The 138,833-nt window shown below is 49.5% G+C and overlaps 9 protein-coding genes across 17 annotated transcripts; 7 read left to right on the forward strand and 2 right to left on the reverse strand.

Annotated features, from left to right (window-relative positions):
* Window positions 1–4,252: 4,252 nt before the first annotated feature.
* ubr5 (ubiquitin protein ligase E3 component n-recognin 5) lies at window positions 4,253–34,833 on the forward strand. 4 transcript variants are annotated; one of them, XM_084708169.1, is made up of 59 exons: window positions 4,253–4,489; window positions 6,612–6,656; window positions 6,897–6,978; window positions 7,299–7,375; window positions 8,682–8,801; window positions 9,342–9,672; window positions 9,972–10,131; window positions 11,983–12,132; window positions 12,940–13,151; window positions 13,446–13,562; window positions 13,671–13,781; window positions 13,944–14,098; window positions 14,627–14,744; window positions 14,870–15,054; window positions 15,367–15,479; window positions 15,826–15,938; window positions 16,373–16,516; window positions 17,295–17,406; window positions 17,536–17,690; window positions 17,908–18,105; window positions 18,487–18,697; window positions 18,880–19,006; window positions 19,140–19,291; window positions 19,512–19,607; window positions 19,735–19,858; window positions 20,325–20,422; window positions 20,572–20,729; window positions 21,055–21,146; window positions 21,605–21,751; window positions 21,918–22,036; window positions 22,530–22,656; window positions 23,062–23,191; window positions 23,440–23,600; window positions 23,837–24,076; window positions 24,205–24,328; window positions 24,477–24,624; window positions 24,799–24,930; window positions 26,057–26,314; window positions 26,844–27,112; window positions 27,481–27,692; window positions 27,899–28,132; window positions 28,286–28,359; window positions 28,469–28,555; window positions 28,774–28,946; window positions 29,119–29,238; window positions 29,767–29,984; window positions 30,445–30,565; window positions 30,747–31,119; window positions 31,364–31,451; window positions 31,696–31,840; window positions 32,043–32,173; window positions 32,307–32,367; window positions 32,500–32,681; window positions 32,804–32,888; window positions 33,019–33,174; window positions 33,405–33,518; window positions 33,645–33,789; window positions 33,935–34,020; window positions 34,126–34,833. In XM_084708169.1, exons 1-59 carry the CDS (start codon window positions 4,428–4,430, stop codon window positions 34,336–34,338), a joined length of 8,691 nt encoding a protein of 2,896 aa, XP_084564295.1. In that variant the 5' UTR covers window positions 4,253–4,427; the 3' UTR covers window positions 34,339–34,833. The 4 variants fall into 4 exon arrangements, with proteins under 4 accessions (XP_084564295.1, XP_084564318.1, XP_084564305.1 ...); XM_084708192.1 differs by lacking the exon at window positions 28,469–28,555 and having other exon boundaries at window positions 9,342–9,391; window positions 9,440–9,672; window positions 24,513–24,624; window positions 29,119–29,271; XM_084708179.1 differs by lacking the exon at window positions 28,469–28,555 and having other exon boundaries at window positions 28,774–28,988; window positions 29,119–29,271.
* A 261-nt stretch (window positions 34,834–35,094) lies between these two features.
* Window positions 35,095–42,063, forward strand: LOC146300957 (protein LYRIC-like). Of its 2 annotated transcripts, none has more exons than XM_084708214.1 (13): window positions 35,095–35,767; window positions 36,079–36,189; window positions 36,937–37,015; window positions 37,149–37,313; window positions 37,680–37,727; window positions 37,976–38,122; window positions 38,317–38,367; window positions 38,626–38,700; window positions 38,884–39,038; window positions 39,589–39,705; window positions 39,905–40,018; window positions 40,263–40,359; window positions 41,235–42,063. In XM_084708214.1, exons 1-13 carry the CDS (start codon window positions 35,426–35,428, stop codon window positions 41,297–41,299), a joined length of 1,566 nt encoding a protein of 521 aa, XP_084564340.1. In that variant the 5' UTR covers window positions 35,095–35,425; the 3' UTR covers window positions 41,300–42,063. The 2 variants fall into 2 exon arrangements, with proteins under 2 accessions (XP_084564340.1, XP_084564331.1); XM_084708205.1 differs by having other exon boundaries at window positions 35,291–35,767; window positions 38,884–39,098; window positions 41,235–41,446.
* Window positions 42,064–42,362: 299 nt separating this feature from the next.
* Window positions 42,363–50,029, forward strand: LOC146300958 (lysosomal-associated transmembrane protein 4B-like). Its single transcript, XM_084708225.1, has 7 exons — window positions 42,363–42,605; window positions 43,335–43,446; window positions 44,658–44,731; window positions 45,080–45,202; window positions 45,462–45,560; window positions 47,216–47,311; window positions 49,031–50,029. Exons 1-7 carry the CDS (start codon window positions 42,510–42,512, stop codon window positions 49,103–49,105), a joined length of 675 nt encoding a protein of 224 aa, XP_084564351.1. The 5' UTR covers window positions 42,363–42,509; the 3' UTR covers window positions 49,106–50,029.
* Window positions 50,030–51,168: 1,139 nt separating this feature from the next.
* Window positions 51,169–60,022, forward strand: LOC146300959 (matrilin-1-like). Of its 2 annotated transcripts, none has more exons than XM_084708246.1 (12): window positions 51,169–51,359; window positions 52,941–53,095; window positions 53,448–54,020; window positions 54,253–54,375; window positions 54,545–54,670; window positions 55,704–55,826; window positions 56,248–56,370; window positions 57,155–57,277; window positions 57,499–57,909; window positions 58,214–58,366; window positions 59,283–59,306; window positions 59,565–60,022. In XM_084708246.1, exons 2-12 carry the CDS (start codon window positions 52,942–52,944, stop codon window positions 59,567–59,569), a joined length of 1,938 nt encoding a protein of 645 aa, XP_084564372.1. In that variant the 5' UTR covers window positions 51,169–51,359; window position 52,941; the 3' UTR covers window positions 59,570–60,022. The 2 variants fall into 2 exon arrangements, with proteins under 2 accessions (XP_084564372.1, XP_084564363.1); XM_084708237.1 differs by having other exon boundaries at window positions 51,171–51,359; window positions 59,283–59,375; window positions 59,546–60,022.
* Window positions 60,023–60,297: 275 nt separating this feature from the next.
* Window positions 60,298–70,924, forward strand: LOC146300960 (uncharacterized). Its single transcript, XM_084708259.1, has 4 exons — window positions 60,298–60,726; window positions 65,202–66,173; window positions 69,241–69,348; window positions 69,528–70,924. Exons 1-3 carry the CDS (start codon window positions 60,636–60,638, stop codon window positions 69,315–69,317), a joined length of 1,140 nt encoding a protein of 379 aa, XP_084564385.1. The 5' UTR covers window positions 60,298–60,635; the 3' UTR covers window positions 69,318–69,348; window positions 69,528–70,924.
* A 191-nt stretch (window positions 70,925–71,115) lies between these two features.
* On the reverse strand, window positions 71,116–73,663 carry LOC146300961 (2-iminobutanoate/2-iminopropanoate deaminase-like). 2 transcript variants are annotated; one of them, XM_084708296.1, is made up of 6 exons: window positions 73,501–73,663; window positions 72,731–72,836; window positions 72,393–72,447; window positions 72,236–72,304; window positions 71,810–71,865; window positions 71,116–71,710 (listed from the first exon to the last, which is right to left on the reverse strand). In XM_084708296.1, exons 1-6 carry the CDS (start codon window positions 73,563–73,565, stop codon window positions 71,648–71,650), a joined length of 414 nt encoding a protein of 137 aa, XP_084564422.1. In that variant the 5' UTR covers window positions 73,566–73,663; the 3' UTR covers window positions 71,116–71,647. The 2 variants fall into 2 exon arrangements, with proteins under 2 accessions (XP_084564422.1, XP_084564431.1); XM_084708305.1 differs by having other exon boundaries at window positions 72,731–72,832; window positions 73,501–73,611.
* Window positions 73,664–73,670: 7 nt separating this feature from the next.
* pop1 (POP1 homolog, ribonuclease P/MRP subunit) lies at window positions 73,671–81,112 on the forward strand. The gene is made up of 14 exons (XM_084708272.1): window positions 73,671–73,810; window positions 74,053–74,190; window positions 74,318–74,446; window positions 74,616–74,791; window positions 74,930–75,190; window positions 75,281–75,368; window positions 76,022–76,200; window positions 76,306–76,613; window positions 76,846–76,939; window positions 77,041–77,149; window positions 77,287–77,406; window positions 77,902–78,367; window positions 78,713–78,940; window positions 79,449–81,112. Exons 2-14 carry the CDS (start codon window positions 74,061–74,063, stop codon window positions 80,242–80,244), a joined length of 3,084 nt encoding a protein of 1,027 aa, XP_084564398.1. The 5' UTR covers window positions 73,671–73,810; window positions 74,053–74,060; the 3' UTR covers window positions 80,245–81,112.
* Window position 81,113: 1 nt separating this feature from the next.
* Window positions 81,114–90,610, reverse strand: nipal2 (NIPA like domain containing 2). The gene is made up of 11 exons (XM_084708285.1): window positions 90,170–90,610; window positions 87,038–87,106; window positions 86,652–86,820; window positions 85,509–85,568; window positions 84,907–85,028; window positions 83,239–83,335; window positions 83,000–83,135; window positions 82,563–82,651; window positions 82,381–82,444; window positions 82,105–82,202; window positions 81,114–81,696 (listed from the first exon to the last, which is right to left on the reverse strand). The coding sequence occupies exons 1-11, from the start codon at window positions 90,287–90,289 to the stop codon at window positions 81,602–81,604; spliced, it is 1,119 nt and encodes a 372-aa protein (XP_084564411.1). The 5' UTR covers window positions 90,290–90,610; the 3' UTR covers window positions 81,114–81,601.
* A 3,591-nt stretch (window positions 90,611–94,201) lies between these two features.
* Window positions 94,202–97,091, forward strand: kcns2 (potassium voltage-gated channel modifier subfamily S member 2). Of its 3 annotated transcripts, none has more exons than XM_084670102.1 (3): window positions 94,202–94,707; window positions 95,130–96,267; window positions 96,415–97,091. In XM_084670102.1, the coding sequence occupies exons 2-3, from the start codon at window positions 95,164–95,166 to the stop codon at window positions 96,595–96,597; spliced, it is 1,287 nt and encodes a 428-aa protein (XP_084526228.1). In that variant the 5' UTR covers window positions 94,202–94,707; window positions 95,130–95,163; the 3' UTR covers window positions 96,598–97,091. The 3 variants fall into 3 exon arrangements, with proteins under 3 accessions (XP_084526228.1, XP_084526236.1, XP_084526220.1); XM_084670110.1 differs by having other exon boundaries at window positions 96,421–97,091; XM_084670094.1 differs by having other exon boundaries at window positions 95,130–97,091.
* The last annotated feature ends 41,742 nt before the right edge of the window (window positions 97,092–138,833 follow it).

Below are 138,833 nucleotides of genomic sequence, written 5' to 3' on the forward strand. Positions count from 1 at the left end.
CCCATGGCCTCCAATGACTTGTCATGTCCTGATGCTTTCATAACCAAAGTGGATTATCAAGACCCTGCTCTTGGACATCAGATTACTTTTTTTTTTTTAAATGTTTTTTACATTTTGTATGGTTGTATTAGTGTTTTGGGTGTGATCATGTAATAATTTTCAATAATGTGGAAGGGAGGGGAGTATCCACAAATAAAATGTCTAGGTCATGCAATAACATTTTTTTTATTATTACTCTGGGTGGCACACAATGGGTTTTAAACAAATCAGGATAGACTAGACAACACAAACTTACCACATACAATAGATGTGTTTATCTGTCTGTGACTGTGTGTGTATAGCCTACAGTCATTCTCGCTGTTTCTGTCCAACAGGCAGTTGTTTGGACTGCTGCCCTCCCCCAGCAGGAGAGGAGTCTGGGCAAGGGGATCTGGGCTGGGGGTGGGTCTCAGCGCAGGCCAGCGGCCTGAGGGTCTGGGCTGGGGATGGGGGCATGCCAGGGGCCTCCTCCTCTGGATGGATTAGGTAAGTGGCAGCTGTCTAGACTGCCCTTCACTGGGCTGAGGTGGGGAACAATGCAGGGCTGTTAGTCAGGGACAATGGGGAAACACACACACAGACACGCAGTTCTATGCCTGAGTAACTTTGTACAACTTTTGTTCCAAAGTGGCCAAACATTGCATTTCATCACTGAAACTGTGATTCTCTTCTGTCCTTTACGTCATCTTTTTGAGTCTTGTCACGGTGTCTCATTGATAACATTGTACAGGTACACTGTATGTAGCACACATTTACATTTAGTCATTTAGCAGACGCTATTATCCAGAACGACTTACAGTAAGTACAGGGACAATCCCCCGAGGCAAGTAGGGTGAAGTGCCTCGCCCAAAGACACAACGTAATTTTGGCACAGCGGGAAATTGATCCGGCAATCTTCTGATTACTATCTGACAGGCCTTACCACAGCCATGTTACAAGACTGTAACAACTCATTAGAAATAGCTTTTGAATGAACGTATTGCGTTCCGAGGACGATAGTGTGACTGTGATGGAATGGACTACTGTTTTCTTGGGCTAGGTCTCAGGAGACATACTTTCTCAGATGCCATCTAGCCACTGCCTCTCCTTTCTCCCTTCCCTGTTCCCTTATTAGCAGGCTTTCTGCCTCTGGATGACTTGTCAGACTGGTGGGTGGAGCAGTGCTGGTGAGGCTGAATCCTGGGCTGTGCTAGCCCACATTTCCTATATTAGTACATGAGGCGGAATTAGATTTCAGCTACCCCCGCACTCAACTGGTCAGCCCTGCCCTCAATCTCAGAGATGCCACGGCCAGCATTGAGATGGGGGTATTTTAAAGCCTCACTCCTTATCGTGTTACAGAGATTCCCAGCAAGAACTAGGGCTTCTACTGTGCATCGGCTGAGTGACAGGAGCTGGTGCTGTGGTGGTGAACTATGCCTGTGTGTTGGTGCAGTGTAATGGTAGTAGAGGGTCACATTTAGCTGAGGCTTGTGGGTCTAGGCCTGGGTTGTGGGTTTAGGCCTTGGTATGTGCAAGACTGTAAATTGTGTATTACGTTGTTTATACTGTATATACTTCCCTTTGTGTGTATCTTTGTCTCATTACACACAATGACAAGAGGCCTTTGCCTTTTTACCTTTAGAGTTCAGGTTGGTGAAAGGTAAAGGAGGTTGTGATCCAACCACATCATCAAACCAACTTCATTGTAAAGTGTTAGTTAAACTAAAGTCATGACAGTGTGAGGTTCATTGCTCTTTGAGTTGTATTCTGTCACATCATCCTAGTATAGCTGCTATGTAACCTATAATATATCCAGGACTATGTGTGACCCTGGGACAATTATACAGCAATTCCCTGGGTTTAGGTTATTCTGTTCCACCTACGTGTCCATATTTATCCCATTAGAGGCCTTGAATCATCTAAAAATAAGTCATTTGACCTGATTTCTTTGGTCATATTTGTCCAGACATTGATAAGAGGTTATATTTAGCAGTGGAACCTTGGACTCATGGACCGGAGTTCATCAACCTCAGGATGGAAGATAGCTTCCTGAGTATTTCTGTTTCTATGAGAACTGATAGAGACATACATGTCCATGGTAAACTATTCCAGATGCTATGACACTTACTCTTGTGATTTATAAGAATATATGACCTGTTTTCATTAATCTCTAGCACAATCTAAATAGCCTAAATAGCCTAACATGCTAAATAGTGCAATAATGCAAAATTGCAGGAAACAACATCTTGACAGGGCCCAGAAAAAAAAAAATTATTAGCCCTCAGGTCAGGTTACTTTGGGGCACTGTAGAATTGAAATAATGTAAAGGAAATCATCATCAATCATTGATTGATGATCATCAAGGTTGCGTGAGCCAAAGCAAGCTTTCATCTTTTTCCAGAAACATTTTGCAATACCTCTACTCTGTGAAAACCGAAAGGAGCTATTCCTGGTAAGGCAGGTCAGTGTGAAGAAGATCAGCAAGGCAGCTTTGGTGGCAACAGTACAGATCATGTTGATTTAGGGCAGTGTGGCCAGAACAGCAGTGAGAACGGGACTGTTCAGAGTTGAATGTCAGATTTTGGACGGTGCTGTATGCTGCCAGGCATAGACTCCTTATTCTTATTCCTAGGTTGTCGACAGACCTCATTAACATGCCTGGGGTTCAAGTCAACATTTATTTTGAGCACCTTTAGCTTATTTTGAACATGTTCTTACTTAGAGGACCTGACAGAAGGAAACAACATGGTGACAGTTCCAGACAGTCACATTAAGAACTGGAACTATTATCAGATTTGACAAACTATCAATTTCCATGTGTGTACAGATTGTGGAGTTGATAAGGGGACAAATCAGTTTTTGCTTCAAAAAGCACATAAAGTCTGCAGAGGAGGGTTGGGACTGGGGACTGTGTGTGTGTGTGTGTGTGTGGGGGGGGGGGGGCTGTTTTGCATGCATTTAGGCAACTCAAATCAAACATGTTGATATTTTAGGATGAGCACTGCAGTGTGTGTTTGTGTGTGCGTGTGTGTGTGTGTGTTTAGGTATTAAGTACAGTAAGAAATACTATTCTGTCTATACATAAGAACATGTGTGTGCTCCTTTATTGAATGTTGACGATATCATCAAGTTTCAGGATGAAAAATACAGTGAAACTTGATTTTTCCAAGTTGTCAAATTGACCAGAACACGATGGAACGGTATGCACCTGTCCACCACAACTGTATGCACCTGCCCACCACAGAAAATTCCTTGTTTGCGAACACTTGGCAAATAACCACAATTCTGATTCTGATGGAAAGGTTAAAGAGAAATTCTGCCATCTGCTGGTGAAAAAGATAGACACCAAGAATAGAGCAAAACACATTTCCACCTTCCATTTAAAAGGGTTAAGTCATCCAGTGAACAAATATGAGATATCCATTCTGGACTTTCACCCCATGTCTATGGTTTTAACAGTGTGTCAGTATCATGCCTATGTATGCCTATGCACATATCAGAACTGCAGTCCATAAGCAGTTTGTGGGATTAACACATTAAATTAATGTTTGTTCATGCCTTATAGGAAAAGTTAATGACTCTTAAAAAGGGATTCATCTTAGTCCATGGACATTTTGTAATCTAGTAACCCAGTTTGGTTATCTTAGAAAGCTTCTGTTGTCATTTGTTTGCTAAATCCCTCAATAACACCCATGTTATTGCGGATTATCTCACCCGGCCTCTGCTCGTATTGGCTCCTGTTCCTTCATGCATTCTTGCATCTGTTGGGATGTCACTGAAAATATGCAACACAAAACAGACACACACACACACACACGCGCACAAAAGTCTAACTAAATAAAATGTTTGTAGTTCAGTGTTGGGGAAGCTCTGCAGTAGCCTAAATGTAAATCAGGTCAATAAGTCTAAGCTATTTTCATGTTAGACACTTCAGTTTTCTAATATTACATCATGTGACTGCTGAACTAGGTGCATGATGCTCTGAGAAATGTAGTACATTGACTTGTAACTATACTGAATATTTCACACTCAGTACAGTCGTCATGTAACAGTACAGCTGGTTCATTGTGATATGATGGATCAATGTCATACATTCTGCATTTCTGCTACATTGTATAAAATTGTCTTTTATTGCCTTTCTTCTCAAAGCCAATCCAATTCAGTATAACATAGTCTCTGTTTCTGTTCAAGGTCCAACCAGCAGAGAGGTTACATGTGCACTAATCAACATAGAAAGAAGAAGCTTGGTAGAGTTAAGATGGCGGCATGTGGGTGAGGAGGCTGTGGATCTAAGCTCGGGATTTTTCGACATAAAAGATTTCTATGAATCCTGATATTAACAAGGGTTGAGAAAAAAACATTTCCCACACACTTCACACATTTGTGTGTGAATTTAGATTGAACCCATGACATCTATACACTTCGTGGTTCACCCGTTGCCCGGGACCGAGGATCAGCTCAATGACAGGTATTTGTTACGGGCGGGGGAAAAGCGTTTAAATCAATATTTATGTGTAGGGTGTGGTTCATGGCGACTATCTGCATGTTTTGCAGTTATATAAAAATTGTCATCGCCGTGTCATTCGTTAAAATATGTGACGACCCCCACGGATTTGAAGCAAGGCCCGGCATAATGAACAAACACTGCTGCCTTGATATCGCTATGCTATGCTAGGCTAGGTAGTATGCCAGATATTGTAGGTTGTGTAGCTTATCTCGCTAGCCATCAATCCCATAGACCTTGACTATGCAAGCTAGCTAGTCCCGGTTGTTAGCATACCGTTAGCAAGCTAGTAAGCCGTTCGTTCACTCTGCTGAAATGATTGGCTGATAGTCAAAGTTGAGACAGACAATGCGGGTTGGGGGATGGGGTGAAAAGAGAGGGAACATGATCAGTAATAGCTTATTTTAGGAATAATTATACGTTGCATGTAAATCAGCATTTACATATATGTCTATGTCACACTAACTTTATGTTTGTGGAAGGTTTGTTATCGATTATGAATAAAGACAGCTAGCTAGCTAGCCTGCTAGAAAGGGCTAGGTTAGAAGCTAATGTTAGCTGGCTAATTTGTTGCTAGCTACGTTAGCTGGCTGGCTAAGTAAATGACAAGCTACTCCTAGCTCAACTTGCTAGCTAGCTACTCAGTGTATGGCCGCTTATCGGCAAGTGGAGTTTTTGTCTCATTGCTACTTGTAGAAGACAAACGTTAGCATAACGTTGATTTAGTCATCGACTATATATCTACCAGGTAGCCAATTAATGATCCAGCCTTGTTAATGAGAAGCTACAGTAGCTCTGTTGAAACTATTTGCAATGGCTGAGAAGTGGTTAACTGTTTTTGTAAACACACCTGCCAAGACATATGTTGTTAACTGCAAAGTCACAGCTGAAAGAATGTGTCATGACATAGTATTGTTTGCAGGGCAGCTGGCAGCATTCATTGCGTGGACACCATCATGGAACAGTTCAGTTATGCTCCTGATATTGTGACCTGCATTTTGTCAGTGCAGGTGATTTATAGTAAACCTATTTATATCATCCATTGAGATCAAACTGACTAAGGGGATGTTCTACTTTTCAGATAAATAGGCTGAAGAGTCATAAAGTGTATTTCAATTTGACCTTGGAAGGAAATGTGAAGCTTGAATCTTGGACATTATGCCTTATACTGTCTATGCAGAAATGTTGTCCCCCCCGACAGTTCTAAAAGAAAACAAAGGGCTGAGGTGGTCTGTACATGGATACAAGGGTGAATACTCACATGAACCAATGTAATGTAGAATGACAGTTATTCTTCATTAGGTTAAGTCCGAGCTCCCTCTTTTGAAACTCAGGCATGCTCTGCATGCATGTGGTGCTATGGCTACCATGTGGTGCTGCAGTCCCCTCAGCTTCCTTACCCTTTTCCTTGCCCAGTTTGGAGCATACAGTTGTCAGAGGAATACCTTTCTCTAAAATAGAAAGGACAGCCCCATTTGTTTACAAAATGAGATTCCTGGAGTAAATTGCTGGTCACATTTCTCTGTCTGAATGGCAATGCTGTCCTAATGCATTTCCTATAAGACATTTTTGATATATTGTACCAAGTATTGAAGTGGTTGTTGGTCAGTGGTGGACAAAGCAAATGTGCCATTACATCTCTTCATGTGCTCAATTGGCTGGTCCTGTTTGTAGAGGTGACTGGTCTATATCTGTGTATCAAACACTACTGTTGGTTTATTGTTGATTTAAACGGCAAATGTCAGGAGACACTTGGCAATGCTTTTTGACTTGATTGATTGATCTGAAAATGTCGCGTGTGGATCGGCTAAGTCCGCAACTGATGTATTCAGCCTCAATGTCCTGTTTTCCATATCACCCCATTCTTCGAATCGTCTAACTTAATCTAATTAGACTTAATGGTGTGATATGCAAAATAGACAGATGTGTCTCTCATGCATTGTGCATGACAGGCTATTTCATGTCTCGTGGAAGGGCATGGAATCCCAAGGTGTCTTATTAATTCTTAAACGATAGAGGGCACAGATTCACACCACAAATGGAAATGTACTCCTTCAACTTACCGTCTTTTCTTGGCTCCCAACAGGCTCCGTGAAGTCTCTGAGAAACTTAACAAATATAACTATAACAGGTAAGATGGCTTGGTGACTTGAACATTTTAGCTTGAGAAGTTGCGTGTGTTCTACAATGTGACTTCTGAAGTCTACAAAACAGAGGGCCATGTGATGGATGAGTGTCGGCCGGGCCATAATGAGAGTGACATTCTTGTTGTTATGCAATACAGTGTGGTTTGGTTTTAAGTATGTGTGAGCTGGAATACAGTATTCTCATGTTTTCTCTCCTGCTGTTTCTCCCCTTTTCTGCCGTGTAGTCATCCACACCTCAGTCTGTTGGAGCAGGCCACATTGAAACAATGTGTGGTTGGACCAAGTCATGCTGGCTTCCTGTTAGAGGTACATTGAAAGACATACCCATATAATCAGTACAGCATCATCAATCAGTTATGCACCGAGTACACTTTTTAGTTGCTGCCATGGAACCAATAAACAACGGAATTATAGCTGTGAGTCAAAGTGTTGTTCACTTGCGAAAAGGTTTTGTTCTTGGAGACAAATGAACATGAGGGAAACCTGGATTCATTGATTCAGTTACATGGCTGTTCTGTTGACTTAATTAGCGTAGGCGTTAACTTGCCTGCACCGTGTCAGACCTGGCAGAGTAGTTTACTGTTATGTTATTAAGTGGATAAGAAGCTTTGTTTTTTCTTTTCCAGGATGGACGCGTTTGCAGGATCAGCTTTGCAGTCCAACCTGACAGACTGGAGCTAAGCAAACCAGATGGCAATGATGGGTGAGAGCTCCAATTTGTAGACTTTTTGCGGAAACGTAGTATGAACTGCATATAGGGAATCGCATCAAACTGATATAGCACATGCGTATCCATAGAGATGATTAACATTAAGCACTAGGTAAAAATCCATAGATCTACAGCTCCAAACAAATGAATTGAGATTGAGCCAAACCCTTGTCATGGATTTGCTGGCTTGAGTGATCTCATGTCCAATGTGTGCTTCTTGAATCCTGGCAGTGTTTGCCTGGCAATCTGATGGGTTTTAATACGGTTGTGTTAAGATGCACCACTACTGTAGAGGTATTCCTATGACGTTGATAGATTGCCCTCCGATAATTACGTTCATTCTTCTTAAACTGCAATTAACACATGGCCATTAACCGGTTCTAAACCAACAAGGCTGTCAGTGATGCCTTATCTATGCAGAATAAAATGGTTTCAGTGAGACGGTTGCATTGATAATCGAGTGTTTCCCTGCTCTCCTTTCATTGAAATGAGGAATAGTGCCTTTTGGCTGTTGCTAGGCTTTACGTTGGCTGTGAGCATGTATTTCTTTGAGTTTCATTGATACCCTATACATCTTGCCAACAGAGAAGCATCCAACAGTGATTTAAGATTTTTTTAGGCCTCTCTAGTTGCTAAGCGTGCATGAGAATCACCCTGAGACAAACTGTGGAAGAATGTGACCGGTCTAAGCTTTTCTGCAGAGCACATGTTTTGTTGCCTGGCACGATGAAATAAGCTGAACTTTTCAAAAAGAAAATGAGATGGTTTCAGATGGTAATAGCCTCGCAGTCAGCATCATTGTGGGTTTCTGGGTATCCTTGGGAAATGAGAACTGCAGATCTTCAATCAGTTAGACAGCTGACTGGACTAAGCAGGCGCTGTGAAGAAGAAAGAAAAAAAAGCCAAGACCATCCTAAATGCGCCATATGATCTGTGATGTGTTTTTGTCTGCCAGTAGACTTGTTAGACTAGATGGTACCAACCATGTTAACTGTATAGGAGAAAGCAGTCGCAGCCCTAAAAACCCCAAGAACCTTTAAAAAAAAAAGGAAAAGTCTTGAAGGAGGAATGAGTTGCAGCCAATTCAGATTCCCAAGGGTGTTGCCATGCTAGCCTCCACCGTTCCCCTCCCTCCCGTTTCGGATCTTAAAACATAACCCCCCCCCCAAAAAACATAATGATCAAAAGCATAAGTAGAAGCCCGAACGGGCCTCAAGACCTGGTGTTTCCAGGTCGCCTTCTAATAGGTCCCCCGTGGGCCCATCGCTTTGTAACTGATCTCCTCATCTTTTGTTTCCAGTTCAAAGTTGAGCAGTGGTTCAGGGACAGGAAGGACCCCCAGGCCAGGCAGGACTAGTGACCCGCCCTGGTTCCTGTCTGGTTCTGACACACTGGGCAGACTGGCAGGCAACACCCTTGGGTAAGTTCTGTCAGGGTCGGCGTCAAACTGGCAGCCTCCTTGTGCATACTAGTGGCTCTCTGTGACACCGGCGACTGCAGGAGAATTCATCTTCTGTGGAAACGTTGGCCATGTTTTTAAAAGTAGTTTTTTTTCCCCTGAGGTGATGCGGACCTGACCGCCTCAGTTTTCCTGGTAATTGAGGCCGTCAGACCGTTAGCTCGTCTCCGGGGGCTAATGTAACACACCTCTTACTGAGCCCTGCACTCGGAACATTTCGATTTTCCAAGGTCTTTGTAGTCCGTTTGCTGATCCAATAAAACTCCAGGCCAAAATATGACCAATTTCGAGCCATAGAGGAAATTAAAGGCAGGCCTTTCTGGTACCAGACTACTGCTTCCTCTATTTAGTTGAATGGTGCTGGGAGACTTCCCAGAACCTGCACTCGGTCTCATCCAGCTGTCTCCCAGCTCTCCGCCTGCTGCTCTGTCAGTGTCCTGTGTGCTGTCTGCTGTGCTGTCACTTCTCCCCTGACCACGGCCTTGTGCTGCCCTGGAACAGGAGTCGCTGGAGCTCCGGAGTCAACGGAGGAGGTGGAGGCGGAGGAGGAGGCAGCAGTGGAGGAGGCGCAGGGGGAGGGAGCGGAGCAGGGGGCGGAGGGGGCGGCGGCGGGGGAGGCGGAGGTGGAGGAGGAGGAGGAGGAGGAGGGAGCGGAGGAGGGGGAGGAGGAGGAGGGGGCGGCTCGTCGGGGCGGTCCTCCACTGCTGCCCGGGACTCGCGCAGACAGACCAGGGTGATCCGGACCGGGAGGGACAGGGGTTCCGGCCTCCTGGGCAGCCAGCCGCAGCCCGTCATCCCAGCGTCCGTCATCCCTGAGGAACTCATCTCCCAGGTAACACACACAGGACCACACGCGTCACATTTGATACCACCGTATGTGATAAAACGGGCAATGAATTACTCATGTCCGATGAGCTTACCTCAAGGACGGAAAGGAAGGATATGTTTTTATAGTTTTTTTTGACCTGCTCTAAATCTTTATTTCAGTGTCATTGATTATACCATTGTGGGGGAGGGGAAACATTGTGGGAATTGTAAGAGCCTAATGGAATGAGGCAAAGAACTGGACACCACTGTTCAAACGGGGCCTGTTGGAGTGCTCAGGTGCTCATGCATGTGTTCCTCCCCCAGGCCCAGGTCGTGCTCCAGGGGAAGTCTCGGAGCGTGATCATTCGAGAGCTGCAGCGCACCAACCTGGACGTCAACCTTGCCGTCAACAACCTACTGAGCCGCGACGACGAGGATGGAGATGACGGAGATGACACGGCCAGCGAGTCCTACCTGCCTGGAGGTTAGTAGTCCTACCTGACTGGAGGAGGTTAGTAGTCCTACCTGACTGGAGGAGGTTAGTAGTCCTACCTGACTGGAGGTTAGTAGTCCTACCTGACTGGAGGTTAGTAGTCCTACCTGACTGGAGGAGGTTAGTAGTCCTACCTGACTGGAGGAGGTTAGTAGTCCTACCTGACTGGAGGTTAGTAGTCCTACCTGACTGGAGGAGGTTAGTAGTCCTACCTGACTGGAGGTTAGTAATCCTACCTGACTGGAGGTTAGTAATCCTATCTGACTGGAGGTTAGTAATCCTACCTGACTGGAGGTTAGTAGTCCTACCTGACTGGAGGTTAGTAGTCCTACCTGACTGGAGGTTAGTAGTCCTACCTGACTGGAGGTTAGTAATCCTACCTGACTGGAGGTTAGTAGTCCTACCTGACTGGAGGTTAGTAATCCTACCTGACTGGAGGTTAGTAATCCTACCTGACTGGAGGTTAGTAATCCTACCTGACTGGAGGTTAGTAGTCCTACCTGACTGGAGGAGGTTAGTAGTCCTACCTGACTGGAGGAGGTTAGTAGTCCTACCTGACTGGAGGTTAGTAATCCTACCTGACTGGAGGTTAGTAATCCTACCTGACTGGAGGTTAGTAATCCTACCTGACTGGTGGTTAGTAGTCCTACCTGACTGGTGGTTAGTAGTCCTACCTGACTGGAGGAGGTTAGTAGTCCTACCTGACTGGAGGAGGTTAGTAGTCCTACCTGACTGGAGGAGGTTAGTAGTCCTACCTGACTGGAGGAGGTTAGTAGTCCTACCTGACTGGAGGAGGTTAGTAGTCTTACCTGACTGGAGGAGGTTAGTAGTCTTACCTGACTGGAGGAGGTTAGTAGTCCTACCTGATTGGAGGAGGTTAGTAGTCCTACCTGACTGGAGGAGGTTAGTAGTCCTACCTACCTGGAGGTTAGTAGTCCTACCTGCCTGGAGGTTAGTAGTCCTACCTGACTGGAGGTTAGTAGTCCTACCTGACTGGAGGTTAGTAGTCCTACCTGACTGGAGGTTAGTAGTCCTACCTGACTGGAGGTTAGTAATCCTACCTGACTGGAGGTTAGTATTCCTACCTGCCTGGAGGAGGTTAGTAGTCCTACCTGCCTGGAGGTTAGTAGTCTTACCTGACTGGAGGAGGTTAGTAGTCCTACCTGATTGGAGGAGGTTAGTAGTCCTACCTGCCTGGAGGTTGTTAGTAGTCCTACCTGACTGGAGGTTAGTAATCCTACCTGCCTGGAAGTTAGTAGTCTTACCTGACTGGAGGAGGTTAGTAGTCCTACCTGCCTGGAGGTTGTTAGTAGTCCTACCTGCCTGGAGGTTGTTAGTAGTCCTACCTGCCTGGAGGAGGTTAGTAGTCCTACCTGCCTGGAGGAGGTTAGTAGTCCTACCTGCCTGGAGGAGGTTAGTAGTCCTACCTGATTGGAGGAGGTTAGTAGTCCTACCTGCCTGGAGGAGGTTAGTAGTCCTACCTGCCTGGAGGAGGTTAGTAGTCCTACCTGCCTGGAGGAGGTTAGTAGTCCTACCTGCCTGGAGGTTGTTAGTAGTCCTACCTGCCTGGAGGAGGTTAGTAGTCTTACCTGACTGGAGGAGGTTAGTAGTCCTACCTGATTGGAGGAGGTTAGTAGTCCTACCCGGGGGGGTTAGGGATGCTCGTCTGTCCCCCTTTCCCATGCAGTTTGGAAGTAGACTACAGTATTGCCTTCTTAGTCAGTCACTCAGTAGAAACCGAATCAAGATGGCGGCTAGGCAGTGTCTCTCACACAGTTTGAGAGGTTTTTATTGGCAAGATGGTGATCCGTTCCTCTTCTCCCCGACCCGTGGGACCTGCAGAAGACCTGATGTCTCTGCTGGACGCTGACATCCACTCAGCCCACCCCAGCGTCATCATCGACGCCGACGCCATGTTCTCTGAGGACATCAGCTACTTCGGCTACCCCTCCTTCCGGCGCTCCTCCCTCTCACGCCTGGGATCCTCGCGAGGTAACTTTTCTCACCGCAGGAGGCCCCGCTGCTGTGTGTTAGAGCCCTGCTCTGTGGGTCTAGTCCTTGTAGTGAGCACTCTGAGAAAGGCCCGCCAAGCTGTGCTGTGTAGCCAACCCCCCCACCCCCACCCCTGCAGCCTAGCACCACCACCCCCACCCCTGCAGCCTAGCACCACCACCCCTGCAACCTAGCACCCCCACCCCTGCAGCCTAACACCACCACCCCCACCCCTGCAGCCTAGTACCCCCACCCCTGCAGCCTAGCACCCCCACCCCTGCAGCCTAACACCACCACATCCACCCCTGCAGCCTAGTACCTCCACCCCTGCAGCCTAGCACCCCCACCCACACCCCTGCAGCCTAGCACCCCCACCCACACCCCTGCAGCCTAGCACCCCCACCCACACCCCTGCAGCCTAGCACCCCCACCCACACCCCTGCAGCCTAGCACCACCGCCTGCAGCCCTGCAGCCTAGCACCCCCACCCCTGCAGCCTAGCACCCCCACCCCTGCAGCCTAGCACCACCACCCCCACCCCTGCAGCCTAGCACCACCACCCCCACCCCTGCAGCCTAACACCACCACCTCCACCCCTGCAGCCTAGCACCACCACCCCCCCTTCACCTCACATCATAACATGTGAGCGAGCGTGCTGTCAAATCACCAGGCCGCAAATAGCCTCTCTACGTTGAATCAATTTAAAGTAGAAATCTCTCTCTCTCTCTCTCTGATAATGCATTGTGACGGGTCTTTCCCAGAGAGTGGCTTACTTTTATTCCACTGGTGTGACCCCATTGCATACCAGTTCTCCTTCTCCCCTTAGAGCGCGACTCTGAGCTGCTGCGCGAGCGCGAGTCTGTGCTGAGGCTGCGCGAGCGGCGCTGGCTGGACGGGGCCTCGTTCGACACCGAGCGAGGCTCCACCAGCCGTGAGGGGGAGCCCAGCCTGGACAAGAAGAGCATCCCCGTGCAGAGCCCTGTCTCCCTGGGGGAGGACCTGCAGTGGTGGCCGGACAAGGTGGGAGCTCCGTGGAGCCTGGGGGCTTGTTGTTGATTTTCTTCCCGGGGGATGGTATAGGTAGAGTGGGCGTTACGGGTGTGGAGGTACTGGTGTATACACTGGAACCCCCCCCCCCCATTAATTCTGTGCGCACACGGAAGATGAACCGATGTCGGATGTTGCTGTGACTGCCGATGAAACTGGCTTTTGGAGATTCTTTCCCTCGTCCGAGCGCTCTTTCAGGTGTTTTCCAGAACCTTCTGTTCCGGAAGGTGTCCAGGGCTGACTGTGCCTCTGGTTGTCTCTCCTCAGGACGGAGTGAAGTTTGTGAGCATTGGGGCCTTGTTCTCAGAGCTGGTGGCGGTCAGCTCTAAAGGGGAGCTCTACCAGTGGAAGTGGAGCGAACCTGAACCGTACAGAAACGCACAGGTGAACTACAACACTGATTTGGACCGGCCTCATATCAGACGCGGCAGTCTGATACGTTTCTGTATGTAGAGTGCCTCATGTAATGTGAGGATCCCCTCTTCCAATCAGAACCCCTCTATCCACCACCCCCGTGTGTCCTTCCTGGCGCTGGCCAATGAGAAAATCACCCTGCTGTCGGCCAACAGCATCAGAGCCACGGTGGCCACGGAAACCAACAAGGTAACGGCACCGCTCCGCCTACCGACGACGTCATAAACGCTAAAGTGAAGGGGCGCAGAATGTATTGTCTCGAACCTGTCGAGCCCGCCCTTTAGCCCCGGGCAGTTCCCATATCCTGTTCAGGCGGGCCAAATGTCTAAATGTGGGGGTGTGTCCGAGCAGGTGGCCACCTGGGTGGACGACACCCTGATGACGGTGGCCTCCAAGCTGGAGCACAGCGCCCAGACCTTCCCGGAGCTGCAGGGGGAGCGCATCGTGTCCCTGCACTGCTGCGCCCTCTACAGCTGCGTCCAGCTGGACAGCAGCCTCTACTGGTGGTGAGTTCTCCTCTGTCCGGAAGGACAGCGACGGGGGCCCACCAAGCCTCGGAACAAGCGGCGCACGGGGGAAGAAGGGAGCTGTGATTCCGACTCTGTGGTCGTGTCGGGGTAGGGATGGGGGAGAGGTTGTTTCTGGAGGTTGTCACCGAGCTTCTGTGAGAGAGAAGCTGCTGTGAGATGAACGTTCTGAGGGATAATTAGCTTTTATCTCGAGATAAGTCGAGCTGTGTCTCTTGAAAGATTGGAATGTAGTTACAGAGTTGATCCCACTCCTGATACTCAGCGTTCACATTTTCCTACAAGGACTTAAGATACTTTTTTCTAATCACGCAAACTTGAAAACCCTTTAGCTCCAGGAGGAAGTTGTCAAAGTCAAAAACCAACTCCCTGTTTGCCCTCATATTTTAAGTGCTCAACTGACACAAACCCAAACATTTGCTTGCCTGTTGAGGGACAGTTCTGGGTTATGTTCCGATAATTAGCCTTCTGTTCCTTTTGGTTTGAACGCTCTCTTGTGTTCTGCAGGGGTGTCGTGCCTTTCAGTCAGAGGAAGAAGATGCTGGAGAAGGCTCGAGCCAAAAACAAGAAGCCAAAGTCCAGCGCAGGCATTTCCTCAATCCCCAACATCACAGTGGGCACCCAGGTGAGGGTCTGGGCAATGTAGTTCTTAAGGTCCGCTCCATGTATCCAGTATTAGTTTCTGCCCATCAGCATAGCAGATTGGGATTGACGGGTTGATTTTTGAAAGGCTTCTGGTGTCTCTCCCAGGTGTGCCTGAGGAACAACCCCCTGTACCACGCGGGCGCCGTGGCCTTCTCGGTCAACGCCGGCATCCCCAAGGTGGGCGTCCTGCTGGAGTCGGTCTGGAACATGAACGACAGCTGCCGATTCCAGCTGCGCTCCCCCGAGAGCCTCAAGAACATGGACAAGACCACCAAGACCCAGGAGATCAAGTGAGTGTCTCCCTCGCCCCAGTGTGCTGCCGCCATCCGATGACCTTGACGCTCGCCCGGTCCAGACCGCGGCCTGAATCCTGACTGGGTTTGACGAGAGAGAGCGACGTCTGTCAGGGTCCGATGTGAGGCCGTGTAAACCAAAGTCGATTTACTTTCTAACCTGTGAAACTGCCCGCCCGTAGACTCGTCTTTGACACGGACGAGATTCTCCTTTGTTCATGCTGGCTATCACATGCAGCTGTTGCACTTGGCCATGAGCCAGCCCAGTTTCACATTCATTAACACCTCCCTCCACCCCTTCCCCCCCAGGACGGAGAGCAACAAGCCTGAGCTGGTGAAGACGGAGATGGGGCCCCCTCCCTCCCCAGCCTCCACCTGCAGTGACACGTCCTCCATTGCTAGCAGTGCCTCGCTGCCCTACAGTACGTGCCCCCCCCCCACCACCACCTCAAGTCTCTGGGGTCCTCTTGTTTGTTTCATCAAACAGATGGCACAGCTGGTCTACGGGAAGCCTGACATTAGCCATCTCCTAAATGTTATTTCTACACCACAGGCTCAAAGATAACAGTTTTAAGTGCAATATGGTTGAGCACAAAATAAATCAAGATATGTTGGCATGGATATTGGGCTCACTTGGAACGTGTTTGCGTTTTTATGCGGATATTGAGGAGTATGTGAGCCTGGTTGATTGGGGTCAGTCCTGCTGTGTCCTAAGAGTGTGTGTCCCGCTAACGTGTGTGTGTGTGTGTGTGCTGTGCTGCGCTGCAGAGCGGAGGCGCTCCACCCCCGCTCCCAAAGAGGAGGAGAAGGTGAACGAGGAGCAGTGGCCCCTCAAGGAGGTGGTGTTCGTGGAGGATGTCAAGAACGTCCCCGTGGGAAAGGTGGGTGTGGCGGAAGACGACAGATGCCACCCACCCTCACCCCCCCCCCCCTCCTTCTGTGGGGAGGCGGGGGAGGAGAGCCTAATTGTTTTGAAGACTGTGAAGTTGTAACATACTTAAAATCGTAATCTTTTGTGACACTAGATTTTTGGGGGGTATTTCATTATTATGAATAAAGTATCAAATATAGAAGCACTCGTTCAGGGATATGTCCTCAGACAAATTTATTTCTGGTTAGTTAGCGTTTCAGTCTCAGGCCTGGTGCAGCTGCTGTCGTAAGCAGAATCAAACTGCAGTACTGTCTCGGTTGGAGAACAGTTGGCGTATATGCAGTCTAACTCTAACAGCTGATGTTTTCTCTGCGTCTCTCTCTCTCTGTGCGATGCCTCTCTGCGATTCCCTTCATTTTCAACAGTTTTTCCTTCTCACCCAAGGTGCTGAAGGTGGATGGTGCATATGTTGCTGTGAAGTTTCCCGGGACGTCGAGCAGCGTGAGCAGCCAGAGCGCCGTTCCCTCAGACTCGGACCCGTCCTCTCTGCTGCAGGACTGCAGGCTCCTCCGAATAGACGAGTTACAGGTACACCTGCTGACACCTGGTCACACAGTTACACCTGGTTACACCTGGTTACACACGGTTACACCTGGTCACACACAGTTACACCTGGTTACACCTGGTTACACACAGTTACACCTGGTCACACACGGCTACACCTCGTTACACCTGGTTACACACAGTTACACCTGGTCACACACGGCTACACCTCCTTACACCTGGTCACACAGTTACACCTGGTTACACAGTTACACCTAGTTACACCTGGTCACACACAGTTACACCTGGTCACACACGGCTACACCTCCTTACACCTGGTCACACAGTTACACCTGGTTACACAGTTACACCTCCTTACACCTGGTCACACAGTTACACCTGGTTACACAGTTACACCTAGTTACACCTGGTCACACATAGTTACACCTGGTCACACACGGCTACACCTCCTTACACCTGGTCACACAGTTACACCTGGTTACACAGTTACACCTAGTTACACCTGGTCACACAGTTACACCTGGTCACACAGTTACACCTGGTCACACAGTTACACCTGGTTACACAGTTACACCTAGTTACACCTGGTTACACACAGTTACACCTGGTCACACACGGCTACACCTCCTTACACCTGGTCACACATATCTACACCTGGTTACACACAGGTACACCTGGTTACACAGCTAGACCTGGTTACACACAGGTACACCTGGCTACACAGCTAGACCTGGTTACACCTGGCTAAATCCATGGTTTGTCATGTCAGGGATATGAGGTCTGCGTTCTCTCTCTCCAACAGGTTGTTAAAACAGGCGGCACGCCCAAAGTTCCCGATTGCTTTCAGCGCACCCCGAAAAAGCTCTGCATCCCAGAGAAAGCCGAGATCCTGGCTGTGAACGTCGACTCCAAAGGTACACCAGCGCGGCCCGCACGCCTGCTCACGTCCGAACGGACACTGTTCAAGCCAGTCGGCCTGAATAGTGTCTGGGTGTGTATGTCGCTCCAATCTCTCTCTCTCTCCCCTCCCCCTCCTCGTGCAGGTGTCCATGCCGTGTTAAAGACGGGGAACTGGGTGAGGTATTGTATCTTTGACCTGGCCACCGGCAAGGCGGAGCAGGAGAACAACTTCCCCACCAGTAACCTGGCCTTCCTGGGGCAGAGCGAGCGCAACGTGGCCGTGTTCACGGCGGGACAGGTGAGGCCAGCGTCCGGAGAGGCCGGACACCGCCGCGCACATGAACGCAGTGCCAGACGAGCGCTCCAGACTCCAGCACACGGGGACATTCATTCCCGGCGTGTTTGCGTGTCGGTTCACTGGCAGAGACGGACAGCGTCCTGTATTTGTACCTGGCCTGTATTCCTTCCCCGTGTGGTTTGTTTGACCTGGATTCTTGGATTCCCCCCCACCCCAGGAGTCTCCCATCATCCTCAGGGATGGCAACGGCACCATTTACCCAATGGCCAAAGACTGCATGGGCGGGATCCGAGACCCCGATTGGCTGGACCTTCCGCCCATCGCCAGCCTGGGCATGGGCGTGCACTCCTTGGCCAACCTGCCCTCCAACTCCACCATCAAGAAGAAGGCTGCTATCATCATCATGGCGGTCGAGGTAAAGACCGTTTGATGTGGAGGTGACGTTCAACCATGAACACCACAGCCTGTGAATGTGTCCATAACCCGGGACGTCGCACATATGTGATTCTGAATGAGGAGGCTAACAAGTAACACTAGCATGGTAGTAACAGTGCTACGAGTATTATGCTAGGTAACTAGGTTACGGAGGCTAACTGAAGCTAGCTAGCTTCCGTTTTTGGAAAAATAACTTGCCCTGTGGGGACCGTCAGAAATATTTTAAAATTCACCCATCTAAAGGTTAACAGGCATTTTACACTTTGATGTACTTGCATCAGACGTGCACAAAGCAAACAGAGAAGCCTGTGGGTCAGTGCTGGGTGTGTTGACGCTCTCCTCCCCGCCACCCGCATTCCAGAAGCAGACGCTGATGCAGCACGTGCTGCGCTGCGACTACGAGGCCTGCCGCCAGTACCTGGTCAACCTGGAGCAGGCCTTCCTGCTGGAGCAGGGGGGCCAGGCCCTGGGTGCCCTGCTGGGGCACCGCTGCGACGGCAACCGCAACGTCCTCCACGCCTGCGTCTCCGTCTGCTTCCCCGTCAGCAACAAGGAGACCAAGGAAGAGGAAGGTATGTGCTCCAGGGCCCCGGCCCGGGCCCACTGTTGGGGAGCCGCGCCTCAGGGACCCCCGCGGGGTCGCCGGAACTGACCGATGGCTTTTTGGGACTTATCTGTGTGTTTGTCCTCCCTCTACCCCTCCCTCCTCCCCTGCCTGCCTGCCTGTGTCTAACTGTGTCTGGCTGTGTTCCAGAAGCTGAACGGTCCGAGAGGAACACGTTTGCGGAGCGCCTGTCGGCCGTGGAGGCCATCGCCAACGCCATCTCCGTGGTCTCCAGCAACAGCTCTGGGAACCGCACGGGGTCCTCCAGCAGCCGAGGGTAAGGCAAGGCCGCTCCTCCGGAGGAGCCCCCTGGTCGTCTCACTCCACACGCGCATCTGGATTCAACTGGAGTTCTTCTTTTTGTTTATCCTAACCCCGCGTGCGTACGTGTGTGTGTTTGGTGTGTCCAGGCTGCGTCTCAGAGAGATGATGAGGCGTTCGCTGAGAGCCGCGGGACTCGGACGCCACGAGTCCGGGCCCTCGTCCAGCGACCACCAAGACCCCGTGTCTCCACCCATAGCCCCGCCCAGCTGGGTTCCTGACCCCCCTCCTATGGATCCAGGTACGCACACGGACCACGATGCAACACACACACACACACACACACACACACTGGAGTCCATTTGTGTTTGTTGTTGTTGTTATTCCGTGCCACTGTCAGGCAGGCATTGGTTACAGTCAGACCAGACCTGGAAGCCCAGCTCGGAGCGCAGCTACATGCTAATGCAGCTTAGTGTGCAACCTGTGTCTAACTGTGGCTTGTTCCGGATTGTTCCTGGCAGATGGTGACATTGACTTCATCCTGGCCCCAGCTGTCGGCTCCCTCACCACTGCTTCCACTGGGACCAGCCTCGGACCCAGCACCTCCACCATACCAGGTCTCACACACACACACACACACACAGAGCTGCAAAATCCCCCCCCCCCCCCCTGTAAATGTCCTTGGATGTTGACTATTGGCTATGCTGTGCCTTTTCCGCCCTCACCCCGTGGCCCCGCCCCCAGGCCCCTCCACGGAGCCATCTGTGGTGGAGTCCAAGGACCGCAAGGCCAACGCCCACCTCATCCTCAAGCTGATGTGTGACAGCGTTGTCCTGAGGCCACACCTCCGCCAGCTGCTCTCCGCCAAGTACGAGACCTTACCCCCTCTCTTTTCCCTGAACTCCAAAAGTCCTGAGTCATTTCCTGAGTCATTTCCTGAGTCATTTCCTGAGTCATTTCCTGAGTCATTTCCTGAGTCATTTCCTGAGTCATTTCCTGAGTCATTTCCTGAGTCATTTCCTTCACACAAAACTGCCCTGTAGGAGTGTTCTTAAAACGCAAGTGCAGCACTGCATGTTGTTTGGTTGGCCTCGCTGCGGTAATTCTCGGAGGCAGTTATTTTGGGTTCCAACGTTGGAGTAGCAAAACGGGGGCTCTTCTAACAGGTCTTTCGGCTAGTCTGCATCGAAAGCGGAGAAAAGAGGCTTCTTACAAACTGAGCCCTTACCTCCCTCTGGGCCCCGACCAGAAGCAGTTTTTTTTGCGGTGTTGTTTTTCCAGAAGGATGTGTGCGTTGTGTGCACTCTGTCTGAAGTGTGTTGCGTTTCTGACAGGGATGCCCGTGGAATGACCCCCTTCATGCTGGCGGTCAGCGGGAGGGCATACCCTGCTGCCATCACGGTTTTGGAGGCGGCACAAAAGATGGCCAAGGGTAGGAGCCCACGCAGCCCACGGGCACACAGCTGCCCCTCACTCACCTGCTCTCTGTGCTCCACCTCCAGAGGTCTGCGTCACGAACGCGCGTGTGTGTGCTCCGCGCCTCCTCACCGTGTGTGTGTGTGTGTGTGTGTGTGTGTGCAGTGGGTGACCCTGGCATACTGGAGAAGGAGGATGCAGACTCTGTGTTTATGGAGATGATGTGCCCCTCTGGGACCAACCCGGACGACTCTCCTCTCTACGTCCTCTGCTGCAACGACACCTGCAGCTTCACCTGGACCGGCGCCGAGCACATCAACCAGGTCCGCACCGTGTGTGTGTGTGTGCGTGTGTGTGTGTGTGGGGCCAGTCAGCCCTCAGTAGATGCTGGGCAGATGTGGTTGATTTTGATACTTTTTGACATCCTGCCAAAAGACATTTGCCCACATGGAGGTTTTCCCTCCCTGATGTGTTTTGGTGTCTGTGTGATTTCACACCACACCAGATGCAGCAGCAGGCATGGGCTCAAGCCGAAGAGGGTTGGGTCTGCAAGCATCATAAGACCTGTGATTTATTCACACCCTCACACCCCTCTCTCTCTCCTCTCTCTTTCTCTGTGTGCGTGTGCGTGCGTGTGCGTGCGCGCAGGACATCTTTGAGTGCCGGACCTGCGGCTTGCTGGAGTCCCTGTGCTGCTGTACAGAGTGTGCCAGGGTCTGTCACAAGGGACACGACTGCAAGTAAGTACCTCACTGGTCACCGGTCGCCATGGAAACAGCCCCGCTTTTCTGCTGCCGTCTGCAGTGGCTGCTCTCCCGGTTTTGTGGCAGTCACGGTGGCTGCACGCTTCTACCAAGACACCAACTGGAATCGTGGTTTCATTGTTTGGGAGGGACGGCAATAATAAAATGGATAGGATGTGTTTATTAAAATGGATAGGATGTGTTTATTGGGGGTGGGAATCTTTTGGTACCTCACGATCCGATTCAAAATCGATTGACAATTTTTTGTGATTTTTAATTAGAAAAAAAAACATCGAAAAAATTAAAATAAATCAATTTTCCGAATCGATGAGGATCGCTGAAAGACTGAATCGCAATTCAAATGTGAATAGATTTTTTTCCCCCACCCCTAGTGGGTATGGTTCCACGTATCCTCCACCACCCTAATTCCTGTCTCCCCCCCCCCCCCCCCCCAGGCTGAAGAGGACCTCCCCCACAGCCTACTGTGACTGCTGGGAGAAGTGTAAGTGTAAGACCCTGATCGCTGGCCAGAAGGCTGCCCGCCTGGACCTGCTCTACCGGCTCCTCACCACCACCAACCTGGTCACCACGCCCAACAGCAGGTGGGCCCCCACACACACACACACACACACACACACACACAAAACACTCTTCTGTGTTTTCTGTTGATTCGTTAGCCGACCTGGCTTCATCCACATGACGCAGGTCTTCTTTGTGTTTGTGTGGCGGCTTCAGTGACTCTCTTTTGCTCTCTGTCTCTATCCATAGGGGCGAGCACATCCTCCTCTTCCTGGTCCAGACTGTTGCTAGGCAGAGTGTGGAACACTGCCAGTACCGGCCTCCGCGAATCAGAGAGGACCGGAACCGCAAGGCAGCCAATGCTGAAGGTGGGTGCAGCAGAACCTCTGGCCCACAGTGAGGGGGGGGGGGGGGGGGGGGTCATGTCACCGCTCAAAGCCCTGGGATACCCAGACCCTGCATGGATGCTGGCTGCTGTTACAGGCTCCTATTCAGGGGGTTGGTGTCATGTGGAGCACACAAGAATGCAAATGCGAGTTCCACTTTCCTGCACCTGGACCCAGCGCACGTAGTGACAACAGGCTTCTGGCTCTCTTCTCTCTGGCCTCCTTTTTCTTGTTTCTCACTTTCCTACCCCCCTCCACACTCTGGTTCTCTCTCTGTTTCTATCTCTCTTGCTTTCTCTCTCCCCCCCCTTCTCCGTATCTCTGTCTCTTTACTTTTCTCTCTCTACCTCCCTCTCTCTCTCTCTCTCTCTCTCCCCCCCCCCCCCCCCCCTTCTCCCTTTCTCTGTTTCTCTATCTCTACTTCTCTCTGTTATTTGTGATTTTTTTACTCTCTCTCTCTCCCTCCCTCCCCCAGACTCTGACATGCCCGACCATGACCTGGAACCACCCCGCTTCGCCCAGCTGGCCCTGGAGAGGGTTCTGCAGGACTGGAACGCCCTCAAGTCCATGATCATGTTTGGCTCCCAGGAGAATAAAGACCCGTGAGTAGCCAAGATGGCCGCCAAAGCTTCTTCCCTTAACTGGGCAGGATCCGTGACGATGTCGGAAAGCAAATCCCCCCCCCCCCCCCATTAAAATCCGAAGAGATATAAGAGATCGATCGCAGCTTTGAGTGGAAAGGCCTTTTGCTTGGCCCTCTCTTGGCACCAAGATGCAGCCAAGCAGGTTGTACCAGGAACCATCTCACTCGAGACGCATGGAACGGTTCTTGTAGCCGGGCTGAATGCTGCCCGTCCCGGAAACCTTTCCGTGGTGTCAAAGGCTGAATGTGCAGAGGGGGAGGGGCCACTCCCTTTCCCAGAGTATCATGTGCCTGTGGAGTTTAATACGTTTCAACTCACCTCTCTCTCCCTCCTCTCGCCTGTTTACACCCCCCCCCCCCCCAGTCTGAGTGCCAGCAGCAGGACGGCCCACCTCCTGCCAGAGGAGCAGGTGTACCTGAACCAGCAGAGCGGCACCATCCGTCTGGACTGCTTCACCCATTGTCTCATTGTCAAGTGTGCCCCTGACATCACCGTAAGTAGGGCTGCCCCCCCCCCCACACACACACACACACACACACACACACACACAGACAGACAGGGCCCGAACCCCGAGTCAGCAAATGCTGCACATTGACTTTTACTAACCAGACGTCATCTTATCTGGATCCCAACACACGGAGGCCAAAGGTTTTCCGATGCCAAATTGTAATAAGGTCATTTTTCCAGGTGTGTGAAGTCTCTCTCCTCCTCCTCCTACCTTCCCCTCCTCCTGTCCCCCAGTTCATAGACACCCTGCTGGGCACCCTGGTGAAGGAGCTGCAGAACAAGTACACGGCAGGGCGCAGGGACGAGGCCATCGTGGTCACCCGCAGGTTCCTGCGCTCCGTGGCCCGGGTCTTCGTCATCCTCAGCGTGGAGATGGCCTCGTCCAAAAAGAAAAAGTACAAACTCTCCTTTGAGTCACATTTTCCCCTCTGCCCACAGCTGACCCGCTGTTCATCTGTACCGTGACTGACCCCACCCTGTGTGTGTGTGGCGTTCTCTCTGTCTCTCTCTTTTCCTCTCATTCTCTCTTTTTTTTCTCTTATTCTTTCTTTCTCTCGCTTTCCGTCTCTCGCTTTCCGTCTCTCGCTTTCTCTCTCTCGCTTTCTCTCTCTCTCTCTCTCTCCCTCCACAGTAACTTCATCCCCCAGCCCATCGGGAAGTGCCGGCGCGTGTTCCAGGCCCTGCTGCCCTACGCCGTGGAGGAGCTCTGCAACGTGGCCGAGTCTCTGATCGTGCCCGTGCGCATGGGCGTGGCCCGGCCCACCGCCCCCTTCACCCTGGCCAGCACCAGCATCGACGCCGTGCAGGGCAGCGAGGAGCTCTTCTCCGTGGAGCCCCTGCCCCCCCGGCCCTCCCCGGACCAGTCCAGCAAGTGAGTGAGGCGTCGCCGTGGGTTACTCTCCACACGCCTGGACGTGGCCCCGTAGCTCAGTTGTATGAAAGCTCAAATACCTTTTTTCTTTTCGTTTCTGCGATTGATAGTGTGTGTGTCTGTGTCAGTTCTAGTCAGACAGCATCTTCCTACATCATCAGAAACCCTCAGCCCCGCCGCAGCAGCCAATCCCAGCCGGCCAGGGGGCGGGACGAGGAGCAGGACGACATTGTGTCTGCAGACGTGGAGGAGGTGAGCGACCTCGGCCAGAACCTTCCGGAACTATTCGCTGCTTTTCAGCTTGGCTTCCTGTCAGACACCACACCTGGACCTTTTTGTTGCCCCAGAACTTCCACCCAGAAGCTTCTCTCCTCACCTCTCTCTCTCCTCTTCCTCCCAGAGCTATGGGTCACCCGTGTGTCTGTGTGTCTGTCAGGTGGAGGTGGTCGAAGGGGTGGCGGGGGAGGAGGATCACCACGACGACCAAGAGGAGCAGGGGGAGGAGAACGCCGAGGCGGAGGGGCAGCACGACGAGCACGACGAAGACGGTGAGAGGCCCCGGAGGATCGCGTCTGACTGTTCACACGGTCGGCCATTTTGGATGTTAACCTCTGAAAGCAAGGGGGCCGTGTTTTAAAGCCTCTCTCCTCCTCCTCTCTCTCCTCCTCCTCTCCCTCCTCCTCCTCTCTCTCCTCCTCTTCTCCCTCCTCCTCCCCCTGAAGGGAGCGACATGGAGCTCGACCTGCTCGCAGCCGCCGAGACGGAGAGCGACAGCGAGAGTAACCATAGCAACCAGGACAACGCCAGCGGGCGCAGGAGTGTCGTCACCGCGGCAACGGCCGGCTCCGAAGCAGGTACGTGGACGGTTCCCGTTTGGGTCGTCGTCTCGCCAAGACAACGGATGTCCATCGTCCCAAAAACCTTTTTCGCAAAAGGGAAATCCCCAGTGATGTCAGTCAGGCGAGCTCGATGGACCCTAGCTACAGTCTGAGATGGGCCAGACATTGGCACAGAGGTTTCCTGACCTCCAGCCCAGGCAGACTGCCTCCTCCCCCCCCAGCCAGCCGACACTGACACACACTCGGGTCCCGCTTCTCCCCGAGCTCCTTGGCGAGGACGCACGTTTATTTGAACGCCTGTTGACATGACCTAAGTGCTGACATCATCACGGAAGACCGTCTCAGTCCCTCCCGGCTCAAAACCCTGATTGTATTTCATTTGCAGGAAGTAGGGTCTCCCTGGCATTTCCTATGTTTGGTATGGGCTTCTCTTTACTTTGATGCATATCAGCTCAGGGCCAGAGTGAACCTGCAGAGTGCACAAGAGTTGTTCTTCCTCCGACGACCCCCACAGCAAAGCCCTCCCATCTCACTGTGTCACCATCTCACTATCGCATCACCACTAACTAATCCTGGCATTCTGTCCAGTCTAACCTCTCCGTTCTTTCCCCCCTTCTGAATAACACACTTATCCTAGTCTGTCTGTGGGTGCTGGCTAACTGGTTTGGTGTTTGGGTCTTTTCCCGTCTCCGATTTCCTGTCTGCATCTCTCACTAATGGGGGGCGGGGGGGGGGGGGGCTCTTGGTCCTGTCATAGCTGCATTGTAAATGTTTGAGTTTCAGTGTTGCTGTGCCTGTACCCAGGTCCAAGTCACTAAGATGAGGATAGAGGCCAGTGAGAGGGAAAGACGAGCCAGTGTTGTTGTTTGAGCTGTGCCCTCCATGTTGGTGCACTGGAGAGGTTGGCCTTGTGGTGGTGTGGATCACTAACCAGCACTCCTGCCTGGGGGGGGAGGAGGAGGAGGGAGAGACGACATCCAGTCACTCACTCAAGCTGCTCTCTCTCTCTCCTGCCTCCTCTCCTCCCTGACTCCTCCTCCTCTCCTCCCTGACTCCTCCTCCTCTCCTCCCTGACTCCTCCTCCTCTCCTCCCTGACTCCTCCTCCTCTCCTCCCTGACTCCTCCCCCCCCCCCCCCCCAGGCGCCAGCAGCGTCCCCGCCTTCTTCTCGGAGGACGACTCCCAGTCCAACGACTCGAGCGACTCGGACAGCAGCAGCAGCCAGAGCGACGACGTGGAGAACGAGACCTTCCTGATGGACGAGCCGCTGGAGCGCACCACCAGCGCCTCCCACGCCAACAGCGCCGCCCAGGCGCCGCGCTCCATGCAGTGGGCCGTGAGGAACACCCCCAGCCAGAGGGCCACAGGCAGCACCCCGCCCAGCACCTCCACACCTGCCGGTCAGCACCGCTCTGGAGGGGAGCACGCACCTAGACAGAACACTCTGGGACACACACACCTAGACAGAACACTCTGGGACACACACCTAGACAGAACACTCTGGGACACACACACCTAGACAGAACACTCTGGGACACACACCTAGACAGAACACTCTGGGACACACACCTAGACAGGACACTCTGGGACACACACCTAGACAGAACACTCTGGGACACACATAGACAGAACACTCTGGGACACACACCTAGACAGGACACTCTGGGACACACACCTAGACAGAACACTCTGGGACACACACACCTAGACACAACACTCTGGGACACACACCTAGACAGAACATCTTGGGGGGGCACAAACACACACACCTAGACAGAACATCTTGGGGCACACACACATTCACACACGCATCTAGACAGAACAACCTTTCTGTGTCACAAAAATAACTTGGGGAGCATACATGAAACTTGTTCGTAGTAGAAACCTAATTGTGTGTGTGTGCGCGTGTGTGTGTGTGTGTGTGCTCAGCGAGCTCCACAGGGCTGATCTACATCGACCCGTCCAACCTGCGGCGGAGCTCGGCCATCAGCTCGTCAGCGGCGGCGGCGGCGGCGGCCCTGGAGGCCAGCAACTCCAGCAGCTACCTGACCTCGGCCAGCAGCCTGGCCCGCGCCTACAGCATCGTCATCCGCCAGATCTCCGACCTCATGAGCCTCATCCCCAAGTACAACCACCTGGTGTACTCCCAGTACCCCGCCGCCGTCAAGCTCACCTACCAGGACGCCGTCAACCTGCAGGTAGGGACTCTGAACACGCACGCATACAGGAGCAGAGTTGTCACGCAGTACAGGAAGTCACTGCGGTCGTACACTGTCCTGATGCAGACTGGGTCTGTTTCCATTCAAGTACATCAGAATCAGAAAGGGATTTATTTGCCACGAAAGTTTGCACAGACAAGGAATTTGCTTTGGCAGGAAGGTGCATACAGTAAATATATAGGAATCTTACATTTAAATATGTGGTCTAACTATACTAAGGATACAAACTAGCAATACTAAGTGGAATAAAATAAAAATAAAATATACAATAAAATAAAAGTTGCCATAAAAAAAATATATAAGTTGCCAATTTACAATATGAAATACATTGTGTGTGTCCCCCCCAGAATTTTGTGGAAGACAAGCTGATCCCCACCTGGAACTGGATGGTGTCCATCATGGACTCCACCGAGGCCCAGCTGCGCTACGGCTCGGCGCTGTCGTCGGCCGGCGACCCGGGCCACCCCTCCCACCCGCTCCACGCCTCGCAGCACTCGGCCCGCAGGGAGCGCATGACGGCCCGCGAGGAGGCCACCCTCCGCACGCTGGAGGGACGCAGGTACGACTCCGCCCTCTCTCCCTTCCCTCTGGAGGGGGGACGGGGGGCGGCTGTTTTGGGGACGAGTCCATTTCCCCCGAGCGGCTTCCTCAACTCAAAAGCTGTCAAACAAATCACCAGTCACTAAACCACATTGTTGGCGCGAAACCGCCGAGTCAGGCATTGATGTCACTCCTGTGTTGTGACCCCCCCCCCCCCCCGCGCAGGCGAGCAGCCACCCTGCTGACGGCACGCCAGGGCATGATGTCGGCGCGCGGGGACTTCCTGAACTACGCCCTGTCCCTGATGCGCTCGCACAACGACGAGCACTCGGACGTGCTGCCCGTGCTGGACGTGTGCTCGCTCAAGCACGTGGCCTACGTCTTCCAGGCGCTCATCTACTGGATCAAGGCCATGAACCAGCAGACCACCCTGGACACGCCCCAGATAGACAGGAAGAGGTGAGGGGGCGACGAGTTGACCTCTTTTTGCGTTTCCGTTCCGGGTGTCTTGTGTTCTATTTCGACGCGGCGAGACGTGTTTTTTTTAGAGATGGAAGGCTTGGAACGGCTCGTGGCTCCGGTTGCCGACCATTCTGTCTGTTTGTTCCCTAGAAACCGGGAGATTCTGGAGTTGGGTTTGGACAACGAGGATTCCGAGCACGAGAATGACGAGGACACCAATCAGAGTGAGTCAGATGGAATAGTGGTCATCCAATGATCCAGTCTGATGAGAGGCCCAATGTTAAAGTCCCCCCCCCCCCCCCCCCCCGGTCTGCATGCTGGTGTGTAAAACAGTGTTAGGGGTTCTGGCCTGTCAGGACAGACACGGAAGAAAGCCAGTTAGACTGAGACGAGGCAGGAAGAAGAAAACCTCTCCTAAAGGTACAGTCCCCCCAGCTTGGAACAGGCCGGACTCCATTTGAAAACCCCAATAGAACCTTCATTTGAATCAACCCAACTGTTTAATGCCAGTATCTGATCAGCCAGGATAGTGTCAGGCAAGGAAAGCGGTTTATTTCCAGAAAATGTATCCGCTGCTGTCAGTGGTGAGTTTCTAAGTGTCCCATTGGTTATTGAGCCTCCCTCCCCCCCCTCCTCAGGCTCCACCCTCCAAGACAAAGACGAGGACCCGGTCCCGGCGGAGACGGGTCAGAACCACCCGTTCTTCCGCCGCTCCGACTCCATGACCTTCCTGGGCTGCATCCCCCCCAACCCCTTCGAGGTCCCCCTGGCCGAGGCCATCCCCCTGGCCGACCAGCCGCACCTCCTGCAGGTCAGCCTCCATGCTCACTGGTCCATTGGTCACGTGGGTTGCGTACGTACTTGCGCATGAGGTTGCAGAGTCTCTCTTGACAAATCAAAATATATATATATATATACACACACATATATATCATCTGCCTGTCGTAAACCCCTAACAAGTGTGTTTGCTCGCTCCGTACCAGCCCAATGCCAGGAAGGAGGACCTGTTTGGCCGCCCCAGTCAGGGCCTGTACTCCTCCTCCTCCTCCTACATGGCCAGTAAGGGCCTGGCCGAGGCCAGCATGGACAGGAACTGCCTGGAGGTAAACATGGGCTCCTCTCTCCCCTCCTCTCAGGTATTACCACCACCACCACCACTCTGCACCGGACAGCACCCACCGCCGGCTGTGTTCCAATATCCACACGAGGACCCTCCCACCGTGGGACCCCCAGGGCGCTTAGAAACTCTGGGGTAGAGCCGTGGTCGTGTGAGGGGTTGGGGGAGGTCGGGGTCACGCTCACGGTAAATGCTCCCTCGCCGTCTCCGTTCGTCGTCTTCTGAGGCGTCGCGCGTCTGACGGGGTGAGACTGGTGACACGGGCCAGCACCTGTCTCGTCCCATGTACATGTTCTGAGATGACCTCAGGAAAAGCGGGAAGCTTTAGGATACCCCGAACGGGGGCCGAGCGTATACTCCCGCCCGCCAGTGAAGATATTGGAACACAGCCGGTCGCCTCTGCTACATTTTCCATTCTACAGTCATTCAAAAAAAACAAAACAAAAAACAACACATGGCTCGTTAGAAGTGCACTTTGACTCCAGCAAAGTGGTGTCTCGGTCCCCCGGCGCAGACCCTGCCCACCAAGATGTCCTACTCTGCCAATTTGAAGAATGTGATGAGCATGGCGAGCGCCCAGCGCGGCGCAGACGACCAGCCCATGGCGGAGCAGCCGACGGAGGCCCCCAAGCCCGGCCCCTCCCCCCACGACCTGGCCGCCCAGCTGAAGAGCAGCCTGTTGGCTGAGATTGGCCTGACCGAGAGCGATGGACCGCCCCTCCCCTCTTTCAGGTACGGAGGCACCTGAGCTGAAGGACCCCCCGGGGGGCTGTCACTGGGTTTACACTCAAACCTGCTCAGATATCCTCTTGTAAATACATAAAGTTGGCTTCGATGAAGGTCTTGACTGACTGCATTATTCGGTCTTGTCCGTCCGTAGACCGTCAACACGCGTTGAGGTTACTTATGTAGGTTGTCGCACCATCGATATGATCTCCATCCACGGTAATAATCTCTTCCTCCCTCCCTCCCTCCCTCCCTCCCTCCCTCCCTCCCTCCCTCCCTCCCTCCCTCCCTCCCTCCCTCCCTCCCTCCCTCCCTCCCTCCCTCCCTCCCTCCCTCCCTCCCTCCCTCCCTCCCTCCCTCCCTCCCTCCCTCCCTCCCTCCCTCCCTCCCTCCCTCCCTCCCTCCCTCCCTCCCTCCCTCCCTCCCTCCCTCCCTCCTGTCTGCCTGCTCCCCCTCTCCTCCCCAGACCCCACTGTAGCTTCATGGGGATGGTGATCTCCCACGACATGCTCCTGGGCCGCTGGCGTCTGTCTCTGGAGTTGTTTGGTCGCGTCTTCATGGAGGATGTCGGCGCCGAGCCCGGATCGGTATGTCCCTCGCACGCCCACGCCGTTTAGTCAGACGGACGGGGTGGCTCTTCAGAATGTCAACGCGCGTTAAGATGGGCCCAATTGCAACGGGTGTACTTTCCCAGTCTTGCCAGGTCGAAGGTTTTAAGCCCTTCCAGAACTCTCTCTCTAACCGCCCCGCGCCCCGTGTGCTCCCCAGATCCTGACGGAGCTGGGCGGCTTCGAGGTGAAGGAGTCCAAGTTCCGCCGCGAGATGGAGAAGCTGCGGAACCTGCAGTCCCGCGACCTGGCCCTGGAGGTGGACCGCGACCGCGACCAGCTCATCCAGCAGACCATGCGGCAGCTCAACACGCACTTTGGGCGCCGCTGCACCACCACGCCCATGGCGGTGCACCGCGTCAAGGTCACCTTCAAGGACGAGCCGGGCGAGGGCAGCGGCGTGGCGCGGAGCTTCTACACGGCCATCGCCCTGGCCTTCCTGTCCAACGACAAGCTGCCCAACCTGGACTGCGTGCAGAGCGTCAGCAAGGGCATGCAGGCCAGCAGTACGTGTCATCACGATTACAACTCAAGTATGACCACAGACGCTACCACGAAATTTCCTTTACCCCCCTCCCCCCCCCCTCTCTCTCCCCCCCCTCCCTCCCCCCGCCCACCTAATGTGATGGCATTTGTATTGAACATGGTGGAGGTGGCTGCTCTGGTGGTGGTGATTGAGGAGGGGGGATGCATACATATAGAGGTTTCCGTAACTTCAATGAAGCGTTTTCTTAATGTTTCTTCCTTCTGTGTGTGTGTGTGTGTGCGTGCGTGCAGATCTGATGCAGCGTCTGAGGAACAGGGACCGGGAGAGGGAGAGGAGGAGTGGTGGGCTGAGGGCAGGCTCCAGGAGAGACAGAGACAGGTGAGGGGAGCGGTTGACTCCATGCTGCCCAGCTGGCTGGACTTTGGGGCGCTTTCACTGTCGTGTCCCCCCCGTCCTGGAGAAACGTCTCTAAGCTTCCGCGACTGTGATGGGTGCAGACCTACAGTTGCTCCTTCCTGCTGTGACCCCCCATAGCGTCTTGTTTCGACGAGCGATTTTCTCTGAGAGGGTCTGAGCGTGCCCGGATGACTCGCTGCTTTAACACGGGGCTTCTCTGTGACAGGGACTCCAGGAGGCAGCTGTCCATCGACACTCGGCCCTTCAGGCCGGCTTCCGAGGGGAACCCCAGCGACGAGCCCGACCCCTTGCCTGCCCACAGACAGGCCCTGGGGGAGAGGCTGTACCCCCGCGTCCACGCCATGCAGCCGGTAAAACCAACATGCTCCTCTTCACTTGGAACACCCACAGCTTCATTTGGTTTCGTTTTTCTTTCTTTTTTTGGGGGGTGACTGGGAGTATATGGCAGATGGGTTATATAGCAGACCTCACTGGTACTGTGTGTGGGTGATGGTGTGAAGGGGCCAGACATGAACCCAGGCTGTGCTCCCATGCCCCCCTCCCCTCTCTCAGGCGTTCGCCAGTAAGATCACGGGGATGCTGCTGGAGCTGTCCCCCGCCCAGCTGCTGCTGCTGCTGGCCAGCGAGGACTCCCTCAGGGCCCGCGTGGAGGAGGCCATGGAGCTCCTCATTGCTCACGGAAGGTACACACGCACACTCGTCCATACCCCCACGTACACCATCACGCCATTTCATGACTATCGGAATAAGCGCGTTCATATTGTAATCAAGAATCAGTTCATATCACTAACTGATGTACTTCCCGTCTCCTAACAGGGAAAACGGAGCCGACAGCATACTGGACCTGGGGCTGCTGGAGGCCCCTGAGAAAGCACAAGTAAAGAGCGGCCACGCGCTTGTTCCTGTGTCTCAGAAATCGTTTGGCGTCATGCAAAATGCATTCATAACGAGTTTGGCTAAAATTATTTTTGGAGTAAATCTGACTTTGAATTCTCCCCCCCGGTTCTAGCAGGCAGAGAACCGTAAGCGCCACGGTTCCACGCGCAGCGTTGTCGACATGGAGATGGACGACCCTGACGACGGCGACGACAACGCGCCGCTGTTCTACCAGCCCGGCAAGAGAGGGTTCTACTGCCCCCGGCCCGGCAAGAACACCGAGGCCCGCCTCAACTGCTTCCGGAACATCGGCAGGTAAGGACGGAAGGACGGGAGACCGGAGCTCGCTTCAGGCGTAGCTGGGATCGGCACGGTCGAGCGCGACCCGTCGTGTTTGAGGACCGAGGAGATAAGCGTGTGAATGTGTTCCTCCTCAGGATACTGGGCCTGTGTCTGCTGCAGAACGAGCTGTGCCCCATCACCCTGAACAGACACGTCATCAAGGTGCTGCTGGGCAGGAAGGTGAGACGACAAGCCTCGCCCCCCGGGGCCGGCCCACTCTTGCATACGCTCTCGGTCGATGGAATAGCATGTCAGACCGTGTTTACAACCGTGTGTGTGTGTGTGTGTGTGTGTGTGTGTGCGCACGCAGGTGAACTGGCATGACTTTGCCTTCTTTGACCCGGTGATGTACGAGAGCCTGCGTCAGCTGATCCGTCACTCGCAGGCCGGCGAGGCGGAGGCCGTCTTTGCCGCCATGGACCTGGCGTTCGCCATCGATCTCTGCAAGGAGGAAGGGGCGGGGCAGGTATGAAGGGAGTCTTCCCGTCAATTTGAACATCCATAGGATCAATTGAGATTCTGTGTTTGTTTGTTTTTTTTTGTGTGTTTTTTTTTGGTCCAATGAAGTGGACTTCAGGGAAGATTTGCTTCTTCAGCGTAGGATGTCTTGGGGGATGAAAAGGCTGCATGCTGAGGTGCTGTCGTTGCCTAAGCGGACGTCCCTCGCATTCATTCATTCATCGTGTGCTCCATCAGGTGGAGCTGCTGGCTGGTGGGGTGAACATGCCTGTGACCCCTCTCAATGTTTATGAATACGTGAGGAAGTACGCCGAACACAGAATGCTGGTTGTTGCCGAGCAACCTCTTCATGTGAGTAAACGACACGCGTATTACAGCACCTGTATATTGATGGACATAAACAGGAGCCACATCCAAGTAGACGAGCCTAAAGTGAAACTGAGCTGCTGTCGTCCTCGTCCCGTCCCCCCCCTCCAGGCAATGAGGAAGGGTCTGCTGGATGTGCTTCCCAAGAACTCCCTGGAGGACCTGACAGCCGAGGACTTCAGGCTGCTGGTCAATGGCTGTGGAGAGGTCAATGTGCAGATGCTCATCAGCTTCACGTCCTTCAATGACGAATCTGGCAAGTGTCTCCGTTTTAATCTCTTTCCTCACTCTTAACTCTTCTCTCACACGCACTCATCAGCCTCTTGTATTTGACTGAGTCAGCCATTAAAGAGCTTTGACTCATCTGTTCTGTCTCATTATTGATCTTTTGCACTCCACAGGGGAGAATGCAGACAAGCTGCTGCAGTTCAAGCGTTGGTTCTGGTCCATTGTGGAGAAGATGAGCATGACAGAGAGGCAAGATCTGGTAAGCGGTCTGAACAACCTCGACAACTGACAACAGGCTCAAAAGTTGGGATATTTAAAGAGAGGACAAAGATGACTAATACTGTGTGGTTTCTCTGCGTCTCAGGTGTACTTCTGGACCTCCAGTCCGTCTCTGCCGGCCAGTGAGGAGGGCTTCCAGCCCATGCCCTCCATCACCATCCGGCCCCCGGACGACCAGCACCTGCCCACCGCCAACACCTGCATCTCGCGCCTTTACGTGCCTCTCTACTCCTCCAAACAGATCCTGAAACAGAAACTCTTGCTAGCCATTAAGACCAAGAACTTTGGTTTTGTTTAGAGAAGTTGACAAAAACATGTTTACCGTTGTGTAATATTTACCTAGTTCCATTTTTGTAGATTTATTTTTTGTCTATACAATTTTATTAAATTCAACATGCTGTCACTCCCCTGGCGGTAACTTTGTTTGTGTTGTGAACACAGACAGCTTGTTCTTATTTTTTATTTTGTGTTCTGAAGAAATATACAGTACATTCCTGCATTGGCTTTGTAAAGATGAAGCCCTCAGCTCTGCTCTATTGGCTTAAACCTTTACTTCCCAGGAATTTGGCTTTGACAGCAAACTGTCAGCCGAAACCCAGCCAAAGATGACAGCAGTAGAAGTATTTAAAGTAAAAAAATAAAATTAAAAAAAGACACACTGTGATTATAATTTTTTTCCTGCCCTAAACGGAATACTTACTATCACTGACAGTTCACCTCTGCCTTGGTGGAAAGTCATTTTTTCTTGTATAGGGGGAGTAGGGAATTTCAAAATAAACTTGGATGCAAGCTACTTTTTTTGTCCTGCTTATTATTGATGTTTCCTTTTGTCATTTTAAATTCTGTTTTGTTCTCACATTTTTATAAACGTGGCAGTTGTCATTTTTTATAACATGATTCATTCGCCATTGACTTATACTGTGAGATGTGGCAGTTTTGCTTTTTCCACACCTATAAGTGACGTTGCACCAATCGTCAACCGGGATTCCTCTTGCGACCGCCCATTCCCTTGTAGGGCGTCATCCTTTTGAGAATGCACCTTGCTTTGTCAGTCAGTGTTGAAGGGGAGCATGGTTGGTTAGTTGGCAGACTGTCAGTTCCTCAATACAATCAAGTGTCAGGATCTATGATAAGAAAAGAAGGCGTATGAGGTGAACCCGTGATCGACACTGGAAGCGGACGATAGATACTGAACGTGAATTTGCTAGCTCTTAAGCTAGGCTAAGGGGATTAAATCAGAAAGAGAAACGCTAGCTAGGTGGCTATGACAAGCAGGTGATGATTTTACTGTTTGGCATGTCTAAACCTTTTTGTTATTTTTAGCTAATGTTAGCTGGCTTGTTAGCCTAGTTTTCTCAGTGTGCCTGTCACCGGAATCGATGTAAATGGCAGATAACTGGCAGGACGCGACCTCGCAGCAGATCAAGTTGATCGCAGATCGCCTGAATGAACTACTCTCCACTGGCGTAAACCTCCTGCACTCCGAGCTCGGTGTGGATTTGGGTCTAAAGCCCGAGCTTTATCCGCCATGGGTTATCCTCTTAGCGGCGTGTATCGGACTAGTGCTCATGGTGGCGTTGTGGGCCTGGGCCTGTCGTGGTGTCTTCAAGAAACGACCGACCATTACCGCCGTCGATGACAGCGTGGATGAATCTAAAGCAGTATTCACCAAACCAATGCTTAGGAACGAGGAGCCTAAGAGGAAGAAGAGGAAACCAGTGGAAAAGGTAATGTCTACGTTTTTTCAGACTTCCATTCGTTAGCCATGCCAAAAAATGATCTGGATATGAACTGACCAAGCAGTTGCCAGCAGTTGCTAGCTAGCCAGTCTGTGTTTTTAGCCAACAGTTCTGCTTGACAGCCATAATGATATACTCTTAGGTAACATAGGTTTGGACAGCTATTCTCATAAACCAGATATAAATTCGGGACTAACTTTTGGCAGCTAGATGGCTAACCTATAAGGGTTGGAGTTTGAATTGTTAGAGGCATGTATTGTGCGTCGACTAACGTGGATTTGTCTTTGCTCCAAATACAGAAACCCCAGCCAAACGGCCGTGTGGTAGGCGAGACACAGGAGGAAATCAAAGTGACTGAGGATGTGCCGCATCATGCACAGACAGATGTGAAGCCAGAAAAGGTTTCAGAGGTATGAGTTCCGAGCTAGACGCCAAACCGGATTATAGTTTGACACGTCCTGCGAAATCTGGGTAATTTGTAATCGCCTCTCGGTATGTTCGTTGGCATGTCTTAATATCCCAAATCGGTGTCGGTCAAACTTTGGACTTTTAAGATTCGGTATTAAAGTGCCCCGAGGTTATTTAGCCACGCCCCAGGACACGTTTGAAGTTGTCAGATGTTTTGTATGGTAGGTAGTAAGTCAACCATCCTACTTCCTTGTCAGCCTAATTAGATATGCACTGGTGGTTAAGTGAAGCAGCTCTGTGGCCTCTCACTGTCATCCTGTGGTGATGTGGCCAGACCAGCTGGCAGTGTCAGGTTACCATTTTAGCTTGCAGATGCAGCATAATCCTGAAGGATGGCCCCAGACTTAGACTGTGTTCACTGTGGGCTCTCCACATCCTGCACCACCCACATGGTTGACTTGGTCATTGTTGTGCATAGTATCGCACTGAAACACAACTGATATGTGTGTAGACATGGGCGGTAATTGTCTTTAGAGGGATGGATCGTCACTTCTCCATGTTTAAGGGGAGGTGGACTCCAGATCTATGTTTAGGTTGGCCCGTGTTGATTTGATTGAGAGTCACCCCATGCTCTTGAGGTGCACCGTGTGGCCTGCATGTTCCAGTCTCCTCTCTGCTGCCCCCTCGCTTCCCTCTACTGGCTTCTAACAACCATGGAGTGAAACTCGATGTGATTTCTGTTTTCAAAGGTCAAAAAGGCGAAGAAGAAGCCTAAACAAGCTGTGAAGGATGTGAAGGGGACTGCTGATGGCAAAGAACCAGAAGAGGGTAAAAGCCTCAACATTTTCCAAATGGGGGTGGGGGGGGGGGGCTGGGGGAGGCTGTTACAGATCCACATCCTGTTGGTAAAGTACATCAACAAAAGCGTACAAAGTCATCCGTCTTGTCTCCCGGACCCCAGGCACCTGGGAGACCAAGGTCAGTAACAAGGAGAAGCGAGAGCAGCGCCGCAAGGACAAGGTCCCCGGAGACGGCTCTGGCAGCCCCGGGGGGGGAGGCTCCCCCCCAAGCATCACTCCCCCGGAGCTGACCAAGGCTGCTGCTGGAGCCCAGAAGAAGAAGAAAGGTATGTTTAGGCCCCGCCACCCGGGCCTCGCCATTCACAACCCACAGAGGTCCTTAGCGTCGTGGTTAGGGTCTCTGGAGCCACTCACACACACACACACACACACACACACAGTCCAGAGAGGAAGGTGGATCTCTTACTTGCCTGTTATTGAGTTTCTTTGGTCTCTCGTGGAGAGGTTCTGCTAAAAATACAGGCCATAGGGGGAACCAAGGGCCCTTGGCAGTTTGCTGCCCGTCACCCGCCCTGAGACTGTGTGTCAAGATCTTCACCCGCTTCCCTTAAGACCTCTTGCTCCCCCAAGGCTATTATGGAAAGTGTGTAGTTGGGTACTGACTAATGACATGCTCTTCACCTTGTTCTCAGGGGAGGTCTCCAGGGCCAAAGCTGAGAAAGATGTTGTCACTGCTCAAGGTAACAGTCAACATTGAAGAGGAAAAAAAAATATGTCAACTGTGTATGTGAATAACTTCAACATCTGACAATATTGTAAACACATTAGAAAGAAAGTTATTTCACATTTTAAAAAAGTAGGCATCTTTATGCAGGTCTTCTCTTGGAATCCTTTAAATAGGATTCCCAAGTAAAGTGTGAAAGCTAAGCTGGTATGTGTGTATTCTGGACGGGTGTCAAATGTGTGTCTGTGTGTGTGTTGGTGTCAGTTGACAGCAGCGATGCTGGCCGGACAGATCTATCTGTCAATGCCCCAGCCCAAGTGATTGGCCCAGACCGGGTGCACTTCCCTGCCAATCAGAGCGCTGCACAGGGGACTCCAGAGCCCGCCTCCAGACGGGGGCAGGAAACTGAGGGTGAGGCTAAGCAGGGAATGCTGGACACCTGCAACCCACATGTACTGCTTATTGTTGAAACAAAAACACACACACACACACACACAGCCACACACACACACACACAAACAAACATGCCCTAGTTGGGAAAATAAATATTTGAGATGTTTTCAGTGGTGTGTGTGTGGTCTGAAGAGTGTTATCTCCCTGGTCAGGGTCATGGAATGTCATTGACGCTGGGACGTGCTCCGGAGTTGGCACTGCTCGTAAGTCTCTCCTTTCTCTCTCCATTACATGTCAGGTCTTTGTAACATAACTAAAGGCCCTCAGACTTATGCAACTTAAAATTTGTTTTTTTTTTATACAACAAGCAACGTCTCCATCAGGAAGAAGCTACTGCAGTACATATCGTTTTCCTATCTTGTACAGTCGTGACATTTTGTCAGCCCTTGAACAGTGCTGCCTTTTTGAGCCAATAGATGGCGTGGTGGCGTTGTTTGACAACATGCCGCTGTGTGTTTCAGCTGAGGAGCCCTCGCCTGTGACGGAGGTTCCCTGGCTCGGCCCGCCACAAGTAGAAGACGAGTGGTCTGGAAAGAGTAAGAAAGCCTTCATTGACGTGGAGAGAACATGGACATACAACCTCGCACGTATAAAACAATCACATACTGAACATACTTGCATGCGGATATACATATGCACATGTCTGTAACACCTATGCTTATACCTTCTTGGTCCTATGTGTTTATTTAGTTTTGTTGAGATCCTCCTTGTGTTTCCAGATGGGGAGTCCATGGACCCCAGTTCAGACTGGGCCGCCCCCTCTGAGGCCTGGGTGAACCATGAGGAGCTCCCCGTGGTGGAGGACCCCCCCGCAGCGGCCCCCCCAGCAGCGGCCCCCCCAGCTCAGGTGGAGGTGCCCCCAGAGCCTGCCAAGGTACAGCAGTCACTGGGGAGTTGGGGAGATTGTGAGCGCCACAGTCTCCAGTTGGAGAAGGTCCGTGCTCACAGTTGGGGGTCAATGTTCTGTGTCTCTGGCTTTTCACAAGCCAAAGACTCGAATTAGTTTTGTTGCCTTGGACATTGTAGACTTGACTCTGTGGGACAGTTCCACCAGTTAAATGTAACTGGGAGTGAGAACCGTGAAACTCACTCCTCGGGTATGTAAGAGGCCACCCGCGTCGAAGAAGAGCTAGCTTTTCTTTGGCGTAGTTGGTAGTGGTCGCGCTTGGCAAGCCGGAGGCCGAGCGTTCGTATCCCGTGCGTGGCAAACTACCTTGTCAGACGGAGCGTGGCTACGGCTCTTACAGACCCGTCACATAAATCTCCCATTAAAAAACATAACATTGACATGAAATGAACGATGGCTACATTCCAACCCTTCTGGACTTTTCCACGGGTCGGCGGGTTGGAGATGGGAGTGTTTAAACAACGTCTGGAGACCCAGGGGAGCGTGGAGCTCTCACGCTGTGCTCACTGTCCCTCAGGTATCGGATGAGGAGGAGAAGGAAAAGGCAGACGCCACGGCAGACGCGAGCGGGAAATCGAAAAAAAAGAAGAAGAAAAAGAAGAAGCCGGCAGAGGAAGGAGGAGGGGCCGAACAGGTAACGCACACATGCACACACGGCGTATGGCTTCTGGACAGGCTGACCTATGTGAAGGCCGATATTGTAACTGCACACGCTCGTCGCAGATTATCACGTTGGAAATACCCAAGCGTCTCTGCTTTAAAAAGCCCGGCTCCAGGGTGCTGTCATTCTGCTCTCCTCATGCCAGCGTGTCCCTGTATGTCCTTGTCACCAGGACGGAGACGAGCCAGAGAGGGAGACAGAGGCTGCCGTGAAGAAGCAGCCAGCCCAGGAAATGGGCACCTCTTCCCAGCCAGCCAGCACCGTGGCGCCCCCTGCTGCAGTGGAGGTCAGAATCTGCTCTCCTTGTCTCGAATAAGGTCACTTTCGAAGTCCCCCCCCTCTCTGTCAAGAAGGGGTTGGGCAGATTCATGTTATGTTCCTTCCTTCCTTGTTTGTGTCCCTGATGTTGACCTCTGGGGTGTTGCATGACATTTACATTGTGTGATTCTGCAGGATAAGGGATAGTTCAGTTTCACATTGAATTGATGTTCCTACCTGACCCTGTGTCCCCCCCCTTTCCCCCTCCTCAGGTGCCCCAGCCCCCCCCTGCCGTGATACAAGTGCCTCAGACTCCAGCTGAGGCTGAGCCCTCAGCCAATCAGAACAACCTCCCTGCTCCTGCACAGAGTACGTACCAGCAGCATGACTCCCCCCACCGCCACCCCCACACACACAAACGGACACACGTCTCCCTCAGACTAATGTACCAGTGCCATGCAGTCGTGCTCCCTGCTTGCCTTCCTCCTCACCACTAGAGGGTGCCCTCCTCTCCCCCCCCGCCCTCGGCTGCCTGCAGCTCCTGGCCCCAGGTCCAGCCTGTGATTTATGGGGGCGTAGGAAGTGGTCTGGTCCCGGGGCTGGCTGCCAGATGCCCCCTCCTCCCTGGCTGTCTGAATAGCTATCCCAGCAGCCACAGTGACCCTCAGCCCCTCTCTCTCTCTGCCTCTCTCTCTCTCTCTCTCTCTCTCTCTCTCTCTCTCTCTCTCTCTCTCTCTCTCTCTCTCTCTGCCTCTCTCTCTGTCTCTGTCTCTCTCTTGCACTCTCTCTCTCTTGCACTCTCTCTAATGGAGCAAACACAAGGCTGCTCACCACCATCGCTGCAGGAGTTGTACCCCTCAGACAATGCGCCCCCCATCCATGCATTCACACACATGCATCAATGTAAACTGTAAACAAACCTTGGTTTTGTAAGTTGATGGGCCTTCAGAAAGTCGTGTGTGGACACAGACTGGACTTGCTTAACGACTATCCTCTGACAGATGTTTAAACTGCTTAATTTTAACTTCCGAGCCCAACTGTAGTCTACTACTACAAGCCCCTCACCATCACCTCTACCTTGACGTCTGTTGGAATAAACACTAGAGACACACCCTCACCTTCATGCACCTCTTGGGCCCTCTTAGTAAAGCAGCAGATTTAACAACTGCCAGGTTAAAAAAAAAACGCATTAAACAGGCTGAGACTGATGGTTCACTGATGATTGTGATTGTTTCCTTCCTCAGAGAAAGCTGAGGAGAGCCAACCGTCCAAACCAGTGAAGAAGAAGAAGGCCAGAAGAGAGACATGATTGGGTTCACAGTCGATATGCAAAACCACTCCACATCCTGTTTATGCAACTCACTGGCCCACTGGTCATGTCATGGATTAACAATAGAGACCTAAAATCAGAGAATACCGCTAACACCTTCAAGCTCTTTCTTATGTTTTGCACAAGCATGACATTTGACTGAATCCAGATACACTGGAAGCTATCAATGCATTTTCTGACTGATATTTGGCACATTCTTGTGTCTTCTAATTCCATAGAATATTTTGATTGGAACACCGTAGTGCGATTTTAAATCTAGGAAGGAGAAAAATAATAATACTGATCATGTGTAGAAATTGTGATGTTGTGATTTTGAGATTAATCATGTGTGGAGAAAGTGGACCTCTTGTGTTCTGGACTACAGGAAGCCAAAGTCTGAGACCAGCTCCTGTGTTCCAGCCAGACATGTATTCAACTGTCTAATTTCTGCTTTCTTGCCAGTCGTATTGGTAAAGCAACCACTCTAGTAACCGCCCTTTCTGTCTATCCTTTTGACGGGTCCTGTATACAGAGAGCGTGAATATGGTCTGTTGTATTGCTCTTCACTCTGTGATGGTGTATCAAGAGCCAAACAGGTGTCGCTGTTCCACCCCGCCATCCCCGAACTGTTTCCATCCTCGTCCACCTGTGTTAGACGATTTAAAAAGCCCTCCAAAGCCTTTTGTAAACCCCCTTTGTAATAAAGAATTGCAAAGCCATATGTAAAAAAAGGCAAAAGAATAAAGGCTCTTTTCTATATTTGACATTTGTGGATGTGTTCTCCGTTTCCTATTGTTTTTGCTGTAGCCCAATGTTCTTGGATGATTGACAGTTGAGCTGACAGGTTTTAATTGCGCGTTCACGCCACAAGCATCAAAAATTAATGTAACGATCCTGTGTTGTCTTCCTGTTTGCAGCTACTACATATCGTTACACATTCCCGCGACTCGGGGAATCTGTTCTCGAACTGACGCGTTACATCACCGTCTGTCTGATCCTATCTAGGTGGTCACATGGTGCATTGTTTGTCAATCTGCTTGGGAGTTAACTGCGCTGTAACTGCGCGGTTGACAACAGTTGCGGTCGCTTTAGAGGCAGTCATAGACGGGAACACCTGAACATCCAACGGAAATAACGGGATTTTATCATCATAACCATCCACATAGCTTATAAATGATAGTTTAGCTGTGATCTATAAAGAGATTTCAAGATGATGCTATCCCCGTGGGACCGCTGGTATTCTACAAGCTGCTGTCTTTGCTGCCATGTCAGGACAGGCACAGTTATCTTGGGTATTTGGTACATGGTGAGCCTGGTTTACCTGTAATTATGGACGTAACGATTGACTTGATCAATGCCATTTAATAACCCTGTTTTTGTTTGATAGTAGCCTAATTATAAGATAACATTACAGTTAATAGCTGCTGGTTTCTTGATAACGTTAATACATCAATTATATTTCGATTTTAGACTATAATGATTGATAACGCAATTAATATATTGTCAATCAGGCATCAATTGTATCACTTTATAAAAATGTCTAGGCCATTCAGAGTCCATGAAGGGTTTCAATGTAATTCAACACCAATGGAAAAATAGAATCCTTCTTATACAATTTTAATTAGGTCAGGTTGCTCAGGTGTTTTGTCAGGTAGATACAGTAGCATGTCTCAGCATGCAACAGGGGATTTTCCATTCTATAATTTACTGCACCCATGACTCATTGCCCTATGCCTACACACCATCCGACTTCATAATATCATTTGAATCTTAACTGTCAAGCAAGTGAGGGCTCTCAGAATAAATGTTTTGAATTTCACAAATTAATCTTATTAAGAGTTATCTCTGTCCCCTCCTACATGTCTGTCTGTCTGTCTGTCTGTCTGTCTGTCTGTCTGTCTGACTGACTGTCTGCTTCCTTTCCTTCCTCTGTGTCAATTTCTGTCTGTCTCCCTGTCTGTCTCCTTTTAATCTGCCTGCCTGCCTGCCTACCTGTCTGCCTGCCTACCCGTCTGCCTGCCTACCTGTGGTTAAGCTGATCAACGCAGTGGTGCTGCTGATCCTCCTGACAGCCCTCGGTGATCCAGACCAGTATCACCTGACCAGCGCTGAGCTTGCTAACGACATGGACGTCATGGATGATGCCAGTAAGTAGTCATCCATGTTGGCATGCTGGCATCCATGTTGTTTGGATGCTCCAGGTCCCAGTCTGGGCTCTCGGCTACTCGCTCCTGAAGACACCGTTTGGGGCTTTGGGACACCATATAGATCACCCTCTATCATGGAAAGCAGGCCAGGGTCTATGTTTCTCTAATCAAACAAGCTCCTCCAGCCCACCAGCATGTGTATCTAATGTCCATCTGCAGAGTGCATTGTCAAACCTGCCTCATCAGCTCTACCTGGGTCAGGTCGGAGGCTTAGGGCAGCGTTTGTTTTCCAGGGAGGATGTGGCGTGGGCCGGTTGCTGAGGGGCCGTCTGGATGAGGCAGAGCGTTGTCCCAGTTCCAGGGATTAGACGGCCCTGTGTGATCCCCGGCTTCTGGTTAGAGCCTGGCTTCCCTGGAACAGGCTGTGGGAGCACACAGACTAGCATAGCATAAGTACTCTGCTGGCTTTGCACAGATAAAAGTGAAGTGGATTCATAGAAGGGTAGTTTGGTTATTATTTATAAGCATATTATTAGTTCCTTTTTTTTTTTTTTAACCTTTGGATGTGTTCTGATACTGTACATTACAGTCAATTGATTTACAGGTCCAATACAGCTAATTAATGAACAATCCAGCCGTGTTTGGAAACGCCACCATGTGTGTTCATTGAGGTGAAACTGATCCAGGGCTCTTAGGATGAGGATAGTGCTCGACCAGCCAAAGGCCTGCTTCAGCATGAGCGGGTGGACATCAATAGAATCAGTCCCAAGGATAGAGCATGAGAACACACACACACAGTCACACACACTGTGGTTAGTTATATAAGTAAATTAGAGAAAGACACTTGGACACACAATTATTGTGTGCCACAGCAGTGACAAACATGTCTGGATAATCAGGCTGTGACAACATCAAGGCTGTGACAATGTAAAAATTATACTAGACATTTTTCTTAACCTTGGCAGTGTGTAGGAGTGTAGCTTAGCTGGTAGCTGGTTTAGCTGGTAAAGCAAACATGCAATCACATGAGGTCACAACTGGTCTCATCTGAGGACATCTGGACAGAGCAGCTATTGTCATGCACACCGTGTCCTTGTCAGACACAGAGGTAGAAACACACACGCACACACACGCACACACCCACACACTCACACACACAGAGAAAGTTTAGTATTGGGACCATGATGTAATTTCCTCCTCCTCTGATACAGATATGTGCATCGCTTCGGCCATCTCTCTGCTGATGATACTGATCTGTGGAATGGCCACCTACGGAGCGTACAAGGTGAGCCAACACACTTTACACTTCTTCATTGTATTCTGGATACCCAGATTTACCCCTGAAAATGTTGCAGAAAATGTTGATTTAAACCCAAGGACAGTGGCTGTGTTGTGTGCGTGTTTATGAATGAGTAAGGAAGCAGCGTGGGTTATATTCAGCTTTACAGACAATCTGCATATCTCCATCTGGAGAGACTAGCCTCTAACATTCCAGCTGATTTACATCCTCTGCTCTAGTTAAAGACCAGAGTTTGGATTCTCTGTGTTCTCTATTCTTAGAAACATCAACCTTCTCCTGTGCTCTATAATGCTATTCCCTGGCGTCTCAACTCCGATGTTTTCCCTTACACAGCAACACGCTGCTTGGATCGTCCCGTTCTTCTGCTACCAGATCTTTGACTTTGCTCTCAACACCCTGGTGGCTGTCAGCATCGTGGTGTACCCCAACACCATCCAGGACTACCTGCTGCAGCTGGTGAGAGGAGATCTCCTCTAACCTCTGAGACGGAATAGAACGCATACAATCTATTCACATGCAGTTCAATTATAAACAGGTTCTATATGGAATGCTGAAGTTAATTCCTGAAAAGGGGTCAAGAGTATTCTGTATTTGTCTCCCTTTATTGATCCACTTCTCTATGCTCATCCACAAGGTTAACATGAACGGCAGATGGAGGTGCATTCGTTTGCTCGACGTCTCCTCTAATCCCTCTCTCTTCCCTTCTGCCTCTCAGCCAGATAACTTCCCCTACCGAGATGAGATTATGTCTCTGAGCAACGTGTGCCTGGTCTTGATCGTGCTGCTGTTCATCAGCTGCATCCTGGCCTTCAAGGTACCTTCTGCCCCCCGAAATACAACATTTCCTGCTTGCTAGCACCTTGGTTTGATTGGGAAAGTGGTCTGCCTGGAACCCACAAGTAGAACAAGTTAATAACTAAACATATTATGGTAATGAATGTCAAGGTTGATGACTGTATATATAATATGACCTACCACAGAAAATATTATCAACACATGTTACCTCATGTCTGTTCCCGAGGTGAGTAGGCCTGGGTGTTTATATAGTGATAAACAGTATTATACAGGTTTGGCGTTGCCTGTAGCACAAGGGTGGAGAGAGATGTGGTCGAGTGGCTTTGAGTAAGGCACACTTTTGTATAGATCACAGAGGAAAATTGTGGTCGTCTGAGTAATTATTCCAGTTATTTTAGCGGGGGAACCCTGGAGCTGGGGCCCTGGCCGGAATCTCTGGATCTGCAGCCCTCCTTCTGACTCTAGAAAGGGGGCCATTGATGCAGGGCTTTGTTGTGCTGTTGCTCTTGGAAACCCTGGACAGCTTTCACCTGGTACTGACGACAGTGCCCATTTGTCGAGATTTATACAGAGCTCACCTCTGTCTGTTGACCTCCTGTTAATCGCTGCCAGAGCCCCAATGGTGAACCTGTCAGTCAGTTGCTTCCACATACATTACACCAAACATTCTTTCGGAGCTGTCCCAGAAGAAAATCTATTCAAAGTTATTTTAATGTATTTTCTTTTTATTTCCTTAAAGGGGAAAATACTGTCTAAGAGTTTATCATTCTCAACTTAGATCATAGTTTGTGTCTCTGTGGAGGGTAGCTTTTGATAGACCCTGGCTAATACACCAAGGTTTTTGGTCCCATTTCTAGGCTAATTTAATGCTCATATCAGTTCCTCTATCACTCTGACTAGCCTAGAAGGAGACTCCAGCAGTGTCCCAGGAGATTTCATTTGGATTCAGTTTGTGGTCAAATGCAATAATCCAATTTCTACACAAAGAGTGTTAGAAGTGAACCGTGCGCCAAAGCAACCAACGATGAAGTGTGAGGTGGATGTGAGGAATGTGTCTTTTCACTGCCGTGTCTGAGCACTCCCCTGACTCGTTGCCGGAGAGGAAGAGGTCCTCTCGGAGGCCGTACACGTGACAGAGGTGTTGATGCGTCGAGGTGGCTCCGGCAGAGGGCCACAGAGGGCAGGTCCTGTCCTGGTGGCGGTGGCGGCTCGATGGCCTTACCAGATGGTGTTGCGCTTGGCTGCGGCATCTGCTGTGAGACTGATGATGTCGGGTTGTCAGAAAACACACCGAGTTTGTTTTTTGTGCCACTCCTGAGTGAATTCGACTCCCCCCTACTCTGGCTGGGAGATAGAGTCTTCATAGACAGGGGAGCTTTGGAACAGCTTCTCCATTGATGTATTCTGGCTGACATCTGCACTCGGCTATTTCCCTGAGTAGAGGAAATAGAGTTTAGGGTTAGAGTTAGGCCGTACACTGTCACACACAATGACCACTGTCTGACGGAAAGTATCTGTGCTCCAGACTCCAAACTGACAGCAAACAAATCAAACTATGTATACAAGGAACACGTTTTATTTTTGACCTCATCTTGGAAAAGTCTGACTTTCATGTGTTTATGTATACTATTTGTCCTGACCGTGTGTGTGTGTGTGTGTGTGTGTGTGTGGCAGGCCTACCTGATTGCCTGCGTGTGGAACTGCTACAGGTATGTGAGTGGACGAGGCACCACTGAGATCCTGGTCTACGTCACCACCAATGATACCACAGTAAGTTATACAGAGCTTGCTTCTGGGTCACTGTGACCATAACAAGCTCTGCATTTTGTTTTTCTCGTGCTGCTGGAAATGTAGGAACCAACTCTGCTTCATGCTTTCAACTAGGAAGGAGTCAGATGCTGACCATAAATCGGCGGATCATAAATTGGCTGGTCTAGATATTGCTGTCAGAGCACATTTCTTAGGGAAACAAAGCCTTCAGAAGCCTAAGGAAAGAGGAACCTGTCCCTGAAGTCTGGGTTTTATAGACATGCGTAGGATTCCATCAAGCTGGCTTCCAACTGTAAAGCCGTGATGTTGGAGGAGGAAGGAAGTATAAAGTTGGACTGGAGTTTTAGTTGTGTATGAACGGTGCTCCACGCTGGCAAACACATTAATATGGCTATAGTACAGCCTAAGTGCACTAGCATGGTGGGTCTCCCCCCCCTCTCTCTCTGTCTTTCTCTCTCTCTCTCTCTCTCTCTCTCTCTCTCTCTCTCTCTCTCTCTCTCTCTCTCTCTCTCTCTCTCTCCCTCCCTTTCTTTATCACTCTATTTTCCCATCTCTATTTCACCCTCGTACCTCCACTCCCTCCCTCCTGCAGGTATCTTATTGCCCAGTCCCGGCCACCTGGCCTGCGCTCCCCTGCTTACCCCACAGATGTCACCCCACGCTCCCTCACAGGCAGGAGAAATACTGCCCTGAAACATGGAGCTCTGGGGGTCTGCTTTTACAGTCAGGCTCTTGCTCTGCCAACTCTGACAGAACTACAGTATGATCTTATTGTAGTGTAGTGATGTCACTACTGACTGTAATATTCACCACAAATATGAATTAGGAAGGATCATTTGTATGAGAATCAAAATAAGAACACAATACGTTTTTGATGAAATGAACAACTGGTGTACTCAATGTCTGAACAATGTGATTATAGACATTGCTAAACAATTCAGAGTAGACCCATGGAACTTCGCTGTGTCTAACACAGAATTTAGGCCGCTACTGTGAATCAGCTGCTGTTGGAGGTGAGACACCGTGGGGTGCCGTGGGCGAGGTGTAACACAGGTCAAACAGGCTTGTTGTCCGGTTGTCAGACGCATGTCAGAAGGTAGCAACTCCGGTGGCCCACAGAGAAAACGTGGGCCAAATCTTTTCTGTCTTGGCCAACAGAAAAGGCAGGCTGCATAGTAAACTGGGGTGGTGGTGGTGGTGGTGGTGGTGGTGGGGGGGGGGGGGCGGGGGTAGAGATGAGCGTCTGTCCATCAGAGAAGCTGTAAACATGGCGTGTGGATGTCCACAGCCTCGCCCGCACGCGTCACCTCCCTCTCTCTCTGGCCTCTCTCTCCGTTCAGCCCCCCCCGTCCCTCCCTTATTCTCTGTTACATAACCCTGTCGTGTGTGATGGTGCTCTATACTAGGCCAGTATGGTGGATGCAGCGTCACTTCCGAGGGCTACCGGTGCTGTGGCCACGGTCTCCTCCCCTGACCTGGCTGTAGCGACTGACTCATCAGTTACAATCCTAGAGCCGGTCTTCTGGATTAGCCTTTTTCACTGTTGGAATGAGACCAAGACATACTTATCCGTCACACAGTCCTAAAGGGTCAGATATTGGAATATAAAAGACACTACCCATGGTTGTGAACAACATGTTTGTGGTTTGTTGTTGTTGTCATGGTGTTTGTGTCCCTGGGATGGCTCCAGAGCTTGATATGTCTTGTCTGTGTTGACAGGTACTGCTGCCCTCTTACGACGACACTCTGGCTATTCCAGTCAAGGGCGCTCCACCCCCTTACACAACAGAATGAAATTGTGCCCCGCTGTTACTGCAACTTGACAACCTCCCTCTGTTCCACTGCACACACACATACTGGACATGCATACACCCTGATTCAAACAGATATTTATACACACACGCACTCAAGGTGATCCCCATGTAATGTACCCACTCCTATATCCATTTTCTATCCATTCTGTCAAAGAGATACAACTATTGTTAGACTACTACTACAGTTTCTTGCTAAAAGCAATGGTGGGTAGAACGTAAAAAATATACAAAGATATAATGATGCAATATTAAAGAAGTGAGATGCAATATGTAAGTGCTAGAGTGTAACATCTCATATATTTTTAATACTTTTGTATGTGCTTTACTTGTACCTGTACTAAAACACTCCCTGTTTACTTGTGTGTAAAATAGTGACCGACTCTTCACTTTCAAATCCTTACTCTGTTGTGTTCATAATTGTTGTTGGATTGCCTTTTCAACATCCTTCTTTTTGATGGGGTGCACATAATGTATGAAGTGTGGCTACGACCGGACGGATTCCAAAGAATTGCACCTGCCTGTTATCTGATGTAGAATAAGTACCCGCCTACTTCTCTAGATGTTACTGTGGCGTGTGCGTGTGCGTGTGTGTGAGCGTGGGCAAAAATCAACAGAGTTGGCTTAGCAACCGCTCACTTTAAGTTTTGATATAATCTCGACTTGTAAATGTGATCTGATTGGTGTGTCCACTGATGAGAAGGCGTAAAGTCATGTTTTTTCAATTAATCCTGACGTTGGCTCTGTGGGTCAACAAGGTGGGCCTACCGGACGAAGTCATTTGGCAGGCTGCTTGGTATACGAGGATCATCCTCTGTGGACACAACAATCAAACCAACTTTCTGTTGCTGTATGAAACCACAGATAAGCTATATTTATTTGTATATTAAAAAATGAAAGAATTTCAGTGAAACTTGTTTGTGTTTTATATTAAATTGATATGTACGTTAGATGCGTGTGTTATATGGCACTGTGAACGTTATTACTTGGGGTTAAGGTCACGTGCTACTGTTGTGTCGTATTACATTTCATGATGGGAGTCAGGTGGCTGAGCGGTACGGGAATCGGGCTCGTAATCAGAAGGTTGCCGGTTCAATACCCTGCCGTGTCCTTGGGCGAAGCACTTCACCCTGCTTGCCATGCGGGAATGTCTCTATACTTACTGTAAGTCGCTCTGGATAAGAGCGTCTGCCAAATGACTAAATGTAAATGATTGGTGTGTGACAAGCACTCCACAGGAGGAAGTCTTTAACTGTCTGACTTTGGCATCTTTTTAAACCTCACTATCTATCTATCTTGCATGGATAACAGTTCCATGGAAACCTTTTCTCCTGGACACACACAAGCAGTAGAACATAACATCTTTGTTGAGTGTTTTCTTGGCAGTTTAAGTGGAGAACACCGCTTACAACCTCTTTCCATTAACTGCTACCGTTTCCCTTGGTGATGGTGAGATCATGCAGACAGCCCATTTTATTACAATCACCCCTTTTCACTCCAGTGTTGCCCCTGTAGGTAGGATGTCCTTAGTGTATACATTTATTTAAAGCAACTCTTGTGTGTTAAGTTTATACTTTGTGAACATGGAGGAGTTCTCATTGCTTATGATTTATGTCAAACTAACATTCAGCATCAAATTGTTCAAAATGTTCACTTGCACCTCAGTGTTTGACTGCTCGGTAAGACTGTGATACTGAGTGAAATCCTTGTGGCTGTACACAACCACAAAGACAAATGAGTCCATGATACTCAATCATCACTCGCAGTAAACAGGTTGGAGATAGGGAGGAGAGAGGGAGGAGAGAGTTACATATTGCGTCAGAGAGAGGATGCAGGGGTGGGGATGGAGGAGTGGAGGAGTGGGGGAGAGGAGGTTAGGAGAAGTTGGGGGCTATATAGTCTACAGCAGAGATTGAGAATGAAGACAGAGAGAGAGAGAGAGAGAGAGAGAGAGAGAGAGAGAGAGAGACATAGAGGGAGAGAGAGACATAGAGGGAGAGAGAGAAAGAGGGAGAGAGACATAGAGGGAGGAGAGAGAGAGAGAGAGAGAGAGAGAGAGAGAGAGAGAGAGAGAGAGAGAGAGAGAGAGAGAGAGAGCTGAAGAACATCTGCTTACCAAGACCAGGAGTGTCCAGCTGCAGACTGTGCAAACTCCTAGGTGGACCCATTGGTCTCCCACACCTCTCTCTGGACAGAACAGTTCAATCAACAATCTCTACATCTCTTCTGGCAGCAAGGTAAGAGACATCATTCCAACGGAAATAATTATGTCTCATTGCTTTGTTAACTTTAACAACTTGCAATTCATGATTTACTGAATTGTTATTTACAGTTAATAGTAATTAAATCTCAATAAATGTAATGTCTTTAATTTGAGAGTTGTGACCATCTACATCTGTAGAGGTAATTGCGAATTAGACAGAATATCTTGGAACACCTGTTTCACTGTGCGTTTGCTTACCAGCAGCTCTGGTATCAGATGGATTTTCTCAGATTTCCATCTGCAGCAGCCTGAAAATCCATTAAAAATGCAGTGTTTACAAAACAGAGAACAGCCTCTCTGTCGACACTGGAATGCTCTGTTTCACTCAGAAACGTGTTCTTTTAAACATAATTACTTTTTTATGAAATGGCATCTTGAATGTACACTTGGAAATGTTGCCATGTGTTGCTGACTTAGTTTCCCAGATGTTTTTCACGAGGCTGTGTAAAGGGTTTTATGTACTCATTTATGCTCAGAATTAAACATGTGATTGGATAGACAGACAACCATGCCATGGGTTCCATCTGTAATTGTTTTCGAGTAGAGTTTTCGAATGCTCATCCAGAAGTTAACAGCAACTAGCATTTCATTTGTGTGTGACCCCTGACAGTTCCAGGTCACAGGCAGTCGTAAACATCCCCAGAACTCTGCTGAATCTCATTCTTGACAACACACTGTAGCAACACAGTGTTGTCATCACCACAGATTTAGTCAAATACCCACTCAGGGTATTTCAGTCAGAGTCAAACCAACCCTACACAAGACAAATACTGGCCAGTCTTCTCTGACCCTTCATTTAGCCTGCAAACTTCTTTTATTTATTCTGCATGGAACAGTTCCAGAATGCACAAGAGCCCTGGATTCAGTGAGGGAGTATATTGATGTATCATATTTTATACATTTCTTCAGTCTTATATGGCTTTGACAACCATGCTCACTCGTTCACGCCAAATAAAGCATTATTGAATTGAATTGAATTTGAGACCAGAGGTCTGGCCCTGCATGTGCTGAAGTGGGAGCAGGCTGTGGAGGTTTAGTAGGGGATGGACCGTGCACTCAGGAACAGGAAAAGATGGCTCCCCCGAGACCACAGAGAGGAACAGTCTCAGGCAACTTACAAACTGTTGTAAATCCCTCCAACCACCTGTGCCCCACAACATCTGAAACCCAGCCGACAGGGTGTCCGCCCCATTCGATGTCATATGGCAAAGCTCTCCAGGCGACCTGGCTGGGTTGTTTTCCTCTCTGAGAAGAGCCTTGATATCACATCAAGTACTAGCTTTGGCTCTGACGCCTGACCAGAGCTGGGGAGACAAGCCACGACAACTCCTGTGGATCAGGAGTGAAATCCAAAGTTGGCTTGTCAAGCGGGAGAGGTGAAAGTCCTCGCTATTTATAACCCCACTCTGACTGACTGGCTGACAGGCTGTCTGACTGACACAACATCTTACTCTCAACCCCAGGCAGCCGATGTCTGTCAGTGGCTGTGTTCAGCCTTCAGACTGAGCTGCTGGTAATTCTCTGTCCCCTGTTCCTGTGTGGCTCCCCCGGGCAGGATGAGGAGCCTGGCTCTCTGCCTCTTGTGCCTGCTCTGCTGCCACGCTGCCCAGGTGGAGGGCAGAGACAGACTCCGCTCGAAGCCCTCCAAGGTGTCCAGGGGCAGGGAGGTCTCTGAGGACACCAACAAGCCTGGGGGTCAGAGGAGCCCAGGTAGTACCAAGTGTGTTTAGTGTTGGGATGAAATAGGGAGTCAAGTGGCTGAGTGGTTAGGGAATTGGGCTGGTTACCAGTGAAGGTTACCAGTTCGATTCCCGGCCGAGCCAAATGACGTTGTGTCCTTGGGCAAGGCACTTCACCCTACTTGCCTCGGGGAATGTCCCTGTACTTACTGTAAGTCGCTCTGGATAAGAGCGTCTGCCAAATGACTACATGTAAATGTAAATACTGCAGATAAGCCATGTGTGTGTGTTTGAGTTTGTGTGCCACTGTGTGTGTGTCTTTCTATCCGAGTACATGTGCATGTGAGTGTGCGTGAACTCCGCGCCTCCCGTGTGTCTCCCAGGGAGCCCGTGCAAAGGGAAGCCTCTGGACTTTGTCTTCATCATCGACAGCTCGCGCAGCGTGCGTCCCCACGACTACGAGAAGGTCAAGACGTTCATCGCCAACATCCTGCGCTTCCTGGACGTTGGGCCCGATGCCACGCGCGTGGGGCTGCTGCAGTACGGCAGCGTGGTCCAGAACGAGTTCTCCCTCGCCACCTACGGCACCAACGGCGAGGTGGATGCGGCTGTGCGCGCCATGGAGCACCTGGCCACGGGGACCATGACGGGCCTGGCCATCCAGTACGCCATGGAGACGGCGTTCTCCGAGGCGGAGGGGGCGCGGCCGGCGGACATGCACATCCCGCGGATCGCCATGATCGTGACAGACGGGCGGCCTCAGGACACGGTGGAGGAGGTGGCGGCGGAGGCGAGGAAGGCGGGGATTCAGATCTTCGCCATCGGGGTGGGCAGGGTGGACATGAGCACGCTGAAGGCCATGGGCAGCGAGCCCCACTCGGAGCACGTCCACCTGGTGGCCAACTTCAGCCAGATCGAGACGCTGACCTCCGTCTTCCAGTCCAAGCTGTGTGGAGGTCAGGAGGTCGTCCTTTTGTCTGAAGGACCTGATGGTTCACTGTCCTCCGTCTTCTCTCTCCTGTCTTCTCTCTTCTCTCCCCATCTTCTCTCTCTCTCTCTCGCTCCCTCTCTCACGCCCTCCTCTCTCGGTAGTCGCCACAGTCTCTAGTACCAAAGCTATCCCTCTTCATGCCCCACTTGGAGTACTAAAAATAGCCTTTTTTCTGTGTGTGTGTGTGTGTGTGTTAGACACAGACGTTTGCTCCGTGGTGGACCACGGCTGTGATCACATCTGTGTGAGCACCCCGGCCTCCTACATGTGCCGCTGCAGGAAGGGCTACGCCCTCAACCCCGACGGCAAGACCTGCAAAGGTGTGCAACACCTACTGCGTTACCCCGACAACAACGTTACCTGAACTCCCAACAATCGCGCAACATAACGTCACTATGTTTGTTCGGCGTAAGTCGTCGTCACACCACCGATAATAGTATGACCAGTGAGTGGAGGAGTAACCCTGTGTCTGCCTTTGGGGTGCCCTAGCGGAGGACCTGTGCGCGGTGGTGGAGCATGGCTGTGCCCACATCTGTGCCAACCTGCCGGAGGCCAGGTACGAGTGTCGCTGCCGGCCGGGGTATGAACTCAACCAGGACCTGAAGACATGCAGGAGTGAGAACCGAGCAGCCGCCCTGCCTTCCTTCTGTCTCTGTGGGAGACATTGTAATGCAGAATGACGTTAGAAAATCCATCGTTGTCTCATGCTATTATATTGATTTATATTGATTGTTTTATTGCAGCCTCGTAGGCTTGTCCCCTTTTAGCCCGGCGTGTGTTCCCCATATACTTCCCCCTGTCTTTCTCTCTCTCTCTCTCTCTCTCTCTCTCTCTCTCTCTCTCTCTCTCTCTCTCTCTCTCTCTCTCCCTCTCTCTCTCTCTCTCTCTCTCTCTCTTTTATTCTCTCTCCATTACTCTTGATCCATTGAGCAGAACCTGAAATTAGAACTGACTGAATGCCCAACTGTACACACAAAGATCTGTCATTGTAGTGCAACAGTACCTGGCTGTAACTAACCCTAACCCTAGCTGTAATGGCATCAACACAACCAGGTCTCTGTAAGGGTAGACGTCCCTGGAGCCGTCCAATCCAAACACAGTATTATTGGGTTCAGGGTGATGCCAGAGTGGGGCCTGCCTGTCCACCCACCCCCAGCTGGAAACTTATCCTGCTTCTCTCTCTCTCTCTCTCTCTCTCTCTCTCTCTCTCTTTCTCTCTCTCTCTCTGTGTGTGGAAGCCAGGGAGAACGACTAAAGTGGGAGAGATTTCCTAAAGGAAGTGAGCTTTTCCAATCATCTAAGCAGCTGTTGAAATATGGGGGAGTGTGTATTCATGGTGTCAGAATTCAGAGAAGCCATAACAAAAAAGCGCTAGTTTGATTCAATAAAAGGTTTTATTGGCAATGGGTTACAGTAAATGGTGGGGCGTCATGTAAATTAATATACGAGGGCTGTACTAGAATCTCAGGACTCTGTAACCTGGATATAGACTGTCTGATCTGGCCAAGTCCCGTCTCTGATTAGACTTTGATCAAATACATCTATTATGCTACAAAGGTTGAGTTGGATTCATGTCAAGAGTTGGCACTTTTTGTAGTTGCTGTTAACTGGAGCTAAATTCTGATTCTGATTCTGATTCTCCCCTCAGGGATAGATTACTGTGACTTGGGGAACCATGGCTGCCAGCATGACTGTGTGAGCACTCCCGAGTCCTACATCTGCCGCTGCAAGAAGGGCTACGTCCTCAACCTGGACGGCAAGACCTGCAGCAGTGAGTTCAGCTCCCCTTCCTGGGCGCCCCTGCCTATTAAACGTCCACCTGTCTCCTGAATGTAGATCTCAGATGATGTCTCTGAAGCAACTGAACACATGACACATGACATTTGGGAGACGAGAATGTGAACACTGCTCAACGTTTTGGGAGGATTCTCTGACCCTCATCGTCCTGTCCTGTCTCTGCCGTCTGTGATGGGGGGGTCAGATGGCTGAGCGGTGAGGGAGTCGGGCTAGTAATCAAAGGGTTGCCAGATCGATTCCCGGCCGTGCCAAATGACATTGTGTGAGCAAGGCACTTCACCCTACTTGCCTCGCGGGGAATGTCCCTGTACTTACTGTAAGTCGCTCTGAATAAGAGCGTCTGCTAAATGTAATGTAAATGATGTCATGTCTTTTTCCTAACTCCTGCCTTCCAGAGATAGACCACTGTGCCCTGGGCACCCATGGTTGTGAACATGAGTGTGTGAACACAAACAAGTCCTTTGTGTGTAAATGCAGGACGGGCTACATGCTTCGACCAGATGGGAAGACCTGCAAAAGTAAGTCTCTGACACTGTCTAACAACTAGACTGTCTTCAGGGATCTGTGGGCCCTTCCGAAACTCTGCCACTCAGTGTTTTTCCACCCTGGTATTTATGTGTTACGTCATTTGATCGGACGGGATGTTAGGTCAGCGATAATCCTCCAATCCAGACCCCGCTTTTTTGACGGATTAAGAGGAATATTCTGCCCTGATTGACAGTTCCTGGGCAGCTCAAATGGACAGGGAGTTTAGAGTCTCTTTGTCATCAGACATGATATGTACACATTGGACATAACACCAGGGAGACAGTATGTTCTATTTTAATAGACACGAGGCACAGACAAATGATTGGGATTTGTGTGGAAAAAGAACTATTAAATCAGGTTGGACTGTTGAACTGTAATCCCTCTAATGTTTAGAAGCTTAAAGACACGATGGGCTTGGATGTGAAAGTAAATGAGGTATTATGTATTCAAACTTCTGTCTAAAAACACACCCATCTCACTATAACCACTCACTACCCATTCATACTCAACTCCCTTCCTCCTCTTCCCCCTCCTCCCCCCTCCCCTTCCCCCTCCTCCCCTCCTCGCTTCTTCCTCTTCCCTTTCCTCCCTTTCCCCTCCTCTCCTCCTCCCTTCCTCCTCCTCCCCCTGCCTTCCCCCCTCCCCTCCTCCCTTCCTCCTCTTCCCCCTCCTCCCCTCCTACTTTCCTCCTCTTCCCCTTCCTTCCCTCCTCCTCTCCTCGCTTCCCCTTCCTCCACTCCTCCCCTCCTCCCTTCCTCCTATACTCTGTCCCAGGTCTAGACTTGTGCCAGTCGGTGGACCACGGCTGTGAGCATCTGTGTGTCAGCACACCTGACTCCTACAGCTGCAAGTGCTTCGAAGGATTCATACTGGGGGAGGACGGCAAGAGCTGCAAAAGTACTGAACTGCTTGATTTAAATATGTTAACACACAACAATGTTATTGTTAAGGTAAAAGTTTTTTTTTTTTTACTTAACCTATGCCATCAAAACTTCCAGTTATTTTCATCATGCTTTTAACACCCATGGGTTGCCAAAAGCAAGTTCTCCTGGTTGTATGCTGTGTGTATGTGTGTGTGCTTGCACGTGTGCTCACGTGTGTGTGTGTGTTCATGACAGAGCCAGACTGTGGAGACGGAGTGATGGACCTGATGTTCATCATCGATGGCTCCAAAAGTCTCGGCCCCTCCAACTTCGAGCTGGTCAAACAGTTTGTCAACGGCATCGTGGACTCTCTGGAAGTGTCTGCTGCAGGGACCCACGTGGGCCTGCTGCAGTACTCCACCAAGGTCCGGACCGAGTTCACCCTGGCCCAGTTCACCTCAGGCCAGGAGGTGAAGAAGGCCGTGTCTGGCATGCAGTACATGGGACGAGGCTCCATGACAGGGTCGGCCATCCGTCAAATGTTTGAGTACAGCTTCTCCACCAAGGAAGGTGCCAGGCCGGGCATCGCTCGTGTCGCAATCGTGTTCACCGACGGGAGATCCCAGGATGACGTCTCTAAGTGGGCTGCCAAGGCTAAGGATGCCGGTAAGTGTCAGGACAGAACGGTAGACTTCCTGTGTGATCCGGATGTGCACCCATGCAAGGATGACTAGATAGCAATTGTCGCCTTTACAAACCTGTCACTTATGCTAAGAAAAATGGCTAATTGTATTCTTGTACTCCAAAACCAGTACTGTCACATTCTTCAACAGTACAGAACACTTCAGCCACAAGAACCGTTGACTATATCTCCTTATCTTATTCTAGAACTGGAACACAATGGCTTGGGAAAGCTGTAGGAATACTGTTCCACATTGTGTCTAAGAGTCTGCTGTTTCTCCTCTTGCAGGTATCACCATCTATGCCCTTGGAGTGGGCAAGGCCATCGAGGAGGAACTCCGAGAGATAGCATCAGAGCCAGACGAGAAGCATTTGTATTATGCTGAAGATTTCAGCCGCATGGGAGAAATAACTAACAAACTGAAGTCAAGGATATGTAAAGGTAACCACAACCAGTTTAAACAGAACATTAAGCCACAAGCCCCCCATCTCATACTTTTCCTGAACAAATGAGAAATGTACTGAAATCAGCTATTAAGAATCCATTTTACAACTACTTGACTACTAGTATTGTTAAAATACTTACAATAAGTCTAAACACAGATTAGAAGTGAAAAAGGTTACTTGAAGAATAGGTTATGTTTCTGTCTCTACCATGGGGAGTCTTTGCCTTCAACTGAACTTCAGTGTGTCGCAGATTTATGCTCTGTACGGTTAAAATGTTTCTTGGTACCGGTAAGTACTTTTAGTGATGTGGTGAAAGGATGTGCAGTGCCTTGGGAAAATGTCCACAGTCATCTGTTTTTCCATGAGATTTTACTTCCGGATGTAGTACCACACACAGTGAAATAGTACAAATGTTCTTTACTGCCTCATTGTATAGGCCTATGTATATTTTGATTGAGACATGGTAAATCTAATATATATTTAGATATATAGCTATCGAGAATCACTGGAAGTTGATAGGTCTTCCTTCTGCTCACTATTTTCCACATAAATGTAGCTGCAACTATTGCTCAGTTCTTTGAAAATGTGAACATTGCTGCCTCTTGGAGGTGAAATATGTATAACAGGATAGAAGCCATGGCTGAATCCTGTTTTCCCTAGTGTGCCCACGTCCGCACATCGATCCAAAAGGTGGTGTGTTGAACCGTATGCACGTACAGTAGGCCAGCAATTCACTGTGGTTTTAAATCTATTTGGTCGTGTAGAAAGTTAGAGAGTTGAGCAAAGACGCTGTGCTGTGGTCTATGAATCTGAGATGAACCCACTTTTACATCTATTTAACCATCCTTTCCTCCATGTCTATTTTCCCCCAAATATTTTTTATTGATAGCATATTTCTCTTTTATTCCCAGACGAGCCGTCAGGTGAAGACATGTGTAAGTGTGAGAATGTGCTGTTGTTCCAGAACCAGGTGACGGAAAAGCTGAAGAAACTCGCCCAGATTAATATCCTTCACAGTCCGTGTATTGATTAATTGATAGATTTATTAAAAAACATCAAATACAGGTACCACATTACTTCCAGCCCAGGGACACATTAAACCCCAGGCCGACATCTCTTACATAGTCTTCTGAATATTTGTTTACCGGTATATCTTCCTTAATCGCCTGTTTACTTGATCTTGTGTCAAATAGGCTAGAAACTCTGGAGATTCGCCTGGGACAGAAGTGAAGAACTGTTCATGCAGCTACACCCAGTCATCTCTAACATCAACGCTGTGGGAACTGAGTGGCACATTCAAGGATATAAAGTTCCTATGATGAGTGTTGACCTTTATAAACACCCAACGAGTAAAATGAACCCTCCTGGTGTTAAATAAGGATAACACTTGGACATTTCCTGTGAGACATATTAGCTTCGTTTTCTGCTGTTTCAGCTGTTAAATTATGGTATATTTGTAAACATTCTGGTATAGTGTATTTTTGTATGGATTTAGTAAGGCCTAGAAAATGTGTCTACAACAGGTTTTATAAAACAAATGTAATACACTTCCTATTCAAGCATAAATGTATACTTGTATACATGATTGTATAATGACAAGTCAAAGTAAAAACATTTTGCACATCCGAAATAAAAGCTTTTATTTAGTCATTCTGTTGACCTTTTTTTTAACATGTTTTAGATTTTAATACACACGAGTTTGCCTAGGTGATATGTATATATTTTGTATTGCGTTAGCTGTTTTCCCCAGTAGATGGCAACATTGTTTCGACGAACTCCAGGAGGGACGCTTAATTTGCAACACTGTAGACTCATTACTTTCAACACGTTGCACTTATAAATGTCACCACCAGGCGGATTTCTGAGTTTCTATAAGGGGAAGACCATGGGAGGTGGACGTACACGCCCCTTTCCTACAAGTGAATAACGTAAAGAAAGAGAGAGTGAAGTGTAGGGTCTTCATTTCACACAGTGTGACAGTCCTCTACGTGGCTCCTGCTCGTTGAGTCTCGTTATCCAGGGCATTAGGAGGGCGACAGGCCATGCACAAAGTACCAGGCCAGGGGAGATAGTGCTGCTTATAGCCTCTATTAGAGAAGAGAAAACCGAAAACTGTCCATGTTTTCACCAACCCTCCCGTGTGTGTGCTGACAGATCATCGGGCATTTATCAATCTGTGTTGTTTACTTAGTCGACTTAAAAAAAATATCCCTTCGTCTATCCCTTCATATCTGCTACCCCCTTAATTTCTGCTATTTTTCGCGATGGGGTGCTCTTCGTCCAGCGCGCAGACAGTTGACCAGGAGAAGAGACCAGGAACCAAGCACGAGGAGAGCAACGGAGACACCACATTCAGTGAGTCCTTCACTTAACTTAACTAGTTTGCACCTTCATTGTTACTAAATCTAAAAAAGTAACTAATGTATCTGTCTGTCACCGGACCTGCAGAACAGAAAGGGTAACTTGTACCTCTTGAAAACTGAGGGGCATGGGGGTAGAGTTCATATTTACTTATGAACCTTCACAAAGCCCGTGCTTTTCAAATATATGTTTTTCCAATCGGCGTCTATTATTTCTCACTGGATCGAAAACGGTCCTTATTTAGGTATGGTCATATTTAAGTTCAGGCGCCCTCATAACACAATTCCATAATGATCCTGTACTCTTCCTGTCTTCATTGTTTTGGACAGCCCTTGTACATGTAGGCAACTTGGGTGCAGTACATTGTGTACTTTGCGTATATGCGATGTGTCGGTGTATGAATCAGCGTCACAAAGTCCTGCAAAAATATCAGGTAGAACATTGAAAGCCTCTGAACGTGGTAATGAAAACATTCGTATATTTGATCGAAGCATCCAACTGTAAAACGTTCATTAGGGTACGATGTGGCCTAATGTGCTGTGAAGGCTGGAGGTCTAACCCAACATGTTGACGATGATGGGCTACCGGCCACAACTTTTCTTAAATGCCCCGATAAAATAATCTTTATTCACGTCAAATTGGTGTAAACGCCGGCCCATTTTTTAAAATGTCATCATTAGTCTTATTCGTATGAGTTTAAAAGATGACACAAAAACATATTTTTAGGGGGCGTGTCTATTGTCTTCGTTAAGGAACGTGCAACGCGTTAAGTGCGAGTTTTGAAATACCTTAGTGGGGAAAAAGCTAACGTGTTTAACGGTTCATTAGACTCCAGATATTACCCCACATCAGCAGATGCGAGTTATTAGACAGTTAAAGGGAAAGTTAGTGAACTCCATGAACTGTACTAGCAGCATTCCTCTAAAAGCCTACTAAAGCCTACCATCCTTCCTCTGGGAAAACACGATAGCATATAGATGAGTGGCACACAGTGGCTATGGAGGAATATTTGTTTGCTGTGTCTTTGCATGCGTGCCTATGTGTTCCATGCAAGAAGCAGGACAAGCATGTGGAACAGCGCCACAGCTGACCACACAGGCCATATTGTCCATTCATGGGGCTTGGATCCTGCCATGGACACAGCTGAGATTATGTAATCTCTACATGTACAGCTCACTGTCCCCCTGCTCTCTCTCTCTCTCTCTCTCTCTCTCTCTCTCTCTCTCTCTCTCTCTCTCTCTCTCTCTCTCTCTCTCTCTCTCTCTCTCTCTCTCTCTCTCTCTCTCTCTCTCTCTCTCTCTCTCTCTCTCTCTCTCTCTCTCTCTCTATCTGCCTTCTTATCTCCCTCTTGTCTTCATGGCTATTTGTATTTCTTACCACAGATTGATTCAAAGGGAAATATACTGCTTCATAACCCTGTGTAAATCTTGTTATGTCTGTGTGTGGGGCTTCTGCTGTTGGTGTGTTGCTTTACAACCAGGGACAGTTAGATATACCTGAGATCCCATTACACTACAGCAATAAGCCCATTTATACACTAGCAATTAGATTGTTAAATTGACCAGGATGACAGGAGGTTCAGGAAGAGTGTCCAAGATAGAACCAGGCATACTGTAGTGCTGACTGGTACATGCTGGGTCTCTGGGTCTGCGCATGCTGTCAGGGGCCAATGACCCTTACAGTGTCAAGGAGGGCATTGTTGAACCAGCCTGTCAGGTCACCTGGAGGGCTGTCTCTGGCTCCAGGGTGCTGATGTCAGTGTGGCAGGGATGAATGTTGCCCCTTCTGCCCAGTGGCGCTGAATGGTGGCGGTGTGTAGCATGCTCACCACCAGCTGAAGGGCATCCAAGATGCCAGCGCCCCCCCCCCAACTCCCGATCGCCAGGCCTGGGAATCCAAGCCAGGCTCTGTTTTGACTGGGAATCCAAGCCAGGCTCTGTTTTGACTGGGATCTCTGTCATCTCTGGCTGCTCATCATGTTGACACACGAGAGCCACTCACGGCCCAGAGCAGCTCTGTCTCACAACAAGGCTGCTGGCACACGCACGCACATTTGGAATCGGCGGATCTGGAAAAACTCGGCCTGAACGCAGAGTTGTTCCCTTTGTTCTGAACAAGCATTGCGCTGTGCGAGCACATGCCTACTTAGGACTGAAAAGACCGACTATCCAGAGGTGCAACATTTCTCTTTTCTCCCCTGTAACCTGATCCAGCGGTGGCCTGGTGACCCCTCCTTCATCCTCCGTCTCTCCCCCATCCCCCTCCCATCAAAAGGCAAACCTATCAGGAGTATCCGCCGCTCTGTCCGTCTCTGCACACACAGCAACACTACATAGTACATTATACCACTTTAGAAGGGTTAGGGTTGGCTCCTTCAGAAAAAGTGTGCCCTGTCCCCTGTCCCCTGGCCCACAGTCATATTAGGTCCCAGCCCGTCACATTCCATTCCAGCCATCACCTCCCGGTCCTCTCAGAACTTGTGACAGCCCAATGAAACCAGGAAGCCATCACGGCCTACCGGACATCAGCTGCTAATTCAATCGTTTGGCTGATGTCATGCATGAAACAACCGGTAATGTCTATGCTAGGGAGCAAGCTGTGGCTTGTTTAATAATAGGACAGTCCTGGTGTCTTTTCTGAGCAGGTCAACCGTTTCTTTGTTTTTCCTCATGTCCCAAGTGTGCAGGAGTTCAACCTGTCTGGCTGTCATGGTGCACTGCCTCCTTATCGAGTTTCCGAGTTCTATATGTTTTATAGACGCTTTAACAATAGGGCTTTGACTCCATTGGTTACTGTATATCACAGTCAGGCTGTTAACTAACTACCATTTACTCGAGGGATTTTTATTACCATGCAAAAGTTAAGATCTTTTATCAGGTAAGATTAGGGAACTCATTTCATTCTTCAATACTGTCCTTGTCATAGCTGTTCTGTACATTCACTACAGAAGTAACTGCCAAAGCAGAATAGTTGTCTGATCAGGTAGAGGTGGAAAGTAAAAGGGTTTTCTTCTTCAATAGTTGCAGAGCTAACTCACACTTCCTTTAGAGGCCTGGGGGTCTGCTCTGTCTGACACAGGTTTCAATAGACCACATTCCTAGCCACGGAAATGGAGGATGGATGGATGGATGGAGAGGAGTTCTGTATGAATTACAGTCTCTCGTGTTTACCTTCTTGACTTGATCACCTAAAAAGCTTTCCACAAGTGAACCTTGACCTTCGGTAAATACTGCAGTCCCTTAGCAACACTTCCAATGGGCAGGTCATGAGCACAAACGCCTGCTGAAGACTACAGTTTGTCCATGTGAGCTTGTGTGTTAATGCTTAAACAAGTGACTGGTTGATTGGTGTATTGATTTATAAGTACAAAATAATTGTATTTAACCAAAATCTGTAATTGAGTCAGTTCTAACAAAAAAAATAACAGAATTGAGCCAGTCTGCCATATTCACTCCAAAAAGATACATACAGGTCAACATATCTAAGATACATTGGCATGCACTGAAAATAAATGCATTGTTTGGTTAACCTGCCTTATGTCAGTCATTGGAATGGGACACTTTCCACAACACGTTTTCTCATTTGAATTCTGACCTTGGTCACAGCAATGGAAGTCGGTGGAATGAACCCCCCTGTGTGAAATGTTTGTTTTGACTGTGGCTGTGAGTGATAAGATGCCAAACTATCACCCTGGTGTCAAATTTACAGTTTCTGATCTCGGCAAGTCTATTTTAATCATGTTAAACTTAGGGGAGAACATGTTTCCACTCAAACTGAAGCAGACACATTTCACTGACACAAACAAAGCTACCACAGAAGCACCTAAGTGATGCCAAATACTTCACAGTCACAGCATGACACAGCTTCACTGGTCCTTTCTCTCTTGCCTTAGATTTAGCATAAGTCAGCACTGAGCAGGGTGCCATAGCATAGCCCTGCTACTTCCTGCTTCATGAGAGGGAGCCACTTGAATAGTAGGTACTGGTCCATTGCAAAAAATAAACTTCTCAAATGTCACCCATGGTATGTTTTAGATCAATATTAGCTACTAATGCTCTGTAATCCTTTAATATTTGCCCTCTCTTGTTATACATGACCTGTTGCTTAGCAGTGCTTTACCAGAGGTACTTGGGAGAGAGTTGTTGTGGAAAGGGTTGTCATGGCGTTGTGATGATTATTAACTTTGAGTGTTGTTGGATTTAGCAGAGAGGAAGTGTCAGGGTAAGGGTAGGGCAATGTCATCCTCCTAGACCCCCGCACTGAATGCAGTTCTGTCAGTTGGAAAAGTGTACCCTTGGACATATTCCATCAAGTCTTTGCACAGCTTTTCTGCAATTGAATAATATTACATCATGGCAGAACACAGATTACAATTTAGGATTGTGACTTCCATTGCGAGGTAAAATGAACTAACCTCTCTCTGGTTACTTTCTCCCTTGTTTTGTGTGTGTGTGTTTGTGTCGTTCTAGTTGTCAAAAATGGCATCGTTGCAGAAGACACAGAGACCATTGCGGACCAGATGCAGCTACCGGTGCAGAGCGCCCTACTGGACGACTTCCAGCCTGGGACCTATGAAGAGGCTGAGCTGGTGGCCATAGCCCAGGAGGCAGACGAGAGCCTGGGGCTGGACGTCGAGGAGGAGACCCTGGCTGTGGTGATGTCAGAGGCAGAGCCAGAGAGCTTCGCCCCACTGGAGGCCTCTGAGACTGTGGTGGTAGAGGCTGCACCAGAAGTGGACCCTGAACCTGCTGTTGAGGCTGCTGCCCCAGCTGAAGTTTCTGCTCCAGTTGAGGCTGCTGTGCCAGTGGATGTGGCTGCAGTAGAGGCCTCCCCTGCCCCTGTGGAGGCTGCTGCTCCCCCTGCAGCAAGCGAACCCGCCCCGGAGGCAGAGGCAGCTCCGGCTCCTGTGGCTATGGAGGAGACCTCAGCCCCTGAGCCCCAGTCTCCAGCTGTGGAGGAGACCCAAGAAGCCATGGAGGTTGCACCACCAGCAGACGCCCCTAGTGCCCTGGAGGTGGTGGTGCCCCCTGCAGCAGTGGTGGAGCCAGTGAAGGAGGCTGAGTCTGCTGCCCCAACTCCAGCAGTAGCAGAACCAGCCCCAGCAGTAGCAGAATCAGCTCCAGCAGTAGCAGAACCAGCCCCAGCAGCAGCAGTGGCAGAACCATCCCCAGCAGTAGCAGAACCAGCCCCAGCAGTAGCAGAACCAGCCCCAGCAGTAGCAGTGGCAGAGCCAGCTCCAGCAGTGGCAGAGCCAGCTCCAGCAGTGGCAGAACCAGCCCCAGCAGTAGCAGAAGCAGCTCCAGCTGTAGCAGAGCCAGCCCCAGCAGCAGCAGTGGCAGAACCAGCCCCAGCAGTAGCAGAAGCAGCTCCAGCAGTAGCAGAGCCAGCCCCAGCAGCAGCCCCCAGTGCACCAGTGGAGGGTTCCCCAGCTCCAGTCTCAGGTGCAGACCCAGCCCCTGAACCAACACCAGCTGCTCACACACCTACTACCATTCCTGCCACTAACCCAGAACCAGCTCCTGCCCCTGAACTTACCTCAGTCTCTGCTCCTGCCCCCGTTCCAGTTGTTGCTCCTGCCCCAGAACCTACCCCGGTCCCTGCTTCAGCTCCTGAACCAGTTGTTGCTCCTGAACCTACCCTGGTCCCTGCTCCTGCCCCCGAACCTGCTGTTGTTCCTGCCCCTGAACATACCCCGGCCCCAGTTACTACCCCTGTTCCAGTTGTTGCCCCTGAACCTGTTGTTGTCCCTGCTGCTGCCCCTGAACTTACCACAGTCCCTGCTCCTGAACCTGTTGCTGCTCCTGCCCCTGAACCTACCCCAGTTCCTGCTCCTACCCCTGAACCTGTTGTTGCCCCTGAACCTACCCCTGTCTCTGCCCCTGAACCTGTTGCTGCTCCTACCCCTGAACCTGTTGTTGCTCCTGAGCCTACCCCGGTCCCTGCCCCTGAACCTACCCCAGTCCTTGCTACAGCCCCTGTTCCAGTTGTTGCCCCTGCTCCTGAACCTGCCCCAGTCGCTGTTCTGGAACCTGCTCTTGCTCCTGCACCTTCTCCAGTTGTGGCTTCTGCTCCTACACCTGCTATTACCCCTGCTCCAGTCATTACCCCTGCTTTTGTGCTCCAAGCTGGAGGTATGTATTCACATCAGGCCTCTCTCTCATTCGCTAAATCTGTCTCTTATCAGCTGAGATATTACATGTCCACACCTAAATGGGCTTTTAACCAAACCTATATATCACTAAATGGAGTGGTCACATGACAAATAGCTATTTAATGTCTCATAACTGGATTCCTGACAGACATTATCAGACCTAACCCAGCCTCAAGGGCGTATTGGTTCCATCTCATTGGGTGTTGTCATGGCTTCCTGAAATACCTGTTGCTTCAGTGGTAAAGTGAGTTGAAGAGACGGTTTCCTGTCTGATCAGGCTAACCTGCCCCTGAATATGAACACATAGCTGAGTCACCCATGCAAACATGCATTCAAATTAGTGTTGTGTATGTGCATTCCATACCATTTTTTATGATAAAAAAAAGGGTTTTGATACAAACATAGGATGTCTGATACAGGATGCCAAAAATACCAGGATGTTTTACATCCAGTAGCATTTTGTAGTGTGCGAGCCCAGCATGCCTTTCTGGCTATTCTGACCAAAACCCTTTGTACCACAGTCAACTGTTCAATAGGGGACTGATACATATGTGTATGGGCCAGTTCCATTTTTTTTCAACAGTACTTACATTATAATGGCAGCTGCAGTGCCTACTGAAAGTAACTAAAAGTTATAGCATGCGATTTGGGACACAGCATGTGTTTGTGTGTGTCTGAGCATGTGCAAACAAGCATAGAGGTTACATTAGTAAAAACAAATCACCAAAGAGCCTGCGGAGTGAAAAACAGACTTTCAGCAATCCTGGCTAAGAAGGACTGAGGTAGGAACATCTGTCTTCTCTGTGTATTCAGGTTCTGGCGTGTATTGGTGTTGGGCAAACTAACTCATTAACCTCCTGGTTACCAAGGCCAGCTCCCCTTTGTCCACAAGTCTTATCCCCAAGGATCAACTGGACCTAGTTACCGTGTGAGGCATTATAAAAACAAACCCTAAACACATTGACCCACACTGTCAAACAGTGAGTTGCAGTGTCGAACCTAGCTTCTCTGGGTTACATATTAGTGTCAAGGCTAATGAAGGCCAACCCCCAAGGCCTTAATGACACCATTAACACCCAGTAACCAAGACTAGGGTATCCAACACACTACAGGCCCAGTGTTGGTTCCTCATGGGTCAGCTTTGGTGACCAGCTGTCCTGGTAATGAATAACCCTGCATATAGACTGAACCAGCACTGGGGAGGGTGAGGGAGGGGGGGGGGGGGCAGATTAATAGGACGGTTTTGTCCCTGGGTGCGATGGACAGATAAGGCAGTGTTTGAGACAATGCTGCCTCGGACTGAAGGAGACACTCTCCAGTGTGTGGTTGGGGCTTCTGTGTCTTGCCATCGACAACAACCCCAGCCCTCATTGTTCTCTGTGCCTGCACTGACTTATGCACTGTTACTAGGGATTACATAACACATGTAAATATTCGGACCCCCCCCCACCCCGTCTCTACGAATGTAAATGGCATGTTAAATGGAGCTGTACATGTGGCAGTGGAGAATGAAGCCATTGTCTGTTTTGATTCGGTAGTATGTGTGTCTTGGTCTCTGTATAGCTTGAGAGAAGACCAGCCTCTCACTGACCACACAGTCTCACACAAGAGGCTGTTGTCATGGCTGTAGCCTGTAGCTCTCCAACACAAACAAGCACACACACCGTAAAGATGTACCGATTCTTAAACCATACAGTTATTATAGAATGCCTTAATCAGGTAATAAATGATCGGTAACTTCTCATTTAGTGAAGCGGGTGTCTATTCTGTGCAAGAACATCTATTCTAATCCTATTTTTTGCTGGAGGAACAGCACAAATGCAGTCTTTGTGTAGGTGCCCTTCTTCAAACAGGGAAAGAACATACTGTACTTTTAGGGAAAGGAGGCCCCTTCAGCCTACCCTAGCAGTGCTGGCTGAGGGGAGGAGTCGCATAACTCAGGCACCCTCCCACCCCTCTCTCTCTCTCGGAGATGTGTGTATGTGTGTGTGCAAGGCCTACCCACACCCTCTTCATGTATGTGTGTTTGAGAAACACAGCACAGGTCAGCTCTATTCACTAAACCGGCTCTGCGGGGGTACAAGATGTACTGACGGCCCTGGAATGTTGACACTTACCATGTAGGGACTGTGTGTGTTGAGGCTGTGTTGATGTGTTGATGTTTCTTCAGTGTAGCTGACGATTAAGTTGTTCCTTTATCATTCAAACATGTCAAAGAACTTAAGACTACCCCCCCCCCCCCACACACACACACACACACCCTCCCCCACACTTCATGTCAGAATGTCATATGTTTCATGCATGGAAGTGCCAGCCCATGTCTGACTTCCTGGTTGTGTCATATGATCTGTCTCCAGTGAATGTGTTGGAGACAGTGGCGGCGCAGGCAGCTGCAGTGGTCCTACAGGAAGCACAGAAGGCCAAAAAGGACTAGAGGTCCTCACCCCAACATGAAGAGGCCTCTGGTGAGACGAACACACTCATTGAACCCCCTTACCCCTCACTCTGAAAGAGCTCTTCTCGCTCTGTTGCAAATGAAATGTCTCCATGGCAACAGGGCGTCAGAGCTGCATGCCTTTGAATGTTTGTTGCTAAATGATTTGTAGGACACAAAGTCTAAGTCATTTTTCCCTTTTTCTTACAGCGCCAAGTGGAAAGAAAATGATGAATATATGAGGAAATAATGCACAAACCCAAAGATGCACGAGAAAAAGGCTACTGGAAAACAAACACACTTTTACTGTAAAAGCACACACAAACACACACACACACATGCCTACCAAGCTGCAGACCAGCTCCATTCGATTTTTACTGTGAGTTCTTACACCAGGATGCCTTCATAACCTGTTCTTCCAGAAAGATCACACTGTTTCCTCCATTTGTACATATAATATTTCTCACTCCTGGTACTGGCATTGTTACTGAAAGAAGTGCCTTGAGCCCCGCAGCTCCTTCAAACAGACTGTTTGCTGCTGTGCTGAAGCAGGATGATGCACGACGATGGATACCAGAGCACAACTGTGAACAGGCTACAGGACAACACTGTCACTTTTCGAAACATCAGGGTGGACTCGCCGTGGTGCGGATCAGCTTCGCGTGGAAAGGCTACCTAGATTCATTACTACTTAACTAGCTGCTCCAATGATGAGGAATACAAGCCAAACATATTATAACAACTGTGAATGCAAATACATGTTACATGTTAGCCTAGCGCGCTCAACCAGGCAAAGGAAGATGGACTCTCACCACACCCTTTCCATGGTAATCTAAACCTCGCTAATGATGAATTCAAAAAGGGTTGACAAGTACATGTAGGTATGTGAATACTAAAGGTTTAACTCTAGAGCAGAGTGTTGATATATGGTGGGATGAGTTTATGTGTGTTGCGTGCATGTCAGGGCTTCTCTTTCCTGTTGCCTTGTGTATATGAGTTTGTCATTAAAAAGCAATTATGAATGGAAGTTACTCTGTTTAGGTGACCATCTACGCTAAGGAAACAGTACATTGTACCAAATGCAGACTGAGTGAGGCTGGTGTGGAGGTTATGTATTGTAAATCAAATATTACAGGAGTCAGTGATTGTTATTTCATCAAGGACAAGGATAAAGGTCAAGAAAGCTTCCATTAGCGTTCCATTAACTCTTATCCTCTTGTTCCTTCAGGCTTTACAACATAACACACCAACACAACACTGGGTTTGCGGTGCACGTCCTACAGAAACTGATCCTTTTAACCCTAAACATAACAGAATGGAGACTATTATAAAATGGCGTAGGGAATTTGACATGTTCAGACTCCAGGCCCTTTCACAGAAGGCTCAGTCTCACCTCATACCATGGTTGGGAAAGACTATGCCTGCTTGTCTAATGTTGGTTTGTATGATGACGATGGGTAGCGGGATCAAATGTTTTTCCATGTTCTTTTTTCTATGCAAGGCCCAGAAACGATCACTCTTCTGTCATATATTATTTCTGAGCTGTGTATGCGATGCGCTAATGTTTTAGTGTACAGTCCAAATAAAATCTTGCTTACTAATACTCAGACTGGTTTACCTGTCTGTGTGTGTGTGTGTGTGTGGGGGGGGGTCGTCCCAGCCTTCAAGGAAGAGGGTCTTGGCCAGTTAATCTGTCCTCTCGGGTATATATCACCCATCTCCACAGGAATGAAGACTTTCCACAACCCCTCCACCTACCACTTCAACCATATCTAGTAAGGACCACATAACTACCAAATACACGCCACAGGAACCAGGTGTCTCCATCTTTATTCTTGCCATGACAGAGTACAGTAGCTGTTAGGACTGAAAAGGAGAGTCAAGACCAGGCTGGTATAAGAGTAATGCAATAAACAAAGCAGGGCTTGGTCAGTAGGTAGTCCTCGGTTGTACTCCATAAAACTAAGCGAAAACAGTCGCCGTGGGGAATATGAAGCTCATTGTTGTTGTCTGAGGCAAGAGGCTCTGAACACCCCTCATTAAAGCTAACAATGCTGGTGAAAGTGCATGGGCAGGCGCCATGCAAGCAAAACAGATGACTGCTCTGTGACTCACACACGACCCATCCATGCACCTTCAGTCCAACCAACCCCCACTATTCAGACATCTGACTGTAAATGTCACATCATAATCATTATCTTGAAGTCCGTAAATTAAGTCAACAGTTTGATTGGAACATCTGCTATACAGATCAAGAATGTACACAGGTACTGTGATTGGCTAGCACATGTTCTATTCTTCCAATTCCAGTGTGCTGATTGGTGTTTCCTTCAGGAGGAGGCGTCCGTTATAGGGCCCGAGACCGCGACTGCTTCAATCTCCACAAGCCCCCCCTAAGAGAGAAAGGAGAGAGAGTAAATATGTAACTACAAGTATGTTTCAACATCGAACAAAGACAATAGGTTGGTTAAAGATGTCAAAGCGACACTCACTCTGGGCAGAGCAGCGACCTGGTAGGCTGCTCTAGCAGGGAAGTGGGTGCTGAAAACTAGACACACACACACACACAGACACGGTCTCAGATCTACCTATACTTAAAATGACATACGATGCTTGACTAAATATCTGATGAGGCATATGAAAGCAAAGGAAACCCATGGATGAATATTATTCCTGAGGCAGAAGCTCTCGGTCGTGAGGCTCGAGTTCCTGTTACTGAGTAGAACTCCATGTTTTTTTGCACAAGTGCCACATACACAAATCCCCATGCATGCTGGGACAGTCGTTTGTTGGGCAACAGCGCCATCTGGTGGGTCAACTAAGCAAGATCTGTTCAATCCTTTCAAGATGATGCACAACAATTAGGTTTGGGGTTCGTAGTGCTGTAGCCACCAAAGTAATGGATAAAGACCACTCACATTGTTTGTAAATGTCATTGACATTGGTGAAGTCGTTCATGTCAGCCAAAAGCACTGTGGTCTTGACAACTGAAACAAACAGGAACTCGTTTGTTAATCACATTATTACATGACATCCAGAACGGTTCAACCGTCTCCATGGCAGTGTAGTCCTCACCGTTGTCATAGCCACACCCTGCTGCCTTGAGGATTTCACCCATGTTGATAAGAGCCTGTAGGGGGGGGGGGCACACTGTCAATTCACATCAACACATTCCCCGAAGGTGACTGAGAATCCACTTGTTTGGTTTGGTCGTGCATGCTTGCTTGCGAGAGACAGTGTGTGTGTCTGAACATGACATTACATTGACATTACATTTAGCAGGTGTAGGGTAAAGTGCCTTGCCCAAGGACACAATGTCATTTGGCACAGCCGGAAATCGATCCAGCAACCTTCTGATTACTGGCCCGACTACCTCACCATTCAGCCATCTGACTCCCTGAACTGAACATCACCTGTTTGGCTTGGGCCTGCACTCCTCCATCCACAAGCAGCCCAGAGGTGGGGTCCATCCCCAGCTGCCCCGAGACATACAGGGTCCGGTCCACCATCACCGCCTGGCTGGAAGACAGACTCTCTCATTAATGTCTACTTTGAAATATGTGAAACCTAGTCCCAGAAACTAACTACAGATCCAACTGTAATTGGAACAAAATGAAACCACCATTAGTACAGGCACACTCTTGAAACACGATGCTATAACGCCACCTCGTGGTTAAACGCAGTAACAACCTTAATCAGATTCATTAGAGATGCAAAACCTTTTTCTTCGCATTTTTGTTATATTTGGCACAGAAAAAAAGTAGGAATGCGAATAGTTCTACAGAGGTACAAATATAATTTGCAAGAAGGTTCAGGAATATTGCCAATCCACGCAAATCGGCAGATATAATGCAACGGATAAAGGCATTAGCCAAAAGCATGTACTTTCACCCGGACCCTGACCACGGTTATAGCTTACATGCACTTTGCCCCACCCTCTCCATTGCTATTGGGTCAGAGGGTGACACCCATTCCAAAAACTTCCATCCAGAACTCCATTCCTATACACATTTCGGTTCACGGATCTGTTTACGTACGACCTGAACAAATATTTTGAAATGAACAAACGGACCTTTAGCCACCAAGGCGTGCATTAGACACTAGAAGTTAACTGAATGCAATTGCATACCCCCTCTAAGCAATAATACAAAATTGTGGCATGAACTGGGTGATATTTCTTTACCTGTATGGACCGATGGCTGCAGGAGCCTTTGTTGTGTTGATTATCTTCCTGATGATGGCAGACATGGCTGGAACCTAAATAGTCAACTAACAGTGCAACGAAACAAGTGGAACCGCGTGGCTGAGAAACGTCAAATGACCGCTTAGTCTCGGTTCGATCGCAATGCGTGCTGTCTCAATATATTCTTGAACTACAAATCCCATGAACACCAAGTATCCGGAAGTTAGCGACAACTTGCAGAAAATTCACATGCCGATAGAAATGTGACAGCGTGCGTTTTGAGTAACATTCCTCTGTTTAAAACTTTAAGGTGAGTGTGTTATTGTCGTTATTTTGTATCTACATAGCAGTAAGGTCTTTAAGCCGATACTAAACTACTAATAATACACAATCATGACATTGGTTCTAGCTTAATAAGTAAGATAACTGGTTAGGCTTCAGTAGCTAGCGTTGGTTAGCTAGCTGGTTAGCTAGCTGGTTAGTGGTGTGCATTAGTAATTGAATGAGGATACAGTGCATGCCATTAAGCCCAAACTATTCCGTCTCTGATAGCTGGAGAAATGTCGTCAGCCAAAGAAAGGATGCGCAATAAGAAGCTGAAAAATCAGCCCAGCAGTGTGACGTATTCTTCCCCTGGAGTCGGCTCTGGCAGCTCGCACTGCAGAAACGGAGGAGAGGGTCCATCACACGGTAACTGCTCTATCCGAGTGTGAAACGTGCAGATCATTCTTCAAGTCTGTCTTAGCCGATAGACCAACCGGTGACCGGTAAGGTTATCTGTCATTAGCTCCATTTCTCTACTCTGCTCTCTCTGCAGGTCGTGGTCATGATCCATCGCCGGCAAGAGACCGGGGGTCCTCTCACCCTATCCATGGAGGTGGCTGGGTCCGGGGCCACCAGAGAGACGGGAAGGCCTATGGCCAGGAGCTCCCCAAAGCCATCACAGGTAAAGCCATGGCTTGCTGCTCCTTTCAGGCTCTGCGTTGCTAAAGAGAAACTGATGTCCTCCATATGATCAACATGTTCAAGTTTACAGAGAGCTTGTTAACAACTCCAGTGCTATCACAGATATTAATTAGAAAAGGTGTATTTACATGGATGTAATCCTCCCACAGCCTCAGGGTTTATCAAGGCCAGGGCCGCCGAGGTGAACGCCATGCTCAAGGCGGTTACCAAGACGACAGGGAGTGTGCATGCGTTCGGTGTGCTGCCCAAGCACATGAGGAGGAGGGCCATGAGCCACAACACCAAGAGGCTACCCTGCAGGCTGAGGGAGGTGGCGAACAGGATGGTACGGCTGTCACACACACACGCGCGCGCGCGCACACACACACACATAAACACTGTGGATCAAGTTGGAATGGGATCGAGGTCAGCAGAACGAGAAGGACGCTCACTCGAGCCTCCGCCTGTTTTTTTGCCGTGTCAGCTGGAGAAGAGCCAGAAGCTGGGGCAGAAGGAGAAGAAGCCCCAGTCCAAGACCAAGAGCCGCAAGGCCCGCCGTCGCCACGGCAACCTGCTCCTGGACTTCAACCGGCGCCAACGGCGGAACGTGTGGCTGGAGACGCACATCTGGCACGCCAAGCGCTTCCACATGGCGAAGAGGTGGGGCTACTGCCTGGGGGAACGGCCCACTTACAAGTGCTACCGGGCCTGCTACCGCGCCATGAGCAGCCACTGCCTGCTGCAGGTCAGAACCCCTCTCGCCCTTTGGACCTGGTTGACCTTTTGAGGGTGATGTCGGTCCTGATGAGGCTGCTGTTGTGCTCTGGCTCCCCAGGACCTGTCCTATCACTGCTGCCTGGAGCTCCGAGGGGAGGAGGCCCTGCTCCTGGCTGCCCTGGCCCAGCTGACCTGCAAGGACTCAGGTCGGCTCCACGGACGTGTGCTCGGGTTACTTGTTTGGGTTTTGCTGATGTGGGGGCTTTTCATGTGTGTGTTGTGTATGTTAGGTGTACCGTCATTTTTGGACTATAAGCCGCACTGGACTACAAGCCGCAGCAGCTAAATTGAATGATGTGTACAACTAGAAGCCGCAGGTGTTTTAATGTTGAATTACCATATGTAAGGGTTCGTGCACAGAGGGGATTGTTGGGAAAGAGATGGCTGCTTGAGGAAGCCGTTAGCTGTAAAGATCCATAGATTAGCCGCACCGTTATATAAGCCGCAGGGTCGAAAAATGGAAAAAGGCGCGGCTTATAGTCAGAAAATTATGGTACTTTGTGCAATAGACTAATGCGTTCTGCAGAGATGGGAGACTGGTGTTGGTCACGGTTTGGAATGGAAGGGAGAAAATACGACAACGGAGGATATTGCTATAACAAAAAAAAAAAGAAATTGACGATGTAGTTAAGGCGGCAGGCGTGTGTTGCTTAGGCGGCCGCCTTAACTGAAAAGTCCTGCGGGAAACCCTGGTCCATAAGTCTGAGACCACTTGTCAGATACTTCTATTTTGCGTTTGTTGGTCTGGATTTGACCAAGTGTTAACCTGCCTTGCCGACCCGGGCTCTGTCATTTGCAGGACCGACGTTTGCAGCTGCAGCCAGCCTGTCGGGGCGCAGGCAGGGCAGTACCTTGGTTTACCGAGCGGGCCAGGCCCCTGCCCAGCCCCTGGGCCCTGTGCTCTTTCTGTGGAGACCCCGTACACAGGACTCCACACACAGACAGCTGTGGCTCTGGATCCACCCCGCACTCAAACAGGTGAGACAGGATATTGTCCGAACTCAATCCTCATCTATTGACGATGCATGTGTATGATGTCACCTCATTGAATGTTAACGTATTGAACTTCCTTCCGTGGACCAGGACCTGCTGCCTGAGCTGAGGGCCGTGTGTCAGTGTTCTGAGGCTGTGCCCCCTCCGCCAACCCTAGAGGAGATGCCTCCTGCCCCAGCCCCCGCCTCTCAGCCTGTCCCTGATCCAGCCCAAGCCCTAGCCCCAGACACAGAGACCAAAGGGCCTCAGCCGGACCGGACCAAAGCCTCCAAGAGAAAGCGTTCCCAAGGGGAGACTGAAACTACCGGGCCTCCAGCCAAGAAGGTCCTGGGGGATGGAACCAGATCTCCCACCACCCCTGTGACCTGGAGGTCCAGCACTACTGGGATAGTCCTGAGGTGTGTCTGGAAAGGTCTTTCCTTCTGTGTGAAGCTATCTCTTGGAAGTCGCTTTGGATAAAAGTGTCTGCTAAATGAATACATGTAAATATCGAACAAGTCGACTAGCATACATGAAAGGGGGTGTCACACAAAGCATGAAAATCACTATAGGTTGAATCAGTGTTGAATGGACTGTGGTGGACAGCATGTTCCGCTGTTTTCATGCTGACCTTGTGTCGTTCTATTGTAGCGACCTCACCATGGAGATGGTGCGCTATCGCCTGATTGGACCGCTGTCGCACTCAGTCCTCACGGAGACCCTGGAAGCTGCCACAGAGTGTGACGTAAGAACCACGGAGGAATCTCTGCAAGGAGAGTTCATGACCAGTGTGTGGACGGTTCAGGGCTCGTTCAGTGTTTGAGGGAGGTTATGTTTGGGTTTCAGGCCTCAAGCCCGTCTCAACAGGCTTGTTTCTGGTGGCCGGAGCACTGCAAGGATGAGAGGAACATGTCGCTCCATCGAAAACAGGCGGACATCTTTAATCTGCTCAAAGGTCTGCTCTGCCTGCAGGGATTTTGGTCTTCAGTTTGAAAGCCTTGGTTCCTCAGTTCAAGTGTGTTTTAGTTGTGGATGTTGTCGTTTCTCTAAATGGTCATTGTGTGTGTCTGTGTGTGTTCCTCCCCTCGCCAGGTGTCTACTCCACAGCGGAAGTTCCGTCAGGCTCCGTGCTGGGTCTCACTGTTGATGACCCCAGGTTGACCCTGCCCAGGATCAGGGGCAAGGCCATGCCCAGCATCCAGCAGGCCCAAGGTAACCTCGAGACCCCCCCCCCCTCCCATCCTCTCCTAATGTATCCACGGTCCCCAGTTCTACCCTACCAGTTCTGCCACGGTACCGTAGTTCTGTGGTAGCGGCCCCACACGGGCGGGCCCGAGGCTGGATCTGTCTGTCACGTCTGGTCCTGTGCTCCTGGGGAGCCTCTGCCCACCCATGCAGATGTCCCAGGTTCGAATCCTGGCAGGATCCTGTGCCCCAGACCAGGCCCTCGGAGCCCAAACACACTCCCATCCCCCGCTCCCTAAGGCATGGTACCACCACACTCCACCCTCAACCAGTCAACCCTATGGGCTGTCTCGCAGACAACGATCTGAGGCGATATCATATAAGTAGTATGGAAGTTTCATTAAGTTTCAATAATCTGATCTGGTTGACATGGTCTGCCATAAGTCACGTGTAAGTCCCATCGCTGGTCATGCAGGAGTGTGTCCTGTGCTGGGGGGGTGTGTGTGTGTGTGTGTGTTCCAGAGGTGGACGAGGCGAGCAGGAGGGAGCTGACGCTGCAGGGCGTCCCCGAGGGCTGTAGCCAGAGTCCCCTGTGGGAGCGCGCGGTCCGAGACAACGTCACGGCCCACAAGCTCCCCGAGCAGGAGCTGAACCGGATGCGTAGCGAGGTGCTGGTGCCAGGCTCCAGGCTGCCGCCCCTCCCCCAGGGCAGGGTGCCCGTCCTGCTGGTGCAGCAGCCTGGCAAACAGGCCGGCCAGGAGCAGGCGTCCTGGGGCGTGGGCTGGGACCTGCTGCTGCCCAAGGCCTGGGGCATGGCCTTCTGGGTGCCTCTGGTGTACCGAGGGGTGCGTGTGGGGGGGCTGAACATGGCGCTGAAACACTCCCAGAACAAAGGGGCGCCGCATTTCCCCCATGATTACCCAGACTGCCCCGCAGGGAAGCGCTTCCAGGAGGAGCAGGAAGAGGAACTGCTGGCCAAGTTCAAAAGGTCAGCAACACACTGCACTCAATGGGGTCTGTCTAAAAGGATCCTCATTGAGTGCGTTTAGAATAACATTCTGTGTCGTCACGATGTTCTGGGACATAAAAGTTCAATCCAGCATGAAATGTGACAATTTATTGTGAGTATCTGTTGTTGAGATTCCTAATGGGGGAGGTTGCTGAGACTTTGTGCTGAAGCAGATTTCCAGTCATAAACACCTCACAGCTCCACACTCTGAAAGAGACCCGACTGCCGTTTCCCACCATCCGCTCCCCAGCCTTGATTTGTTACTTAAATTGGTGATCTGCCCTGACAGCTTGACAAGAATTTGACCCTTCTGCCCCCCTGTAGGCGTCCACCTGCCAAGAGGACCAATTACATTAAACATGGCTGCCTGGCTCCGTTCCGTTGCCCTTGGCAACAGCTGGCGGAGGAGTGGGAGCTGATTGTGAGGGAGGAGGCGGTGACAGGAGGAGAGGAGACCAAGGGAGGAGGAAGGAGAGAGAGCCTCGCTCAACTCCTGGTGCCAAAGGCGGGGGAAGTGACATCACAAGGGGACGTGGCCTTCACTGTCTTGAGGTAGATCAACACACCTTATTGCTGGTGTAAATCTCTCTCTCGTGTGTGTGTGTGTGTGTGTGTGTGTGTGTATAGATCAAGTCTATTCAAAACCCTCTATATGTCTCTTCAACCACAAGACCACTCCAGAGTTTCCCCGCCAACTTCACTTGACTTGTTCATGTTAGTAGGAGAGGTGTTTGTGTGTGTGTGAGAGGGCTGATACATGACGTAGTCCAGCCCCCAGTCATGATGATGTGGCTGATGGGAACATCCCTTGAACGTCTAGCTGTGACGAATGAGCCCGATTAGCAGGAGAGGGAGCGCCGGCTATCCCCCAAAACATCAGCAAATCACTTACACACGGCCAACGTCATGAGCTCCAAAGTGAAATTGATTTGTCAAACCGCAGGGAATACTTTGCCGGTTAAAAAGAACATTTCACTGCCCTCCGACTATTTCATTGGAGTCCAAAGGGACCATTCATTCATTTGACCCGTTCGTTTTGGTTTGTGATTGTGCTCTCCAGGAACAGGAAGTCGCTGAGGCTGCTTTCTGGTTGGTGCAGGCCCACATCCTCTAAAGGTCAGAGGTCACAGCGCCAGTGGGCGGTCCCGCAGCTGAGTCCAGCAGTGGCTGCATCTCTCCTCGCCTCCAATTGGAGGAGCCTGGTGTGGGTCCGCCTCTCTCTGCTGTCTAAGGGCCAACCGGAGCTGCACGCCCAGGTGTGTGTGCCCGCCCCCGAGGACCTGCGTGGGCAGCCTAGCTGCAGCGGGCCCCTGGAGCCTCTCCACACAGACCACTTCAGAAGCAAGCTGAAGCAACTCAAGAAGCACCGCAAGGCCAAGCCCACCTCCTCCTCCCCCTCTCACAGGTCTGATGACAAACAGTCTGGGTTTGCCCCCATCTCTGCCACTACCTCCACGCCTGGTCCCGACACCAGCTCTGCCCCCACCACCCCCTCCACCCCTGGCCCTGCCTCCCTATCTGCTCCCACCCCCCTCCCCTCCACCACACTCCCTGCTCCCAGCCTCGCCCCAGCCCAAACCCCACCATCCTCCCCCTCGACCTCTGACCTGATCCTGGGCCTCTGGCCGGAGCCCCTGCCCAGCGTCTCGTCCCACTGCTCCCGTGTGACGCTGGGCTGGGTCTCCCAGGGGGACTTCTCCCTGGTGTCTGGGTGCGGGGAGGCCCTGGGTCTGGTCAGCCTCCCCGGGCTCCTGCACATGCTGCTGGGGCAGGCCGAGGACCAGCGGGGCCTGGTCCTGCTCCGCAACCCCTCCTCCCTGCAGTACCGCCTGGCCAAGGTCAACATCGAGGTGTGATACGGACCGCAGCGTCTCCCGGAGGGTGGGAGAGGCTTCCAGGACTGTGCTGCTACTGCTCCACCTGACAGAGGTGCGCTGTGAGAGAGAGCGGTGGGTGGGTGTGGGTGTGGCTCTGTCAGCTGCACTGCATGTGTAGTTCCGTTTCTGCATGGCGCCAGACCGACCGTGGCGTGTCATTTGAGAGAAGGTGGTCTCGAATCCAAAACAGTGTGCCTTGTGAAAGATTCTTTCCTGCATTTATGTCATAGAAAAGCAATATATCAACGTTTTCTTTATTTACGGGTATGGGGGCTGTCAGAAATAAGGCATTCGGGATGTTTCCAGCGTGAAATTGAAGAAAATGTTTGCTTTGAAATTGAAGGGTCTTGAGATGGCAGATGTTTCAGTTGAACAGGTATGGTGGTTATTTCTTTTCTGACCTTCTTGCCTGATGATCCTCATTTAGTCTAGCATGACTGTTCTTTTGGTTTGGGTGCCAGAATCACCTGTTTGTGAATTTGTACAGGTTTCTGTTACGGCTCTATGTAAGAGTAATTGTTTGATGCCAATAAAAAGTCCCTTCTGTACTCCATCTAAATATCACATGTCTGCAAGGCCTGCCAAGGTGGAGAGGAGGAGGTTGAAAGGAAAAGGAGAGGAAATTGAAAAGGACAAGATGGAAGAGTGAGAGAGGAAGGTGAAGAGGAGAGCAGTTGTCTCTTTACTTGATAGCAAATCAGAATATCATCCTACTCTGCAATATTGCCTATAGTCACACTTGATTCAAAAGAATGGGTTGTTATCAGGCTTCTGTTGAGCTGGATATCAAGTGTGTGGCTTCAGTGCTCCATCCTATTGAATTAAAATGACAGTTTGAAATACAGAAGTGTCCGTAGGCATTGGTTGTTTATTTATACCAGTAGAGGGCGCTGGTGCTCTGGCTTTGCCAATCTGCATTCAGCCCACTCACAAGACATTTAAATAATCAGTTTATAAAACAATTATTGAATTGACAGTCTAAACAAATGTTATCTAACCACATGCTTTAGTTCTGAGAGAGGAATATCCAGAGGTGAGTTGAGTAAGTTGCTAACAGGAACATGAGTGCAATTTCATGAAGGGCATACAAACCAAAACTAAATTCAACCAGAGTATTGGATTGCATTGGTGAATGTGTTTGATCCTGAGGTTTCTCTCCAGTATTGCCTGTTGCATCACAACGTATTCCTCTCCTCTGTCGGCAGTCAGGTTGTCCATGTGCTCCTTACCAGTCAACCCGGGAGGAAAAACTGGGTGCTATCAGTGTCTGTGTCAGTCTGTGTGTGTGTGGTGGATGTGTTTGTGTTTAACTGTGTGAGTGTTAGTAGTGCTAAGGTTACGAATCCTCAATCTTTTCGCTTCCGCTACACAGTTTGGCCGCCAGCGATCCGTACGTGCTGTCTGGCTGGACCTTGTCCGTCTGTCTCCTTCCTGTGGGCACAAACAGACACATCTGTCTCTCAGGTCACCTGACTGACATCCCTCCCTCTCTCACCTGTCTGGTAGGAGAGTCTGGAGCACAGCCCATACGAGGCCCAGACAAACACAGCGCTGCTGTAGATCCATCACTGCACGCTCGTAATGTGTCTAGCGTCTCCAGCCACATACAGAATCTGAAGGATTCTACTGCAGACAGGATCTCTTCAGCTCCGTTTTATGACCACACAAGACTTTGGACTTGGATTTGGGTTGATGTAATGCAAATATTTAGGCAAGACAAAGCATGCCTCTACTGATGTGTTCTGTGTTTCCCTCGAGGGAAGCCAACACATTCCTTAAATTGGCTAAAGTGAAGTTTATGAGGTCATACTGTGTGTTTGGAGTGAACTAACTACTTACCAGGGATTTGGCCCATAGCTATGAAGTTGCGGTCTGGTGTTTTGATCTTTGGCCTATTCCTGGCGATGAGGAACACACCCAGGAAAGACAGCAGGCAGCTGCAGTCGGACACACATCACACCCACACACATCACACTCAGAATTACAATATTGGCCAGGGCTCATTATCATATCTCTATGGTTACAGGCAGATGGGTTCAAACAGTTCTAAATGGGCTTGGTCCCAGTAATTTGGGTAGTTTGATTGCTAACTTGCTTACTTCATTGCTCACTTACCCTAAAAGAAACATGAATATGTTTAACAAAGCCAATCCATAGAACTCCTGGTAAAATACTATTCCTGAAAAACAAATGTAAATGAATGGATGAAGAATATATTGATGATGTGGTATGATACTCAACACAATACTATTTCAGAAAGCCACAATCAGAGAGTGTGATATTGTGATTGTCCATGCCTGCTATAACGGCACTGGCAGTGAAAAACACAAAGTTGACGGGGACGACTTCAGTGGCGTCAAACATTCTCATGGCTTGATTGAGAAACCTGGGATGAGAGAGGTCGAGAAATAAGAGTCACAAATGCACGCATGTCTGCTCCAATATGATATGAATAAACCATGGCCTTCCTCTGCAGGGGCAAACTGGGAATGTATGAATCATCGTCAATCTAAAATGCAGCTTTACACTGACAAGGTCACAGTGTCCTTTTTTTCTGCACACCATTTCTTCAAATACAACGTAATGGAAAAAAATTTTTTTTTTCAGGGGACGTTGTCGTAAGGTTCAAAAGTTGGACTTAATCAAATGATGGTTCCACAGTAGAATGAGAAACCCCACATAATATTACTTCTTTATACATTTCTTTGAATTCAATAAAAATAAAGAGGCAAACTTGAGCTGGAAAGCACAGGAGGCCACCATGACCACGAGCATGACGTAGAAGATGGGGTAGGTGAGCTGCATGTAGCCCTTCACAGACTCTTTGATCATCCCAGACACCGCCTTGACCGAGATCACCGTCAGAGAGGCTGCAACCAGATGAGACCATGTGATCATTAAACATGGACATGGAGCCCGTTTGAAGGGGCCCTGGTCATGTGACGGACTCTGGTGTTGACCGCGTGATCTTACCCAGCAGAGCGATCAGCAGCATCACGACGACGATGTGTTTCATCTTGCTGACCTTGTACAGGTAGAGCAGAATGCAAAACAGGACGACCTCTATGAACTGGCGCGAGGGAAGCGTAGGAGGGAGATGGGGTAGAGAGAGAGGTGGTATAAAGGAGGAGCGAGGGAAAGAGAGAAAGATGGGATGGGCAGAGGAGAAGAGGCCCAAAGAACAGAGAGAGGGCAAAAGGACAAAAATGAATGAAATACAGGAAGAAGAAAAAACACTCTTCTTCCAAGTTCCTGTCAAGTCAGAGATATGGTCCCTCTCTGGAACCGAGTGATCCTCTCGTGACACTGTCTCTACGCGTATCTCGGTCACACCGAAACCCTTCAGGCCCTGCCAACACTCTCAGGAATTACATTGAAATTCCCCTCTAGTCTGCAACCTCAACCAGGCATGAATGTCTTCTCAGCGTAACAAAGTGGGCAGCGAACACCATGGTCTAATTGAAACAAATGGCCCTGACCGAGAGATGAAATGATTTTCCCGCTTCGTTAATGAGAACGGTTTCCAGTCTGTCCTTGGGAGTTCGCTAGCCGTACTCAGCTATTAGAGGAACCATTATTAGAAAACATGGTCAGACAAAGGCACCAGAAAGAGGTGAATGCCAGAAATACAGAAAGCATCATCCTTTTGTCTCTGTGAGAGGTACATGAAATCCGAGATGTCGTCCCATATCTGGGTTGCTCTATGCGTTTCCATGGTTTCTTTTCATGGTTTCCAAAGACCTCCCTGACAATACAGAGATATGAAAAAGCAATGCTATAATCTTAAACCACCCTTACACACCATGGAATGGCGAAAGGTGCACTTCATATTCAGAAGGAGTCATTCCCACAGGGGTGGAGCCAGCCCTCCGTTTGTCATGCAGATGTGAGGACAACATTGGTCTCTTCCCTGCATTCTTCTAAACGAATCATCAGCGTCTCCTGCTGCTTGAGGAGTGAGCTGATGAGGATTCTGAAGGCATCCATTCGTTTATCCATTCATCCCCTGGGTTGGAAAAGAGCGTCTTATTTTAGACCCCCATCCATCACCCCTGTCACCGGGGCTGAAGACAGGAGTTTGCAGTGCTCAAACATCCATTTGCTGATCTCCAGCCGTCTGCCGTTTATTCAAAACACACATTTGTCTTTCTTGCCTTTCTTTTGATGTCGTTCAAATCCATTTCAGCACCTCGGCGCTCTTGGGGGCATGGTAAACACTGACACATTTCTGGGGTGTGGAAGCGACGTTAGAAATGGTTCAGGACACTAATGGGTGACTGTGAGCAGAATGAGGATCACATAGGAGGCAGACGGACATGGTCAACACCACCGGCCTCGCAGCACTGAGAGATCACCTGACTGATGACAGGACAGAGTATGCAGGACTGCTTCCTCTCTAACACAAAGAACATCCTGCCCAAAAGGGAGAACTAACTAATGTTGCCCGTAACTTGGTCTCTAAGCAACGCCAATCACTTGAGCCTCAAGAATAGTCTGGAGTGAGTCTTTGCGTCATAAAAACTTTGTCTACACCCAGTGATCCTGCTTTGTAGCAGATGGAGCACACCTCAGGTAAACAGGAAGAGATTTGGGAGACTTTGGGTAAGCCCTGAGAGGGGGCGGAGTCAGAGAGACACTTACCCCGTAGATCAGGAAGTGCCAGCTCATGGCGTACCTCTGGACCAGGCTGGCGGTGATGTGGGTGGAGGCGTGGGGGGCAAAGGTCACGAGGATGTACGTCCCCGTCACCGCCAGAGTACCGCCTGAGGGGAGAGCAGGGACCAATCACAGGGCGATCAGATTCAGCTCCGCTTCCGGTACACGGGTTGTTGGTTTGATTCCTAAACATTTACGTTTGACTCGTGTGAGAGAGGTCTTAAGAGTGAAAGGCCCTTCCAAGAATGCAGTGATCACAAACAAAAATGGCAAACACAATTAGCGTGGCTATGTTGGATCACATTACTGCTCTATGTTACTTCACTGTTTAATCAGCCGTAAGCTGAAGAGTAAATGTTTGGTTTGAATCCTCCAGACGCCAGCTACATCACCACTAACAAAACTCAACTCCTCCTGTTGACTTATCTCTCTCTGCTCCGAGGCCTCACTTCAAGTCATCTCAACATAATGTTTCCTGACAGCTAGGGACCGACACGATCTTAAATCACCGTTCTCCGTTCAGGAAACCTTCCCTCTGGTTGACAGCGGGCTGTGGATGGGGTCAGGGTCATGTGACGGTGACTTACCGATGATGTCGGAGGCGCGGATCGTCTCTTTGAGGAACACCACAGATATGACGGCGCTGGCTGCAGGTGAGAAACAAAGTCATTACCATGCCCTCGCATGTAGCACAGCTACAGTCTTCCTCGAAAAATGAATTCCTAGAAATCTATTCTTCTAGAAGAGGTCTGTCAATAATGGATGCAATTGATCTGTGCATAGGTGTATTGGATTGCGTGGGTAGAAATGGCCCCTACACATAATATCTCCCATAGTAATAATTCAGTCACTCCAGTAGCAACGCCTCACTTGTAGCCCTCCTCCCTTTACCTCAGAGACCAGGTCAGGACTAACGAGTTACCATGGCAACGCCATAATACACACAGTGAAGTAGGCCGGAGCAGCGGAGCGAGAAGTGGTGGGTGGGTGGGGTGGGGGTGGGGGGGGGGGACCAGGATCTTGTCACACACATCACCCATCATGATCTTAGCCTCAGCCTGTCTGTTTGTGTGTGTGTGTATTCCTTCTGAGAGTTGATCCGCTGAGAGAACCTTACTTCTCAGATGAACGCGGTGCCTCGGCTAAGCAGAGCCAGAGAGACACCGAGGACGCAGGCTCTGGGAATGACATCATCCCTTTAGAGCCATGCGACTTTGAATGTCTTCCTGCTCACCCAGATTTGTTTCAGTATTCAGTACTGATAAACCAGCCCCCCCCCCCCCTTCCCCCGCCTCTCAACTGAACAAAACCTGCCAGGTCGGCTAATAGCCGTCATTAATAAACATGAGTCATCATGGGGAGGAGGGGAAAGGAAAAGAGGAGAGAAGGGAGGGGGGAGGGAAGAATGACCTGAACTGGCTCAATATTTAACCTGCCATTACAATGTTTCCTCTGAACAGGTGCTCGTGGCACTAGGACCTGCCAAGTCTGTCTGACTGGCTAGAAACAGACTCAGTCACCATCACAAAGCCATCTGATTGGGTGGAAAGGAGGCCACCACCCTGACCTTCATTTGGCATCAATTTTTTATGATGTTATAAAGTTGACTGGGTGGAGAAAGAAACCCCCTGTAGGCTTCAAATCCAGTGCTCAGCTTCAATATTAAAATGTATTTATCTTCAAAGGTGGTTTCACAAACATAAAGGGTAGGGTTAACAGGCTGGGCTTACAGATGACTGCCACACAGCCCAGAGGGGCTATGAGGGAGGCGGGGGCGAAGCCGTAGGCGGCAAAGTTGCCCAGTTCTCCGACGCCCATGAGCATGACGCCACACCACCACAGGACGGAGGTGTAGTACGGCTCGGAGCCTCGCACAGACTGCCGCATGTGGGCGTATTTCTGTCAGGGGAGCACAGTCACAAACACACACATACAATTAATAGATAATAATTGGTAAACATGAAATTACTGATATAACCAGACGTGGTATATATATATATATATATATATTAAAAACTCTTTAGGAAGTTTACAATGGAAACTATAATCATTGAATGAATGCTTTTGTAAATCTCTCCACACACCGACACATCCTTACACACCAACACACCCTCACCTGTATGTTCAGTGAAACACTGATGATGAAGTTCCCACAGATAGAGACAAGGATTCCCACGAGATATGTCTGCACGGACAAAACAACAACAAACATGTAAGACCACACTTTTCCATAAACACCCCATAACACCCCCACGACCCTCCCCGCTGCTCACCACAACAACACAGAACATTAGTACATCAATGTGGCTTGCTGTTTTGGCATGTTTTTGGATGACAGTGTGCGTGCATGAAAACAGTACTGTTGCTGTTTCCATTAAGAAAGATGACAGTCGCAGATCTCTTGATCTTATCTAGGACAGTAACTGTGTTAATATTTATGCGCGCACGCGCACAGGCACAGGCACACACACACAAACACACAAACACACACAGCACTTCCTCCTGTGTCACTGACAGGCCTTGGACACAGACCATCATCCTGATACACCCCATTAGACACAAAACATTAAGCGTCCACATCATTCCATTATCAACAATCATGGTTCAGACACACACAGAGGCATACACTACAGTTCAGTCTCAATCTCACACACACACACACACACACACACACACCATGGTTGAGCTTCTCTGACTCCAGAGGGAATCATTCACCTCATTTTGCAGACATCATTCAGTGAATTATAATTGCAGTATAATTGATGAAACACAAATGAGAGCTTATGAGAGCAATTCAGACAGCGTTTAAAATATACCAGGTTCCCAGCATTAAAACAAACCCAGCAGCCAAGTCAATACTGGGTAAATATAACAGAGGTGGGTAATTCAGGGTGGGGGGGTTGAATACCAGACAGGAACAACGATTCTCATCTCAGGGTTCCCCTGTTAAGAATCATTATGAAGACAGAGTGAAGGAGGTAGACGCACACAAACACAGACACACCAGGCACACAGACACACACCAGTCACAAAAACACAACACAGACGAGACACACAAACACCCTACACACACACACACAAACTCATTCTTCACTGTTACAAGATTCTGTTCTGTTCTCACAGCCCGACTGTACCACGATGATGAGTTCCCTGGGGAAGACAGATCTAATGCCAGGGTTGGTGTGGCTGCCCGTAGATGGATTTGAAAGATGTGTGATGGTGTTGTTTGTGCCTTTACTGTGTGTGTAAGTGTACCTTTCCTGAGTGTGTGTGTGTGTGTGTGTGTGTGTGTGTAACTAGACCTTCCACACAGATGCTCCCTCAGCAGATAGATAGACCACACTCCCGTCAACTTGTGTCTTGGGAGGTGATTCACAGGTACAAGAGGCTCCTTCATCCATAACCCCCCCGTCCCCAATCCAACCACCGCGCCCCCCCCCCCCCCCCCACCCACACACACACACACACACACACCCCACACACCAACATAGTTCACCAGCACAAGGACCAAGATCAATAAATCTATCCAAGTGAGAGAGAGAGAGAGAGAGAGAGAGAGAGAGAGAGAGAGAGAGAGAGAGAGAGTTGAAGAGAGCAAGAGAGTAAGAAAGAGAGAGAGAGAGTTTTCCTGTTTCAGGAAGTGCAAACAAAGGGCACAGGCTGGCATATTGGGAGTGTCTTGCATTGCTTGCTTGGCAAACATTACCCACTTTGCCATTCAGGCAGGTCCTTTAAGGTCACATGGGCATCCTGTTCCTCTTACAGTAGAGTATACCACAGTGAAGTACAGCAGAGACATCACATTCTGTCATCATTTCAGTAATAGCGAGTACAGTAAACACAGATGCTGCTGCATCACATAGTTATACTGTGATTTCTAATGTTAGAACAACCTAACATTGACACTTCATTAATGTTTATTTGAGGAGTTGTGGGCTGAAAATCTCTCAATACACATCAACAACTCATGGTACAACATTAAATTCAACTGTAAGATCTCCTAACAACAGATACGAGCACAGGAACAATAGACTGTGTGAGAACCATCGGAAAGCAATCTGATATTTTAATCTTCTTTCTCTAGTGGAATTACTGTTTACTTTTACCACTGGTCCTAGGTAGATGATTAAGGATATTTTCCTCCTGTTGTTAAACACGGTAATTTACTACTTAGAAAACACCCTGAGAAAATGTCATCATAGGGACTTGTGTGTGTGTGTGTGCCTGTGTGTCTTGGAGAGCTCAACATCATCCCACAAGCGTCACACTTTCATGGCTAGTGCGTTCCTGACATACACCCCCCCACACACACACACTTATTGTCCATCTCTCCCCTTCTCTATACATAACCTCTACCAACCACTCTCCCTTTCTCTCCCCTCCTCCTTTCTCTCCCTCCCTCTGTGGTCTCCCTGCAGCGATGGAACGCTGTCAGAGGAGCGACAACTGACGGAGTGACAACACTGTTCCCTTCCCTCCGGGCATTCTCCAGGGAGACAGGCTTTCCCTTTGTTCCTGACAATGCTGATCTGTTCCTGGGATGGCCTGATGGTAGGTAGGGGGATGGAGGGTTCTGGGAATAGACAGCCAGCGTGGAGAGAACTAAGGCTGGCTGAGGTAGGAGGGCAGTGGGGACCAGTGGTGTGGAGATGCCTCAGAGGCAGCCTGTTCTAACAAACACACACTGGTTCTATTCTCCCAGGCCTGGTGAGGTCACAGAAACGTGCCTCAGAGAACACAGAGAGTTAAAGTAAAGAGGCTAGGAGATTATCATGATGGAAGGAAAGACAGAAAGTAATAAAGAAAAGTAAACAGAAAGAAATATTCAGAGATTGAGGGTTATGTATTTGGATGTACTCTAGAATGTGAGTCCCACAAACATCCAGCACCAGCCACTCCAGAACTGTAAGCCCTTGGTTTATTATTATCAGATTGGCAGAGATCAGTAACTTCCTGCTCCAACAAAGCTTTGGGAAAGGACAGTAGGCACTGGCAGTTCCTGAATAGGCAAAACATTCTCTTACAGTATAAAAAGTTAAAGGATAATTTTACAAGTATTGTCACTTTTTTGTTGTTGTCAGAAGCCCTCCAAAATAAGGAATAAGGTATAACGCCTAAATAAATTTGACCACATCACGTATTTAATCTAAAATACATGCATACCTATTATATATTTCTGCTATAAAGTTTACGAAAACTATCTAAGCGACCATAACGTGGTAAAAAAAGGACATAGAAAGGAGCTTACCGTTAAAAACGGGTCGCGGATATCACTCAATTTAGAAGCATTATGTCCTACTCGCTCAGTAATAAAGTTATCAAAAGTAGAGTTCGTCATGTTTTCCTCCGGTATTCTGTCCATGGCCATCAATTCGACAACTCAACTGCACACTTTGCATCTCTGCCGGCTTTCCAGCCTGGACATCTCGCAGGTGTGTTTCATTCGTGTCAGACTGGAAAGATCACGTCTTCCGTCCAGTCTCATAAGGCTTGGACAGGTGTGTCCACTGAATGGGATAGTGGCGCACATGTGACAAGTATTTATCAGATCTAGCCAATAGACAGCTCTGATACCCTCCCAACTTGTTCAAACAATAGCATGACAAAATGCGTAGAATAGAATAGAGGGACAATGCTACAAAGTGTTTTGTTTTTCCGTGGCATTAATTGTAAATGTAAAACCCCCAAAACACATGAGTAAAACTATTTTACAAAGTCAAAAAGAAACATGTTTACATCATGTTTACATTACATCATTGTCAAGACTGTTTATTGCGGAAATTCGCAATCGATTACGACTGAAATGCACCAAGACAAAACAATTAATTAAAACAGCTGTGCAATTGCGCATCCTTAGAGCAGTGCTCTACCAGTACGGCACATACACAAGGTCGGCAGCATGACAGCCCTCTCAAAAAATACTTGCATCCTGAACACGGGAAAGTAGGCGCCATCTAGAGGATGGTTGCAGGAACTTAAATACCTGAAACGGACGACAAGGTAAAAAAAAAAAGCAATTATATGAGTCAGCGATCATACGAAAAAAACATCGTTATGTTATGTCTTACATCAGTTGGAGTTGAGAAGTGGGCATATACGGTACATTTACATTACATTTACATTTATGCATTTAGCAGACGCTTTTTTCCAAAGCGACTTCCAAGAGAGAGCTTTACTAAAGAGCATAGGTCACTGATCACAACAACGAGGTAGTCCCAAACATTGCATGCAGTCTAAACATGAAGAATATACATTACACAAAAAACGAAACGGTACCAACACCTACACCACGAGCAACACCACAGGATGATCATCTTCTCATCCTTCTGTCATTGGCAAGCTCTTCAACAGCTGCAGAAAAGAAATAGAAAAATGAATCCTGGTGATGATGGACATTGGAGAACAAAAATGCCTGATTTCGATATGATGATGGTCATTTGATTACATGTATCCCACCTGCATGGCTGGTCAAAGGATGGGCATCTCCTCCTGGCTGGTCTCAAGTCTTTTTTCCCTCTCTTCTAATCAGCGTTCATCCATAACAATGGAGAGATACAGTCACTGTTTTGTTCTGGCTAGCTTTCATATATAAAATACCCTGCACAGATGGATTGGCACCGCGTTTCAAAAGCAAACACCTTCCAACACAAACACATACACACAGTCCCACGCACAAAACACAGACCCACACACACACACTGATCCATGTGCACGAGCACACACAGAATAACTGGAACGCTGAACTAATCTTGACACAAACATTAATGGATTATATCCAAAATTCTCTTTCAATTGCAAATATATCCTGTGGTTCTTGAGTTTATTTGGAGTCATTTAATCCCATGCTGAATCAACAATGAGTTAGTTCTGCTTTGTGAAGACTTTCTCATCTGACACCCCATCCATGCCAGAGTCCAGGTGATTATCTTTGTATAAAGGAGAGAAGTGGAAGAAGTCACACAGCATGTTTTATTTCTCAGTCGTTAGTCTCAGTTGCATGACTTAACAGATTCCTCTATACGCCTGTCATAAATCTCCCAGAAGGCCCTGCAGCTCAGTCTTCTGCCACTGCTTCCCTCAGCAGCTCCAAACGATGTGAGCTGCTGGCAGATGTTCAGACTTCAACATATGGCCAACTTTATTGACAGAGTTTATCATGCGCCGGGGGGCCTTAAACAGGCCAATCTCCCCGTGGTCAGTGTCCCGTCGTGGGGCAGAATATGAACCCTGAAATGACCACCTGATGGTTGCTGCCACGGATGAGGTCAGCATATTGTCTGACCTCTGACAAATTGCCTTTTCTAGGCTGAGAGATAGAGACATGGCGAGAGAGACAGATTGAGAGTGAAAACAGAGAGAGAGCGTAAGAGAGAGAGACAGACAGAGAGACAGAAAGAGAGAGAGATACAGAGAGAGAGAGAGAGAGAGAGAGAGAGAGAGAGAGACAGAGAGAGAGAGAGAGAGAGAGAGAGAGAGAGAGAGAGAGAGAGAGAGAGAGAGAAAAAGAGAGAGAAAAAGAGAGAGAAAAAGAGAGAAAGAGAGGAGAAGCACTCCTACACACACTGCACACACGATCTCTGCCATGCCTGCCCCTCAGGCTCAGAGGGAGGAAGACAGTCGGAGAGCGAGGGAGAAGGAAGGAGGTACCTTCCCTCCCTATACAATTGACAGGCGCAGAAGGGAACATCATCTCAGAGCCCTGAAAGAGGAAGCTGGATGATTTGGCTCCCCTCAAGCAGGAAGACTGGATTAGAGAACAAAATCGTTCAAGGGAAGAATGGCTTTAGAGCGAAGGAGGAATACTTTTCAAGCGACTTGATTTATTACACACTACGAAAGACTTAGAGGATATGCTTCCCCCCCAAAATCCCCTGTTTCTGAAACATTGGGACTGCAAGTCCCATAAATATCAAACCTTCTAAATTGCCTTAACTACGCTTCTGGAAATTGACTTAAGGGAGAAGAATTGGCTTTGAGACTTTAGTCAATGACTCCCCATGCACTAAGTAGCTCATTCCAAGTGCCTCGTGGCTGAAAGAGGAGAGAAATCTGGTGTTATATACATCCTGGCTGTCTGTGGGTTCAAACTATGTGAGGGTCCAAACTGTTTATTTGTAATGATTTAAGGTCAGGCCAAACATCTTGGTTACTGATCATTTCGATACTGAGGACATTTATATTCTCGTTTGTTGGAATGGTCCTGCCTGGAAGAAAACAATAAAGCTGTCTTTTCTTTCACAGCTGAATTTACTGGGTCACCTCACCGTGTCGGGCCTCCTTTCAGTCTCCACTGAGACTGAAGCGTGTTTGAAGCCCCGCCAGGAACAAGCTGCATGTGAATGACTGATGGTTTGGAACACAGCAGGGGGGGGGGGGGGGCTGGTTCCTCAAATTCACAGTCTTGGTAAGTTGATGGAGACGTTCCCCTCACGCAGCGTGTCTTCTGAGAAGCAGCCGTGGCAAAACGTACCCTGGATCATCCTCGTCATCACATTACCTGCGCTGTGACTGCCAGAATTGCGTCGCGTTTCTCTGTATTCCGTTAACAAAAACAGTGGTTTATCAGAAAACTTGGGCATTATTCCTTTAAATGGGATATGACGATGACTTTGGTAAGATCACCTGGAGAGACAGTAGCTGCTGAAAGCACCTCATGAGATGTCCTCAAATTCCTGCTGTCTGTAGTGCTTGTCTGTTGGGAGAGTAGAGGTTATAGCTCTTCATATATTTATTCACACGTTCATTCATATTGGTTTACAAACTAATTTCTCCCCAATTACTCAAGATGTTCGGATTATATATACAGTGGCCTCATTGATGAAATATGTTAGGAACACACGCACGCACATGTATACACATGCAAGCACGCATCAAGCGTGACTTGGAATCTTTAAGGAGTGTATGCTAGTGTGACATCAATCTGTGTTCTAGTTTTGCCATGCTTGATTGACATGGTTACACATTAGATGGGTCTGCCATTCTGCAGGAACCAAGCCAGTAGGTCTCTGTTGTTTACTCCGTGTAGTTCAATATCTTCTCATTAAAATTACTATTTCCATGTTACTGTAGGCCCAATCAATAGAGCATACCTGGAATTCTGACCATCCTGTTTATCTAGTACACTTGTCAAATGGTTTGATACATAACTCATTATTTTCATTCTCACTAATCAATCCTAACCTTTACATGACGAGTCATCTGTCTTCCTCTTCTACTGCCATGGTTGGTTAGGCTTTCTAATTTCAAGACGAGGTCGACCTATAGCGCCAGGCGCGCGCGTGCCTGAGACCGTTCGTGACTCTCTCTCTTTCTCTCTCACACTCTCTCTCCTGGAGCTGTCCCTTTCAGCGCCACGGAGGTGTTGAGATCAGTCGGAGGGCGGTGCGTACGTGTTGGTGCGCAGCAAAAGAGAAAGGTTAGATCGAAGACCCGAGGAATTCCCCCTGAAAATCGAAGCACTTGGACCGGCTTTCTACTTCAGATCGAGGCGCGCGGTTGCTGGTGAAGGCTTTAATGATACACAGCCTGTAGGGAAATCTGGGGGAGGACACATCTTTCATGTCTAAGGGAAATCATCATACTGGATGCCGGGAAATCCCTGTCTACCCAGGCAATAAAGCGTGACAGATTTTAGAGAGCAGTTATTTATCGTCGCAGAGAAACAAATCATCTACGTAGGCTATCTGAACTTACTCGCAAGCTCCGCGGAACACAATGCCTTCAACGGAGTTACAGCAAAAAAGACACGCTGTGTAAACGAAGAGTGCCAAAAGGGCGTATACGAAAGTAAGTTGTCTTTACAGAAGATACCACATAATCAAAAATTGAATTCTTTATCAGCCTAGGTTTAGCCTAATTGTCAACAAGACTCATTGACCACAGGCGTGGTGTAATTGATGCAAAGTTCAATTGATGAAAGGTACTCTTCCAGAAGCAGTCTTTATTGTGTCGTTTGACTCCAAGCATATCCTGTGGTATTGGTTTTGGTCTTAGTCATTTTACATGACAAAATACTGATTCTGGATAGTAGCCTATTATTTAATCGTTGAGCAGACAAAGACAATGTACACGTTCGAACACGTTTGTTAATCTGACAGCATTCGGTCCTCGTCGTCAAGTCTGAATAGCCTCAGTTTACTGCCCACTTTCCAGAACGATTCCAACCCCTGTACCGCGGTCTCTGATTAAAGTCTTTGTCTGCCTCGCAGGATCTGCGACTCTGACCAGCCATTCGCGCCAGCCATGACCGGACAGAGTCTCGAGGAGCTGAGTGGCGCGTACGAGGACAATGCCATCCGCATCAACGTCGGCGGGTTCAAGAAGAGACTGCTGTCCAACATGCTGTCTCGCTTCCCCGAGACTCGTCTGGCCCGCCTGCTGCTCTGCCAATCAAAAGAGTCCATACTGGAACTGTGTGATGACTATGATGACACAGAGAAAGAGTTTTATTTTGACAGGAATCCCGCTCTGTTCCCCTACGTGTTGAATTTCTACAACACCGGACGTCTTCATGTCATGGCCGAACTCTGTATCTTCTCTTTCAGCCAGGAGATTGAGTACTGGGGCATCAACGAGTTCTTCATAGACTCCTGTTGCAGTAACGCTTACCACTGCAGGAAAATGGACACAGACCGCAACGACTGGGACGGAAGCGAGGACGGAGGCAGCACCACCTCTTCTTTTGACGAGATCCTCGAGTTCTACAACGATGCCACCAAGTTCGACAAGCAGCCCCTAGGGAGCGCCCGGCGGCGCATCTGGCTGATGCTGGATAATCCAGGTTATTCCTTAGCGAGCCGGGTCATCAGTATCCTGTCCATTCTTGTTGTCCTGGGCTCCATCGCCACCATGTGCATGAACAGCATGACGGAGTTCAGCTCGAGGGACAGCGAGGGCCAACTGCTGGAGGACCCCAGGTTCGAGACCGTGGAGCACTTTGGCATCGGCTGGTTCACCTTCGAGCTGGTCACAAGGTTCACCGTGGCGCCTGACCTCATCCACTTTTTCGAGCACCCCTTGAACCTGATCGACCTGGTGTCCATCCTGCCGTTCTACCTGACCCTCGTCATCAACCTGGTGGCCGAGAGCAGCCCTGCCCTGGCAAACCTCGGGCGCGTGGCGCAGGTGCTGCGCCTGACCAGGATCTTCCGCATCCTGAAGCTCGCCCGTCACTCCACGGGGCTGCGCTCCCTCGGCGCCACGCTGAAGAACAGCTACAAGGAGGTGGGCCTCTTACTCCTCTACCTGGCGGTGGGGGTGTCGTTCTTCTCCGTGATGGCCTACACCGTGGAGAAAGAAGACAGCGAGGATCTCTCCACCATCCCGGCGTGCTGGTGGTGGGCTACGGTAAGCATGACGACCGTTGGCTACGGAGATGTGGTGCCGGTGTCCATCGCGGGGAAACTAACCGCGTCGGCGTGCATCCTCGCAGGCATCTTGGTGGTCGTGCTTCCGATAACGCTCATATTTAATAAGTTCTCCCTCTTCTACAAGCGGCAGAAACAGCTGGAAATCGCCATGAGGAGCTGCGATTTCGACGAGGGGATCAAAGAGGTGCCGCCCTCCGTCAACCTACGGAACTATTACGCTCACAAAGTGAAGTCGTTCATGGCGAGTCTTTCCAACATGAGTCGGAGTTCACCCAGTGAACACAGTCTAAATGAGTCAATACACTGAAAGCTGAGAGAATTGTCTCGCTGCTCTGAGCCAATGGCCAAATCAAACGAGGGAGGCTTTGAGGACATGATTGTTTTGTGTGGCACCAGAGAGCAGGGGGGAGCTGTCCAGCGTTCTGACGTCGTAGTTGAGCGTGACTGTGCATATACACTATCGTTCCAAACGTTTTCTTTTTCAAAAATGTAACAGACATTACCCCATGTGTTTGTTGAAGTCTCTGATGAAGGAGACCTACAGTGTAAGCGTCAATGGTGTTGGAGGTCATGGGCTGAAGTTGTACCCTTGCTGTGTACTAGGGTGTTGTGATAATGTCCAAAAGTATAGCTTTAATCATGTCTTTTGATTCTCCACTGTTGTGCTGCTGTAACAAACCATGTTAAAGATGCATTGTTATTATAATGTTGCACCCAATAGGCCTGTGTAACTGTTTGTACAACGTGTAAAAGAATATACCCCTCAACCAACTGTTCTTAATAAAGAGCACAAGTGATCAACAGATGGGTTGGGTAAAGCTTTGAATAAAGACATCTGCTAAATGGAAATGAATGAAAGAACCGGAATCCGCAGACATCAAGAAGCATAGAATGGCTTACTTCTGTGTCAAAAATCATGTCATAGCCAGCTTCAAACAGGGAACAATGTAGCAGTCAAGTCCCATATACACCCAGTCAAACATTGATTATGTTGACTCAGTCAGTCATGCACTATTTATTGGAAAGATCATGAGGTTGGTGTGAACAGACTGTGGGATTGGGAGCGAGCAAGGGTGGAGAGGAGGAGGAAAAGAGAGGGGGGGAGGGGGTTGTGGTTTCCATCGAGATCCCAATGGTGACTTCTGACTACAGAAGTGAGATAATCAACCCGGAGGAGGATCAGAGAGAATGTTCACTGAGAGAGCCTGACCACACTTTTGTTCCATAAAAGCCAAGAGTGTTCGGTTTGAATGAAACCCAGAAGCAGGAATGAGCTTCTCTGTTGTCCTTCCACCCTCACAATATTCACCATGAACATATCCGTGTTATGGAATTCTACTGTAGACTGAATACCTGAAGATTGTGTTTCCAGTACAGCCCTCATGTCGCTCACACGATCCTGTCATTCAGATAAACTGAAAACGAGTCAAGGAGTACACAGAGCACTCATCTTTTTCGACAGACATGCACGTAAACATTCTCCTAGCAGCAGTAATGTTCAAATGACTCCGAAAATGGAGAGGGCTGACTGTGCCGACAACAACATGTGCAAGTTTAAGCATTGATTCAGAAGCCAATGATGAATGTTTGAACTTATTCTTAATTTTAATCAAAAAAATGAATGATAAAACACCCTAAATAAACAAGTTCAAAATAGAAAAGGTTTCTAAAGAGCACCAGGATTAATGTAATGTAAAGGCTGACATTCACCAGCAAACAAAAAAAGAACAAAACCAATTTACCTTCAAGGATTTCCTGGAAACAGAAGAAAAAACAAACCCAAGTTGTGGGAGCTCGCCGTTTGACAACAATCCTCAATTAGGAACGCTCTGTCTTATTTTAAAGAGCACAATTCCTAAGACACAGTCAAAGTTAATTACTGAATTATTCATGAAAACTAATAAGTAAGGGGAATGACTCTGAAAGGCCCTCTGAATGAGGTGAAGGGCTGTCTAGACTGGCCTGCAGGAGGATTACTCAGGATACTGTCTGGCAGGAGACAGAAAGGACAGGTCATGCTGAACGGACTACGGGAAGATGGAGATGTCTGTGTGTGTGTGTGTGTGTGTGGGTGTGTGTTTGTGTGTGTGTCTCACCTGTACCATTAGCCACTCACTGTGAAGATAAATGAATAAGTCTGCCCTGATTTTCTCTGGCATGTGCCACACAAATACACACACAAACACACACACACACACACACACACACACCAACACAGCAGACGTTTGTTTAGTCATTAGAGGAGAAGAACAGCAGATGTGTGCTGCTTGTCTCCCTTCTTCACAGCCGTAACAACCCAGCGTTAAATATAGGAAAGGATCTGTCAGCTCTACAATCACCTGGAAATCAGAGAGAGAGAGAGAGAGAGCGTTTGGAGAGAGAGAAAGAGAGGGAGAGAGTTTAGAGAGAGAGAGAGAGTTGGCAGAGAGAGCAAGAGAAAAAGAGGGAAGGAGGGAGAGAGACAAAGACACTGGGTTGAGCAAGAGAAAGAGAAAGTGTAAAGAGGAGAGATGGATAAAGAGTGAGGAGAGACGAGAGACAAAGAGAAGGAGAGACTGACAAAAAGACAAAAGGAACAAAGAGAGAAAGAGGAAAAGAGCGGAGCCCTGTTTCTCATCGAGCTGCCGTCCGCGAAGCAGCGGGAACTCAATGTTCCCGAGGCTTTGCACGGTGGGTCGAGTCGGAGCGAGAGACTGTTTATTGTGTCGAGCTGTCGCTAATGGAGAGGTTACCGGAGCCGGTAGCAACATGGCAGAGTCGCCAGGCTACTGAGATGAACCGGTGTGGAGTCTGTTACTAAGGCTCCTCTGTTATTACACATGGCCATCTGCCTCTATCACTCCACTCTTCTCAGCAGAGGAGAGAGATAGCCATCCTCTCGGATGTTCCTCTCCCTGACTGCCTCCCACTGTACTGTCACATGATCCACTTAAGAATCTTTCTGGTGATTATCTATGGAGTGCTGTTAACACCAATTATCACTCCATATATTCTACGTGTGTGTAGATATACTATGTAGGCGTCTATGTATAGAAAGCGGGTATGTTTTTTTATGTCGCACCTACAGAAGACCTTTTGTATGATTGCGAGTGGGAGGCAAAAACAAACACTGCTTTTCGCACATCAAGATACACTGGAACTTTTAGAAAAGCTTTTAAAATGACTTTAAGAAGTGTTGTACCCCGTGCCACGTAGTCTGTCTTTCTATCCAGTTATATTAATTCAGTCATCTTCCTGAGTCAAACGGTTTTTGCTAAGTGTTTTATTCCCAGTGACTTTGGGACTAGACGTTGTGTGCTTATGACAGTTAATGTTTCTCCCAGAGCGGCCAACCCCTGTGCATGAGTCATGATGCTTCTGCGAGGAGAGACGTTTCACTGCTGATCTAGGCCAGCAAAGCGGACAGAAATGTTGAACGTGCATTTGTGCTCCAGTGCAGGGTTGTAATGGAGATTTCACGACTGTTAAGAAGGCAGCAACCTGGCACACTTTATTTTTAGACGCCCTACAGATTATCTATTGATGTCCAGACTGTCAACAGCAACCCCTGTGTACAGTGGATGTATAGCATTTCGACTGAGTGAGTTTGGAATTATAAGCATCAAAATAGGAAAGAGAGTTGAGGTCCAAAATTACATTTGTCTGTTTTGTTTGATCGTCAGCCAAATCATCTTTCATCCCTGAGGAGCACCCTGCTTGATTGAGCACCCAAATTCCATTTCTGTGTCAGACACACTGGACCAATCAGGCCTAAGACTGGAGCTGAGCAGACCACATACCTTCCTCCCTCGCCCCCTCCGCCCCTCCTGAGGAAGAAAGGAGGAGACAGCTTCTCCTCACTAGCAGCCCCCTGACCCTGGCTGGCTCCACAGAGGACAGATAGCTTGTGTATTCCTGCCGACGCTCCGGTTCAAGACCCGGCACGTCAATTAATGGCTGAGCGACAGAGACCTCAGAATCTGGGTAGGTCTGCAGAGTCTAATGCGCTGGGCTATACACACAGAGAAAACACACCCAAGGGAAAACCACCCTCTGCAAGGGGATGTAAACTAATGCCAGGGTGAGATTAGTCCCTTTCTCTTTCTCTTTCTCTTTCTCTTTCTCTTTCTCTCTCTCTCTCTCTCTCTCTCTCTCTCTCTCTCTCTCTCTCTCTCTCTCTCTCTCTCTCTCTCTCTCTTCTCTCTCTCTCTCTCTCTCTCTCTCTCTCTCTCTCTCTCTCTCTCTCTCTCTCTCTCTCTCTCTCTCTCTCTCTCTCTCTCTCTCTCTCTCTCTCTCTCTCTCTCTCTCTCTCTCTCTCTCTCTCTCTCTCTCTCTCTCTCTCTCTCTCTCTCTCTCTCTCTCTCTCTCTCTCTCTCTCTCTCAACGACAACACTGTCGAAGATCAAAGACCTGCCGCCTCAGCTGGGCTCTCACTTTGTCTCGTGTCTCCTTCATTCCTACAGAAGTCAATCTACACACACTGGAAATAAATCAGGTTCCTTCAGTGTTCAAACCAACAGAGGTTCAGCTCTGTGCGGCATCATCATGCGTGAAAGCTTTGTCAATATCTTCTTAATGAGCTGTCGTCTTGTCCCCACATTTATTCCATCACCCCCGCCCCACCCCTCCCTCCCCCAGCCCTCATTCCTCTCATCCCTCATTCCTACCTTTTTCATCTCTTCCTCATCCCTCTCTCATCCCTCCTTCCTCCTTCTCTCAACCCCCCCCCCCCCCCGCCCCATCCCTTTTCCGTGACGCGTTGCCATCATCCGTCCTCAGAGGAAGCAAGGCCGCATTCATTGCCAGCGGCAGTGGAGACTGATGATAATTGCCTGATTAGTTTTTAAATGAAGGGATGGCACCGTGTCTGCTGTGTCTAATAGCCTTTTAAACCCACCTGGCGCTGCAAGCTGAATCAGCCCAGAGCCTTTCCCCTCGACCAGGGGAGCCTGCTTACTGATACAGGGTTTGGAAGTCTTAATGAGCCTCGTCCGGCCACTATCACATGGATCGTTCTGTGGGTTTGGTTCCTCGGCATGTAGGACGGGATAGGTTCTGTCTGGGTTCTGTCTGGGTTCTGTCTGGGTTCTGTCTGGGTTCTGTCTGGGTTCTGTCTCGGTTCTGTCTCGAGTCTTCAACTCCCAAACAGGTCAGCTTGTACTGACATGATCCCAATTCTACCAAGTGATGTTGTCGGTCAAAGCACAGCATATTAGAGATTGTAAATGAGTACAGGAGAAATAGAGAAACAGGGAGACAAAGAGAGCAAATGCTGGTGATTACAAGGTCTGAAGCCTGCAACAGGGTTGTTCAGTTTCCAGGATGTCATCTCTCAGGGAGCTCATCCTCCCCGTCATCGGCCAACTCCTTCCAGATGCGTGTCATCAGCAGGACCTGGGAGTCAGCAAATCCACATGCGAGAGAGCGGAGGGGGGGGGGGGGGGGGAGAAGAGAGGAGAGAAGGGGAGGAGAAGGAGAGGGGGAGAGGGGGAAGACAGACGAGACTGGAGGAAAAGGATAGGAGAGGTTAAAAGCAGAGGAGAGGAGAGGAGGGAAAGAAAGAAGAGCGGAGAACGAGAACCTCCTTGCTCCACTGACCAGGGAAGGCAACAACCGGCTTTGGGGGGGGATTAGACTAACTAAAGACTCGAGCCTTCTCGTTTAGCTTCATTACAGCTGCCTGTAGCTAGACGTCAGCCAGTATGACTATGTTTCCACTCCACTGCACCTCCTGCGCTTGGAAGGAACAGGCCCAGAAAAACCGACCAAACATCCCTATTAGGCTGTGAGACCTAATGTGGTGATTCATAATGATTTGTAAATGTGCTTATTGAATCATGCCTCAGGACTAGTATTGAAATGTGTTGTCACGGAGTGTGAAATAATAGAATAATTCACTGCTCTATTTATGCCAACAAACATCTCCAATGTCTTGCAGCACATTCCCACTTTTGAGGGGCATATTGAAAGTTTACCGTCGAATCATAACAGTTCCATCTTGGGCAGCAGACCCACAATCCTTTGCAGCACACCCAGCGTGAAATCTGACAGAAGCAGATGGCGCCTTCTGCTTTTTTGGTGGTTGTAAACACCACGCCAACATAGCTGGTGTGCTGTTTCTCAGTCTCGCAGGAGTAAAGGCATCGTTTGGCAGAGTCCGTTGGCATTTCACGAGTCTCTCCAGCGCCTCAGTCTGCCTCGGATCCTTGTCTTTCAGATTCCCCAACTTATCACCTCTGATGCGCCTGCTTCACTGAGCAGCGTGGTTCCCTTAAAGGACTCATGTAAAGGGTATCTCTGAAAGATCATTCAAACCTGAGGAGATTTTCTGTTAAAACCGCTTCTAGTTTGTTTTAAGAGAGGTAGGTCTCTCATCACTGTGCCTTTGTGGTGTGTGTGTGTGTGTGTGCGGGCATGTTTTTGCACATACAAACAGACACACACACACACACATACAACCACTGATTTCTTTGTTACAGAAATCTATTTCCCCAGGCTGCCACCGAGGGGAGAGAGAGCCCTCCAGACACAGTGCAGAGGTGTGCCAGAGTCAGAGAAAGTAATGTTGTTCTCTCACTGTTGATAGAAGTGTTTGTGTGTGTGTGTGTGTGTGTGTGTGCGCGTGTGTGTGTTCGCAACATGCTGCAGGCTAGTCTCCAGCAGGGGTGCTAAATAAGGAGTAGGTTTCTCTGTCAGAAGCTCACTACCCACCTTCCAGTTGGCATTAGGATGTGTTAGTGTGTGTTCACTTTCCCCTTCAGCAAAAATAACCCCCATATCCTGGCAGATCCCCAACCCAAACAGGCCCACCTTGGCTGGAAGCAAACAGACTGGTTCATCCTCTCAGTCTGCGAGCTTGGCTCATCAACAAAGGACTCTACACTTCTATTAGCACATTATTGCGGGGCATGACCTTTGGAAACTATTCAAGTGAAGAAAAGCTATTGGTGGATATGAAGCCAAATGCTGTGATGACATTCAGGTTGTCTTGTTTCCTCAACAAGCTGGCTTGTGTCTTGACCGGGACCAACTCTAATGCACTCAGACCACAACATAACAGCAAAGCTTGGAATAGCTTAGAGCAGTCTCCACAACAACACTAACCCTTTAATCAAACTAAGTAATGCAACTATAATGATAAGCAATGCAATTAGAAGGACACCTAATGGGATTTCTCAGTCAGGATAACCTAAGCTGCCCCCTAGGATGGAATGGGATATCATGCTGAACACGATGTGGAGATGTAATAAAAAACAACGTCTGTTCTGGAGAAGCCAGGCTCACCTTACAGCTATCGCTGGAAAAGCTTTTAAAATGGTTGGAGAGATGGCTTTCTCCAAAAGAAATATAGTCAGATTTGTAATGCAATAGTGGCCCATTTTGATAATGAATGCAGTTTAATGTTCTCTCCCTCCCTCTCTCCCCCTCTCAGTCCCTCCTTCCATTCCTCTCTCTTTCACTGTCAGTCTCTCTTTATCTTATCTCTCTTTCTCTCCGCCTTCCCTCTCTTGACTCAGTGCTGGCCAGAGAGGTTGACCTGTGGATTTCTCTGGCCTAGGACCATCAACACACACACCCACATGCGCACATATTTACACGTACACACACACTCACCCACACATGTACTAACAAACACACACACACACACCATTGATGGGGGGAGGGGAACAAGTAGGCAAGTTGATCGCAGTCCGAGGAGATCTGAAGGAGCATGGATCAGAGATGCGCTGGGTTGCTGCTGTGACATGTCTATCGACGTGTTCGCCGGGTCGGCGCACGAGGAACTGATGGCTGCATGGAGCCCCTCTAATGACCAGCTCGCATGTCCAGGAGAAAGACCCGGCTATTGATTAGGTGCCCAGCTCACTCGCTGGTTGATTGACTGGCTTGCTAGCACGCTGTCTGGCGGCCTGTCTGTTTGACTGGCTGGCTGGCTGGCTGGCCGGCTGGTTCATTCACAGCCCAGATGAGTCATGGTAGCATTGTAAAGGAATGACGAGTCCCACTCGGTGGAACAGCTTCATAATGAAGTGAGTGTGTGTGATGAGAGGAAGTCCCTCAGGCGTTAACCAGCTGGATACAGAGCCTGCCTCTCTCAACATCAAGTAGCCTCGCTTTTGTCCCTCCACCGTTGGTTCTGTTTGAGTTTTTAGAGAGAACAGATCTAGTCGAGTTCTGTAGACTTGGAAAACAGCTCCGGGCTGCATGCCTCCAGATAAAGGGGAAATTGTGTGTGTATGTGTGTGTATTTTCTGTACACACTCCACTGAACTCCATTGCCATCGAGCTCCCCGATGAGAAAGGGCTCCGGTCTCTCTGAGTGGAGAGTGTGTGATAGCATGCAAGCAGACAGTGTGTGTGCGCGTGTGTGTCGACGCAGTGCGCGTGTGTCGATGGCATCTGTCTGGGAGTTTGTGAGGCAGTTAACCCGCCTCCACCACCACAGTCACCCCCCCCCCCCCTTCCTTTCCCCCCCATCGGGCCCCCCTTCTCCCCCAGTAGCTCCAGGTCTGCTCAACCTACCAGACAGTATCTTGATTACATTTCTCATCAAAACAATGGCCTCATCCGTCGTCAAGGAGCCTGCGGCACTTCAATCATATCACTGGAGAAGATTTTGTGCTGCGAGGTGCAACCACTTCTGAGTCTGGGGAGTGGAGTGGGGTGGGGGATTGTGGAGGCCATAGAAAAGGGGGGGGGGCAAGGGGGGAAAGTGGGGGGGTGGCGGAGTTCAGCTGAAGTAGCAAGTTGAAACCAATTCCCGACACAAAAGGGGGTGATTACGGCTTTTAATTCATTGTAGCTCTGTTTTAAAGACGAGTGGAGGAAAGAAAGAAACAGATTAGCGGAGAGGGTGTGCTTTTGTTTACATAGCTGGAAATGTGCCGCAGTAGCAGCATGAAAAATCAAGCCCCTTCTAAGACCTGATGGTTCAGCTCTGAGGACAGTTTAAAACGGTTTTAATATCTGCCAGAAAACATAAACTCTCAACATTTCTACTGTGTGTGTGTTTTTGTGTGCGTGTGTGTGTGTGTTTGCGTGTATGTGTGTGTGTCTGTGTGTGATGTGTGAGATGAGATTAAAAGTTCGCTCTCAGCCCATCCTGAGGTCTAAACGTGGGTAAATAAAGACCTTTGTAGAGTCTTACAGAGGAGTACGCCATCCCCACAGTCAGATCAACGCCACTCACTTTCGCTCGTCACCTTTGCGGTTCACTAATCTGCTCTTCTGAAGGAGAGGGGTGAGACTGGGGCTAAGTGACTCACTGTTACATGCCGTCCCACACAGAGGCCTGGTAGGAGGAAGAGGAGGAGAGGCTGGAAGGAGGGAGGGAGGGAGGGAGGGAGGGAGGGAGGGAGGGAGGGAGGGAGGGAGGGAAGGAGGGAAGGAAGGAAGGAAGGAAGGAAGGAAGGAGGGAGGGAGGGAGGGAGGGAGGGAAGGAGGGAGGGAGGGAGGGAGGGAGGGAGGGAGGGAGGGAGGGAGGGAGGGAGGGAGGGAAGGAGGGAGGGAGGGAGGGAGGGAGGGAGGGAGGGAGGGAGGGAGGGAGGGAGGAAGGAAGGAAGGAAGGAAGGAAGGAAGGAGGGAGGGAGGGAGGGAGGGAGGGAGGGAGGGAGGGAGGGAGGGAGGGAGGGAGGGAGGGAGGGAGGGAGGGAGGGAGGGAGGGAGGGAGGGAGGGAGGGAGGGAGGGAGGGAGGGAGGGAGGGAGGGAGGGAGGGAGGGAGGGAGGGAGCAGTAAGCTCCCAGACAGGGGGCAGGCTAGCAGTTAATCCCAGAACAAAATGAGAATGAAAACAAACGTTGGCCTGACGGTCAGATAAGGTCTGTGGGATCAATATGCTATTAAAACCTTTGCCTCTGTCTTAGCCTTTAATTCGGCCTCCACCTCGACCCGAGCTCTGTCCCTGCCTGTATCTCTGCTTCCTGCTGCCTCTGTGCCCGCATCTGCCTCTTTACAGTGTGCATCTCCAAGTCTTCCTCCTGGGCTCCTCCTCACCCAGCCACACCCCAGCGTGTTCCTGAGAACGAGCTGCCTTCACCTCCCTGAGGGAACCACCGAGACACCGTCTCCACGCTCGCTCCCTCCGCTAGAACACACATGAAAGAGGAGCTTGCCGGAGAGAGATGATATTTCCTGATATATGTGACAGAGATTCATTCCACCCTACCCGGAGGAGGACGAGTCATCACAATTTAGAGTTTCGCTGTTCCCTAGGAAACGGTTTCCCTTCCCCGGGATGGGCGGGGTATCTTTAGGGAGGGAGGGAGGGAGGGAGGGAGGGAGGGAGGGAGGGAGGGAGGGAGGGAGGGAGGGAGGGAGGGAGGGAGGGAGGGAGGGAGGGAGGGAGGGAGGGAGGGAGGGAGGGAGGGAGGGAGGGAGGGAGGGAGGGAGGGAGGGAAAGGGAGAGAGATAGATAGAAAGAGAAAGGCAGAGGAAGTGGGAGAGAAGGAGAGAGAGGAAGATGAGGAGAGAGAAGCAGCTTGTCACTGCCTCTGACACTCCTCTCTCAGGCCATGTCTTCCCTGATCTGGATGGAGAGAGAATCCGAGAGGCAAAGACGGGAGGAAGGGAACAAGGCAGAGAGAAAGAGAAAAGGATAGAACCAAAGAGGTGCAGCACGGCTAAATGAGCTCCACAGAGGCAGTGCATCTGAATACACCACAGCACCTAAACCCATCAATAATAAGTCCACATACTGCACGGCTGAAGTCAACAGGACGCCCACAGAACCAGGACAAGCTCTTAACTGCTGTTGCGGTGAGGTCAGGGCTTGTGACAGCCGAGTCGATGGAGGTGTTTGTCCTTTATCTGCTCATTGTCTCACAGAGTCTGGCCAGGAGTCAAGCATCTAACTCGACCGGTATGAAGGAACCGTCACATTCAGTTACCCTGGAGGGGGAGAGAGAGAGAGAGAGAGAGAGAGAGAGAGAGAGAGAGAGAGAGAGAGAGAGAGAGAGAGAGAGAGAGAGAGAGAGAGAGAGAGAGAGAGAGAGAGAGAGAGAGAGAGAGAGAGAGAGAGAGAGAGAGAGAGAGAGAGAGAGAGAGAGAGAGAGAGAGAGAGAGAGAGAGAGAGATGGGGTGGATGTGGGCTTCATTAGCATTTAAAACAGCCTGACATTGGAAGGAGGGAAACCAAATCAGAGAGAGAGAGAGAGAGAGAGAGTGGTAGACATAGAGAAAAATAGATAAAGAGCCATAGAAAGAGAGGAGGAGAGAGAGATGGAGAGAAGCACGTTATGTGCCGGAGGCACATTATGAACCTTGAAATGTTGTAATATATTTAACATAGTAGCTACCTCTCTGCCTCCCCACAGCTATGCCCACATTCAGAAAGCCTGGCTTGGATGAGTATCTCTCTGTTGAAAGAACAGGCCACCGTGACTCAACAGCCTACTACCACCACTACTACGACTACTGTATAATCAAAGCCAGTGTCAAGGGCTTTTAGAAAGTCTCTCTGTTATCGTGGATATACAGTCAATAGAATAATCGCTGCTGCTGGCTTGCACTAGAACCTTGGCTATCACACACAGGAAGTGTATGTAGTGGAGTCGTAAAGCCTCTGGTGATTACCCAGAGCCGCAGAAGGACTGGTGAGAGGTGGGTACCGCCTTGGCGTGAATGAGAGGGTAGGAGGAGGTGGCACAGATGGGTGACAGCAGAAAAGGGCTCTGGTTTCATTGTCTCTGTCAATGTCCTCTCCCCTCTTCCACTGACAGCTTCTGTCTTTCTCTCTCACCTCTCTGGATATGTTAGCAGAGAGAACAAGTCTGTTATGGAGGGATGGAGAGTGGACCGGTGGAGCACTGGAACGGGAGAGAGGGAGAGAGAGAGAGAGAGGGAGAGAGGGAGAGAGAGAAAGAGGGAAAGAGGGAGAGAGAGAGAGAGGGAGAGAGGGAGAGAGGGAGAGAGAGAAAGAGGGAGAGAGGGAGAGAGGGAAAGAGGGAGAGAGGGAGAGAGGGAGAGATAGATAGATAGAGAGAGAGAGAGAGAGAGAGAGAGAGAGAGAGAGAGAGAGAGAGAGAGCAAAAGGGCTTCGGCTTGAGTTGAATAACGGATAGGAACGGGAGATGCGATCTCAGGTACGGAACAGAACCAGGAGTGGGCCAGGAGAGGGTCATGCACGCTCCTCCAAACACACCGATTACCTCCTCTGCTGGACACTCATCCCCCCAGCTTGCCTCCCAGCCAGCCACGTGTCACCGAGCACAGCTCCACACCTCTCATCTGACCCCCTCAGGAGAACAAGGCTGAGCCCAGCCACTCTCCAGCACAGCAGTGGGGATAGTCAGAACAGCCATGTATCCCCCCCGCTCCACTTTTTATCACAGCAGAGTGTCGTCTTTGCTGCAGAAGGGCTGCCTGGCATTGTTGATGTAGAACATAATGTTACCTGTGTGTATGTGAGTGTGTGTGTGTGTGTGTGTGTGTGAGGGGTTTGAGTGTGTGTGTGTATGTGTGTGTGTATGTGAGTGTGTGTGTGAGTGTGTGTGTGTTTGTGTGTGTTGTATCACCGTGTGCTGACTACCGCTCCCATAGTGACAGACTGAGGTGTGTGATGTCCATTTCACACCATCCATCATGGTGATCTTGAGAGACAGGCTTTATTTGCACATACATACACACACTAACACGCACGCACACACACGCTGTAGGGACCTTCAGTCTGTCCAGGGGTACCATCACAAGGAGCGGGTTCAGAACTGCCTAATGTCTTTTACACGCCATTCATCTCCACTGATTGCTCATTACTCCAGCTGATTGGCTCTGTGTGCAAAAACAACAAACAAAGCAATCAGAATCTAATGAACTCTGTTCCTGGGTGTTGCTAAGGTAACGTGAGCATCACAGGCCAGGGAGGGGTCAGGGTGCTGCTGACTGGGGTCTGACGCCCCCCCTTGGTGAAGCATCACACTTTTGGTTCTCGGTGGTTTGCTCCCAGCACCTCTCAGGGGTTTTTTGCAGGCTTGGTCAGGTACCAAGATGGCCTCTGACGTCCTTAGAGGACGTGCACACGCACACACGCACATTCACACACTCACTTACACAGAGGCACACTCGCACACTCGCAGAGTCATACACACACGCCTGCCGGTTCCTTCCAGGGGGGTTTACTGTTCCGCATGACCTCACACAGAGGCTTCACTCAACAGGAAGGGAGAGCCGGTGTGGGTGGGGGGCATGAAGGGGGGGTGGGGGGGGGGGGTTGTAGGGGGGAGGGGGGCGGGGTGGTGGAGGCCGCGGTGGCGCCCTGCTGACATACTCCCGCGGGAAAAAAACAGGGTGGACCGTGAGATGGATGGAAAACAAACACCCCCCACGAACACACACAGAAAAGCTCGAGGGTGGCTTCGGCTACCAGGTGCCTTTCGAAATGCAGGAAGAACGACCTGTTGTTTCCTGATTCGGCGAGAGGACGTGCCACGTTACGCCCATGCTCGTGAGGTGTTTGTGTTTCTCTTTTGAGGAGTGAGAAAGAGATGAAAATGAGAAACCAAGGGAGACGAGTCCTCCCACCCACAACCCCTCGTTAGGAAACACAAACACGTTATCGCCTCTCTACTCCACAGCTATTTTCTGCGTTAGGCACTAAAACACATGCTGTATCCACGGTGTGAATGCATGGAGTGCAAGTGCGAATCCTCAAACCCAAGACCAATTAGTGCAAGTGAACAGTTAATATCCTCACACCTCTCCTGTGAACGGAGAGAGGGAAACAGGAGCGATAGTGAGGAGAGAGACAGTGAGGAGAGAGATAGTGAGCAAGTCGTTTTCTATGCAGACTTTATCAGCCTCACTGTGAATATACCCTGTCTCCCGGTGTCTCTGCGGAGCTGTCCCTGACTGCAGCCCCCACACACACTATACACACACACACACAGATACACACACTGTCTACCCCCACACACACACACACACGCACACACACATACCCACACACACACACACACACTGCAGGTAAGGCAGCTGAAAACTGTGGTTGTGTAGCCTGGTCTTCATGGAGCGCATTAGAAAACTCTGGCGGCTCCCTGCTTCTGTTCTTCTGTCTGTGAAAGCTTCCAGTCGGAAATATTTACCTCCTCTGTCCCTGTCCAGCCCCGAGGGAACACTTCCTCTGCCTGTGTGTGTGTTTGTGTGTGTGTGTGTGTGTTTGTGTGTGTGTGTGTGTGTGTCTGTTGGGATGAGGCTAGTCTGCCTCCCAGTCACACTGTCTGAATCTGTGATCTGCCGATGTGTACAAGTGTGTGTTTGTGTGCAAGTGTGTATGTCTATGTGTGTCTGTTTTTGTATGTCTCTGTGTGTGTGTGCCTACCATCTACTACAATTCAAATAATCATTTAGACAGATGGCGTTTCCCGGCTCACCAACAACACTGAGCGTCTCTCGGCCGAGCTATACTTCGCAACCAATCAGACGTCATCACCCTCGTGTCATCCCCGCTTCCTGTGAAAGCAGGCGGCTGCTCTGACCTTGGGCTGAAGAGCGCTGCTTTCCGGACCGCACTCAGCCCACGTTTAATGACATCATTTCTCCTTCCCAGAAAAAGTGTGTATACTGTGATATCTTTAATAGTCGTCATGTCGGTGACAGGACTAGTCGGTGCTTTATTGATCCCCGAAAGGAAATTGGGGCTTTGTAACATGCAGGAAGCGGAATTAGGAAAAAGAGCTCTCTGTGTGTGTGTGTGTGTGTGTGTGTGTGTGTGTGTGTGTGTGTGTGTATGCCACAGCACAAAAACATAGTTTGCATTGCGTTTGTTTGTGGATTAGAAATCCACATAAGAGTATTTCAAACTGGGTTTATGAGTAACAAGCAACTTGCACACACATATATCCTGTGCATATCCCCAAAATGCCTGTGCCTACACTTTGATATGTGCCCATGCAACCTCAGTGTCCCTCATCTAGGCCTGCAAAAACACACATTAACATCTAGAAGGAAAATATCATAAAAGAGCCTCATCCTTATCCCCAGCTGTGTGTGAAACGCATAACTGACCTGTTCTGCTGGTGATCCACTCTGGGTCTGTGTGTGTTTGTGTGTGTGTGGCTGAGTGTGTGTGTCTGTGTGTGTGTGTGTGTGTGTGTCTGTGTGTGTGTGTGTGTGAGTGAGTGAGTGCAGGTTTAACAGGCCCTGTGATGCTCGTGAAAGCCAGAGAAGAACCTCACCTGGAGGTAATAAGCCCAAGATACCCTCCCCTTCCCTATTCTCTCCTCTCCTTTCCGCTCCTCTGCCTCTCTCCTTTCTTTTCCTCTCCCCTTCTCTCCTCTGCTCCCTTCCTCTCCTCTCCTCTCCTCTCTTCTGTCCCCTCCGTTTCCATTGCCCCCTCTCCTCTCCTCCTAACTGCTTCTTCTAACACTGAGAAGTCTGAATCAATCACCTTTTGTTTTGGCAGTCACCTCTTGTGATTTAGCATCTCAGATTAGGACCTTGTAGAAAAACAGAGTCTGGAGTCAATCCGACCTACTCGCCTGTCCCTGGGGGAGAGAGAACCCTTCTAGTAGCTTTCTTTGTCCTGGCGAAAGTACGAAACTCAGGCCACCTCGTTTGCATTCCTTACAGGAACAAAGCCTCATATCTTCATCTACACAGCTCGCTGCGAGAGCAAAACCACGAGGCAAGAATCATTCAAATCAATACTCAGTTTTGATGAGACGACACTTGAAAATCGAATCTTCCAAAAACACAATTTGTGATTTTTCTGAGAAGGTGCTCTACGCTGATGGAAGGTGAAATAAATGAAGTGGATCCTTTCTTAAATGACTGGCGGTGTTTTGCCCTCAGCTCTGAGCAGGGTGGTATGTTTGTTTCGGCTCTGATCTGACTAATGGTGCTTCAGCTAATTCTGACTCGGCATTTGAAACGCCAGCCCACTTTCCTCCAATTAAATCTGGAATCAAGTCATCTGTCCTCCAAATAAACAGTCAGTCAGAGCACTCGTCTGTGCGGATGTGGGCGGCGTCCCCTCAAAGTGAAGTAACTTTTGTTTTCTTAAAAGACTGGGAGAGTGGTGTGTGTGAGTTATTCATATTGCGTAATGTGTGAGTGGGGACGCTCCATCTATTAAGCTGAGTGGGTCATTTGGCACTGGGTAAACAAACTTTACCGTGCGTCGCCGTCAGTGTGTTATGGGAACTCTGAACACACCACTATCCACCCACTGCACATGCTGCCGCAGAACAAAGGAAGTCGTCTTTTGGAGAGTCTGTTTCTCTTTCGCGCCTCTCCCTCTCATCTGTTTCTCTTTCTCCTTCTCTCCCTCACTCCTCCAGCCCTCCCCCCCTTTCCTCTCCCCCTTCCTTCCCCCCTCCCTCTCCTTTCCACCCCTCATCTATCTTCCGCATGAATGTGTTAAGTTCCCCTTCACGCCCACCAGCCAGGTCCACTGAGGCTGCTGCTGCCCACACTGCACCGCCATGCCGGGGCACCTCCGCCACACCAATCACTGTCAATTAGCAAAGTTATAGCTCACTCCCACTCTCTCCAGTCCCTTTGCCAGCCCTGAGCTGTTGATTGACGACATGGTGGGAAATAATGGAGCGACAGTGCTCCCTAGTGGTGAGCTGATGTTATTGACTGAGTCTACAGGGCGGCTGTGGCTCAGGGGGTAGAGAGAGTCAAATACTGACCGCAAGGTTGGTGGTTCGAACCCTGACTCCTCCTAGCCATGTGTCAAAATGTCATCGATCCTAAGTTGCTCCTGGTGGGCATGCCATGGGCGCCTTGCATGGCTGCTCGACGTGTGTTTGTGTGTGTGAATGAGAGGCAAAAAACTGAATGCGCTTTGAGTGCCGTGAAGGTAGAAAAGCGTCTCTAAATGCAGTCCGTTTACCATTCTGACAAGACTGTTTGAGAAAATTACAAATCCTAACAACATCACACTGGGCAACACGACAATTTGTGAGCAAGCTGGTACACTTGTAGCTATACGGAGGAAGATCATCTCTGTCCCACATGTTTGGCTTTCTGCCTACACTGCAGTTTGAAAATGACTGTCTGACGTCCTTTTCAGTCTGTCCAGTCCATGATGTACCAAAATATAATGGCCCCTCAGGATCACTTCATCACCAGTCTAATGAGACTTGGAAACATGGCTGTGTGTTTCTGACCAGGGCTGGCCGTTGGCTGGGCCTTGTGGGAGATTCCAAACTAGGTTCATCATAACAGTATCTATGCCTCTGTTCTGCTCAAGTCAAGTTTCCCCTCAGTCATCACGTCTAACCATCCACACACACACACACACACGGACAGAAGCGGCCTTTCTGATCCAATTCCATAGTCGCTACAACCCTCTCCTCTTCCTAGGGAGGATTTCAAGCTTAATTTCCCTCCCAGTTTGATATTTCCTTTCTCTCTCTCTCTCTCTCTCTCTCTCTCTCTCTCTCTCTCTCTCTCTCTCTCTCTCTCTCTCTCTCTCTCTCTCTCTCTCTCTCTCTCTCTCTCTCTCTCTCTCTCTCTCTCTCTCTCTCTCTCTCAATGTGCTTCGTTTCCTCAGACTTTTCCTCGTTCTCTCCTTTTCCCTCTCTCTCCGTGATCGTTCCCCCAGTCAGCCCTGGTGTACGGTGGTGGGACCATGATTGATGAGTCCCTCTCTCTCTCTCTCTCTCTCTCTCTCTCTCTCTCTCTCTCTCTCTCTCTCTCTCTCTCTCTCTCTTTCTATTTCTCTTCTTTGCTTTCACTCCCATTCTCTCCCTCCTGCTCAGCTCCCTCCCCTCCCTCATGTGGCAGAGCCTCAGTCCCAGCCCTGCCCTATCAGGAGCGTGCCAGGGACAGCGAGGCGCTGGCACCCCTCCGCCGCCACCCAGAGGATCGGGGCCGCTTCATCAGCACGTCCTCTCAGGGAACCAGGCTGATTACTCTCCGCCTGCCAGCGACGCTTCCCCTGCGGCCAACTAGGAAAAAACATTTAAAGGACATTAAGGCGGCTTGGATCCCACTTCAAACATGGGCCCTGAGGAGGCGTGAAGAGAGGGTAGGGGGGTGTGCGTGTGTGCGGTGGAGGAGGTGGGACAGGGGGATGCAATGGAATCCAACGGCTGAGCTGTGACAATCATACCGACCCAAGGAGATGATAATGATGATGAGGATGATGAAGAGGATGTCATAGCTTTAGAAGTATTTAAAGTGTGTCGCTGACGCAAGCTAGAGGCAGATGAAAACACGGCTCTGGTACCAGGAAGCTGCAGCCATCCATCAGAACCACACTTTCCAGATCTTTAGGGGTGTTTAAATTCCACACCTCCCCAGCCTCCTCAACCCAACCTCCCATCGCCGCCCCCCCCCTTCCCCCCCTCCCCCAATAAAAGCACTACTCTGGTGGCGACTCTGCAGTCCTGTAGGATGGGGAGAGGGGGGTAAGAGGGTGGAGGGGAAACGAGAACGAGGGAGATGGAGTAGAGAGGTAGAGGAGGATGGGGGTGACTTCATCACAAGGCTCACACACACAACGCTGTGGAAAAGCAAACCGGTTTTCGCAAAGTTCATGTTGAGTGAACCGGCACTAGCAGCAGCCCAGAACCAGAACTGGGTTTTCATTGGTTCGACTTGAACTTGAAATAACCGGTTTGCTTTTCCACAGTTTTCCCACAAAAGAACTGGTTTGTGATTGGCCACCGTCTCCGTGCAAGCCCTCAAACTGCGTGGGTGGACAGGGAGTGGCAACACCTTGGGCCTGGTTCTGGTAAAGGGTGTGGGGATACATACTTATACCTGGAATTAAAATAGGAAAAAAGCTTCTCTGCTGAACTTGGTGTGTGGCCCCTGATTCGTTCAGCTCAGGGACACCCAACCCCCCGCCAATGACTGAGGGGGAGCACAAATCAATTAGGCTCACATGGCACTTAGCAATTAGCTCCAGGAGGTCAGAGAGAAACATTTCATGCTACTCCAAAACCGCATCCACCTATCTCTGCGATCCTATCGCATTAGAGCGCCTGCGCCCATATTCAAACTGGCACGGAGGAAACCAGGTCCATATTACTGCTAATTGTTCATTTCCAGAGGAAGCCTGGGTTTGGAAAAGGCACTTCCAGGATGGGGATTTTCTTAAACAAGCAGGGGCTTACAAAACAGGATCACATCTGGGATGCAGAGAGACGGAGGTATGGAGGGAGTACGAGAGCGCGAGAGGTAGACGGAGTGAGAAAAGAAATGGAAAAGTAGGAAAGGAGAACTTTTTTTTCTTGTCGAAAAAGTAGAGGAAAGGAGAGAGAGAAAGACAGTGAAAGAAAGAGGGGGAGAGTCAGAGAGAGAGAGAGAGAGAGAGAGAGAGAGAGAGAGAGAGAGAGAGAGAGAGAGAGAGAGAGAGAGAGAGGACGGAGACAGAGGCAGTTCAGTGATTGGTCTGATTGCAGGGTTCTCAGCTTGTTCCACTGGTGTCTGGTTTCCTCTCCCCCTGCCAGGGGAACAGAGAGGTAGCAGCTTCAAAGGTACAATACTACACACACACACACACACACACACACACACACACACACACTCCTTTTAGGAGCTTCAAAGCGAAGCCAGGCTGAATGTATTTCCATAGCAAAGTCCTTGACTGTGAAAGTGCTTCATTCACTGATGCTACTGATCACAGGCCTGTGACCACCAGCCTAGCCCGGGAGGCAGACGACTGCGTGTTACCGTGCGGTAACTAAGGAGAGCATACTCCAAGACCCGAGTTGTCCTGATAGAAGCCTCAACACCGCAACAAATGTGTAAGAGAAAACCTGTGCGTTCTGGGAGTTTGATGGAACCACATCAAGAAGTCAAAGCCAGTGGTGGTGTTGTCACCGCTTACTGTGCACATGGTCTACCCCTATCGATTCCTCCTGTTCATCCATGCTGGATCTTGATTGGAGGGAGAGGGCTGACACAAAGGCGATCCTGTTTGTACAGCTGGAAGACGAAGATTGGAAAGGGAGCCTTGATTGAACATGTGGTACACCATGTAAAAAAAATTAACCTCAAACTTGACCTCCAACTCCCATCGTTTGGCAAGTCTGGTAGTTTTATTCAAACCACACCTTTCAATTTTACACCTCGTAGTCACTGCCTGAGGACACATGCTCGAGAACATACACACACATGCAAGAACACACACATACACACACCAGTTGGGCAACTTGGGACCAGGCTGCTAAGCACAGCCAGACTCCAATCAGACGTGTGACTATTGAGTTTCTAGCTGCAGGTAACTTCTGATTGGCCGATCCATATCTACTATACGTTAACGTGTGAGTTCATGTTGACAGCTAACCTGTGTGTGTGAGTGGAACAGGCACTGCAACACAGATCCTCCCTCCCTGCTTGTCCAGTCTGAACAGCAGTGAAGCTCTGGTTTCACCTTGCATGTCCTGGCATAGACCCCTCAGGGCACCGGGGGGCAGTATAGGGTTAAATACCCCCCCCCCCCACTCCACTGGGGAGAGCTGCATGCTGCCCAGCTAACAATAGAACGTCTGTCGAGTTCTAGAAGTGGAGCTGTCGTCACCTTCTGAGAGGAAATGTCAGGATTCTAGAACTCTCTGGAGCTCTGGGGGTCTGGGCCTGGTTCTGCTGCTAACACACTCCCAGCACTGCACATGTCCAGACCTCCTCCCGGGCTGCTGCAGGTAAGACATGAGCCCACGCAGGGCAGCGTGTTTGTACAGGCTGCAGAGAACACGCTACCTAAACACAGAACTGGAACAACATGAGGGAGAATGGAGAGGAGGGAGATACCAGACCTACTGAGGTTAAACGAAGGACAGACCTGGGACACTGGCTGGGGACTAGCAGGGACATTGGAGTGTGTGTGTGTGTGTGTGTGTTTGACACATGACTGTGTGTGCGTGTGTTTGTTTGAGTGTGTGTGCGTGTGTGTGTGTGTCAGAGACGAGTGTATGAGTCCATGTCTCTCACCTTGTGTCCTCTAAGCAGCTCTGTCTAGGTGCTCTACTGTAACAACACCAGCAGGTGTCCCATCCTGGCCTGGCCTGGCCCGGCCGGCTTGATTTGGCTCGGACGCAATGGAAAGCAGGTGTCCGACCCCAGTCTGGGGACAGAATTGAATTAATGTACAAAAACAGATGACTCCATAGGCTTGTCTAGCTGCTGTGACAGGCCAGAGTCCCAACCAACGCCGAACCCCGTCACCTGACACCACTGAGAGGTAATATCCACACATATTACTCATGGAACTATGGGAAAACAACCCTGCGGGGTCAAAGGTGAGAGGGGGGGATGACGTTTGCTTAGAATCACCTTGAGATCTCATTAAGCCATAATGGGCCTGTTCTCTGTGGCCAGGTCCTGGGCCTGGGGTATTAGCATGACCTGCTACACATTGAGGAAATGTTTTGTCTAATTGGAAGCGATGGTAGTCAACACACACACACACACGTGCACACACACACACACACACACATGCACACACACATTATACACACACACACACACACAGACAGACAGACAGATCCCACCCTTGCATGACATGCCAGGCAGTAATACCATCTCCCATTTCAGGATTAGGCTGATAATAAGGCAGCTCTCTCCAACATCCACACAGCTCCCCCCTACCAGCCTAGAACAAATCTGACACATACAGAACAGAATAGATCCCTAACCATGTAGATCTGACACATATAGAACCTTAACCCTAAAGACCAGACACTTACACAGCAGAAATCTAACCATGTAGACCAGACATATATAGAACCTTACCCTGTAGACCAAACACATTTAGAACCTTACCCCGTAGACCAGACACATATAGAACCATAACCATGTAGACCAGACATATATAGAACCTTACCCTGTAGACCAAACACATTTAGAACCTTACCCCGTAGACCAGACACATATAGAACCTTACCCTGTAGACCAGTGATATATAGAACCTTACCCTGTAGTCCAGACACACACACATAATACAGCAGACCAGGCACATAGAGCACAAAGAACAGGGGAGTTGGCACAACCAGGGGTTGATTTCTGTTGGTTCACTGATTCCACAATGGATAATCAAGGCTCAACCACTTCCCCTTCAGGACCCTATTACGCTCGACTTCTTGGCTACTTTTCCTCAGTTGCCGGGCAACATTTGTGGTTTTGGTGTTCCAGAGGGGACTGCGTGATGCTCCATGCAGGTTTCCTTGTGTCAGCTCTTCACCCTGGATGTTCCTGCAGCAGCAGCCTGCTGACTCCAGGACTGGGCCGACTCTGCCTGGAGCCCCCAGCCTCTGGAGGTGAGATCATGAGAACCGTCCTGACGAGCTGTAAAACTGACACACTCAATAACAGAGACGGGGCCTATTACTGCTGACTGGGGACTGGGGACTGGGGGGTGAGGGGGGACATCAGGGGATTTCCTGGGGAAAGGCTGGACTGACAGGGGTCCATCAAGAGGTAAATGGTGTGTGTGTGTGTGTGAGGAGTCATACTGAAGCAGAGTCCACACTCAATACCATTTACATAAATAGGCATCTATCAGCGGGTTGTTCTAGAATGCCGGGCGCCTATATTTACAAATGTTTCTGTCCGTTCCTAGGCAACAGAGGGCTTTCCTCTACGACGGACCCGGAGCTCCCAGAACCAGCCCCCCCCCTCCCAACTCCATCGCCATCACACGATCATTATCCCCCCACCCCCAGCCCCTAAACCATCCCCCCCTAACCTCTCCCAACCCCAACCCATCATCCTACCATTAGGCATCCCATGTACCGCCCCCCCCCCTTCCACCCCCACGTCCCCCTCCACCCCCACCCACGTCCCCAAACCTCCACACCCCCCGGCAGCTGGTCGGTCGACCTCAGACTCAACTCTCCATCACTTCAAAAACCGCCGGGGGGGGGGGGGGGGTGAGGGGGATACAGGCTGGATGTGAGAGAGGGGGCAGCCATGTTCCCTAATTCTTGAACCATCAGCCAGACTTTGATATTCAGATTAAGCTCCCGTTGGGCCGCTCAATCTCGGACCTAATTGGACGAAAAATGTCAGGCATGACATCAGCAGCTATCCAAACAGAAGGGGGATTCTTGGCAGCGGCGGCACAGAGAGGGGTGCGGGGTGCAGGCTTCGCCCCGCTCAGACGGGGAGAGGCGGAGGGGCTGAGGACGTGGGGGGGGGGGGGGTCATGCATGCCACTGTCCTTCACCCGTCTAAATCCCCCTGTCTGGAACACCAGTGGCTGTGTGAGGCCGGGCTGGGGACTAACCATGGGGACTGGAGGTCAGGGTTCTGGGGTCCGAGGGGCTGGAGGCTGAAGACGGGAGGCTGGGGGGCTGGGACTAAAGGCTGAGGGCTGAAAGGGATAGAGGTGGTTATCGGCTCTGATAGCATTATCTGGGAGCAAACATGGAAGGCTCTGTCCTGCAGGGTGTGGGTCAGGAGAGAGGACAGACTGGGGAGCGGCCTGGAATCAGAGCCGCCACTGTGTTACGTGGGCCAGCCTGCACGGTTGCCTGCACGCCCGCACTCCCCTGCTGGGCCTCTTCTTGTTATCGCCGCTCCAGAAGGGCCGTCAGACTGCAGCGCCCCAATACGTTCATCTGTGAGTAAGACACACTCTCTGTGAGCAGTTCAGGAGGAGTGAAAGTAAACTTCCTTCCCGAGAAATGGATTTGTTCGGCCGTGTAGTTGGTTTGATCGAAAGGTTCCCCGTGTTCATTGGATGAGCATGGGTTCAGAACATCAACATGCGCTTCTCCTCTTCTTCCCCCTTGTTTTCTTCACCTCCGTCTTGTCCTCTGACCCTTACGCTCTGCTCCTCCTCCCTCTCTCCTCCTTCTCCTCCTCCTCCATTTGCCAGCCTTGGTCTCAGCGCTGAGGTCACGCAAGATGGCCGCCCGTTTAACATTCCTGGTGAAGCAGAGGTGAGATGGGGTGAGAGGGGGAAGACAGCAGGAGGAGGGAGAAAGAGAGGAGTGAGAGATAGCAGGTAGATAGAGAAAATAGGAGACAGGCGTTGATGGTTATAGGTCAAATGCTTAAAAACAGCAGTCAATAAAAAAGGACCACCTTTGGTTTGTCTATGTGATAAGACTGGCCAACTAAGTGACAACCATACATCACTTCTCTAAATCACCGGAGACTGTGGTGAGAGGAGGGAAGCCTGGAATGTTCCAGCCATGAACACTGGAATCTGGGGAGGTTTACACGTTGTGAAACTACACAGAGAGGTAGCCTGTTTAAGAAGAGAGGTTAATGCACTTCGTAGGCCAAAGAGGTTCCTGACAAAGAAGCTGGAAACTGCTCCTTTTATGACCATCGACTCGACGTTCTGTGCTGGCGCGTCTGTACAGTTGTGGAGGGAAACAGAGGCAAAGCCATTTGGAGGCAGGTCAAAACCCACCGGCTCCCCTAATCACACACATACATCAAAACATTCAGAAGTCTGGCTTAATTAGTTTAAATCAGGGGGCCCAAACTATGTTTCTCCCCTAAAGACGCTGGAATGCACATTCCAGACACGGTTAGAGAACTTCAAACGTCAACAGTGCATCATACAAGCTGTCACAGCAAATCACCCTCTCTCCTCCATCTCCTTTAAGGTCCTTCCATTTTTTTTTATGATTATCAAAAGCATGTCCATTAGTTTGCTCAGCCGCTAATTAATTTATTCTGCTAATCAACATCATCAACAAATACCTCTGATAGGACTGTGCTGTGTTTCCCACAGTGAAAACACATCCTGGTTGGAAAAACAAGACTTGGCTCACAAGGACCGTGACTTACTCAATCCCCATGGTTGGTGCCTACAGCGTCGAAATTTACATTGGGTTTTTGTAAATCTTTTCTCAAACAATGGCCAAATTCAACATTAACTTTGTTTGTGCTCGCTCAGGGCTTGCGTCCTTGGTGTGTGTCGGACCATAACTACAGCACGGACTCATTTCAGATTGAGACCGAATCCTAAGGGATCATGCTGATATCTCAGTGTGATATCAGTTATTATGTAGGCAAGCTTGACAGATGTTCTTCCTGCAGTTCCAAATGGACGTAAAACAGATTGAGCTGCCAGGGCAAACGCAGGGTCAGTGTTGTGCTGCAGGAATGTCCATCAGCCACACGCCTCATCGATGGATCTGATAAATGGTTACGTCAGCTAGCAACACAGTGTAAAAATGTATTTTGGTCGTCTAATTCGACCTTCCACCCCTTCTGTCGATTCTCCTTGCACACCAACATCCCCAGTCAGTCACGCACTCCCCCGCACACACCCACACACATACCATGCCCCCACGCACGCACTCACTCAGTGTGTGCACCTCACACACACACAGACACACACTCCCGACACACTCCCATATACACACATGCAACCTACACACCTGTAAAAGCTGAAGATCAGTAGCCGTGTTGTTGAGATGTGTCTTCCCCAACACGGCAGGGTCCCCAGACCAGGCTCCCACAGGGTCACAGGAGGGTTCGTGAGAAGCATGGAGGCCTTAAAAAAACAGAGAAAAGAGGAGATTGAAAACGAGGAGAAGGGGCATGAGAGACAGGGGTAGAAGGAGAGAGATGGGGAAGAGGGAGGGGGGGGGGGGGGAGGAGGCAAAAATCAGGACCCCTGGTGCCTCAGGTCCAGGGCAAATAAACACATCCACTTCCATTCATCCCTCCATCTCTCCATCCGTCCCCTCTACCATCCCTCCATCTATCCTCCCTTCCTTCCCTCTGTCCCTTCTCCTCCCTATCCCTCCAGCTGCTATCGCACTGTAAATCTGGCGAACAAATTTGAAGTGGGGTCTAGGATTTCGAGCGTGACCGGGACGCAGGAAGCTGTTCCATCTGCTACCAATGTAGCCACTTCCACCACACTTCCTGCCACTACAGGGCATCACACGGAGCCCATCCCTCCACCATGCACACTGCACCCTGCATCCATCAGAGAACCCTGTTGGTCCTGCTACTCAGTAACCCAATCTCTTATTGGCTGGCTTCCACAGGGCAATCTGTCACTCAGCACATACCGCCACGCAGATGGAGGTCATCAAAAATATTTGCAAATATTGGGGTGCATTTGGTTGATCTCACCCAGTACAGTGAGACAAATAGAAGTGAATGGTGAATAGCCTGCAGGATGTCGGGTGAGTTTTCATTGACGAATCAAAGTTTCCTGACTAGCTCACTGTACGGAGCCAAATCCAGCTCAAGGTGAACAGTTCAAGTCTTTAAAATAGACTTCCACTCTTGGAGGAATACAAAATCTCCCCCTTAACGCCACACCGAGTCAGCATCACCCTCTCTCTGCTCTCTGCTCTCTGTGAGGTTGAAGGGTCATTTCAAATATCAATAAATAAACATGACTTCTCACCACCCTCCACCCACACAGGCCCGGACCAGGTCCAGGCAGGCCAGGTCCAGACGGACCCTGCCCCAGGCCCGGGGGTTTACCTCTGGGTTGGAAAAAACAACAGGGTGAGGTGGTCTGGAGCAGGTGGCTGTAGGAGGGCCAGGGTGACTGGTACCCAGAGGACACACCACCACCACAGCCTGCCATGTGTAGATCATTAGCGTAGGATAGATGATGTGTGTGTATGTGTGTGTGTGCATGGTATGTGCATAAGAGGGGGGTGCACAGGTCTGTGTGTGTGTGTGTGTATAGGTGTGTTTGTGTGTGTATGTATGGGGGGTACTGGTCTTTGTGTGTGTTTAGGTGTGTGTTCACGTGTGTTTATTTCTTCAAATGCGTGTTTATTTATGTGCGTTGCATACGAGCTACACATGGAAGACGGCCTGCATCCTGTGTCCTTTTCCAGTCGTCGCTACACACGGAAGAATGTCCTGACGCAGTCAGACGGAGAGGGTGGCTGAACACTGCTACAGAAATAGCCCGCCATTTAAACGAGTTAACTAATCAGAGCTCATTATAGACGATGTCTAGCCAGAACACAAACAAAGGATAACCACGGCTCAAGGCCCTGACACTCTGGGACAACTGAGCAGGTCTTTCTGGTCGAGCGTAGAGGAGAGGGAGAGAGACTGAGGAAACTATGATGTCTCAAAGGAGCCTGAACAAATACTGAATGCTCATGCTCCGAGTGATGTTGACATCAGATCTGACTGGAAATGTTAACCTACAATGTTCACTTACGACACCCCATGGAAGCAGAGGGAGGGACTGGGTCCGGGTCATTGATTAGATGGAAAACATCAGCTACTGTTTCTCAATCGAGGCGTTGTTTTGTTCAGCCAGCGCTTCTTCGACACCAGACTGAGCTCTGCTCTCACTACCCTTTGAGCCAGGCATCTCTTGCTCTTATCAGCACAGATAATAAGATGTTTCCAAACAAGGTGGTAGCTATCTGGGCCCAAGGTAAAACACACATGTAGGTAATGCCTTTATAATGGAGAGCCCAGCCACATCCAGGAGTGGGAGTGCTGGAGGAAAACGGAGGCTGTAAAAGGTGACCTTTGTCCTTGGCAGTCAAGGTGAGATGATCCTCTGGTGGATAGGGTCCTGGAGGGGAAGGGAGAGATATTGAGAGACAAGAGAATACAAAGTAACATTAAGGAAAGTAACACATCTAACCACTCAGACTTTGATCACCAGACCTTGATAAGAGAGATAGTTCACCAGAACACGCCCCCCCATCTCTAAACAAGGGAGAATAACACCATTATTATTATAAACACAAAATGAATAAAAGTGCAACAGCAGGTGTGCAAAAAAAAGAAGAAAAAAAAGAAAAGAAACTCAACATATTGTGTGCAATCCATGTTATTGGTTTATGAATGTTGAAATCATTAAAACTACGTATGGATTGAATTGCCCCCAATCGATATAGATTGTTGAGGGTTGGGAGCCCAATCGGCGCCTATGCTCATCTGCCTATGCCTAGAAATCCCCCTGGCGACAGCTATTTATCCTCATACAGCGATGGACAGCTAGGCGGGCAGAAGGACAGACGGCATCTATATCTCTCTGTTGTCCAACAGGTGCTCTTGTTGTCTCTCAGTCTCTCAGCGCTCTCTCACACACACACACAGGCCTCATTGCCCTAATGCAGGACCCGGGCCCAGGCTGTTAGCCAGCCTCCTCAGCAGCCAGCAGGGGAGGTTAACACATGTCAGGTGGGTCGATGGCGAGCGATGATATCAGGCCAGAGGGGCCTTATCTTTTATCTTATCACAGGTATCTGCCTCCACTGAGGATCTCCGACGCCACGGCGATAAGCGGACGGGTTTTATGCCCCACGGGGCTCTTTGTCAGGTTGTAATTACAGAGCTGGTGGGGGGGGGGGAGAATTACGGAGAGAGACGGGAGGCACCAACACCTTAGTCCCCCGTCCCCCGTCCCCCTCCCATCCCTCGAGTCAATAGAAACACAAAACAGGTCAATCACTGATGACTGATTGACTGACAGGATGCAGACTGGAGAGGGACAAAGAGGGAGGGAGGGAGGGAGGGAGAGGGAGATTTGGCTCCAATTTTTCCCATGATGCCGTACAACTCGTTGGTATGTGTTTTTCTTCCTTGACTACTCGCCATTAGAGGGCACTGATTGTGTTATTTCTCTTTCAAAATGAACCAATAAAATCATATATGTAGCCCAGCCTCTCTCTCTCTCTCAAGGCTGAATCCCACAGAAGAGACTGCTACTCCGAAGATAAGGATGACAACATTCACATCCATATATTGCTTCTGAACTTGCAGATGCACAAGATTATTATCAGGGTGAACTCTGATAGGGATAACTGAGATTACAACTCTGGTTTACCCTATGTTCTCTGGTTGGTTATAAAACACCAATCATTACTGACTTGATCAAGAAATACTGGTGATCCATATCTTTCACTCTCCTGGGGAATGGGAATGTTTTACACTTGATGAATCAGAGGAAATTAATATACTGTGTCTCTGTTTTGTTTACATTTACACAAACAATTATAAACACATGTTTTTTGGAGGACCTCCTCCTTGTTTATTTAACCAATTCAAACAAGGTCCTGTTGTTTGTACAAGTGTACAATTACTGTACTAATTACACCCTAATTTTACTTTTCTACTGTAAAATACCACAACAGGAATACCCTACCCAGCCCCACCCCGCCCCAACCCGCCCGCCCGCCCAGCCCAGATCATGGTAGTTCTCAGGCTTCCCTCTTCATGCAATCTCTGAGTGAACGTCCAAATGTTTTTCTCATGCTGCCAATACCAGCGCTGTTCCAGGTCCAGGAACCCAGAGATTGTTTCCCATTTGAAAATGAGTGAGAGTGCTGCTTGCACATATTGTAACAATTTCAACCACAGGGCTCAGTTTGGGTTTTCTTACTCAACGCAATTAATTTTCCGCTCCTCAGACAAGTGGATCTTGGTTGGTGATTACCAGGCCTGTCAGGTTGTGTCTGAACGAGGATGCTTCTCTTGCGGTGGTGCTGCTACACTTGCACAAGGAAACACACTGGACACGTTTTAACCCCCAAAACAATCCTAACAACTTAAGTCAGGGCTTTCCTGGAGAGGGAAAACCTTGTATTTTGGTGAAGGACTGTCTAACAGCTTTGGGGCGGAATATAATTATATGGCATTGAACCGTGTGACAAGAACATGCTGTCTTCCCTTAACGGACCTTCTAAAAGCATGTGGTCAGCTGCACGTCCAGCTTACGTTCAGTATGACTCAGAAAACCCCTTCATGGAAATGAAGAGCAGAGTAAAGCATTCACAGTCTGAGCCAGAGGCATACGCAGTCCTGACCTGGCAAACCCTGTCTTCATCCAGAGCGCGATACACTGATCAGAGTGGCGCCTCCCCCTCAAATCAGCATCTCTGTGGGGGGGGGGGGGGGGGGGGGCAGGGGGGGTCGACAGCCACTGTTCCTCTGGGCTCCCTGGGAGAGAGAAAAGAAAAGAGGGATAGAGGGAGAGGTGGAAGGAGAGGGGGATGGAGAGGGGGGAGGAGAGCGTAAACCTTGAGTAAAAAACTCCCATCACTGGTGATAGCAATGGGATTGAAGAGCCTAGCCAAAAGATGAGTATCAGGGCTCTGCTGTCCTGCCCCTCTGAAACCCTGACTCCTCCCATCAATAAGCCTTCAGGGATGAGCTCCAAATAAAACAAGCGCCCCACCCCCCCCTGCCTGGAAAGCATCTTGCACTTTATTGTGAGCAAAGGTCTGCAGCAACTGGCACTGAGGGGTCCGAGCCTGGAATTATCTTATCTCCCATCAGCTATAAATATTTGACAGAGAGAGAAGAGAGAGATGAGGACAGGGAGGGAGCGGGCGAGGGAGGGAGGGAGAATGGGGAGTTGGGGGTGGGGAATAAGGCTGAGAGCTGGGGGGAAATGAGAGTGTGATGGTGAGTGAGAGAGAGAGGGGGGAGGGAAGTGTGTCTCTAAAAGAGCAATTTTCTTTCTAAACAAAAACCAATCTGCTGGTTTTATCAGGCTAAACTAATTGAGTTGTAGTTTATAAAGGACCCACAAACTAAGTCTCTACACACCACTGTTATCAAACCAACATACAATCCAGTGCAATGGAAACTCCATTGGTGTAAAAGATTAAAAACCAGAGACAGTTTGACAACTCTTCCATGTGTACAGCGTAATCATAGGAAACCAAACCCAAACAATCTAGGGTGGTCCGCCTGAATCCCGCCACGTCAGTTTTAACGCATACCATATCTCTGTCCTTACAGCACCAACCAGCCAAACCATCACACAAACCGGGGAAGATTATCTTAAGAGTGGAAAAACGCAAAAACTAATTACTTTCGGTATTTCAACCAGCCAACGCTGCTTAACATCTAATTACACGGGTTTAGGCCCTGGCTCGGGCCCTGGATGAGTTGCTCATAAATCTGTCCGCATTGACAGTCCCTGTTGCAGTTCGACCTGGCGGTCACGGAGGACAAGAGAGATGCCGCCATCCAGAACATCGCGCATCTTTACTCTGTTTTGTATAAGCCGCCCCGAAATAATTTCCTGGCACTTACCAGTTACCATATTAACGGCGTGTCATCTGAAGACATTTTACTTGATCATGTTGCCTACTGGTGTGTGTACCGTCGGAGTCATTAAAGTCCTATAAACCATTTATAGGTTTTGGGGACAATGCCAAACAAAACGAACAAATAATATCGCTTTAAACTAACAAAATGTTTCCTCGTCCCGTGAAAACAGTTTTCGTCTTTAAAAAAGTTTTTAAAACACCATAACACAGGTAGCTAAATTTTACAAGCCATCTTGTCGTTTTATCACCAATTAACTACTGTAAACTGTTATCTTTGGGTTAGGATGCACCTTTGAACGCTACCATGAGCAAAAAGTCCCACACAAAGGGTGGTAAAGCTATAAAGGAAGAGGAGCTGTTAGAGCGGGGTCAGATAACAGTTTCAATGTGCTGGAGGGTGAAGGACAGGGACCATGAAGGTTCAAAACATCAATACCACTCATCCTTCTGGCTCCACAGTGAATATTGTCTGTGGACATCACCTAGACATTGTTCTTGGGTAATATTTTCACGGAAATTAATTCAAGGAGAGAGCCAAAGGATATCTTTTGATTACAAGTGTAATTCCATTGCCAGGCATTCTACCTTATTGGTTACGATGCAGCTTACAGGCATCAGGATCAGGTCTCAGGGCCAGTGGTGCAGAACATTACACTCTAATAACCCACTATCTTATAGATTTAACTTAAGAGGATGTAAATGAAGAAGTGAGTGGACTGTCCTTATCATCAATTGTAAAATAATCAAATATCTAAATCAACCCCCCCCCCACCACCCTGGACCACAGCAGGGCTCAGGATCATCTCCCAGTCTTCAGAGTCCTGGCAGAACAGACACATTTCCCCAGCCCCAGCCCCACCCTGCACCTCCCTAGGCCCCTAATCCCTCTCCTAAATGAGTCCCTCTTATGCAATATGACAGTAAAACCCCCCAGCTATAAACTACTGTTTATGCCCGGCAGTAAAAGTGAGGTGTGTTTCCTCTGACGGCCTACAGCAGCTCGCCTCATGTCCTTACATGGTCTTTATAAGGCAGCGTGTAAAAAGATCAAATGCAAATGTTATTGGATTAAAAAGTATACTTAGGGCCATTGGCAGGAGGGGTGTTTACATGCATGCAAGGTTCAGTGGCCTGCAGGTTAGATACCTCCAGCTACTGTATGTATGGTTAAGTGACATCACAGACCAGGAGACAGAGGGTGGTTGTTGTGCTTGTTCTATATTTGGATGTAAATATGTTCTTGAACTGTTACTTCATGTGGAATCGGGCCATAATAATTAAATATAATCAAATATGTTTTTAACTTATTAGCCACTTAATAGCCACTTAGTAAAAATACTACTTGGAGTTTGCAGTTATTGAAGGTGACACTAAATTCTCCCCCCCCCCCCTCCCCCAACACACACACACGCACACACACATCAACCTCTCCTTCTAAGCCTTCCATAATATTCAATCAGCTGTCATCTGCACACTGGTGATCTGTGACTGGAGAGACACCCCTTCCAAGAGCAACATAGATCGCCATTTAAACTGTCACGCTGCTATTAGAATTGCATTAAAAGCCTGTGTAAATATGTCATGTCTCTGGACAGCGCCTGGGCCTAGCAGAGCAGCACTTCCTCCCTCCGTGAGCCTTAACCGGGCCTGGGAGATGAGCGAGCACTGACGGAGGGTGATTTACCACAGGCAGCGTTCAGAAACAAAGTACAGCGGCAAACAGGAGGCTTGGACCAATCTTCAAAGAGGCGAGTTAACCACTCGCAGAAAAGGCATTCTTGGGAATGACGACCGTCTGAGAAGAGGAGGGTAAGAGAACAGAGGAGTGAACCTGCTTACGTTTGAGGAGAACATGAAAGCATCGGCGGTTGTCCTTTTCGTTCATGGATCTCCCGTTCTCTCCGTTATCAGATGAAACTGGCCTCCACTTCCTGTGTGCAGGCTGGACCCTGCTCTCTGCTCCCCTGTTGATGTTGGAATTGGAGCTGGTCAGCTGCTCCCCAGCAGGTCCACATGACCCGATACACAGAACACAGCTGGAGCTCTTTCCAGTCAGATCAGAGCACACTAGGCCCGGTTCTGTCTCCACCTCGGGTGGGTCAACCTGGTTCTGGTGCTGGCTCGATGGGCTGGCTGCTGGCTGCGGCATCCACAATTACAGCCAGCCCAGTCAACACACACAACCCAGTCAACACACCCAACCCAGTAAACACACCCAGCCCAGTCAACACAGCCAACCCAGTCAACACATCAAACACAATTCAGCACACCCAACTCATCTAAGTCATTCATCTAGACACGTTCATTCAAGATCAAATTCTAATAAGGGAATGTGGAAAAACACATTCAGTTCATCGCTGCTTTGCTAGGAAGACCGACATGAATAATGAGATGTCAATAGCAGGACGGAGGCATTTCCAAATAAAAGTCTTTGACCTTATTGTAGGTCATTCATAAAAGTGCACTTGGCTACTATCAACCATTCTACAACAGGGGGCGCCAAATAATTTACACAATTTGATATAAAAGAAAGGAAAACTCCATTGTTTGAACCAAGTATGCTATGCTGTGGTTCTGTTGTACACTGGTAAGTAAAAAGAGACCCAACCGGTTCTGCTTTTGAGGGTGTAAGTTTGTAAAATGACACCCTTACCATGAGTAAGATTGTTTGAAAATCCCAGTGGAATCATTTATTTCAACTATACCATACGCAGCTTTCCACAGTGAGCAAACTCTCCCAGATCTAACCTTTTACTTGATACCTGGCAAGCAAACTACCATCTATTCCCAGTGAGATCAACACACTAAAACACTTCAGCTAACTTCAAAACTCCTCCGGCGGCCTGAAAACGACACGTCAACATTTCATCCCGGTTACGTGATGTCCAGTTGCAAACGATCTGAGCGCTACCGCTGCCACCGAAACCGGGGGTGTTTGTCTAATTATTTTAGCAGTCTCGCTGTTTGACTCTGCCAGTGATTAATCAAAGTACAGGAGAAAGCCAACCATCAACTGGGGCATGTTTTGCATTTCCTGTCTGGGTGGATCTGCTCTGGCTGGATGGGATTCTTACAAGTTAATTGAAACCCTGTTCAGAAATACCAAGGTCAACATTTCCAGCCATGTTATCCTAATTAGCCTGCAATGAATCCCCTTCAAACTGGGGGTATAGCGTGGCGGACCTAATGTGCTACCAGAATTCCCTGTGGGACACCCATATGGACGGCCTGGGAATGAAGGGATGATTGGAGGGGAAGGTTCAGAGAGGGTGGACAGGGGGGAGGGGTGAGAGAGGAGTTAAAGAGGAAGGAGGGAGGGAGGTTGAAGGGAAAGTTCGGAGGGGAGGGAAGGTAACAGTGGGTGGGTTGGTGGGATGTTGGAGTGGTGGGTGGGTGAGGAGGTGGAGAAGGTATGAGGAAGTTTGTGTTGGGGGGTGGGGGGGGACGTGAGGGGAGGGGGCAGGGTAAATGAGGAGAGGGTTTGGTATGGAGGGAGACGGGGTGGTCATGAGAGATAGGTGGGGGTGGGGGGGGGGGCCTGCTTGTGTCCATCGTCGTGTTCTACATATAGAGCTACCGGGCACAGTGGAAATGATTTGATAGGCCAAGGCAATTAAACTAGTTTATGAGGTATACTGTGTATACAAGAGCCTTGTTACAGTGACTGGGGGAATAAGAGTAAGGATAACAACACGACTAACTGCTATTGAACTGAGCTTTCTCTAAAGAAAATATTTGACTTGAGGTTCTCTTTCCGCAGAGGGAAACCAGAGACGTCCATGACAGGAGAAGGAGACCACTACACCCCGCCTCGCCCTCCCCCCCAAAACCTAATGATGATTGCTTAAGTGAAAGCCAGGCAGAGCGAGCGAAGCAGCGATCAGTACCAATAATATTTCTAATACTGAGTCCTGGCCCAGGGTGGAGCGCGGGGCGGCGCGGGGCCGTGGGGACGGAGCGCGGGCACTGCGGTGGATCCCTGCGGCGGCTACACGGCTTCCAGAAACACACACAGACGACATCGCTATCTCGGCTTCGGGCCGGCAGCTGAGCGAGGCCTCGCCCCTATCTGCGTTTCCACTCCAAACACACAGATCACTGCTCAGGGTTAGGAAAGCAGGGCCTGTGTATTTTGGCAGGTGGAATATATTCTGAAAGAGCAACAGATCTGCTATATTTAGTCCTGAGGAGTGGAGGATGACCGGTGAGCGCAGGAAACACAGGACTGGGTCTCCGAGATTTCCCAGCATGCACAGAGAAGAGGGGGGGGGGGTGGAGCAGTGGAGAGAGACACAGGATATAAACAACAGACCATGGAGGCTTAGACACAACTAGTCTCACACTGTCTGTCTCTTTCTCTCTCATTTCTCTCTTTCTCTGTCTGTCTCTCTCCTTCCTTCTCTCTTTCTCTCTCTCTCTTTCTCTGTCACTTTCTCTGTCCCCTTTTCTCTCTGTCTCTCTTTCTTTCTCTCTCTTGTTGACCCTCGCCCCTCACAGCACGGCAGCAGCTACGTACAGCACGGAGGGAGATTTACAGCGTAGTCCAGAGCAGCAGCTGGCTGTACCACGCGAGAAGGAAGCTAATCTTGTTTACATTCAATCTGCTATTTCCTCCCCGCTGTAACTCTGAGAGGAGAAAGTCATGTAATACTTGTATTAAAAAGAAGTGTAGCAGAAACAGCCTTCTGGCAGCCGCTCTCGTAGTACTGCGTCCAGGCCAGAGAGCCCTGTAGCGAAATGCAATCGATACCCGTACTATTCCAGAATGTTCTGTCGAATAACAATAACCCAGCTATGGACCCGCACCACAGGACCTCGGCCGGGTCCAGACAAAACACCAGAACCTGCTCGCTGTGTCTGCATCGATTGGAGAAGTGTGGTAAATTTGATCAAACCGAGCAACCCAGTACTCTATGTGTGTGTGAGTGTGTGTGTGTGTGTGTGCATGTGCGCCTCGGTGTCTGTGTGTGAGAGGGTGAGCGTATGTCACGCTCCTGTGAAAAAGACAAGAAGACAGGTGACCTTTTTTCTCCAACAGGATCCCCTAGCATCCCACTAATAGAGCGTTCAGAGTTGAACCTGTCACAAGTGCTTAGCTGTGACACGCTGCGATGACTTGTGGGGGCTTGAGGCTTTATTAGGAGAGACCAGACTCTCAACTCAATCTACACACCACACACCGTGGGCTTTCTGTGAGTTAGCACCTAGCGCATAGCCACCAGCCCACGCCAGGCCGGCGGGCCTCCGTGGTCCCAGGTGTCCCAGCGCAGCTATAAGATCGGCCAGCTCTGTGAGGAACAGCAGCAGCCATTCTCAGCCCCTCTCTGAAGACTTCCCTGGTAACAATAGACACTCAGTAGAATGGGCGAGGCCTAGTTCACGTAGAGTTTGGAGGGAGCAGCTAGGGCTAATATCTCACTGAGGGACAGTGCTGGCCAGGAAACAAGGAATGACCCAAAGCACAGTAGGCACACTGTTAGAACTAAAGGCCCCAAAGAGTCACTAAAAACCCCTTCAGGTTCCCGGTAGTTCCATTTTGGTTCCTCAAATGATTCTTGCTAGAACGCTTTGTTTGATGAAAGTCTCAAACCACATAAGGTCCGTAATGAGTTTTCCATGGGGTTCTCCAACCGAAGAACCCTTTTTACAGTTCTGGGTATCACCTTTGTTCAATGGGCACAAAGGACTAGGGCCGATGTGGTGTTGATCCTTGTTCCTATCCAGCTGTAGCTTACAACGATTAGCTCGTTTTTTATCCCTTAGTGCAGTAGAACAAGACAGCCACTGGAGTTACAGCGCATTGGCGGGAGCCATCTTGCATGTTTTTGTGGTTGAAAGGTGAGGAGAAGTTTGTAACCCTAAGGGAGGGTTTTTGAACAAGCACCTTGAAGATGAAAAAACTTCAGCTGTACCAACCAGCAACTGAAAGGAAATAAGTCTAAAAATCACCAGCGGAAAAGCTTGTTTTTATGCGGAAACTAAATTTTCAAACTGAAACCAAGTAATCACCACATTAAAGGGGTCCCATTCTTAAGACAACCACTGGTATGTGCTCTTCATGCCAGGGAAGTGTTTCTGATTAGATGGCTCTATTTTTTCAGTCGCTCTGGCAAATTAACTTACAACAGGCGGAGCGCTGAGATACAGCCTGGAAAAGAGCAAAGCAGCAAATTGCATTTATCAAAAACACTCACTGGGAATGTTTATTTGATGCGATCTGGTAAAGAGAGCTTACGTTGGGGGTGGGGGTGTTTCAGTGATTGGATGAAGACACAGAGAGAACAGTAAGTCCAACTGTGACCACTTCAACCACATAAAGAAGACAGCATATTTCAACTCCAACACACTAATTTGTCCATCAGTTAAAGTCCTTTCTTGATATGTGTGGGACACTGTTTTTCCCATGCCTTGCTGCCTTCATGTTGAAGTCATTTCTCTTCATTGCACATTCTTATGGGCTTACCCAAACGTTGGAATACTCTTAAAATACTACCGCTCCTGCACTGTGAAAGTGCTAACATACTAACTCTGTATTAAAAGCTGCATCACAATGACACTGCAGTACTAGAGACGGTAAGATTTTCAACAGCACAAAGAGAGATTTCACACTTACGATTACTGAGCCACTATCCATGCGTTGATGTGCAGCTTTTAAGGGGTTAACAAGAATCGGTCTGGCCTGACATGGACCAGTCCTCTCTAGTCCTGATCCAGCATGGAGATGGCCAAGTAGAGCAGCGAACAAGGATGACCCTGTGAAACGCATCATCATAACGCGCGGTCATTACCCAGCTCCCTCGCCGCCGGCGACGACAGAGCAAATGCTGATGAACTTCGCAGACCTGTTGGCTGCCGCTAAACCAAAATCCAAGAAAAAAAGATATACATCTTTTTTTTTTTTTTTTATACATTTTCTGTGTTATGTTGAACTTGGGGTTAGACATGGTTTATTGTGCTATATATTTCTAAATTTCAGCCATGCTAAATTGAAACTCCAACACAGCTTTCACACCGCCGCCCTCATCCATCCCACAGTCCACCTCAGTCACAGCCAACACAGGTTCTTAGGGGCCATGGCCCCATAGCTTTTATGGGTCTCTTTAAATCATCAGGTGCTTAGCAGAAACGGTTCAGTGTCCAGAAAGCAAAGCAGTGCAGTCAGGTAAGTAATGGAGAGCTCATGGTGCGTGGGACCACCCAGGTGAGTGCTCAGGGCGTCTGCAGCTGTTCCTCTCTGCAGGCCTGGCTATTGCGGGTGTGGTCAAGTTCACTGATTAGAGAGGGGCTGGGAGTGATCCAGAACTCTACCGTTGGACTCTGCTGGGGGGCACGTGTGTGTGTGTCAGTGAGCATGCAAATGTTTGTGTCCATGTGTGTTTGGCAGTGCGTCTGTGTGCGTGTGTCTTTAGAAGTGTGTGGTTTCCAAGTTGATCTCGCATCTCCACGGGCCTGTTCCTCCCCAGCCTGTCCTTCTTCTGAACGTCATCCATCCTGCTTCCAACCACACGGCAGATCACGGGAGGATTCACGTCCCTTCAGAGCGCCGAGGGAGCGCCCTGAGAACCACCCGGGGGGGGGGGGGGGGTCAACAAGACCGCCAGCCAATCACCGTACAGGACCCACGAGCGGAGGGTTCAGGGCACCACTGTGGGAAAGCTGGAGTGTCCTCGGGACAGAGCACAGGGGACCAAACCACGAGCTGTGCTAGGAAACATGACAAGGCCTTTTGTCCTGGGAGTTGAAAGGTCCCTCTGTCTGTCCTGGCCCCTCAGATTGTCGACATCAGGACCCGACAACAGGACCTCGACAACCTTCGCAAGGTAGATACAGACTCTGACAACCGTCAAAACCCAGCAGAGGCTGTCGAGGACTTGTGAGAGAGGCTCACTCTGCAGCTATCTGGACGCATGAACGAGAAGCAAAACTTGGCCGTATTTGGCGTGTTCTTTTTTTTCAGCAATTCGCTGTGGAAATTCAACACTTTAATTGTATAATACCGTGCCGCAGCTTTTGTTTCAAGCACACACATCCGAATGGCCAACTTAATATTGAACCAAATGTGGAATAAATGATTATCAGATGCTCCGTTCTCAAGAGGGGGGTCTTTTTTAGCCGAGCAGATTTACAGGGGAACATATTTTTATTGTGTTGATTTTTAAGAGAGAGCAGAGAGCCCAGTGGACTCAGGCTGACCGTCCACTGTCCAGCCTGCCTGTGAAGGCGGCCAGTTTCGCATGACCTTCCGTGTTGAGGAGTGTGTTCCCAGCTTCCTCATCCCTGTGGGCTGTCGTCGTAAAGCGCAGATCGCCCGGCCCCTTCAAGGTTGATTTGACAACGGAGGAGATCTCATCCTCGGCCCGCTGTGCAACAAAAACATGAAGGGATTTACTTTCCCCGCGATGAAGACTTTCTGAGGTGTATGCTTTTGAACCTCTCTCTCTAGAGTTGACAATGATACCGTACATTGATGTAGCCGAATGTACAGTATAGTTGTGACTTGAACAATTTGGCTGACAAATAAGAGCTTGGTGATGACAGTGTACTGCAAGTAAGGGGTCTAGTTTGTAAGACAACACTCCAATTACAGTAAGTCAACCAAAGTTACACTCACAACCATGAAATCAAACATTAATGTTAGTTAATATTTCAGAAATAAAGACATAAAGACAACATCTGTATTCTGTCGGTGTGATATCAAAGTACAGAAACATAGCTTCTCTCTGTCATGATGTGCCAGCAAGCAACTAGTCAATCTTTCTGTCAGCTAGGCAGTCAACTTGTCAGTCAGAAAGTAAGCAAGACTACCACATTATAAGTCAATGCTCTAGCCATCCACTCAATGTCAATGTCAGTCAGTACGTTAGTCAGTTATTTAGCCAGCCAGCTGGCCAGTCACACTCATGGTGGCGAACAAGTGTCAGGCTCGTCCCATGAATCAAATCAAACTCCCCCATACTGACAGTTCTCCATCCAGGACATGACACACTGCAGAGTGGCATGCCGGCAGGAAGGGAGGCACTGAAGGATAGATGGATGAAGAGAGAGAGGGATGGAAGGAGAAAGAGAGAGAAATTCCCATTAAGGGAAGGCTACGGCATCGATCTCCGCCAAACGCTCTGACAGAATGTGCACTTCATTAGTGGGAAAGTGCAGAAGAGAGCCGGACCGGGCCAAGTTCTGTGAGGCCCGGGGAAGCTAATAAAACGCCGGGCCAGGGAACAGCTCGGACCAGGAGAGGGAGCTCACAGAACCTTCCAGAAGAATGCTACTTCTATGGAAAAGGCCAGAGGGTCTCCATCTCTGCTTCTCAGTGGCCAGGATATCCAAGCCAGCTCTTTGAGGCTGCTTCTCTACAGGCACGTACACAGCCCTCCAGACCTCTTAACCCTAAACCCCGAGACAGACTGGACACCCAGACCTCCAGCCAGGACTCCCAGTTCCCCAGCCCCCCAGCCCCCCAAACCCTCAACCTCCAAATCCCAGTCTCGGACCCTGATCTCAAACAGCCTTGAAACCCAGGGCCCTGGGCCTGTGGAGCCCTGGAGCCAGGCTGAAATAAGCAGCCCATCCAGCTACCCAGCGCACAGACAGCCCACATGAAACACACCAGGTTTCTCTGACCCACATTGCAACAATCCCACAGTACACTGCTTTGACTTTTGTCAATTGCATTTCTGTAATACTATGGAGTCTTAGTGTTTGTGAGACGTGATGAGAGGGAGAGAGATAGAGAGAAAGTGCAGATGGAAGAAGTTGAATATTTATGAAATTCCAAAGGAGGGAGAATGAGAGTGTTGGTCGGTTTCATTTCTGCGGACAGAGGTGATTCAGCCTTTCTCTTTCTCTCTCTCTCTCTCTCTCTCTCTCTCTCTCTCTCTCTCTCTCTCTCTCTCTCTCTCTCTCTCTCGCTTTCCAGGCCAAAGAAGACACACACGCACATGTTCGGCAGCAGCCCCCATGGATCATTAGCGGTTGGTGTTTTCGTTTGGATCTGGGGCCTGAGCACACTAAAGGCTGGATATTTACGACCTGCCCCCCCCCCCCCCCCACTCCAGAGACCCAGCCTCAGCACCTGCACTGTTACAGATCCCAGCAGCCCACTGGAGCGGGCTCAACACACAGAGTCATGTGTGTGTGTGTGTGTGTCTGTGAGCATGCAAATGCCTGTTTCTGTGTGTGCGTGTGTCCCAGAGTCCCCACTCACCCCATTTACCCCCCCACCCCTCTATCCTCCTCCTCACAACACACCACCCCTCCACATCCCTTCTCTCCACCCCCCCACCCCTCCACGCTTCTCCCCCACCCCCCCAAAACCCTCCACCCTCCTCCTCTAGCCTCCGACACACTCGCTCTTGTTTACTTTCTCCAATAGAAACAAAAGGACGAGACCGCCGAGGACTGTATCTTTTAACGACTTGATGACATCACTCGTAAAAAAGTGGGATAAACATGCATCGGGGCTCCTGGTCTTCGGGGTTTACGACTCCCCGTCTGTTGGTCCGGACGGCCGTGGCGACCTCGCATCGCTGTCTGACTCCTGGTCCGGGTCAGAACATTTGCTCATGTTGGTTTCACAACCCAATGAAATCTCGGCTGGAGGACACAGAGCTGTTAATCCACTAAGGAGGGTCTGGAGGGGAAAAACAACGCTGCTTTTCACTTCCTGTCAAACTCTGCAGGACTAAAACAGCTGCTTACTTGATGTTAGTCGTTACTCGATGCTGCCGTAATGGAAGGATGGGTGACTTGTTTGTTTCTGCTGTGGAGCACGTACTGTGAGTGCAGCGAAGCCTCGTCTCTGAAGCTGTTATGGACAGATGCACGCTACACCATCCAGAAGACACTCTCGAGTGTTTTAGTCCAGCAGTCCCGTCTGTCCTAAGTCAGCTGATTCCCAGACGTAGAGAGAGAGATAGAGAGAGAGAGAGAGAGAGAGAGAAAATGAGAGAGAGAGAGATGGGAGAGAGAGAGAGAGAGAGAGAGAGAGAGAGAGAGAGAGAGAGAGAGAGAGAGAGAGAGAGAGAGAGAGAGAGAGAGGGAGGGGGGAGGGAGAGAGAGAGAGAGAGAGAGAGAGAGAGAGAGAGAATGAGAGAGAGAGAGAGAGAGAGAGAGAGAGAAAGAGAGAGAGAGAGAGAGAGAGAGAGAGAGGGACGGAGAGGACGGAGACAGAGGCAGTTCAGTGATTGGTCTGATTGCAGGGTTCATTCTCAGGGAGAGAATGAAACTCATTACAATGCCACTGCATGGCTGCTGGGCTCCTTAGTTCAGTAATAGGGAGCATTTGTTTCTCCTTCCGCCCTGCGGTCACTTTGTCAGCGTCTGATGACAGCAGAACCCCGCCCCCAGATACACAACTGCAAACAAAAACACACAAATTAGCCACGTGGACGCTAAACATTTCCAGTTTTCTCTGGATCAGACCGTGTAATCTTGTTGTTCCATCGCTCTTGTGTACTTGGTGCGTGCGCGTGCGTATCTGTGCGGGTTAATTTGTGCTAGTGTGTGAAGGTACATGTCATGATTCAAACCCAGGCAGCTAAGTAGTTCATAACTGGGGTCAGGATAATCAGGCCTGTGGTGTTACCATGTTGGTCCCTGTGTTCTAGACTGTCTCCAGACTCTGCTGTCAGGGTCGGCCTGTGTGTC

The sequence above is a fragment of the Hypomesus nipponensis genome, chromosome 2 (assembly GCF_054491055.1).
Source record: "Hypomesus nipponensis isolate SF chromosome 2, ASM5449105v1, whole genome shotgun sequence".
In the NCBI taxonomy this organism is placed as follows: Eukaryota; Metazoa; Chordata; class Actinopteri; order Osmeriformes; family Osmeridae; genus Hypomesus; species Hypomesus nipponensis.

Coding starts and splice junctions, on each gene's coding strand:
- pop1 (XM_084708272.1), top strand. CDS start 74,061: ATGTCGTCAGCCAAAGAAAGGATGCGCAATAAGAAGCTGAAAAATCAG. Junction 76,940..77,040: donor AAGCTGCCACAGAGTGTGAC/GTAAGAACCACG, acceptor TTTGGGTTTCAG/GCCTCAAGCCCGTCTCAACA. Junction 78,941..79,448: donor GTGGCCTTCACTGTCTTGAG/GTAGATCAACAC, acceptor TGTGCTCTCCAG/GAACAGGAAGTCGCTGAGGC.
- LOC146300957 (XM_084708205.1), top strand. CDS start 35,426: ATGGCAGATAACTGGCAGGACGCGACCTCGCAGCAGATCAAGTTGATC. Junction 38,701..38,883: donor AGACGAGTGGTCTGGAAAGA/GTAAGAAAGCCT, acceptor TTGTGTTTCCAG/ATGGGGAGTCCATGGACCCC. Junction 39,099..39,588: donor ACAGTCTCCAGTTGGAGAAG/GTCCGTGCTCAC, acceptor ACTGTCCCTCAG/GTATCGGATGAGGAGGAGAA.
- ubr5 (XM_084708169.1), top strand. CDS start 4,428: ATGACATCTATACACTTCGTGGTTCACCCGTTGCCCGGGACCGAGGAT. Junction 22,657..23,061: donor TCCCAGGAGAATAAAGACCC/GTGAGTAGCCAA, acceptor CCCCCCCCCCAG/TCTGAGTGCCAGCAGCAGGA. Junction 28,360..28,468: donor TGACGAGGACACCAATCAGA/GTGAGTCAGATG, acceptor TGTGTAAAACAG/TGTTAGGGGTTCTGGCCTGT.
- LOC146300960 (XM_084708259.1), top strand. CDS start 60,636: ATGGGGTGCTCTTCGTCCAGCGCGCAGACAGTTGACCAGGAGAAGAGA. Junction 60,727..65,201: donor CAACGGAGACACCACATTCA/GTGAGTCCTTCA, acceptor GTGTCGTTCTAG/TTGTCAAAAATGGCATCGTT. Junction 66,174..69,240: donor TTCCCCAGCTCCAGTCTCAG/GTGCAGACCCAG, acceptor ATCTGTCTCCAG/TGAATGTGTTGGAGACAGTG.
- LOC146300961 (XM_084708296.1), bottom strand. CDS start 73,565: ATGTCTGCCATCATCAGGAAGATAATCAACACAACAAAGGCTCCTGCA. Junction 72,837..73,500: donor GCAGCCATCGGTCCATACAG/GTAAAGAAATAT, acceptor TCTGTCTTCCAG/CCAGGCGGTGATGGTGGACC. Junction 72,448..72,730: donor TGCAGGCCCAAGCCAAACAG/GTGATGTTCAGT, acceptor CCCCCCCTACAG/GCTCTTATCAACATGGGTGA.
- LOC146300958 (XM_084708225.1), top strand. CDS start 42,510: ATGATGCTATCCCCGTGGGACCGCTGGTATTCTACAAGCTGCTGTCTT. Junction 43,447..44,657: donor GGACGTCATGGATGATGCCA/GTAAGTAGTCAT, acceptor CCTCTGATACAG/ATATGTGCATCGCTTCGGCC. Junction 45,561..47,215: donor GCTGCATCCTGGCCTTCAAG/GTACCTTCTGCC, acceptor TGTGTGTGGCAG/GCCTACCTGATTGCCTGCGT.
- LOC146300959 (XM_084708237.1), top strand. CDS start 52,942: ATGAGGAGCCTGGCTCTCTGCCTCTTGTGCCTGCTCTGCTGCCACGCT. Junction 55,827..56,247: donor GGACGGCAAGACCTGCAGCA/GTGAGTTCAGCT, acceptor CCTGCCTTCCAG/AGATAGACCACTGTGCCCTG. Junction 57,278..57,498: donor GGACGGCAAGAGCTGCAAAA/GTACTGAACTGC, acceptor TGTTCATGACAG/AGCCAGACTGTGGAGACGGA.
- nipal2 (XM_084708285.1), bottom strand. CDS start 90,289: ATGGCCATGGACAGAATACCGGAGGAAAACATGACGAACTCTACTTTT. Junction 83,336..84,906: donor GGCACTTCCTGATCTACGGG/GTAAGTGTCTCT, acceptor CCCTCGCGCCAG/TTCATAGAGGTCGTCCTGTT. Junction 83,136..83,238: donor GCTGCTGATCGCTCTGCTGG/GTAAGATCACGC, acceptor ATCTGGTTGCAG/CCTCTCTGACGGTGATCTCG.
- kcns2 (XM_084670094.1), top strand. CDS start 95,164: ATGACCGGACAGAGTCTCGAGGAGCTGAGTGGCGCGTACGAGGACAAT.